Source organism: Agelaius tricolor, unplaced genomic scaffold (genome assembly GCF_023055355.1).
Source record: "Agelaius tricolor isolate 1412-34295 unplaced genomic scaffold, bAgeTri1.0.p SCAF_11, whole genome shotgun sequence".
Taxonomy (NCBI): Eukaryota; Metazoa; Chordata; class Aves; order Passeriformes; family Icteridae; genus Agelaius; species Agelaius tricolor.
Genome location: NW_027269271.1, coordinates 18,233,771 through 18,377,949, shown reverse-complemented (window position 1 = coordinate 18,377,949; position 144,179 = coordinate 18,233,771).

Below are 144,179 nucleotides of genomic sequence, written 5' to 3'. Positions count from 1 at the left end.
ACAACATAATGAAAACTTCTTTGACATGAAAATTAAAGAAATGCTTTCTTTATTTATATAAAGTGGATTTTTAAAATTCCCAGTTCAATTCCATATCTCTAACAGAAAGCATGGAGAAGCAGTAAGTGTGTTCACTAATGGTTCCAGGATACAAGTGTTAACTTGCTGTATATATGCTAAATTCCTGAATCTATTTAATCGGTTTATTCAGCCAGCCACCTACAGGGAAGGTCACCATGTCAAGCAATGCTGAATGGTATTTTGTGTGAATTGGGAACAGAACTTTTAAAGGCTAGAGGTTTAGGAACATAAACCAGATGTGCTCATTTGAAATAGTCTACTTATTAAAAAAATAGTCTACTTATTAAAAAAAGGTCAAACACTTAGATCTTTTTAAAATCTTACTGTCAGACACACTCCATAGAACTAAGAATTTTATTGTTCTGAATGGTATGAATTTCACCAATTTCTTGGATTAAATATGTCATCTGATCTTTGCCATAAATATATTACTTTCTTGTTTATCATCTAATATTGCATGGAAGAATTTTTTTAATTCTGTCAGATGAATATTCTTCAAGATAATGACTTTAAAAATCCCTTTCTATCTTTTTATTTTTATTTTTCAGAATTTCTGCAAGCATAATATGAATTAATATTCATATATTGGTTTACAAAACCGTTTTTTCAGTCAATAATTTGCACAGAATAAATCTAGATAATGATGTGGTAGTGTGGAGATGTTTGTTGGTTTGAAGGTTTTGTGGGGGGAGAGAGGGGAGGTCTTTCCATACATACATGTCTGAAGAGGATCCCTTGTCTATAGGAGTCAAATTAAACATCATATAATTATGGGTGGAATTTAACTCTGTTGGTCACTCTGCTCAATTTATTTACTGAACCACCTACACTGACTGGCAGGATCTTATTTCTTGCTATCCTCAAATTCCTAGATAGGAAATTTTAGGACTTCTTAGAAGAAAAAATACTGAAGTGTGAATCAAGCGACTTGAAATATGTATAGGGAGAAGGAGTCAATTTTTTTTTCAACTTCCACACAGAATATGGAATATTAAATGGAGCTCTATTCATTCTGCTTGAATCACCAGTCCACCCAATGCTCAGAAGCTGCTCAGAGCAGCAAAGGTTGAAAGCATCTGTTCTCCTCCCATTCTGAGTCCCACCCTTCTTGCTAGAACCCCTCAAAGGAACAAAGCAGAGAAAAAAAAGAAAAATAAATACCTGATAGAGCAATCAAAAGTTGCAGCAGAGCAGAGAAAATGAAACACCTGCCTTTGATAGCATACAGCAACTGATTGCTATGAAATGTCTGTAGTTCTGCTTTCTCTGGTATGGATTACATAATTATTGACAATTTTCTTATTTCAACTACTTTATGATCTTGAAGGTCATAGGAATCCTGGAGTTATAATGAACAAAAAGTAAATCTGCTAAATCTGCTCTTTGGAGAAAATATTTTGCCTTCTGCTTGAGCTGCATCACTCTCTGTCCCTCACAGTAACTACACAGAGCAAGGACATCAACCAGAGAGTGGGCTACAAAAACCAGCCAACAAATAAAACCACAAAAACAGATCACTAACAAAAAAAAATGCAATTATAATTGAGGATAATTTTGCCTAGGTTATATTCAGATGGTTTGCTCTGTTTTGCATTTGAATACTTTTCACAGAGTGTTCTTTATTCATAATGAACTGCAGTTGACTTTCCCTTTCTAGGTCAGAAACATTATTCATCCTTCAATGTACATCTCCTCTAAAAAAAAAAAAAACAAACTTGAATTAAATTCTGGGTTGTACCCATTTAAATTTATACAGAAGAAAACCCTTAAACCCTGAGCACTGGTACATGTTCAATAAATGTTTTCCTGCAAAGGATTATTCCCCCCCCCCCCTTTTTTTTTTCTCTCAAGGTGCTATGATTTGGGTTTGGATCTTATAAAAGGTTAATCAAGTGATTTGGAGATATATTTTTTTCCTTCTGATATGAAATATGAGTAAAATACATCTAGCATAACCCATTTTCCAAAAGAGTCCTCTTTGGATTCCTAGTGTTATTTCTTTGAATAAGAATAACAATGTTTGTCATGTTTGATAACCTTAGAGCTTTCTTCTAAATTTTCCAAAAATACAAACTTGAAACGAATTTCTTTACTGATTCTATAATTTTATTGAGATTTCGTAGACCATAAGTACAAAAATATTTGATAAAATAAAAAGAAAATGCTTTCCAAAAGTAATAATATTTTTTATAGATACATCCAAACTTTCATAATAAAAATCACAAATAAATGAGGCAGATATTCTAAGAACCTCCTTTTGCTAATATTTATCTTTATGACTGATAATTTAACTGACCTAGTCTCTTCTTTGGGTAATTTATCAAGGTAACATTTTTAGTTTTTAAATGCTCTTACACTATCTGTGATAAGGCTTAGAAAATTTGGGGCTCTTTTTATCAATTTTATTAGTTGGAAATGTGTCCATCTGACACATAAGTTTCAGAGGTTGACCACATGGAATTTTTTGTTAATAGTGTGGGAATTATGGATTGGTTCATTACTACATTAGTATTAGTTCAGCCTTCTATTTAAGGATTAAACATGAACACTGTTTAATTTAATATTCTACTGAATATTTACAACAGTTCATTTTTTGGATAAAGTACACTATTTGTACTTCTTTTATTTTATTCGTGGGTTTAAGAGTAAATGAGAGACATTGTTCTATTTCAGAGGTAAAATAGCACATTTCCTTTCCTTCAAGGATAGTTTACAAAAAAAAAAATAAGATGGATCAAAATTTTAGGGCTGTAGCACCTACAGTATATTTGTTCCTTTTGAAATGTCCACTTTAGTATTTCCTAGTTTTCCCAAACTGACACTATATTTTAATTTTATTCCAACCTAATTAAAGTAGGAATATCAAAAATCATCATGGTATACAAGACTGTGAATGAGACTCATTCAATTAATATAAGATCATGAGAAACTGTAACTAAGTATTTTAAATTAGCACATATATCTTTAGTTTATTAATCCATCATTATTTGCTTCATTGATTCCAAAAGCCTATTTTGCTTCTTAGACATGATAAAAAATAATTGACTTGGTCTGCAAAGGAGAGGTTATACTAGCATGAAGCTTAAAAAGACATCTGATGGAGCATTCCCATTATTCAGATATCCAAGGATAAGTACCCAGAGTAGTTCAGTGATGAACTGTGACTAGGTAGTGTGAAAAGTCTCAGAGGAAAACTTCAAAGCAGGTGAAGCAAAGTGACATTTTAGAGGCTCTGCTGGAAAGCTGCACAAGCCACACTCAGCAGGTCCATCTCACTTGTGTCTGCCTTCTGCAAGGAGCACCCTGCAAATGGAAAAGAAAATGCTGCAGTGGCTTGGATTTACTGGCAACTCTACCTCAACAGTGAAGATAAAAATTGCTGTTTCGTACTCTCTGACCCATGAAACCTAATTATCTCATTTTCTTGGTTAAATTGATAGCAAATCAAGCACCTTCTCATACTCCAGTACTACTTCTGAATCTCTGCTCCATTCCTGCTTTTGGATAGGAAAAACTGACTTTACTGTTATGAATTTGAAACAACCCCAGTGAAGGTCAGAAATAGCTAGAACAACATCCATTCTAATACAATTTAATTAGTGTTGGTCATTCAGAGGATTCTCCCTGAACAGTGCTGGTCTCACTACATCAAGATCTTGATCTGACTCATTGACAAAACACTCCCTGATTTTCCCAGAACAGGGATTTTGCTGTGCAGTTTGTGGGATGCTACAGTCTTTGGACAGATTATTATTATACAAAATATTTTTGAAAAACAACCTCAAAACCAATTTCAAACATTTTCTGTAATTGTGTTCCTAAATTTTTAATTATTTTTCAGTAACGTCTTTGATTTTAATCATCTTAACGATTTGTGATAGATTAGAGCATAGCATTCTGGGCTTTCATTGTATTACATACTGTGCAGTGGGAAAAAGGTGTGTCTTACCCAAAGTAATGGTATTCTTCTCCACTTTCTCTGACAAAATGTTTTAGACTGTTCACAGTAATCTGCCACCTGTGCAGTTTAATACTGCTTCCAATTATGACAAAGTAAACGTATGCTATAAAAACCTCTGCTGCTTTGTATTCTGTGTGCCACCTAACAATCTTCTGCCCTGTTTGCCTTTTGTACTGCTGTTGTGCTTTGGACTGATGGTTTCAATGATTTTTCCCTTTCTAATCACTGTGCTGGATGATTGTTCTATTAAAGTCAGAGTCCTTACATTGGTTTCTTGCTTCACACCTTATTATTTCATATTTATCTCACACTTAAACTTATCTGAACCTCTCTGGTCTAAAAGAATAGTGGGGTTCACAAATAAGGAAGCTGAGAAATTCTCTTTGTTAGTGGCTTCTGAGTTATAACAGGGTTCCTCCTGCAGTTTTTGAGAATTTTGATATCAAAGAATTAATTCAATCGGTCAGTTGAAACCTTCCTGGCTTCAGACAAACTCCCAGTTCTCTGTCTCCTCACCTTTTGAAAAACATTGGCTTTTGCATGAAGGGAATACATATTGTGGGGCTGACATGATTTCAGCACTCCACTGACAAAGGTGGTTCTATACAATTTTAAATTTTTTCTCATTAAGCACAGAAGTGTAAAATAAAACTTTCAGATAGCTCTAATAAAAATAGGAAAGTGCTTCTACAAAGCATAGTTTTGAAAGTTCTGGTTGTTAACTTACATGACTGTTTTCATGACCTTTTTGGATCTATGAGATACATTTAATACTGGATTATTTCTAAAGATATTACAGGCCACATAACTTACTGGACTTGATGGGTTTTATTTGTTTTAACTATACTGTTCTATCCCTTTTTAATTCTTGAGAATACTACTACCATTGCATTCTAAAAAGCTGTAAAGAATGAATGTTACCTACTCCTAGGACAGTATGCATTTGCTGAGGGAAAATCTCAATCATACTCCCCAAAGCATTACAGATGAAAAGAATATTTTTTGCTTAAGTACTGCTTAATGCAACTGTTAAGTGTTTTGTTTGTGCTACATTGTATTGTAGTAGTCAAACTTCCCTTCCATTGTCAATTTACAAAATACATCATCCTTGAATTGCTTTTTGAAGAAAGGCTACTGTGTTAATATATATATTTCAATAATTAATGGAATAATAAAGTAAGCCTAGATTTGACTGTGTTCCCAGTGAAAATGCAAAAAAGAAAATTAACAGTAGATGTTTTCATTTTAACAAAATAATAGAACAAATTTTAAAATATAAATATAACATTTACACTTTTTTAGAAATAATTTTCTTTTTCTTCAATGAGATTAGGTATTTCAACAGTCATTTTAAGATACTGAAAACCACGCTCCATTAAAATGTCCTTTGTGCAGTAAAATAAATTGTGTTCAAATTAAGGTTTTTGTAAACTGTGAATTGGGGCTTGGATGAATCTTATAAGTAATCATTAAAATCTTTTATTTTGTAGTGATTTAGTTTTTACTGATTTCAGTTATAAATCAAATTTTCTGTTGAACAGAAATGTCCTGAGACACACAATGGAAAAACTTGTAAAGAAAGTCTCAACAGACACCAGAATTAGGAGATAATAAAATAGGGAAATAGACTGCAACAAAGATAAATCATTGTTTTACTGGTTTGGCTTGTTCTGTTCTTTCCAGCAAGATGCTCCTTTGGAGACCTGTTATTGCCAAGGTCCTCACTGAAAAACTGGGAAAATTATTTCTAGCAGTAAAATGTGTTTTATTCATCAGGAAGAGTTCAGTTCACAGTAGTCCTTAACCTTTTGACCCTCATATTCCTTGCTGAAATATAATTTGCTTAATTTTGTTTAACCACTAGCTGAAGAAAAAATATAGCAAGTATACTTGCAGTGCAGTTTAGAACATCTAGCGTGTTTTGACATTTTGCATCCTAGCAAAATTGCAATTATAATGCTTTAGGTATACCTAACATGCCCTGACACATTTAGGAGAATGAACACAGCATTGAAAACTGTTTTCAAAAAACATTTATGTTCATGCAGTATGCACAGAAAAAAGAATTCAGCAATTCAATTTGGTTTTGAATTCAAACTTCAAAGGGTTTCAAGAATGTTTATTACAGAACCAGAACACGGATTTAACAGACTAGAGATGCAGGTAGAATTGGCTGAACATCTTTTCCCTTATAGTGATGAGAAAAATATTTTGAAAGAAAAGAATAACAAGTAAATACTAATCAGAAATCTAAACTCCCCTTTGTGTCCCAATAGCCTCTCTCACTCTAAATGCAGATATTTTGGGGAGGTTAGTAACTTATGTGAACAAAAGCATATTGACATCAATATTTATCAAAAATGAGTAAGAATCATAATCATTATTAAATGTGAAGAGTTATTTGACTGCAAGTGTATTTTCTGAAGTCTTTCTCTTTCTGAATGCTGAATGAGACACAAGACTTACAAGTGTGGGCAACAATTGATGGCATTAAAGAGCAGAGCTTAATTCCAATATCAGGCTTGCCTATCCTCCAGGACACTGGGCAAAATCCTAACTAAGCACCTGAAACCTGAAAGAGTTCAGTCATTTGCTTGTGGCTTGGTTTCTGTTGGCAAAACAGATTTAATTGCAAGTCCTTACTCTCTGGGCTGTTGTGGCAGTCTGTCCATGGAAGGCTGAGGACAGGGGGACTGCAGGAGCCCAGGAACACCCAGGGAACACCACACACTGACCATGCTCTGCAGCTCAAAGCCTGCCAGCTCTGCCTTCAGTCTGGAAATTCCTCTGAACTCCAGAGCAGGGAGGTACCACACACACTTGCTTTTCTGTTCCCCAGCACGTTTGGCACTATCTGAGCACGCATATTTAGCATTTCTGTTCAGCTCTCTTAACACACTTAGACACTTGCAAGAAAGTCAAGAATAATGCAGACTCTCATGCTTGACATCTGGCCCTCAGTGTCACTGTTCCTTCCTCTGCTATAACTACGGAGAAAAATTCTGAGAGAGCAGCACAGCTTTTCTCTCTAGGCCAGTTCTTTGACAGGCTGTGATATATTAATAAGGAGCACTACTTTATATTACTTTGGTAAACCCCCAAAGAAGGGACTGGTATGAAGAAATGTGACTCACATTACCCAGGTTTGTTGAAGGGAGTCTTAATGTCACTTTTAACAGCACAGAAATCATCTACAGCTAGATATAGGACAAAAACCAACTGATCATTTAGGGGAGCAGCCCTCCCCTCCATTCTCTCTGCAGTGGTGGGGAGTCTGCCTTGGAAGAGCACCTGAAAGCTTTCACAGGTAGAGAGGCTTCTGTAGAGCAAACAGCATTCTCAATACTATATATATATATATACATATCTCAATACTATATATATATATATATACACATACATATATATATATATATGTGTGTGTGTGTGTATATATATATATATATATATATGTGTGTGTATATATATATATATATATGTGTGTGTGTGTGTGTGTATATATATATATATATATATATATATATATATATATATATATATATGTAATTTTGGGGTTTTTTTACTGCCTTTCTCTTTACTGCATACTAAGATTGCTATTGGCACTGTAAGTTATTAGCCCCAGGTTGCCCAAAGCGCCTTGGGTGCTAAAAATCCATTACTGTGGTATTTATTTTGGAGCTACAGACTAGATGAACAAGGGAATAGGGTAAGATTTACTCTGGTAGGCTGAGAATTTCAAAGAAACTATGCTTCACTGAATATATGGATTTTAAATGTCTTTATTAGAACTTTCATTTAGGCATTTCCTAAAATCTTACCATGATATTATTAAGAACATACAAAATTTGGAAACTGAAAATGCAGAGGTAAACAAATTATTTGTTACAAAAAGGGCCTCACAGGTCTCAGGGGAAATAGAATATTCTAATATCTGTTTATACCAGCAGAAGTAAATCATATTTGGTAAACATAATGTTAGTCATTTGCAAACATAAAAAATTGTGGAGTTTCTTTTGTTTGTTTCAAAGACTTTGCAAATCACATTGAATTTATTTTATAAACTGAATAGTAAGACTTTGGCTGTGGATGAAAATTCCCCTCTGTATAAAAATGGCTTTTTTTTTGCATTTTGCCCTTCCTTCCTTCCTTCCTTCCTTCCTTCCTTCCTTCCTTCCTTCCTTCCTTCCTTCCTTCCTTCCTTCCTTCCTTCCTTCCTTCCTTCCTTCCTTCCTTCCTTCCTTCCTTCCTCTCTTACCTCTCTTTTCTCCTTCATTTTATTTCCCTCTTTTTTTGTCTCTTTTTTGGTACAAAGACATACCTTAGTTTTCAAAAATCAAGTTAATTTTCAGTAGGTCAGACTAGAAAACCAAAATGAACCATGTGAAATGACAGCTTACAGTCAAAGTCTCTGTGTCACAGTTTCCAAATTATTTTTGTAGTGTATTGAATTTTGGACGATGACTTCCTTTCCATTTCTCATGACAAGCTTTGAGGTTTCTAAACTTTGAATTCCAAGCCATGAGAAAGAGAAATCAAATATTGCACTGCTTCTCGTAGCACAGGGTATGTCTGTGGTTTGAGCTATCAGGAACAAAACCCAAAACAACAGTTTTCAAACTATTTCAGAAAGTACAGTTTCTTCAGGAATGGTGAAATTTATCAGAAAACACGAAGGGCAAAAATAAAAGGGCAAAAGAAAAGGTAAAGAAGGGCAAAAATAAAAGGTAAAGAATTGAGTTGCTCAGTGTTTTCTTGCTGAAATGAAGAACTTTTCCATTGGAAAACCTCTCAGAAATATTTCAGTGGTTTGGGCTCTGAGGTGTTTGTGTGGCACAGCTGCCAGGAGGACACAGCATGCACTCTATGCTGTGGTGTCCATCAGTCCCACAGAGTGCACCCATCATGTTAGAGCATCCCACCATTCCTGCAGGCAGCCACTTTATAGAAATTCTTTAGGAGTAATGAGGAGGGTGACTTTAGGAGGAAGGGACAAAACTAAAGGTGAGTTCAGCTTGTACCTAATTTTAGCTTGTTTATCCTTCTGCTGTTATGCTATCTGCCAGATTTCAGGCTGCACTTTTTAGCTTCACTGACTATGATAATTCAGAATATAAATATCAAACCTACATGTCTCAGAGTGGGGTATTCAAATTATACATAACAGAAGAAAATCTGTAAATATGTAAAGAAGAGTTGCTAAGCTGTCATCTTCCTAATAAACCATCATAAGAAGTAGATCATATCTTGAGAATATTATACAGAAAAACATTGTAAATACTTTCTTTTAATTTTCTATTTATTGTTAAACAAACTGTAAAATTGATAATTTAAATAAATATTTTCCAGAAAGCACAGTTTGATGTGCTTCAATTCGGATTGAATTAGACTCTTTACAGCTAAATTTTAAAAAGTACATTTTCCCACACTCTTTTCTTAAAAAAAAAAAAATTCCATTCTATCCACCTGATTAATACAGTGCAGTTGCTGTACCATAGTGCAGCCAAGGGAGAGATGGATTAATATGTCAGCTGAAATTGACAGTAGGATGACTAGTAACCTTCTTGATAGAATTCCATGGGGTTTCAGGCCTTCTAGGTAAATGCTTATAGCCAAAACCCCTAGTTTTAAGTAAAAATGTGTAATTGCAGAAGGAGCTTTTATTTTGACACAGAGTACTAAAATTAGGGTGTTTGTAAAAAAAAAATTAAATTTATTTTTCTCTTTGACAATTATTGAACCAGGGTTTTTTTCCATGTTGTTCCAGAGACAGAAAAGCTTGCTTAAAAAAGTCAGAATTTTTAGACTGAAAGGACTGTTGATATAAAATGGATCAATCATAATGTTAATGCTCATAAGAGACTTGGTTTTTAATCCTAAATTATATATAGAAAAAGAATAAAAGAAAACTGCAAACAGATACAAAATACCTATAGGAATGAGGGTTTGGCAGCATTTACTAAACATCCGGGCAGTGACCTTATGAATGCCGGTGCTACCAATGTAGTTATATGTCAAGTGAGGTTTAGGAAACATCTACTTTTCTTTCTAAATGCAGTTGAATTCTGGCCCCTAGTCCAGCCAGGTGTTACCTGTCTTGGGTGGTGGCTGGGTCCAGCTCTGTTGCAAGAAGAGCAGGGTGAGTACATGCCACGTGGGAAGGGATTCCCAGAGCAGTTGTTCTGCTCATCTTTACCTCCTACTCCCAGCTTGGGTCAGATAGCTGCTGTCTAGGAAAGAAAGTGAAGGACAAGACAGACTGGGACAAGTTCAAGCCTTGCCCCTCAAGGCAGTATTTGTAAGGAAAGCCTGTGTAGATATTGCTTCAGGCTTCCCTTCTGTGGTTGTTTCATTCTAGTGCTTCAGGTGAAAATCAGGTCCTATGGATACAGGCTCGTGTCAATCTGGTTTGCTTTTTTTTTTTTTTTTTTTTTTTAGATATTATCTCAAATGGCATTAGAAAAGGTTTTGGTTAATTATGTAAGATATACAAGTATATAAGAGGATTCATCCCTCTTATACAAGAGTTCAAATGCAATCCAAACATGTTGCAAACAAAACCAAAAGTTTTATGTGAGACAAAGCCTCACAACATTAATTGTCCAATCTTACAGAATTAAAGATTTGAAAATACACTGATCAATGTCTCCTGCAAACTGTCAAATATTAACTCTTCTGCCAGAGCTCTCATTTGCACTGTCTAAACAACTATGTCTCACCCTTCATTTAGAGAATGACCTTTTGTAACTAAGAAGAAAATTAACAGCAAAAACTTCTTTTAAATGGTGTGAGATAAAAATCCTATTTAATCTGCAATAACAATTGCTTTATTTCTAGGAGTTTGTCTTCTTAGAAGTATAAAATTTATCACCTGTGGAGTTCTGAAAGAGTTATCATACAAGAACATAAAAATGCAGATGTTTTGATTAGATAATTGTATAATTGGAGATAGATCTCCAAAGAATTTAACACCCACCCTCAAAGAGTGTGTTAGTGTTGGAGCTGCTCCTGGTAATGAGGAGCTACCCCTCAGCCAGCCAGGCTGGGCACAAGATAATGATGTCCTGCCTCTCATCTGGCAGAGTTTCTGACAAGAATGGCAATGAAGTGACACAAATGGCCCATGAGGGGCCAGTGTGCTCCTTGGCTTCCTCTCCACCAGCAGCTACCTGGGAGCACTGAGGTCACACACCTACACCTCCCATCTACACCTCCATTTAGTCAGACCCTAAAATTAGGCGTATCATTTTGAGATTATGATGCTCACGTCTGGCAGAGACATAAAGTGTGGAACATCTGCAAGCATGGAAAGATTTTATGGAGGCAGACAATGCCCATTAATCACACTTGGCCACTTTTCCTATGGTATCCCAAGGCTTCTCATCTAACTATGAAGGCCAGAACCTCAGTATGTCTCGATCAATGACTGTAAACAAAACAAAATTGATTTGCTTTAGATAGGTCATCAGTGTGGAGGGTGGTGGTTTTGGCTACCAAGATCTAAGTTGTTCAACCTGGGAAATAATTTCTGAAACATTCAGCTGGAATTAATAATTTGACTGAACCTAAATATGTATAACATTTCCTTCTCATCCTGGTTGAGACAGATATATCCTAACTCACAGTGGAAAACTAGTAATTTGGAGTGCTTGAGCAAAGGGAAAACATTGGACAGTGCAGAATATATTAATACCTAAGATGCCTCAGGTGAGAATTTCTCTGCAGAAAAAAAAAAACTTGTAGAAAGTGATGAATGAAACCAAAAGGTCTTATGGAAAATATTAGGATTTGATAGAATTTACTCCTAATTTTTAGAGTTTCAAAGAAAACTGTGCCTTTTTCTTATTTGTTAAGCTGATGAAATAAGCTATAGCAATGCAGTACATTTTTCTTTACTTAAATCCCTTGGGTGGCTGAAATCCTGGCTGAAATAAGTATTTTTTCTCATATTTTATAGGTCTGTCCCATAGAATCTGACAGCAGTTGTAGAGAACATTGAGATGCACTAATCATGGGCAGCATTTTAACTTTAGAAATATTTTCTTGATTTCACATACACAGAAAAATGGCCAAGCTCGGAATGCTGTTCAGATGTAGCAGCTTCCATCTCTCTTCTTTATTCATGAGATAGACAGAGTATTCATTATTACCAGTAAACTTAAATGTATAATTGATTAACACGAATTCTGTAGAATGTACAAACAAAATTGAAAGACATACCAGCACAGAAAAATTATTTTCTGCAAGCTGTAGGTCCTGATAGAAGGCCAGCAGGTTAATCTATTTCTTCAACAAGCTTTTGACTGTTCCTTAAACTTTTGAACCTAAAGAGACCTGAATTTTACTCTTTTTAATGTGTATAGACAAAATTCTCTTTTTCCCAAATATTTATCTGTATCACTGTAATAAAACACCCCAAAGGCTCAGTATACCCTCTCAAAGGAGTAATGCAGACCTCTCTAGAACTGGTCCTACAGGTTTTCAGAATTAAGACAAAGATTTCTCAGACATGTGAGTTACAGCTGTTTTGACTCATCAGTAAGGTAACTGCAAGGTCTGTATTACATGTGTCTATGCTTTAAATGTCTGCCAAAAGCACCTAAACCTCTGTTGCTCTCTTCCTCATTCCACCAGCAGTAGAAACCCAACAGACCAGCAGATTATGGTAAATTAGAAGCAGTGGTTTGGAAGTGGCTACTACCTAGCCTTACCTGTAAATACTCATCCCTAGCAGCCTGTAAAATCCTTTGTCTCTCCTGCTCATGGAGCACAGTCAGCACTGGGAGGAGCTGAGGAGCTATCAGCATGCCTTCGTTGTTCTTCTGAGGCAATTTCTTTCAATTTTGGTTCAACATTTCAGCCTGGTGACCCCGTGCATGCCATGGTGACACATCCAAAAGGACCAGTCTCCACAGTGGGTGTAAATGTAGTGGTGGAAGACATTCAGATAATTACAGTGAGAAAAGCTGCAGCGGAGGGGGCAGCTGGTTTACCAAAAGTTCGCTTAACTCAGACTCTAACACAAATACTGTAAAGCTGCTGCCTGCCTGAGATATCCTGTCCAGTATGAAATATATGTTAATTTTGCCGTTTGGATCTTCAAACACTGTTCCATGGTGGTCTGTCTTGTCATATAAGCTTTAAGGCTGAATTTCAATTTGTTTTCTCTAGAGAAATATAGGCATGACATTGTCAAGATGGCACTTCCTGACTCACATTAGTACGTTCCACGGTCTTGTCCCTGCCTGTGCCTGAGCACCTGAGTGTTGGGAAACGGTGCTGATGGGGGTGAGGTGGTGACAGGGTAAATGAGGAAACATTTAATGCAGAAAAATAGATTTTTTTAACACACATTTTAGTGTTCCATAAAAATTACAGATTGAAGAAATCTTGTGGTTTTGCACATTCCTCAAAATTGTTCTTATTCCCTAAACTCCACTGATACATTGCCTAATTTAATTTTAAAGGAGTAAAGTGATAGTTACTCACATTTTCCCTTTTATTTTTTTTTGTTCTTACTTATAAACTCTGCACACCTGGGATTGCTAAAAGCTTCCCCTTGCTCCACTGAGGTGTTTATCTTTTCTTCCTTATTACTGTTTTGGGGAAGAAAATGTGTATCTGGGGCCAGTATGGTGATTACTCACAGCACTCCCTAGTTAAACAGCTTCAGTGGTGTGGTTCCTCTGGGTAAAAGTTTACAAGAATGCCTTTGAACTTTCTCTTGAACATGGTTTCCTTTACAGTTTTTTTGATACTGATAATTCTTTATCAGCTTAATCCTGATGTGGTATCTAACCTTCAGGAATATAATTAGTAGAAAGTATTTTTTTTTCTGCTGCTAATATGCAGTATATATAGTGTACAAGCATTAGTAAAGACATTCCAATGCATAGAAATCCATTCCTTTCATACAAACCTTTCCTAGTTTAGAAAATGTTGGTTTTGTTTAATGTTGCTCTGTGAAATGATAGTGCTGAATACCATACACATTTTATACATAAAATAGTTTTATTTATTCAACTGTACTAATTGTCCCAAAGCATTAAATAATGAAAATCCTTTTACATGACACTATACTAGCAATTCCTTAAAAACTGCAGTATAATATGCTTTAAAGGAATATATATTTTTCAAGGTTCAATTACTGTCATGGCAAATATCCAGACCAGTGAACAAAGACAATAAAATACCTTGTACAAAGTTAGAGGCCCCTGAACACTTTTATTATACTGTACACACTGGAATCCATGAAAGAGTTTTTAGCCACTATAGTCTGGGAAACCATCTGGTTTGTTCTGTTTTGAACAAAGAAAGCCATTTTTATATTCGTACTTTTCCCCCTTATTGGAGGGGAGGACTTATGCTGCCGTAGTGAAGATTGTGTCAGCACTTCCTTTATTAAATCCATTATAAGAACCAAAAGAGAGACTGGAGAGTCGTCAAGTGTCTGCAGGTGGAGGCGGAGGGAGGTGTGAGCCCAGAGCAGCCCGGGACCTTCCTGCTGCCCCAGCCGTGCGCGCTGGCCCAGCGGGGCTGAGCAGGCCTGGTGACTGCACTGCGGCAGCCACTGCGGAAATCCATCTCTGAGATTCTCACCTGGTGCTGGGTGAGTCCATCTCTGAGATTCTCACTGAGTGCTGGGTGATTCCATCTCTGAGATTCTCACCTAGTGCTTGGTGTCTCCATCTCTGAGATTCTCACCTAGTGCTTGGTGTCTCCATCCCTGAAATTCTCACCTAGTGCTGGGTGATTCCATCACTGAGATTCTCACCTAGTGCTTGGTGTCTCCATCCCTGAAATTCTCACCTAGTGCTTGGTGAGTCCATCTCTGAGATTCTCACTGAGTGCTGGGTGATTCCATCTCTGAGATTCTCACCTAGTGCTTGGTGTCTCCATCCCTGAAATTCTCACCTAGTGCTTGGTGAGTCCATCTCTGAGATTCTCACCTAGTACTGGGTGATTCCATCACTGAAATTCTCACCTAGTGCTGGGTGATTCCATCTCTGAGATTCTCACCTAGTGCTGGGTGATTCCATCACTGAGACACTCACCTAGTGCTTGGTGATTCCATTGCTTGGTGCAGCCACCATCAGAGGAGCAGGAGTCCCTCCATGGCCATCCACTGGGCCTGTCCCTGGGTGACATCGTGTCCTGTAGGGTCTGTCATTCAGTCAGGGCTCCTGGACTGGCTTTGGGGACAGATAGGGGATGCAGACAGATGTGTGTCTGCTTGGGATGTGTCCTGGAACAATGCCTGAGCTGGAGAGGGCCGAGCGCGGCAGGGCTCAGCAGTCCCCACAGCACGTGGTGGCAGCACACAGCGCCATCCACACTGTCACCCTACAGGGGACACTTGCCTGTGGTGAGAGCCTGACAGTCCCTGGGACTTGGTGGTGTCAATACAAATACAGAGTAACAGAAAACGAGGGGAATGCCAGTGGCATTTCAAAACTCTGGAGGGACACACTGCAGCTCTGATATACAGTAGAAAAAGCTGCAGAAAATGTTGAGATTTATATTTTTCTTTCATTTCAGAATTAAATAAGTTTGTAACTGCTATTGTAGCCTGTGGGAATTTCTATCCTCATGAAGTAGACAATCATGTTAATTAGTTCTAGCTTTTGTTTCTTAGGAGAATTTCTTAACTATACTTTGTGTTCAACACATTTTATGGGGTGATAAAATCAGCATTTGATATTAAAAACACAGACACTTCCCTCTCAAGATTCCTATTTTGCTTTTTATTAGTGGCAGAAAATCTTATAATACATTATAGTTTAATTTTTAAAAATTAATTTTTTTCTCTTATGTAAAATTGTAGACCTGAAGCTTTCTCTTGCACAGACTCATTTGCAAATGATCTAATGCAAAGACAGTGAATAGTAACATGATGGGAGAGAGGTTTAAGGGTATAAAGGGAACAGCATTTTTTAGAAACATTCTGACATTATCAGGCATCATTATTAAAGTACAAGGCAATGAAAGTAAGGAAGGACTTTAATGCATAATACCCTACCCAGAGCATTTGAGAGTACTGATGAGCTTCACTCAGCCTTGCTGATTACCAGGCCTTGATGACACATGAATAGTGTGCACAGCTCATCTACTTGATGTGTAAGTTTAAGAAATTACTCCTTCAGCTGGCATTCCTTCACCATAAATAGTCACTATAGGAGTTTCCACACAGCTGCTGGGCCAAGTCAACCAGATCAGCTTGAATGACTACCAAAGATGATTTAAAATAACTAATATCTTTTGTGTTGTGACTTTCTATTAAACAGGCTGTCAGAATTACAGCAGTTTTCCTAACAAATAAAAATCTCATGTGCTTAAACCCTAGATATGTTTTATTTTGATTCAAGTTTTGATTAATCAAGGAGTCTTCTCCAGTTTAATTCATGTGTGTTGTTTTGAACTATCATCTGTGTCTGCATACAAAATGACACACATCTGGTATCAAACCATGTACTGATCCCAGACTGAGTGCTACTCTGTGTGAAATTTGGTTCAGCAGATTTATATTGTCTTTGCCATACTTGAAGAGTGCCTTGAGATAGCATCAACTATCAAGATTCGATTCTAAACTTATTTCCAAGGCTTCTAGAGGACAGCAAAGCGTGGGGAGAGAAGTTACAGATATGGAAGATAGATGACCAAGCTTTCCTAGACAGCTGCAATTGCTGTCCAAAATTGTCCATAATTTAAAGTTTTTCTGTTTGGTCAAGAGCTGTGAATACCATGGCACAGTTTTTCACCAAGTAGATGAGTGACACAAACACTTCTGTTCAGTGGGAAATGGCTTACACAAAACACTTTATTTGTTTTGAATTTCTCTCCCCCCACCAGTGTTATCCTGGAGAAATAAATAAACAGTGTGAGTTACGTTTCTTCATGCACTGGGTTGGGAGGTATCTTGTACAATTTACTTTAGCTATAGTCATTGTAATTTGAGTCATCTTTTTGAATTGATGAAACACTCTGAAATATTATGATCTGTTCATCTGGGTTTTGGAAGAGAGCTCATTCTGGCCTGATCTTGCCAGGTTAGGTACTGAATGGTGAAGTCACCCACATATATGAAATTGCTTGCAGATGGTTAAGCATGGAAGCTGAGCCTAATCTCCCCATTTGTCTAGCTTTTATGAAACCTATTTTCAGGCATGGGGATATTTTATTTTATTACATTTACTCATCTTGATTTCTCCTGTGACTAAAGGATTCTATCCCCAGCTGCTTTGTTCTTAATTGTAAGTGAGCAATTACTTCAGGATGTGTTACTTTTGTAGTATAAGCTATTCCCAGAGCAAAAGAAATATTGAGTAAGACAGGGTGTGCCCAGGATATTTTCAAAACTCTACCTTCACTATTTTTATCTTTTTTTTATTTTTTTCATGCTGCAGGATTTTTTTTATGGTATTAGTCTTAGCAGGGTGGATGCAGTGTGATTTTCACAAATGAGATTTTCCTTTCCCAATTATGTTGTACTCTATTTATGGTGTTCCACTAAAATTTAACTTCTAATGTTGTTTTTGTAGACTTGACAATTCCCTTGTCTTTCTGTTTCTCATGAAAAATGCAGAAAATCAGCTGCATCTCTTTATAGTGTCCATTAAATTCTTTAAGAGGTTCCTGTGAAGTCTTAGAAAGATACTCACTAATGAGGAATGAATGCCATACCTTGGCTGACTACTTAAAGAATCACTGACCTGTTCATCACAAAAACAAATTTTGAAAGGCGTGGCATTTCAATCTTATTTATAAAACTCCTAATTCAACAACAAAAAAAGATCTTATATAAAAATAGAATAACACTAGTAAATGCTTTATGGATGAGGATCCTATAAAAGGAAGAAGTTGTTTATAAAAGCTGTATAATTTGCAAGGCCTTCGTGGATATTTCTGGTCTCGCAAAATTTGTGCAAAGTCATGGCATTCAGGAAGCATCAATTAAGCAATTTATTTATGCAAATGGTGAATGTAGTAAGTTAATTAGAACAGCAATGGGTGTTTGCTAGAGATTCCAAGTTTGGCAGGCTAATCACTCTACTCTGGCATGCTGCATGCCATTTGTCCCTTAGGCTTCCCATAAAAATCAGTCAAAACTCCTCATAAAAATGACAGATTGCTTCAAACTCAGGAGCTGTGTCCTGAATATGTTCTAAATAGGATTTGGTGTTTTGGGGAGAAAATGGATTTGTAATCAGATGCAGAGACCCAGGAGAGAGAGGACTAAAGCAGACAGGAAGAGAAGATTAAATGAATATATATGAAGCTTCCAAAGAGCATTTTCAAGTAAGGTATGACTCAGGATTCAAATTTCCCTATATATGCACACAAGACCCAGACTCATACTTTTCAATATCATACTGAATCCATTGAAACCCTCACAAAAAGGGCAAGGTAAATGTTTAACTGAAAAAAACCCAAAACCCTCTATGTGTTTACCCAGCATTTCATTGCTTTCCACTTCAGGAAGGAGATGATTCTAGATAAGGCTGCTAAAGAAAGTAAATCTCTCTGATACTCCAACCACAAAACATCAGTGGTAATCTCTACTTAAATGTTTTTGAGCTTTCAGCTTCAAAGGCTGGCCACCAAACCACTGTGCTGGTGTAATTTTCATCTTTTTCATCATGCAGTGGTGAGGTAGGGTCATTTACGTGTAGTTGCTGGCACTTTGATTTGGCATCATTAATTTTATTTTTCCACAAATAGTCAGATGGTCCTTTGATTAGTATTTCTGCATTAACACACTCAAAATATGAAAACGTTGACTGTCGAGATTTTCTATTCTGCAGCTCTGTCAGTTCAATAATTTTTCTTTTTTTGTGTGTCTGGGAGGGGGGGATTTTTTTCTCTCTGATTCACTAAAATTGCTGTTTCTGGTGCTGAATTAACTAACTAAATTTTTCAGGTTTTATTGGCTTCTGTTACACTTGAAAGGATGGAATAAATTCCATTTTACTGCTCTTATTTTGGCAGACATTTATGCACTGAGAACATGCCCTTCACACTGTCCATCCAATAATTCTGGCAGCATTCACTGAAATTGCAACATCACGGGTCAGAGATTTGGGAGTAAGCCACAATCTACATGGCACAGTAGCTGGAAGTTCAGGTTGCCCAAAATGCACTTGTGTGTGTGTGTGTGTGTGGTCCATGTGAAATTATTAATTGATCATGATGACATGTGGCACCAGAGAGGAAAAGGCACAGAGCAGCCAGTGTCATATCCACAAAGCTGTAAGGATGTGACAGTGAACTTAATGTGGCTTCATTGCAGCATCCACAATTTTATTCAAAATTTAATTGGTTTGTTTGGGCTTTTTTTGTATAGTATATGTCATGTTTAGAACTGCATGGAAAGACCTGCAGAGATGCATATGCAGGGTAGGGGGGTACTGATGCAGATATTTTTCTTTTTTTAGTTTCAGAAAAATTCTCAGAATTAGATCTTTTGCCATACTGATAACTGCCTTGCTGCTCTGATAAGATAATGGTCAAATGTCTCGCATCACTCTGCAGATAAATGCTGGTTTATTTTTATGAAGAAAATTATTACTTTTCCTCATTCTGCTGGAATGGGCCTATATTTCTTCACTCTTTTCAGCCTTTAGGGTGGGAAATATATTTGAGACCTTCCTTTCTTTCTGCAGCTTTTCAGTTTCAATCAATCTACTAAATGGGAACAACATCATCCATTGTTCTCCCTTCTTGCATTTTTTTCCCTTTAACACTGATTTGTTTTAACATCAAGAGATACTGAAGATTTTTTGTTTATTACTGATGAAATGGCTAGTCATCAGTTCATCCCAGGGGAAGAATCACATCTCCAAGTGGAAGGAACATATCACCTTTTAAAAGGAATTGATGATTGAAATTTTGATGAAATGTAGTAATCAAAGTGAGGATTACACTCACAATGACCTTCCTGAGAAATTTTCAAGCTCCATATAAATCTCCTAATCCCACCTACAGCCCCTCTTTTATAAGTACTACATGTTCTTATGTCACCTTCTCCCGTAACTTTGTCCACACTCTCAAAAAATTGTGTAAAAGCTGAAAAAGAGGAGAGATCCCTTGTTGATGTATAGTCTTTCTTCCAGCTGATAGAGAATACTGGCAGAGAAAAATTCCTCTGGAAGTGCTCATTGCTTCGTAGCACCTGACTGCCAAGTGACAGCAGAGCTGCAGTGCAGGTGGCAGAAAAAACTGCCTCACTTAAGGTTTTCTGATGAACACAAGCCTAAGAGCTTTGGATTCACAGAATTGGCTGTGGCCAATTTTTCTTTTGTGATTTTCCTATTTTCATTATTTTTTGACATTTCAGAGATGAAGCTTTGTTATATACCACAAAGCTGTGGCAGTGGACCAGGGAGATAAGAGTTCACTGAGATACAGAACATATAGCCTAAGAAAATGTGTGAAAAATTGAAATGACAAGGGTGGGTTGATAGCTTGTTGCTTCTGAGCTACAGTACCTTGGCTGGAGAATTAGGTAGTTGGAGGCACAGTAAAATAAAATAAAATAAGTGCTGGCTATGCCTACAGAGAAAACTAAAAATACTTAAACCTCCAGAATCAGGACTTATAAGATAGAGATAGATAGATAGATAGATAGATAGATAGATAGATAGATAGATAGATAGATATACCAATCTTAGATAGATCTACCAATTCAGCTTTAAAATAGGAATGCTACAGCTAAAGTATGATTCATACAGTTGATGAAGTATCCTTTTAAACACATTATACTGGGCTTGTATAATTCAGTAAATAAAATGAAATGTAAACAGGATGTCCATACAAGTACCAAATAAAATACAGCAGCATCTAATCAAATATTATCATGTTCAAAAAAAAAACAATATGTAGGAGAAACTAAAGATATTAAGAACTAGAAAAAAAAACTGTAAATAAGAAACTATAATACTGATGTCACTTAATTGGATTTCTTTTCTACTACTGTTAAACAATCTCAAATGAATTATTTCCCATTATCCAAACTACTCTCTCTTTTTTATTGATACATCTCCCATTGACTAGAGAATTAACAGGGTTTTATCTTGGCACTTCCTCTACAGTTCAAAGAAAGTTTGTTGCTATGTCTGTCAAAAAGTAGAGCAAAGATCCTATGTTTAGACCAGTATAATTTTACTTGTCTCAAATAATCAACCTGTTGTACAAGTCCTGTCGGAAAAAGTGGTGATAGGGCCATCATTTGCCCTATTTTCCACCCTTTCCATCACGCTGCAGATATTAATAAAACCCCAGCTGTGCTCCAAAGCATTTATTTTCTTCTACAAGCACAGGTCCTACAATTAGAAATGACCCTGGTAAAGAAGGTTTCATTGAATGAGTTCAAAATAGGCAAATTACAGTTCAAGTTATATCAACTGATTCTTAGGTATGATGAAATAAATTCAGTAAAATTTCCATCAGGTTTCTCTAGCAGCCTTGCTCTTCCCATCAGACTATCCACAAGGAATATGTCACATCAAAGTGCCACGCTGTTTGAAACAGGGGTATTCTAGCCTGTCAAAGTCTGCACTTACATTTGCAAATTAATTTTGTTGGACTTAGAGCCATTATACAACACCCTCACAGCATAAATGTCATCACAATGTGTTGTTAATAGATTGAGTTTCACTGGAATCTGTGATCCAAATCTGAATCTGACCTTTTTATTAGATGCATAGTATTGCACAGTGCTGAAACTGAACAAACATTTAAGTAAATAATCCTTTCAAGCACAGGAAGAATTGGATTGATTTTCCTCTGGGAAGCAAAAAAACCCAACACAATGTGACTAATTTTTACACATCATTTAGAAAACAAGTTCATTTTTTCTGCGTAAAAGTTATTCCCAGAAGTCACAAAATATTTTCTGAATATTGTATTTTGTAAATAAAAACAATTATTAGATAAAAGAGTTTAGTTAAGCAGTATCTAAAACAGAGCAAGATTTGTTACAAGTCTCTACAATCTAATTCTGAAAATATTTGATCTTATTTCACAGGCAATGCATACCTAACTCCTTAGCTGAAGGAATATCGCCACATTTCCTTGTGTTGGTGACTTTAGAAAAGCAACTTCTCTTAGGTGTCAGATGAGCATAAGACTTGCAAATATAGCTTTACAAATAAAATGACAAGGTTTTATATATTGGATTTCCATTTTTTCATTTAAGAGAGCAATATCTCAACTGAACCTGAGAAAGGGCCCTCTGTTACACCACACTGAGAACAAAACAAGCAACCAAGCCCCCAACAGCTTTCTGAAACTTCCTAATTTAATAAAACCTGCTGGAATTGACAAATTCTAATGTATTTTCCATGGCCTCTAAGCTCTTGTATTAGAGCACAGAGAAATAAACACGTGAAATCTTTCAATAAGAACTTGGTTAGCATGGCATAGATTTCTCCAGATAAATACAGCATGACCAGCTTCCTACTCTTCATGAGTGAGTGCATTTACATGCACAAACATTTCCTAGAAGGCTCCTCCACTTTTTATTTATTTACAGCTAATATTTGTTGCAGATGCCCTTTTCAGAAGCAACTTGCTGTTCCAAAATCCTTTCTGAGTGTAAGAATACAGATTAATATTCTGCTATATTAGCACAGCTGTGACCATTGGTAAATAAATATATGATACAGGTTCCTTCCCCACCCAAATACATTTGGTGGAGCTCTAAATAAGCACTTTTACTCAAACAGAAGAATTTTTAAATAACTCTTTCTATTGCCTAAGAGAATGAGTCATGTGAGAATATTGCTGAGTGCTTAAACTGATTTTGCATGACAAAAATCACAATCACAGAGATTTCTTAATGATTCAGTCTCATTGTGGGTGCTGTCCACAGGGGGGAGAAAAAAAAAGTAATATTATCCTTGGTCTTTTGAATATAGACTGAACACATTGATTACTAAGTGTGAGAAGTAATTCCTGAAAATTAACATTGTGTCTCTCTCTATCTTTCTGAATTTTTCTGTTATCCTTGCCACTTCTGGCTGGACTATGTATTTGTCAGAGAAAGAAAGTTAGAGCTGTGGGGAGGGGGCATTTTCTCCTTCAAGGGAAATATTGTTGGTAGGGAGAGGGCAGGCCCTTTTTCCATGATGCATGATAACCTCCAAGGAGAGCATTGATGATGGATGACTGCCAAACTTCCATGAAAGAATGTTGTTATGCCCTAAAAAAGAACAATAACATGCTCAACCCAAATTCAGAGACAGTTCACTTAGTTTGGATATGACAGACCTAATAAAGGTTCTAGTAATAAAACTACCAATACATTTTCTATATTCAGTTAGATCTAGCTGGAAGAAAATCAACAAAATATTACACAATCATTTCCCCCTGGATTTGAAAAATTCAGTCATTAAATTTTCTTTCCCAAATAAACCCAAGACATTTCTAGTTGGATCTAACAAAACAGAAACTGATCTGTAGCTTGCAGTAATGCATCTTTTTAAGCTCCTGAGAAGTATTGACTGGCAAGATACCAGGTATTCTGTGATTAAAAGTGTATTAATCATTTACTGAAGATTATTGAACGATTCAAGATGAATTGTCTGTTTATATCATTGATGCCAGTATAATTAATTCAAATCTCCTGCTAGGTTTAAGAGGACAGAATTAGAGGTATAACTACAAGAACCCTCTTGATCCACAGTTAGTATGTCAATAGCTGTTGCTTCCTTTAGCTAATGAGTGTTAGAAAGTATTTCAGTAATTTCTGGGTTCTTTTCCCAACAATGGAGTTTATATAAATTGTTAAAGATGTGACAGATGGGAAATCTTTAATGTTTGTCATACACACACACACACAGACGTTTTTCTGAGTAGAAGGATTCTCCAGACTGACAGTAAAGTACTATGGGTCTTATGCAGATGCCATTACAAAATAATTAGGATGCAGAGGTATGGAAAGGAAATGCTTTATCAGAATGAGTATTTAGACACTAACAGCCGTATAAAGTCAGCTTAAATCTAAGAGAAAGTCAGCACAAACACAGAGAGGGTCAGTTAGAAACTACAGGTGGGTCTTTGTAAAGTTTTCATTCACACAGGTTAAGTTTGGATCCAAAGGCTTTGTTTCTTTTAATAGTTCCTGAATCAAAAATTTAGAACAGACTAGCAGCTAAAGTATGTCACAAAATCTGAATTCTGCTTCTTTCTGTCATCAATCTTCCTGTGCAACTCGAAGCAAAAGTTTATCAATTAGTGTCTCTTTTCTGTAGCCTCTAACATAAATGTTGTAAAGAACTAGGTGCACAAAAGTAGGGTAAATTAAATTGCTGATACTTGTAAAAATTGGGAAACTTCAGCAAGAAGCCCTTAGAGAAGTACAAAGTATTGGCGGCTGTGTGATAAATTAAGGAGAAGGTCACATTCCCAGTGAAGTGGCAAAATTGTTGATGATAAAATGCTGATTTATTTCTTTCTCTGTGGGATTTAGACTCATTAGAAGAATAAATTGCATTTATTATTAAAAGTATATATTTGCAAACTTTGCATTTTACATAAATTGGGATGTTTTCATTCATTGGAATATTTCCTTGAAGAAAGTTCAACATTCTTACAGAAGTATTAATTTAAATTCAATCACATGATTGACTGTTGAAAGTGTAGTTTTATGTTTTATGTTACTGTCATTGCTTTTTCACATTCTTGAGTGTTGCATTTGTACATACATTTAAAATGTATTTATTAATAATTTTCATTTATTGTCAAAATGAGTATTGATTTACTTCTGAAATTCAGTTTATTTCACGTTACTGCTAACATCAAACAAGATAACAGGATGCTATTGGCATTGCTGAAAGGCAAATGTAGGATTATGCCTGTTTATTATCTTGAGCAGCCATGCAAGCTAAGCTACAATGACTCCTTCACAGGGAGAAATATTCATATATTAAATCTGACGTGCAGTCCAGATACCACAGGGGAAAAAAATCACTTTATCTTTATTTACATCGGTTTATGTGTTCTTTGGGCCTATATTTTTCTGCTTTCCACCCAGCAGTTTTTGACCCACTTAGAAGAAGGTGTTCATTATCAGGTGACCATGAAAAAGTGAGGGACAGCTTCTGAATGTGTCCTTATTACTGCCCCAGCTGGAGGAACTTTTTGGGATCCTGTCTGAAATAAAGTTGTGTGTTGAAAAGACAGATGATGGCTTCTAGGGTTCATGTTTTGCCACCACATTCAGTAGTCACCATTATCATTGGCTCAGTGACTGGCATGAAGGAAATTGCTTTCCTCTGGTGTTCTCAAAGAGCAAAGCAACACTTGTGCATTGGATGTTGCAAAACACAATATAAGCAAATTAATTTTCTCTGTAGAACTATAACCCAAAAAAATCGACTTAGTAAAAACTTGGGATTGATATTTTGAAACAATAGCAAATTGATTTCCAGTGCAAGTTCAGTATTTTAATGGTTATAATGTAAGAGTCAAATAACAGAGTTGTTTTAAGTTGTTTATTTCTATGTATTCCAATTTCAGTGAAAATACATTCTACTACCATTCATTGTTGATACAAAACCTGCAGTGCAATGTACATTGAAGAGAGTCAACTTAAACTAACTAAAAAATAGGACATGTGACAAGTGGTCTGTATTTCAGCCAGTTTTGAAAGGGATGAAGCTATCTTAAGCTGAGCCCTGAATTTAAACTGAAGGCAGCAACTCTTGTTACTATGCAACACTCTGGTATTATTTTTGCTCTGCTAATATTCTTCTGCAGCATTTTATGGTGACAGGAATGTATTGCAGGGGTCAGCACTGTGGTTATCTTGAGCTCATTCAAATGACTCCTGGGTATATGTATATTAGAACAGAGCTTTCCAAAAGGTTCTTTTGAAAGTCTTTATGAAGAATTATAATTTCACTGTTTCATTACTTTAGACACAGGAAAATGTCACATAGAATTTTCTGTTATCAATATGTGCAATAAATCTCTTCATATTCTCACTTAATCATTTGTATATTTTAGAAAATTAATTTAATCAAATGTTCATTAGCAGTGATAATTAATTGTAGTGAAGTTCATCAGACAACATATACATGTTGCCAAATGATCACCATGATGTTCTTTTGACAGAGTTGTTACAGCACAAATGTTCACACATTTTTATGCAGACATTTTACTAGCACATGACAAACTGGCTATAAATCTGCATTTAAAGCTCTATAAATTACATATGCACTAGATATTGTTGAAATATATTTTATTTTCATTAATTACATCATTCTGAATTATAAATGCATATTCAAATACTGTATATATTGTGTCCATAGTGAAAAATTGATTAATGTTACTTATTTCTAAGAATGTCGTAGAAATTGCCCAGAGGTGCTGTGTTTACTAACCTATCAGTAAATGGAAAATTCCCTCTTTTTCAGAAAGTCTGCATATTTTATGAGGAGTGGCATGACTTGAAATTCTTGCTGCCTGAAAGAGGGATAGCTTTTTATTTACGGCACATGGCTTGGGGAAAGCATATTCAGTGACTTTGCTGCAGATTTCCTGTGACTTTGGGTATCTCATCCTGTCTGTCAATGGTTCATTCTTTTATTTATAACATAGTGATGAGAGTCTCCCCTCTGCATTACTGTTTGCTTTACCCATTTGTATTTTGGGGCAGGAAGGGGGAGGACATCATTGTGTTCTTCTCCAAGGCTTAACAAAATGAGGACATATTCTTGGTTGAGGCTTTTAGATACTGCCATGCTATATTGTAATAATATAATTATTACTGCTCTGACAAAACCATTAATTTAATTGCTCTTTTTGATTCTTGAAAGCACTGCTGGCTCCTGAGTGTTCCATGCTCTAATCAGGTAGATGAAAACAGAACAATGCTCAAAATAAATCCCTGCTAAAACTGTGAGGAGTTTGTCTGCTTCCCTTTCCCCAGTATTCAATGTTTCCATATGTCTCTGGGTGAAAAGTCTCACTTGTGCAGTCAAAACCTTGGTTTTCATTGAGCTATACAAGAATATTTCTTGATGATGTATTAAAATTTGTTGGAGGATAGTGACAGTGGGCAGCTAATGCAGCTGTCAAGAGTGTTTATGAATAATTAGTGGCAACTAACAATCTGGGAGACAGCACTATTTTTTTTTAATTTTTTCAAAAGATGAAAGATAATAAAAGATGAGACATCATAAAAAAGTTCCAGAAAGACAGGCAGGCCCATTTCAGGTTTTCTGTACCAAAAGTTACCAGAGGAGTTGGAAGACAGAGGCATGGGCTCATAACTAAAGTAATTGCCCTGAGTTTGGTGGATCAGATTTTTTAGAGTTAAATCTCTGTGTGGACTTGGAGCTGGGAAACCCCATGTAGCAAATTTGCCTAAGTATTTGTTGAAACCCAGCCAAAGAAACTAAACATATTTGGCTTAAACTTGTACTTCTTCTTCACAGTATAGTGACAGGTTCATCTGTACTTAAATTCTGGCACTGTTAGAACTGGAAATTTAATATATGGGTTTCCTTTAGCTCACCCCCCAGGAGGCAAAGATAGATCACGGCTCTTTGGCGAACATTTTGTACTAGAAAACCCTGCAATGCCCAGACACAACATGGCAAAAATAGACCAAGGAGAGCCCTTTGGCTCTCTACATTTTCTTGCTTTTGTTGGTATGACTCAGAACCACTGAGCATAGTTTTCTTTTTGAGATGTTTTACAGTCCTGCAATGTTGTTTTTCATTGTGGACTCAGTGAATGGGAGAGCAAGCCAAGAATAGCAATTAGCTACTTAGCTTGTCCAGTTTTTCCTCCAACTGGAGTGTTAGATCAGCCTTTCAAACAATGGTGACAACATCTCTATTAAAGCTGGGGCCTGGTTCAGTAAAAACTGGTCACAGGCATCTGTGCTAAGTCATCCTGCTAAGTCTTCCCCTTTTATTACAGGCCTCATATCATCCCACTGCCAACACAGAGCAAACCAGCAGATTCCAGGTGTGGTCCTGGGAAACCTGCCCACTTTTGGTCACCAGAGTGACAGCTTATAAGGAGAAATCTGGGGGTTTTTTGTCTGTTTGTTAGTTGTTTTGGTTTTGGGGGTTTTAATTTTTTTTAAGCCCAAATGAAAATTTACAATGAGGGTTTTATTAAAATGTCAGACATTCCTTTAAAATTAACTCAGGGAAAAACTCTACAGTTTCAGAGCTCTCAAAAGAGTGGATAATGCCTACAAATTGGATATTGTTCTTTTCAGGTTATCAGACAGAAATCTATTCTTTCTCTCTGACAAAGGAATTCAGCATTGATAGTTCAAGTTAATTGCTATCATCTTTCATTAGGATTTTTCTGTCAGTATGTGTTGTTCAGCAACTGTATAGACCAACTGTGTTTCTACTCTGAAGCACTAAATTGATACAAATGCTAATTTTTTTTTCAAAGGATTTCAGTTTTGGCTTGGAACTTAGGGAGGACAGAGAGGAAAAACAAGTAATTGAGTGGGAAAATGAAGAGATTAGATCTGAAGTCCCTTAAATGACAATACCAGGCACGTATATTTGCATAATGTAGAGTCTAAGACCTTCCTTTTGTGTTGCTGTACAGAATCAGATTAGGAAAGATACTGTGCAATAGTTGAGATCCAACTACTCAGCTGCAGATTGAGCCTAGTTAACTCAGCTTTTAAAAAACCATATCTATGGAAGACTAAAAGTAAAATGTTCACTTGGTTTATTGAGTCTTGCCCTGACAGACAAGTAAAAGGTTGCAAATTTGGCAGAGTAAAAACAGAGTTAAATGTGGTTGTATATCACTTTCTTGTGGCTAGGAAGACAAGCTACACTGCTTCCCCTGAGCAGGAAGCCCTGTGTTACTGAAAACTCTTTTGATGTATTTCAGGAGCATCTGGTTGCCAGTTACAGGCTGAAGATAATGATCGGTTACATTCTCACCTGTTCCTCTTCCACAGCCCTGAAGATTCTACTTTGTCCAATTATGAGGCTTTGCCCTGTCCCCCATGGGCAGAGGATAAAGGAGCAGCCCTTCTACTGGGGAATTAACTTAGGTCACCTAGTTTGTCAGGCTGCATCTTGGCTGGATGTAGCCTGTTAAAAAAGAGCAATTCCTTCCACCATTGTTCTGATTATAGAAATCTCATGTCTGATCACCAAGAACCCCAGTGGACAAAAAAAATTGTCTTATGTTAGTAGGCAGGGAAAGTAAATTTGGGAGAGAAAAAGAACTAAAAAATGCTAATCAACCAGTAAACACAACTTTGCTTCAAATTTGCAACAAAGTATACATTTCCCAAAAATTTCCTCTCTCTCTCTTTTTCTTTTTTTTTTAATTAAGATTCCTTCATGTAGTTTTGAAAGTAAATGCAATTTCTTTTAGTGGGAAACAGTGATTTGTGGAAGGAAACAAGAACAGGTATGGGTTAGAAATAATACATAGTTCAATAAGACAAAGTTCATGCTATTAACTGCCAGCCCATCCACAGACTGAGCTGAGAACTCCTGGTTCAGGTTGCTTTCACCTAAATTGAGCACATCATGACAAAATTTAATATCCTAACCCACGTTTTTACAGGATCCTTGATGTCAGCAGGTACTAAGAATAATTAGTGCTAGTGGTACACAAAAACCTTAAGAGTACCTGGTACCTTTTGGAAACCCCTCTTACCCCCATCACTGGTCTCTTCTAGGAACATGCCTCACTAGAAACTGGAGGTTACATGTTAACCATGTTTCTGTAAGTGTCTCACATCTATCTGTGAGCTGGAGTTTTTTGAGCATAATTTCATACTATTTGTTCTGTACAGTGACAGAACTTGTAAACAGCTCTCTGGGTCTAATAAATGAGTTATACTCTTAATGAGTATTGCAACAGTGAATCTGTAGAGAAGGAAATGTCTTATTTATATTGTTACCAAATTAAGAACATCATAAAAAAAGCAGTTAAGTAAGGTATGTAAAAACTACAATTATTATCATCAATCACTTCCATATGATAGCAAATATATAGAGTATAGAGAAACCCTCATATGCCCTAAGGACAAACCTCAGAGACAGGTGCTAATAATGAAATGTATGGCAAGATTATTTTTCAGGGAAAATGAGCTAGGAACTTTTGTGAGAAAGTAAGTTTTATGGAGGGATTAGAAGGTGATAAGAGGTGGGTGTGGGGAGAACATGAGTTAGTTCACTGTAGCCTCAAGAAGGGGCATTAGAGAATGTAATAAAGGATGCTGTAACAAACAGGAATGAAGAAAGGTAAAAAAAAGTCCAGAAATGAAACTGAAGAGACAGCTTTATTGTGTGATTTATAATGAAGTTTTGTGAAACTTCAAACAGGATATGATCTTGAATTTGATACTGTTAAAAAAAATAAAAAGGAAATTGAGAAAAAGATTCAAGAAGTGATTTGATATGATTGAAGCAGAATAGCTGGAGATAATTTAATCAGTGGTGTTTTATACAGACACTTCCAGGAATGGGGAGACGAGGGAACAGAGAAGGCTGGTGAAGAAGATTTTATTAAGTTGTATCAGTCAAGTTGAGAAAAAACAGGATGAGACCACCAAATTTTTATCTGTTGACATTCTGAAGTCAGAGTCATTCATGCTGGACAAGACAAAACGCCAAAGTTATTCCAGCCAAATTTATTGCAGCTTTCACAAGAGCTTTGTCTTTATTCTGTGTCTCATCTGAGAAAAAATACATTCACCAATATCTGCAAAGCTAATGAAAATGGTGTGCTTTCTAGAAAGGCTTTGTAGGAATGTACATCAGATCACTCCTTCCCTTGAGAAGGCAGGATTTAGTAAATAACACTAAGGCAAATCTTGTGTAGCAGGCTTAATCTTCCAGGTTTTCTTATTTTCTGTCTCTGGTCACAGAGGGTATTTTTTTGTTGTTGTTGTTTTGTTTTGTTTTGTTGTTGTTTCCTTCTCCTCTTCTCCCCACAGGGAGTAGGAAATAAAATAAAAATAAATGTATACTCGCTTGAGTCAAGTTTTGAGCCAAGTCCTTTCTGACCTTTGTATTCATGGGAGCTACTTATGCTTACAAGGAGGCTGGATTTAATGGTCATGGGTTCAGTGAAGAGAGAACTTCATACCACATTATTTTATAAAGCATATTTTCTTTCATAATCATAGTGAACTATTTGAAATAAAAAGGTTGAGCTAGGTCTTTTGAGTCATAACCACAGTGCAGAGCAGCCTGCACATGTGCAGGGCTGGTAGCTTTAAAAGTTATTGCTTCACCTCTAAGTTTGAGGTCATATATATGACTTTCCTTTTTCTTTGTTGAAAATGTGCACTTGTGTAATGCAGAGGCCTATGTCTGGTGCTTGTGAGAAGGACCAGAATGGCACTCCTACAGGGCAAAAGTAGGTCAGTTCTGTGCAGCAAGGATGACTTGGGAAGCAACATAAAATCTTCTCATGGCCTGCCAGTATGTTCCAGTAGAAGGCAGATCTAATCCAATAGCTCCAAGGATAATTTGTAGAGGTGGAAGGCAAATTTTGAAGGGCCCCCCTGGCCTCCCTGCTGGGGATGTAAGAGTGACAACACCAGGCATTGCTGCACTGGACCTTATTCTGCCTTTGCTGCAGCCCACAAGTTTTACCAGCTTGCTGCACTCCTAACAGAAGCCACAAAGCATCCTTACTTTCCTGAGATATTCAGCATTTATTCCACAAAATAGAGAAGGAAATGAGAGCAGGAACAATGCTGAAAGGACATCCAAGTAATCAAAACATTTTTGTGACCTTTTTTTTCCACTGTAACTTTTTTTTTGTAATGCTAAACATGGTGACACTATGTTCACATCAAGCATGTGCTGTAAAATTGCACTTGTCAAGCATTTAGTTTGGCAGAAATGCAGAGGAAGACATGCTGAGCCAAGAAATGTTTCTCTTTTTCTCCCTCATAAAATGGAGAGCTCAAGAACAAATGAGAGTCTGTTCACTCTGTTATATTAGTGTGTGTAGGACTGTTAGTTTTTCCACTATACTTCTATTTTCTGATGAAAGTTACAGTGGACATTCCATAGGGACTTAAATACCTAAGAAAAGGGCACTGAAGATATGATACAACTTCTGATAGCACATTACTTTATGGAGCAAGCTTACATCTTTCTGATTTCTCAGCCAGTGTCAGACTGCAAGTTTTAGGAACAAGAAGAGTCTTTTCATTCTGCTGGAGCACGAGGCCCATTCTAATCCATGGCCAGAACCAAAAGGACAGCATAGCAATGTAACAGTAAAGTTAGAATCCATGTGACAAATGCCTCGTCAAACCGTGCAATATTTACATACATCAGAGACAGCTCCCTCCCTCTACTGCTGCTTGCAAACACTTAAGCAAATCTTGCATCTCTATGTGATTTGGATGGCTCTTACATCCAAAAAAAGGCACATAACATGAACATGTGTTAATCAATGTCTGGAGAGGACAAAAGGAGCAGTGCTGAAGCATCTCACACTCCTGCAGGGGGAAGAATTGTCCCTGCCTCCAGGGACCCTCAACAGGGCTTGCTGTTGCCAGCCAGACGTGGCCAGGCTGTTTGAGCCACACAGAAATTAACACAATCCTAAGCTAGATCTTGGCTGGACAAATCAGCACATCCTGACAAGAGGAACTCCCTGAGAAGCTCAAATAAAGACAACTCTAACTGTGCCTGACAATACCAACAAACTCCAGCTCTGAGATCTCTGAGTACGCGGTGGCCACGCATGGTGTGAGATTTTCACTGTGAGAAGTTACAACAAGATTTTTCATGGAGCCACGTTTCACTCACAATAAGTATCTGTGACATATATTACAATATTATGTTCCTTGAGGGACAAATTGTCCTCTCCTCTGGTTTGTCTTACAGGTTTAACAATGCATAAGTTTAGTCACCTGAGTATTCCATTTAAACATATTCATAATTTCCCAAATACTTTGCAAACCAGGTTATAGCATCTGAATAAAAAAAAATCACAATAACAAGAGAAGAATTTAAAGCACATTTATCTTGAACGAGTATGATGAAAGCACACATAATTGTTAAAAAGTAATAATTAAGCATCCTCTGTCCTATCTGGAAGTACAGATCCATTATAAATAAAGATAAACAAGTATAATACAGAACCCTGAAACATTTATTCTTTTTAATGGACTTTTAAGTCAGTTTCTCTCATTGTTGATGAATGCAATTAAACTAAATTAAATTACAAAAAATGTCAAGAAGAAAAAAAATTTATAATTAACAAAGTCCACCATAAATTTGCAATTGCTTGTCCATATGAAGGTCTTAGAGAAAGTTCATTTCATCAATGATAGAATTGACACTATTGGAGCTTTAGCAGGAACAATTATTATCATTGCAAATTACTTAAACTATTAAACTGAGAATAATTCAGAAATATCATTAGCAGTCAAATTACTTTAAAAAAGCTTGTTTTCTTTCTCCTTTGTTTAATCTAAACTTAATGTCTGCTTATTCTCACACAAGCAGAAAATGCTGATAAATAATTCCAGAGCATGCCTAAACATCTCCCTTCACAGCTATCTTCTAATTTGATCTCAGGAGACCCTTCTTGGTAGCTGAATAAAATATTTTCATTTATTCTAGAAGAGCCTACATCACCATACGTTTCTAATCTCATGTTGCTTGGTAATGCTGCTAGATGAGGTCCTCAGCAAATCATTAAACTTGTTCAATAACAGCATTACAAAACACAAGAGATTTACCCTTAGTGAAACAAAGAATTTTTTCAAACATGGGGGGAAAAAACCCAACAAAAACCTTTAATAAGCAACTTGAGTTTCTAGGGTAGTTTCAGATATTATTTAGCATTTTAAACTTCCTGGTATGCACAGCACAAGACCAAGGAGACTTCAATGCAGCATCAAAGTGGTTTGAAAAAGCCATACTTTCACATTGCAGAAAATACAGGAGATATTGTTTTTCTGATATGATCAAATGTTTTGTCTTGGTCAGCTCACTGTGCCCATTACATGTTCCCTGCATTTGAACAAAATAAGGTCTTTTGAAATTTAAGTACTCAACCTCCCAAACTGATCTTCCTAACAACTAACTATGTTTCCTGATGATATTATAATGTAAATGACTTTGCTATGGAATTCATGAATCATCAAGATATGATTTGAAGAGAGGAAATTAAACACTTGACTCAATTAATCATTCTTATTAAGCTAGAAATTCATGATTTGCACTCTTAATAAATATGATGTGAGATTTCATATGCATTAATCACATGAGATTAATACCCATTATTATTCTTTATATTAAATAATACTGGATTCAAGTTACCCAGACACCAGCATCATGATCAGGGAGGGATGGAGACTACTGTGGAAGTGGTACACTCTCCCAGAGGAGAAAAGACTCTCATTGTTTGACAGATCATCCATCTTCTTTCTTGGCTTTATTGTATTTCTTCCATACTTATGGAATGGCTTTCCCTCTGGAAAGTTTGTTGGGTCAAGCGCTGAAAATCAAACCCAAGTTCCTTCATGCAACAGCAGGGAATGAGAGTGCAGTGGAGCAAAGTGCAGCCATGGTTCTGGATTAATTGAGGACTGCTAAGCTTCTAATCACCTGAGATCAGAGATTTTAATGTAAAATATGTCATTTTTTGGGTTATTATTATTATTGCTGCATTTATAGAAATTCATTTAATATTTTTATTATTGCTTGAAGATAGGCAACATTCAATTATTTTCTTATATTTTTTTCCTTAAGAACTATATTCCATATTATTTTATTCACACAGAAATGTACACTTTGTCCATCTATTCATTAATCCACCTGCCAACCTATCCATCCATTCCTCTATATTCATACTCATATTCATATAAATATGTATATAAATTATTGGATCAATTGTTTTCCATCTCTGAATAGCTGAGTCAGTGATACAGAGCCATTATTACGTATGCACCTTTGCAATATATATACACATATGCAACCATGCACATTTTAAAACACATTTAGAGAATTGCAAGGGAGCAGGGTAGATAGCTTTATCTAGACATTTATCAGTTTTCAGAGGTATAAAGCAGCTTGGTGTGTGTCACAGACACGTGTGAGTCACAGCTAACAGCACATTCATCGTCTGGTTGTCAGGGCAAGACCACAGAAATCCCCTGGGAAAATATCCTCTTTCCCCTGGAAAATATCCTCTTTCCCTGGTAACCATGAGCCCAAGTCCTCATTGCTTGCCTTGCTAGAGGTGCACACCCCTAACTTTGTGTAAGGTTACCAAGAACATCCTTTTCAGTTGAAACTTTGAATATAGCAAATTTTAACTTCATTAGGTTAAAGCAGGTCTGTAAGGGAACTATCTAAAACTTAGAAGCCTTCAGAATTGCCCTTGAAGTAAAAGCCTGTCGAAAAAGACAAACTATTTTCTCTATGATTTTTTTCTCAGACATTTTAAGAAACAATTTTTGGTAAAATAATTTCAGCCTAGGCTTACCTGGTAGCTTCTTATGAAAAGAAACTGCCAACATACACCTGTATTATTCTTTACTTTTGATTGAGATAAATTACTAGCACAAATAATACCTTTGGAATGGGAAGTATTTTAAACTGTTTTAAATATTAAGGCTTTTAAAGATGTTTTTTGTGGAGCGACTGATATTTTAAAAATTCACCATAATGTCAATAATCTTATTGAAGTGATTTTTGAAAATGATGTTTAAATACACTTAGAATCTTGAGAAATCAAAAAAATGTATTCATGTAATGAACTAGAAAAATTACAATTATTTCTAATTCTTGCAAAAGACTTACATGCAATATGTTTGTGTATTCCATAAGGATTAGCATATCCAGGAAGAGACACTTCAGAGAAGAGTAGAATATCCTCTGTGAAGGTGGACTCTTCTTCTATTCTGCATAAACCCATTTACCTTGATATTTATTTCTAGTTTATTAGAAATATCTCTGGGTTGAGAGAAATCAACATTTTTGTATACCCATAATAAGTTCTTTTCCACAATGACAATTTACTTGGTTTGGCTTTTTCTCCTTTTCCAAAGGATAGTGAAATTGCTCTATATGATGAAACACAGTTATGTTGTGATAACATGTTAGGAAGTCATACAAAATTTCCCCAGCTTTGTCAGAATAGTTAATCTATTAAAAAGATGCCTGAGAAAGATGTCTGCATAAGGTATTGAATCATGAAATAGAATTTTCCTTTGGAGTATCTGCATTTGAACTTTTTCTGCCTTTCCTTGTGCCTGCAGTCTCTGCCCGATGAGTGTATTGCTCAGAAGCCCTTTGCTTTGTTTTATTGGGAAAGGAATGTGGTTGATGCTGGTGTACAAGAGCAGTGACTGTGAGGAAGTGCAGCTTTCTGTTTGTTTCTGCCCTGTCTGGGTTTGTCATAGCATCTCTGTGTGACTTACTGGTGATGGCCATCGCATGTGAAAAATGCCAGTGACACACCACCACTGTGCAGCTGCTACAGAGTTACCATAAAAAATAGCATCTCTCTGCTCCTGCAGGTAGATGACAATGAAAATGGAGAAAAATACAATTAACTTTATGTTACTCCCATTTTTGTCTTTTTTTCTGCAATATTTTGTACATGCCTTTTTCCCAGGGAGATTTTCAGGACTCAATGTGACCATTAAAGAAAAAAAAAAAATATATTGACTGAAGGGGTATGAAATGACGGGTTAATAGCACACATGATATCACTGTATTTAGAATCTCATAATGATTATTGCAGTTCTTGCATTTTGCTTGATATGGTATGTCAAAAGGTCTGAGTGAATTTTATTTCATGGAATCTTTGTTGAGCAACTAACATGTCTTTTTCTTTGCAAACTAATTAACTTTGCTCTTTCTGGTTTGTTTTCTTTTATGTAAAATATAATAGTCTGAAACTGTTTTACAGCAGTTCTGTCCTTTACAGTGCCATTACTTTGCACTTAAAATAAAACTGGCTAGTTAAGCTTTAGTTAATATTCATGTCTTTTTCACTTTCTGTTTTAATTTAAAGTATATTCTGCAAGGTAAAAGTGATGAGGGTGTCATAGATGGAGATTCCCTGTAGTCTAAACTGGCAGTTTTGCTGAGCTCTAGGTACAAGTCACCTCAGAGCAATTTGGAGAGGGGTTCTGTTTTTATGTTTCCTGTAACGCAGCCTGACTAAGAGAATTTGAGGCAGGAGGGTGGGCACCTGGCAACTTTTATCTTGGAGGTGACAATGCAGAAGCTGTTAATTAGTGAATGTTGTTTTTATCAACCTGATGTCGAATTCCAGCCTTGCATGTGAAAAGTGCACACATTTTATTTGTGCCAAATTGGCCCCCATGTGAGGATTGGGTAGATCCAATTAATGTCAAACAGCCTTGTGTACTCTGTTCCTATAAACCAGGTTGTGATACACTTACCTGTGGCATCCTTTCCTGATGATGTGTTCAACTATGAGTAGGGATGAGATAAGGAACACAGAGTACATTTCTTTCATTTGAACAAGGCAGAAGTCAACTTCTGAAGTAGATCACAAACTACTGCAGCCACCTTTTTGCATTCCTCTACATGTGCTGTGAAGTCTCAGCCAGCTATTCTACCCTATTTGGTTTGTGCTGACCAGTTACCCAGTGGATTTTTTTAACACAATTCACTTAAAAATAAATAGTATTTGTGTTATTTCTGGAAATCAGGATTTTTTTTGGAATGTGTAAGATAGCCTGCCACTCAAAAGCTTTGACAAGCACCCACTTTCTTCATGTTTCCCACAAAACATGTTTTCCACAAAATGTAAAATATAGCACCAACAGTTTTATTGCTTATTTTTTCACAATTGCAAAAAAAGGAAAGGGATTTTTGTCTTGTTTTGCTTTGCATTGGAGAAGAGGAGCTGAGCAAGAAGAATGTGATGCTGAGTTCATCATTCAGTGTGAACCAAGATGAATAGTACCAATGTGATGTATGGGCTCAAATTGTAAACAGAAGTTGACAGAACAAGCACAGGGAATTTGAGACAGACTCTGGACAGAAGAACAGATTAATGTGAACACATCCAATCACCCATGGAGGCTGAGGTGAAGCTTTAGACGGCTATTAATTGTTTAAGGAATGTTGTGTATGCTGAGATATTTATGAAAACAAAGAGAAAGTGGCACATCAGATCAAGAGGATCCTTTGATTTGGGATTAGGCTGTGGGCTGCATGGTGAAGAGGTACAGAGAAACAGGTGAGAAATTTCTGCTGCACAGAATCATTTCACACATGACTCTAGGTCCAGGATTTCAGCACACATCACAATGCCCTATTTGCCTGCTATCTTTGAGTATGATTGGATTTGGTTACTTTCCTGTGAAATCTTTTTAACTGCATATTTCACATGATGTTGATTATCAGTAGCATTTTATGGGAGCTTTGTGCCATATACAATGTATTCAGCCTTTCAGTGAGCCACTACCAACATTTAGGGGATAAAATCTTGCCTTTGGTTTCAGTGAGGCGTGGGTCCAGCTTCATGCCTGCACTTGTAGAACCAGATACAAAATAAGGACTAAATGAAACTGGTGCCCCTAACATTTGCTTCATTCCCTATTGAGAAAGCAGGTTCTGCTAGTGCATCATGGAAGTGCAGTGAGTACAGCTGGGCTTCCAGGGCTTCTCACCTCAAACACAGCCTCTTGGGAGATATCAGAGCATGCTGGAGTATGAAGTTTTGGAGAAGGATTAAGAGGAGGGTGAAAGAAGCTGGAAGTACTTTTATTTTCAACACTGAGGTGTTGCAGTCAAGTGAAGCGTTCAGAACCTGACCTGTGGCCCCGAGTCAGAACTCCTTGCAATGGTGCATATTTAAGTGAGAAGTGTGTGCTGAATGTCTGAGTGTCAGAATTAGAAAATTTTACTTTGTCAGTATGTCCTGCATGTGATAAGTAAGACCTAGCCAGAAAATAAATCTATTGCTGAACTGTGGTTGCTTTCTCAAAGTTGTAGTGAGCTGCACAACAGTGAGTTGTTAATGTTAATTAACAATTAGCCTGCTGTTAATGGAGCAGGCTGGTGTTGGTTCATGTGCCTTTGTACTGTGTTTCACTGTGCACGAGGCAAGATCTACATCAGCAAAAGAAACTGATAGAGTTAATAAAAGCAAAATTTCCCTCTCAGATTATATATTTAAAATAAACCAGCAATTGGAAGATATCTGATATTTGTTACCTCACATGACTTTTGTTTTGGTTTTTTAGCATTTAGACATATATTATAAGGTCCTACATGCTTTATTCAAATTCATCAGGTAAAACAAAAAGAAAGCCAGATAGACCAAATCTGTTTCTGTTGATCATGATTTATCTATTTTTCAGTAAACCCTTTGGTAGAGCTGAGGATAATCCATTACCTCTACACTTTTTACACAGGAAGTTTTTACACTTCCTGTGCATTATTTTTGGATAGAGATTAGGTTAAAATCCTAGCTGGGTCAAACCTTCAGAAATCTGAAAAGAGTTATAATCTACCAGTTTAACATGTAGTGCAGTCACACTTAAGAATCATTTAAGTCAATATACTTCACATCCCCATGGGAATAACAACAACAACAACATGAGAGCGTTTCTCATACAATGCCAATATTTAGCAGTGGACCCTTGTGGATGAAATGAGCTCCAAATCAAGCTTCCTTCTGGAAAGGGCATCAGGGAGAGAGCTGTGTGCAGGAGGGATCTGATAGGATCTGTAAAGATGATGACTTGCTGAAAAACTCATCATTGTAATCAGAGAATCACAGGAGTTCTCCTGCCCTGTGTTTCACAAAAGGTTCTGCTGTTTCCCCTGCCTGACCAACAGGCGCTGCATTTCTTGTTTAGACAGTGTATTCCATATATAATAGCAATATTCAATGTTGCTGTTTGGGCATTTTAACAATTGCTCCAGTCTTCATTTCACAGCTGATTGAAGTCTCTTCTGATCAGAATGAGGAGTTAAGCTCAGTACTGGGTCTTCTAGGCCCAGGCTAGGACAGCTGTTCTGCCAAAACCACAAGGATATCTGGTCAATTAGGGCTACTTAGAAAACTGTAAAGCTGGAAGTGAGACCAAAATGCTTTTCTGACATATCTCTGACACCAGCAAAAATTTCTTTAACCAATAAATAGGAATGTATTTGTGAATGGAAATAGCTAGATTATAAATGAATGTGAGATGACTTGCATGGGAAGCAATTGAACTGTGAGAGTTAATTTGCTTGCTCACTTGGCTCCACAAGTTTTGTGCATCTTCTGTCCTTGAGGTTCTGGTAAGAAGCTACTGGGACAGAATGGCTCCAGCACTTGTTTAGATTTGAGAAGTCTGAAGAACTTAGAATCTTTCTCATGTATGCCAAAGTAATAATTTGAAATATACGCATTGAGTTCCTTTTAGAACAAAAGACAGCAACAGTGCCAACAAGAATGAATAAAATCCCTCAAAGCTGTATGAGAAATCATCTGCATATTCCTTTCTTAAAAGTGGGTAAGAGCTTTTTCCAGAAAAAAAAATACATGTTTTTCATTAATATTCTTGAATGTTCAAATCTTTATGGCTTTTTTTCTTTACTCCTGGAAAGCCACCAAACATATTTAACAACTGTTTCTTGGGAAAAATTCTGTAATTTTGGAAAAGCCTTTTCTTCTCTCTTTTTATTAGAAATAGCCTGGGTATAACAGCTGCTACACAGTGAATGAGTTCAAAAGAAATATCTTTAGTTGAATTCAGTTCCTTAATCTAACTCAAGTGACTTAGAGCAAAACATTACATGTGGTATCTTGCTTCATAGATCTTTGTTTGGAGAGCATCCAGACATGTTGCTACTATTATCTTAAGTATGTTCTTGATAAGTGCTAATATTGATATCTATGCCTCTCAAAAGAGAGATATATAGAGGCAAGCAGGTTTTCCCAGTATGTGTCTCATTGAAGGAGACTTAACAACCCTTTTTACCTGACCTTTTAAAGTAGCATAGTGGGCAATAACCATTAACTGATCAAATATGAGAAATGTCAGGTGTGGAATAAGCACTGACAAGGAAGTATTTCATCTCTTTAAGCTCATGAACAATCATTGAAAAATCTTGGCTCCTATTAAGAGTACTTTTTTCCTTCCAAATATTCAATAATGGTATGATGGGTTGCCTCATGAAGCATTACTTTACAAAGCTAAATTTAAAGCTAAAAAGAGATGAAACAGGCTAAAGTATGGTGTAAGTCTGAGAAATTCATCATTGTTGCTTACCCAGATAGTCTCATTTTCATCACAGAGTGCCAGGTCTCATTTAATACATTTAATAAGTCTAACAACCCACTTATCTACTTTTCTTTTACATGTACTGCATAATCACTCTCAGATCATCATGTGTCACTGTAGATTGGTTTCCCTTCTGTTAATCCAAATAATTCAAGTTAATAGTGATTTTTTTTTAAATTGAGTTCTTTGTACTTAAAGCCTCATACATGCTACAAGTCTTTGATTAGACAGACATGGTATTTTGTAAGAATTTTCTGGCAAGGAGAAACATGATATGGAGCCGAGATCAGAAACCACTGTGTAGGCTGGGGGTACCGATTCCTCTTTTATTGTGTTACTTTGTAGTGTTTTACCCTGACAAAGTCCAACAATGTCACTGCACTTACTCTTTATTACCAACTGCAAAAAGTTCTGGTAATGAGAAGTATCAGACTGCCCCTTCCTCAGTGCAGTCCTGGGCAGAGCAGAATACACCAAAATCAGTGCCTGTATCCAAAATATTGACGATGTCCTGGATGAGTCGTCCTGCTCCTAAACACCATCAGTTATGCTACAAGATTAGAAACAATCTTAATGTTAGTTTGGAATTTATGAACTTCTAGCTCTTGGGATTTGACTGTATTCTGTCTTTTATGTCAGTTTAAAATGTTTTTAAAAGTCTATATTATGTAAGAAAAGCTTAATAAAAATTAGGCCTTCTTAATAGACTCTAACTCCAGCTGTTCTCTTTAAAGTAGCTGGTAAACTTTTGTAAATGGTCCACCAAAGATTAATCCCGGCAAACACAGACTCTTGAGGTGGGAGTCATCATTTCAAAGTTCAATCAACAATTAACCTTGCTAACAAAAAGCCTGAATGAAGTCAGGATCTGTGACTGTGGTATTGAGATGAGAGACACAGACCCAAGTGGGGTTTTGCTGCCTCTGAGGTTTTGTGGGGTTTTGCTGTCTCTGCACTTTTAGAGCAGCCTTTAGGCTGCTGTAGGTTCAGAGGTTTCACCATTTGGCATCAGGAGTGCAAAACCAGGCTGTAGAGACCTTGGATTTTCTTCCATGGGGAATTTAAAAGGTAGAAGAATGTGACGCAAAAAGAATTTACAGGCAAAAAAACTTTTCAGCTGCTTTGCAAAAAATAAAACTGTCTGTAGGGAAAGAACCTCAAAAGAGTAAACTCCCAGACTTTGTTATGCTTGGTGAATGCTGTCAACACTGCCAACAAGATGTGCCACGTTCTGGCACATCTTTCATTATCTGCAAGCATAAACTTGGCACAGTTGCTGGTCAGGATCACTGTGCACTTAAAATACTATAGTGTAAATTCAAATTGATTCTGCTTTGTGCACAGAGGAGCCAGGCCTTGACAGAAGTAATATAAAGTAAAGGTCTTTGGGGTATCAGTTTAGGTTTGGGTCTGGCACCAGAAAGACCAGAGAAGTGGGTAGTAAAAATGAACAGTAACTTGTCGATATTTTAATAACAGCTGCTCTGTTTTCTTTCTTAGTGCACTTTTATTTTATTTGCACTTTTGTAGTTTCATCTTGATGACATGGCTATTATTTTATAGCAGTTTCAAGCAGTTAATTAATGAATTGCACACATGTGACGTGACACCACCTTGCCCAATAATCTCTGGCATCTATTTTTATAGTACAAAGCCCTGTTGCTTTGTGAATTGTTTTAGATTGTAAATTGGCACTGGAGCTGTTATTTTAATACTCAAAACAATACGATTGTAATGCTTGATGGATGACATGCATCAATGACAAATTGCCATGCATGATCTCATGAAATCCACAGACCTTCCTGGAGATATTAGTTAATGCTTCTCTGTTCTCTAGATGTGAACCTGTTGTAAAATCCACAACACGTTATGAAGCCCTTTAAAAACAGATTGCCATATTGCTGACAACCCATAAATGACTGAATTAGGAAGGGAATGTATAACACAATTTTGGACTTATTTTGCATTATCTTTTTGCTGGTAGTAGTAGACCAAAAATGTTGTGTATGTGCTGGAAATTAAACAAAGTAAAGACATATTAAGTCCAAGGTATTTCATGTCCTGTATTTTCAACTTTATAAAGGGAAATGGACTACAAATGGGGAGAGCTTAGATCACGTCCTAATGTCCTCCATCCCACTCCTCAAGGGTGAACTAGAGGGACCAGCAAAGTGTAGGTAAATTGCTTTGCCTGCCCTTCTCAGTTGCATCAGAAATAAGCCATGACTGGAAGGTGTGCTGCACCCTCTCTAGAACTGATATCTCAGTAGTCTTTTGTACATGTTGTGATCATCAGAGATGACGATACTGCCTTGTCAGGCTCATATATCAACCCAAAACTCAGCTCCTTTAATGGGACCTGAATTTGTTTTGAAATTCACCATGTGTCTCACAGAAACACTTTTTTCTCTAGGTTTCTTCCTTCAGAATTGCACAACTTACAGCCAAAAGCTTTCCTCTAAAATCAAGCTGTAGCAAAAAATTTTCTCTGCTTTGGTAAGCTTGCTTGAAAACACTTCCAAAGATTTTGTACATCTGCCCAAAGGAAAGAACTCACAAGCCATCTCACACTTGTTTGACCATAAGGAACCCTCACTCTCAAATTGTGTATGTTATCAGTGAAACACTTCACCTAAAACCCCTTTTTTTGTGTGTGTGCTAAGTTACAAATATATTAGCCACTTACTGTGAACAGACATAGAAATGTTCATTCATCTAAACTTGATGAAAATATTTTCCCCATATTAAACACATTTTAATTTTGATGTAGAAGTGCAGGCTCTGTTCCTGCAACTTTACTCTACAAGCTGACATATGCTGAAAAATTAATTTTAAATATGTGCACAAAATGCTGATTATGTGTAAGAATGGAAATATATTACAGCTGAAGGATGAATTCCTCGCTTTGCACATAATGCAGAGGAAACGTTCTCTCTCTCTCAAATGTCTCTTTCATGCACAGATATACATTATTAGAATACTTCCACATGCAAAAGATTCTGAGATAGAAAGAAATGACAATAATAACTTTTTCAGTTTAGAATGTGATCCTTTAATGGGAATTTATTGTTGTAATATGATTCTCTACTTGAATATGCTGATGTAGCATAAAAAGCAATATTACAGATGCAAGTATCTATTCAGTAAAAATAGCAATAGGCAGAGAAAAGCTTCTGTATTATGGTAGCAGTTTGGGACTCATTTTGGATAAGAAACCAGAAGTTCAGATGCATTCCCAAGTGTTCTGATTTTTCAATATCACAGGAGCTTCTGTAATTTATATCCATTAGCCAATCCAGACCTTCTTCCTAGATCCATGACAGCCCCTCACTGCCATTTTCCATTTTACCAGACTTTGATGATCTACTCTTTTAGTTTTCTTCCTATTTTAGGCTTTTTTTTACAGCTCCCATTACTGTAGTATCTGAGCTGTTCATATTCTCCTCTCTACTCATCCTTACAATACCCAAGTGTAACTACATGAGAAGCAAGGGAAGTACAATTATCCCCATTTTATAGCTGAATAATTGAAAAAAAGAAAGGCTCACACCCATATCTGCCATGGTATTTAGGCAGCCAATTCCCTTTGAAGTTGGTGAGAGTCAGACACCTAACAGGGACTGTGGTGGAGGGGGAGCTGGAACAAGACATTCAGCTAATGATCTGCTCATTAGGACATCCTTTCTTATATCATTAATTCTTTAAACCAGATACTTTCTGCCTCCTTTTTATATTTGCCCATCACTAATAAAAAATTATGTATTTCTCACCTCCTTATCTTATATGGATGTGAGTATCTTATATAGTAGTGAGTATAGTTAGTTCTTTTCAATATTTTCTGTGCTGTAATAGAATTTGAGATCCATGAGGTGATAAACTAAACTAAAACAATGGGAAAGCAGCTATGGAAATTCTAGAGTCCATCAAAAAGCAACTGCTACTTTTAATTACTCTGCAGGCAAGAGATTTTTTAAAGTCAAAAGCAAGGGAGCAACGGTCCCTAAAACTGGGAGTGGAAATCATATAGATGTTTACAAAATTGAATGGAAGAGAAAACACTTCAAAGAACTCTGGAATATAATTCAGAGTCTGTATAGTTCCTCTCTCTAGCAATAATTTAATTTTAGTAAGTTGTTAAATTAACACTTTGTGAAGTTTAAGTCAGGCTAAATGAGAGGTGAAACAAACTTTAGAGATATGCACACTGACCAAAAGGAAAAGAAATTGAAACTTTTGAATAGAAGAATCTTCAAATTATTCTATATTCCTAAATAATGGGTTACACAGATAAATTATGTCAGTACAGAGCTAATTACACTATTCTTTGGAGAGTCCTTTAAGTAGAAATAAGCGCTTGTGTGACAGGAAGCATTTAGGGAAAAAAAATCAGACCATTTTAATAGTTGTGTTTGTAATGCATCTGTTTTAAAATCAAGAAATAATACACTGCTCAGATGCAACACATCTGCTTGGACATCGCTTGTTTTTGTATTTGCTAAAGCAATTCAGATGCTCTAAATTATGACCAACTATTGTGCTTGGAATCATTTGAACAGGCCCCCTGGTATCTAAAAGCAGGAAGTCTGTTTCATCCTTAGAGATTTTGGGTTTAGCTCAGTATTGTACTCAGCCTACTCAGCCTCACCATAGAGAGGTTTTTTGGGTTTTTTTTGTTTGGTTTCATATTTTTTCAAATTGTTTTGTTTTCATTTTATTTCTTTTGTTTGAAGAGAGAGAATACTTTGCTTTTATTTTCATTACAAAATTACATATAATAGCATCACTGCATGCTAATGACAGAGATGCTGACTGGACAATTTAGGAATAGAAAGCAGCAAAGTGAGAAATGTCTAATAAAAAAAGTCCCACCCAAACCCCAAAACCCCCAGCAAAGTAAAACCAAACCAAAACTGTTTAGGGCAGGTGTCTTTTTTCTCTTCCACACACTTCCAGTATCAAAGAATTATGTATAGAATTTAGATAAGAATTCAGTTCTCTCCCTATTTGAATCATGTTTGTCCAAGTGAACATCCAATGCAGCATTAATGAATATTAATGTTCCTATATTTGCTTAAACGAATTTGCAACTATTCAGACCAGGAAAGACAACTTCAGAGTTAAGGAAAAAGTTTCAGGTAGTCATGAATTAAATGAGTAGAATTATGAGAGACTCTGAGTATAGACTTGGTGTGATTTTATCGTAGATGGATTATCCCACTGTTAGCAGCAAGTTGAAAATGAGTTATTTATGGAGGGCTAGGAAAATGTAGATAGCAAGTAATAAAGAATTAGACAAAGTTGTCAGTGCACATAGTGTCAAAAAGTCTCACCTTGAACAAAGAAGTAGAAAGTAAACACAGAGGAGGGAGAAAAAGATCAGCTCCCTCTAAGTCTTTGGGAAATGTTAGAAGTCATTGATTCAAGATTATTCAAGTTCATAAACAGAAGAGCTTAGATAAGATCAACCGGATAAAAACTGTGATATTTGTCATTTCTAATTCCAGTAATTAAGTGCTGTTCTAATTCTACTTGAGAAGGCCTCAGTGGGATTATAATAATGGCATAATGATGGAAACAAAGACAAAGAAAGGATCAGAACTACAACAAAAAGAAAGGATTTTGAAAAATTCATGATGTACAGGCAATGATTGTCCTTAAAAGGTTAACCTTTACTGACAATTGCTGTAACAAAGGTGTGCATGAAATGTTGTTTCCTATGTATTTTACAAAAAAAAAAAAAAAAGGAAAGACAAATAATTGTTTTATAGGATGGTGATATTTCTTGCAATTGCTACTAAAGACATTTTCCAAATTTATCATAATTTTTTTAGATGGTTGATTTCTAAGAAAAACAATTTGGTAGAAATGCAGTGGTTAAATGAGATTAAACCTGCCTGTTTTGAAAAGCAGTGTAAGAGGAAGAGAGAAAGAGAGAGAGAGAGTCAAAAAAAGTAAGTGACCTCCTCACAATCAACTCATTATTAGGACAAGCATCAGAGCCAGTATACTCAGTGTGACATTCATGTCCTTACTATAGGAAGAGTGCTTTTACTCCTCCACATTGCTTTACCCCAACAGGTCCAGGTTCATCTCCGTGAGGAATGGGGAGTTTGAGAAATCTCAGAGCCTCTGGCAAGCAGAAAAAGAATTTTCCTTGCCAAGTCTGGTGCAGAAAGGAATCAGACTTGTTTGTCTCCAAGGACCTTTGAAATGGGATTGCCCTCCCTTCACACCTTGAAAGTCACATTGCTTCCCACCACCATATTGCTGGGAAATCTTATTATATGTAAATTTCCGTCATTCGTATTCTGCTTTTATTCCTTTCATTCCATCCAAGGTATTTTGTCATCTCTACATTGAACCATTATTCCATGTCCCATAGAGGGTATAACACACAGTCCTGATTAAGATACACATGTTCATGGAATAACCCAAAGCTCATTAAAAAGATAAACTTATATTAGAGTATTTGGTGTTATTCTCAGAGCATGAACAAAATATGGAACAAATATTGCTCCTATAATTGCATTTTAATTGAGCTGTATCTGATATAAAAAGATAGTTGCATATGGACTGTCAGCTTGAATAATTTCTGAGGTACATCTTTTAATTTTACTGCTTTTATTGTTCCTATTACAGTTTGAGAGAATTTCCCCACAGCTGTTTTTATTTTGTGAAAATCATTCATGCCATGAGCATGACTGTAGCTGTGTGCAGTGTACATAAATGCTTATGATCATTAAACATGTGTAGTTAAGGACTGTTGTGTACCCATACATGTTTCATTTCCTTGCTTTTTGTTTAATTTTTCAGTTACTGTCTGAATTGTTTCTATATCTCAGCTGTAGCACAAAGGGAGCTCTACAAATAGCAAATAGCTAAGAGCCATCCTGTTTGCTGCTGCTGTTACTGCTAAAGCTTTTTGGATTTTTTTATAGACTTATCAGTGATTTTTGGCTCAAAACCAAGTAGTGTTGCTTACTCCTCATCACTTTCCCCAGGCAACTGAACCCTGGTGTCAACAGTCCTGTTCCACTATTACAGTTGGTGCATCACTCTCACACAGACTCTCTGGCAGGTCTCTGATTCCTCAGCTGCCTTTGCTCCTTGCACACAGGCTCTGGTACTGTCACCTTTTTCTTCCTTTCGCAGAATTCCTAATATTTTTCTCTTTCCTCCTGCTGCTCCCCTGACTAACTTTTCCCAGCTCTACTGGCTTTTGTTGCAGTTCCTCTGCTCACATAAACACTCTGGGCTTCCTTCCTGCACTGCTTCTTTCCCCCAAACAATCCTAGTTATTCATCACTTCTTCCCAGGCTCTCACTTACTTGTCTCCCCTTCCTAGAATTCCTAACATTATTTGACGATCCTCAGGCTGAAAATGATTTTGACACACAAAGAATCACATTTTCTAACAACCAAGTGAGGAACTGAAGTTTATTGGGTTTCACATGAAACCCAGGTGAAACAGCAAATTTTTCCTGATTTCAGTGCAGAACTAGAAAGCACACCCAAAATTTTCCCTTAAGTGAGAGTAATGAAAAGAAGCAAACCTTTCTGTGAGTGCTCCCTGAATTGATACTGAATGCAGGTAATTTTGTTTTCTTTCAGATTTTGCAGAAAGATATTTTACACAGCTCTCCTTGGTTATTTTCATGAACATAGTAATGCCAGCCTGAAGAAGCCGCCTCCATTAGGCTTAAACTTCACTAATTTAGCAATTAACATTTAACAGCCAGATTGTTTTCCCAAACCCAACGGCACTAGTGCAAGAAAATATCTTCTGATCTATAACCTTGTTGCAATCTCAAAGCTCCTAAAACCCAACATTTTTATTCTAATCATTTTTGCTGATGCAGGAGCCAGTCATCACTATACTGCAAGTAGCAAAATGCTACACAATACTCTGCAGTCAGACAGCATTTAGTGTGCTGTAATTTGTTCTAAGACAATAGGGAAGATGCAAATTCTAGAGAGGCATATTAATCTGTAGGTCAAACAATAACAAAATATTGAAAAACTGTCTTAATGATTTTTTACATTGTGGCACAAAAGCAGGTAATTCCACAGAGGGATGCTGGTGATCTCATAAACCAGGAGAATAAAGCTGAGAGGTTTATGAATGCCACCAAGGCACTGAAATAGAATTAGTTTTATATCATGTACAACTGTATATGTGTTTATTATTTATAACACATTCTTCTTTTTTAAAAGGCTCCATTCTAAGCCCTCTTCTGATACTTCATATCTTGCTTTTCCCCACTGGTTTTAAACTGCAATTGTATTCCAGATGCAGCTTTAAATGGTGCTGTGTTAGCTCCCACCTTTCACTTTTTATTACAAAATTTAGTCTCCTATACCGGCAGTATTTTTCTTTGAAAAGTAAAAGTTCAAAACTGCTGACTTCTTAGGAGGTGTGTGGGAAGAGGCTGCTCTGTGCATGCCATATGGCGCTCAGCACCTGTAGGATCTGGCCCTGAGCCCCAGTAAATCCTGGTTCCCAGGCAGCGAGCGCTGTGCAGGCAGAGGCAGCGCACGGCTCCTGCCCAGAGCAGGCAGGGAGATCCTCTCTGGCTTGAAGCAATTGGTGCTGGCACTTGGTGAGCACCCAAACAGCTGTCACTGCTGCTCTGGGCAGCCAGAGTTCCATGGGGCCATGCTGTCAAGGGCTTGACAGGGTGGGTGGGATCCCAGGACTGTGTGGAGAGCCCAGTACTCCTTAAAGCACGGAGTTTGGGTGCTATTTTTGTTCTAAGAATCCACCACTGAAAAGAAAGTGGTGTAGAAGCGCCAGTGATGAAGTGGTAGGGACAGTCTTCCCCCACTGAAAAGTAGTGGTACATCCATGAGAAACTCTCATGCTGCACTCTCCAGCATAACAACTCAGTCCTGTTGTTAGCCCCTCTCACACACAGGGCAGCAGAGCATCTCCAGCAGGATCCCCAACATCCACCTCATCCTGTCCACAGCAGAACTGCTCATGGCATGCAGCAGTGTGACTCTATTGTCAGCGTCCGGCTGGCTCCAGCACTGCCAGCAGCACGGGGGGCCCTTCTCCCGAGAGCTGCCTTCGGGATAGCGCCTAAGGCAGTGCCCAGCTTGCGGCTGTAGGCACGCCTTGTGCAGGACGGAGTCTGGTAAAGGCTGCAACCAGTGGAAAGAAGATGGCGGACTCCAACTGTGGCTTAATCCGGGCTTTAATGAACCCCGGAGGGACCGACAGGAGAAGACGGGAGGGGGGGGGCTGACAACAGGTTTTAAGGGGTAGGGAGGTGCCGGGCATTGGGCCAATGGGGGTGCAGTGGGGAGTGGGGTCCAAGGGATTGACACGTGGGCAACACCAATGGGAAACGTTCTGGGGAGGGGCCCCGGCTCCTCAGCCAACCATCGAACTCCCCTGCTGGAACATTCTAGCAGTAAGGGCGGGCAGTGAGAGTGATTGGCGGGGTACCGGGGAGGCATCAGAAGAAAAAAAATACAATGGTTTCCAGGGAAACCAGGGCGGAGTTTAGGGGATACATTGTTGGATGGGGTGGAGCCAGGGAGACAGACAGCTCCAAAGGCGGGAAGGGAGAACTGGGGCAGAACCATTTTCAGACAGAAGGGGATTGGAACAAACCAACCTAATAACTTAACAAAACACACTACAACAATGGCAGAGTGAGAGCCAGCCAACACCAGGGACAGAGAGAAGCCCCTGTCTGCAGGGGTTACTACTGTCAGCCCGACCCCACACCTCCCATGCTCTTCTGCAGCTGCTTGGTTCTTATGGTGTCAATTCCGAGGGACCATCTCCTCTGTCATCCCTGCTAAATTAATTATCTATTGCCCGGTGAGCTGTTGTCACAGGAAAGTTGATAGCCCTCAAGCGTGGTACTCCTGAACCCTACTGCTGCTCCACTCATGCAACAGCTCCCTCACTCCCCATTCCCAAACTTTTGGAGGTCTAATACCTCACCTGGCCTCCAGGAGCTGAACACCAACAAGCTCTGAAGTCTGATTTCATGGTGAGGACAGGCTTATGCAGAAAACAAGGGTGCTAATTATTCATGGTAGTGCTGGTGCTTGATGGGAAGACCTCTCCATGGGGCTGTCAGGTGGCAGCTCCTTCCAGTCTGGAGGGGAAGGAATGAGAGAAGGAGGGGCTCCTGATAGAGCTGTCCAGTGAGCTCACAAGCCCCTTAGTCCCCTTGAGATGAGGAGTTTAATGTTAAGCTTTTAAAGATGAACTAATAAAGACTTACTAAGAAATTGTTGATGTTTTCAAAAGTTATTTACAGCAGTACCATATTTTCTCACAATTGTTTTAGTACCAGTACTAAGTCATCATAGTTTTTAGAAATATAATTGTTTGCAAAATATTTTCTCTATCAGTTGTTTCATAAGTACAGAACACTCTGATAACAAGATCCTATTTGGTTTAATATATAACTAATTTTTCTAGTCCTGCTTTTATTTCCCCCTGCTTTTCAGCATAATCTGTTGAGGGGGTGTTGATCTGTGGTGAAAAACAACTATAGCAAAACTCTATATACATATAGTAGTAATAATAAAAGGTAGTGTGTCTTAATAGAAGCAGAAGGAACTTAAGATCTTTAGTGTGATCTGAAACATCTATACTCAGTGTTTCTGTGGTAATTACCAAGGGAGGACTGTGCTGATCATCAGTTATTCTCTTAGTATTCCCTCATCTGTGGAATATTTGAGCCCTTAAAGAAAAAATTAGTTGGGGTTTTTTTTCCCCCTAGGAAAAGTGATATCTTTTTCTGTGTCTCAATCTACATCTTAAATTGCACATTCAGTTGACAGCTGGTACATCCAAACAAAGCACCAATTCACATCTGCATTGCTTAGCAGAGACATATTGACCACGGAAAAAGTAAAGGATTTGCTAAGACCACAGTAGAACTTCCCAAAAGAGACTGACTGCCCTGGCTGAGTGACAGCAAATTTTTCTGTATTTCTCTTGCCCCTGAATCTGCTGGGGGAACCAGTAATGCCTCTGCTTATATACAGGGCTTTCAAACACCTCTGTACAATGAGTCTTTGAACTCTATTTCATACTGTTTCCCATCTCTGTAATGCCTCTTCCTCTCCTGCCATGCTTTTCCTACCTTTTCCAGACAGCTCATTTGTTATGCATCATGCTGCTGTGAGCTGGCCCTTTGCACTCCTTGAGTTAGGGCAGGATTTGTCCCAGATTCTGCTAGCATACCAGCAATGTTAATGTTTAGTCTCAAAGTTTTAAATGGCAATGATTTCCTTTCTTTTTTTTTTCCCTTCTTAACACCGTTGTCTGCTTATAAGAAATGCTAGCAAGGGAAAAAAAAGTATGTGACCTATTAAAATGAAAGATTGCCCATTCTTGTAATTACAAGTAACAGGAAGCCTGGTAGTACCTTGTTTGTTAAATTCCTCTGACCTCTTCCAAAAAAAAATTGTACAAAAAGTCACAGTTATTAGTACATCTAGAGCTAAGGTCCTGCTCTATGCACATGTGTTAGTCATTTACCAGGTTTTTTTCCCCATTCTTGCTAGAAGTGCTGTGAATTGATAGCTGGATATTCAAACACTGGTGGACAATCCCCTTTAGGCTCCCTTGGAAGAACTTGGTAATAACTAACTGCCTTTCCTCTCTGGCTCAGGTTCCCAGTTGCTGTAAGCTTATAAGGGGGCCCATTTCAACCCCTTTTGATAAAAAGGAACTGTGAAGGAGTCCCAAGGATGCAGAGTCCTGGGGCAAACAGCAGTTTTAGGTCTAACTGTGGAAAAGGAGACTTAAAACTCCTCATGGTTTTCAGGGTGGGTTCCCTTGTGAAGGTTTAATGTGAAAACACTGGATTTGCAGGGTTGTTCAGACCACGGTGCAAGAGGATAAGCCTGCACACTGCTCCCTCCCCAGGCCTTTGTCAGGCTCTGTCAGGTGTGAAGATTTAGCTCCTATTACAGGGAGTAAAGGGATCAGCTGCAAATAAAATATATGCTGTGGATTAGACAAAAACCCTGTTCCTTTGCTATGCACACATCTATGCCAAAAGTTAAGTACCTCAGAGGACACCCCTCAGTGCTACTCTGTGACTATAGTGCTTTTCTTAAGCCCAAATTTGGAGTATCCTCCACTAATTTACTTTGCTCCTTCTGAAACACTGAAGCAATTTTCTAATGTGGACTTTCATATTTGAAAGAGTGATCACATGAAAATGGAAATTACCATCATTTGACTAAAATTTATAAAAGCAAATGTTGTCATTACCACAGTTATGAATCCAAATATTAGCTAGTTGCAATCTGGGATTTTTTCCCCTGCAAAAGGAACTGTCAAACTTCTATTCATTTTTACAGTGCAACTTTTCACAAAGTTTTATGTTCTGGTTTTGAACTTCTGTTAATAGGGTCTTACATGCTGGGAATGCTTATCTGCAAAATCACAAGCTAACATTTGAAACCTGAGGGGAAAGAATAGCAGGGGCAAAAGAAAGGAAGCTGACTTTGAAATGAAAATGTAATTTGTTATGGCTATAAAACTAACTGAAATGAGGAAATAGAGATGAGAAAGGGAAATCAATGAAGTTACATGACTTGTATGCATGGAACATAAATGAACAAATAAGCTAGTGTTGTATACATCCTTCAGTAATAACATGACTGCCTTCTGATACATGTAGATAAGCACATTTAAGGCTGACTTAAAAAATTACATCAAAACTGCTTGGTCCTACATAAAGCAGAGGTTTTAGTCCCTCAAGATAGTTAGTAGGACTGTTTACTTATTCAGGGACCTGTATCTGGGTTAGTGAACTTCAATATCTTGAAAAGCAACTTGTGTGTATAGGCATAGGGAGCCAATGATCTTTATGTATGGTGAAACTTGTGGTTTTTTGTGCTTCCCTTCTAAGTTATCACATTCTCATATCTGGAAATGTCACCTGTATGCTTTTTTTTCTTTCCCCAAGGGAACTGTACTGTCATTTCTCAGATAACCAGTAGTCATTCAAGTGACTGTTCATTGAAAAGAAATCCTTGGGTAACCTGAATTGTCAGGCAACTGTGTAAAATTTCATTAATGAGGCAAATATAGTGAGCAGGATCATAGATGGGACAGCTATTAGAGAGGAGAAAAAATGTAGAGCAAGTGCTGATAAAGTGAGGTCTCAGGAGTAAACTTTCCCTTACACACTGATAACCTGCAGTGCTACTGAATCACTGCTAATAGCTGACAGAAAGGCTCTATATGTGAAAATAGAGCAATAAATAAGCCAAGGATGATTGGCTGGCAGTGCTTCCCTCATTGGTGTTAAACACTTGAACTGGGACTTGGGGAGGAGACTCAACCTGGTTGTTTGTGCCACCACTTTGGTTTCTCTCTGGGAAATTGTCATTCATATCACAATCTTTTCTTTAAGTCAGTTGCTGCATCCTCTTGAGTTCTTGTTGCTAATGGAGACAGAAATACTATTCTACTCTGGATTTAATACATTGCACGCACAGATTCGTCGTGTACTACTTTTTTCATCTGAATTGGAATTTCAACATTTTTGTGACTTTTGACACGTCATCACTCATAATGGGGTCTTACTTACAAGGAATAATGAATGTATTCTTGTGCTGAAGTTGAGGATGTCTTGTTCGCAAACACTATTTGTTGTTTTCATACCACAAAATCAAATGACTTCATGTAAGGGGATGATTATAAATAGTCCTGTCATTCTCTGGCTTCTAATAACCTTCAAACCACTCATTATTTCTTTTCTCTCTGTGCCACTGAAGTCACATTCAAATATGCATCTAAATATTTTAGTATAAAGATGACAGCATTAAAGAAAAAAACATTGGTGACAAATTTTCTGACTCGGGCCTTCGTGTGGACCTAAATAAATGGCCTGACTGCAAGAAGTAACAAGCACTACCTTAAGCTAAATTCCTCTTTTTTGGTTTCAACAGTAGGTACTCTGGGTTCCTTATTCTGACATCAAGTCTATATTTATATGTGGGTATGAATGCGTCTGTGTGAGGGCACGTACATATATACTAGAAGAAATATTTCTGCGCCATGAATATGACCACTGAGAAATCTGAATTAAACTAGTTATCTTTTTAAATCAATTCAGGTCTAAAATGCCATCCCAAGTCTCAAATTTCTTGAGGAAAGCTCATTCTGCATGACAAAAAGTAGATATCAAAGTATAGTTTTCATGGAACAAAGCAGGACATGGGCAAAATTCTCTATAGGTGGAAAAGGGAACACACATGGAAAGCCAAATATAAAATTACAGTACAGATGAACCCAAGGAATTTATCCTCACTGATGAAGAGGGACAGATCCTTAGTGGGTGTAAATGGCAACAGCTGAATTGGAGAATAGCTGAACTGGGGATTAATTGGGGCCAAGCAGATTTAGAGCACCATGGGAACTGCAGGCCACATGTCTGGTCTGTAGATTTACAAGGCTTGAAGAACCTTACAGGACCTGCAGCTTCCTCCACACTGGTGAGGGTTTATGAGCAGCCCTGTGGTAGCAGCAAGGCACTGTTTAAGTAAGATCTCAAGAGTGTGAATGAGATTTGCACTTCCAGCCCCAGGAATTTTTGGAAATATGTTTTGTTTTCCAGCAGGCTTCTGAACATCTGGAAATGCTGGCATTGTAGGGTCTCAGCATAAATCATAAATGACTGGAGGTGACTTTTTTATTCCTAAAATTGGTCCTTTTAAGCATTATTGCACAAGAAAATGAAATGAACTCCTTTTCCTTTGCTGTAGGAGGAGAAGGAGCACTTGGTCTCTGGGGAAATCCCTTCCATTTATTTTTCCTAACTTCTGCCCATCAAATGAAGAGATAAAGAGAATTTCTTGGGCTGGTACAAATAAAGGCCAATTTTTGAATCTGTTCTGGTCAGGTAAAATTGCTTCTGCTGCTGCTGTTACCACTTCCATTCTTAATAACCATGCTGTGACCTTCACTCCCCATCAATCTATCCCTGAATAGTTATTCTATTTGCAGCTTTTCCTCTAGCTCCCTTGTCCCTTGAAAGATAGCTGTGACGTTTTTCAAGCACTGACACAGTTTCCACTGCTTGGCTGATCTTCTCAGAGGTGTCAGGGTCTGCCCAACCCTCCTGAGGCAGCTCACTGGGCTGCTGCATCGGGCTGTGTTCTCATGCCCAAAGGGCTGTGACGTGCCTGCCTGTTACTGGCAGTGCCACCAAAGACTGCTGCTGCACTGGGGCAAATTCTCCTTTGGTAAATCTCTTTGCATTGCTTATCTTAGCAGACTGTGATAGTCTTGTATTACCCTGAGAAAAGAAAGATGCTTCAGGGTGCCTGAGGAAACAGCACAGGTTGGAAATTAATTGTAAGTATTTCCAATTGCATTTTGCGCTGGTAGGAGAAGATGGCTCAAGTTCTCTGCCACCCTTTCAAGCACTCTATATTCTATTTTACAAAGAAAATCTAACTGAATAATAAAATCACCTTCAACCACTAAAAACCAGAGAAGGATATGAACAAGGGCTGTGGATCAGAAGCCTCCTGAGCTTTGGAGCAGTTCCAACCATGGGTCCTGCACCAAGTGCTGCAGTCACTCTTATCTCTCACTCACTGCTGTCAAGCATTTGCAGGACTGCTTTTCTAATGTCTTAATCCTTTCCCTTTTGCTGACTTGTAAATGATGCCAAGCCTGGTATTTGATAACAGGCACCTAGTAGTTCCCATATTTGCACATCTTAGCACATGCGGAAAGTTGCTTTCCTGCTTCTCACGGGGGAGCTCAGCTTGCTTCCACAGAAAACTTAACTCAAAAAACAACTAAGAAAAATCCCATCAATATACTAAGATGGCTAATTAGTATTTGGTGTATAGTTACACGCTGACAATGATTAAACTAATTACAAGACATACTGTGCTAAATTGCTAGCTCTTTGTGTACTTCTAGTGCAGCTGAGAACCAGAGAGGTTCCGGTTCAAGCTCTGAGTGTGTTAAAAAGGTTCTTGTTAAGATCACTCACAGAGCTGTCAGTGTGTATGCATGCACACATAATGCACATGGCTACCTGTGTGTGAGAGATCTGTATTCAGAGATAAACCAATACAGAATTTATTCTCTCAGTCAGAGAGAATGGATAGTGTTGTGCTCTGTTAAACAGTTGCTGTGTTCCTGTCGAGACAGCCTCAGTGAGAAAAACAAGTGATTCCTTTTCCCAGAGCTTGTTCTCTGCAGTCTTAAGCTATGACTACACAGATCCAAACAAACTTATTCAGAAATGTAGAAAGCTTTTCTGCCCATCAACACCACCCATGCTGTCCAGATATTAAAAAAAAAAAAAAAAAACAAAAACTTAATAATTTTCATTACAAGCTTGTTTAGCACACATTTTATATCTAGGTCATTTTCAATGGCTAGACAGGAGAAAAGATGTTGCTCTGATAATGTCCTTTCAGTGCAGTTTGATGCTAAGGGCCACTAGCCAGGAGCAGTTTTTGTATACTGGAAATACCAGCAAGGGCCCTTTTTCATCTCTCACCTCTTCTAAGACTGGCAGAAGTAATGGATAAAAGTACACAGGATGGAGTTACTTAGAAAAATAGCTGTCATGTAGTGGAAACAAGGACTAAAAGGAAAACCTGAACCAAAATGCGTCCTTCTTAATTTTACTTATTAGCTTAATTTTTAAAATACAGTTCATTTACCCTTGTGGTTTTGTCATTTATGCTATGTTCTGCATCCGATGTTACATGTTAAGTCTGATATTTAGTATTTTCTGGTGGTAAAATAGTTACATGCATTATATTTAATAATCATTGGGATATATTTAATAGATTCTTGCTATCTCAAGTCCATTAATATGCAATCATTAAAGCTAGGTATAACTGAGGACCCATTGTTACTCATATAATGCTAATAAAAACCATAGAGAACCCTTTTAAAAACTGTCAAACAGGATAAGTCTCATTCATCCACAACTGTCTATAGAAGTAAAGAGGATGTCTTCCAGCTTTCAGGTTTATTCCACATTAAAGACAGGAATTATGTCCCAGGGAAGGGGATTACTGTCAAACTAAAGACAATCAAGTGGTATGAGGGGATGGCTTAAAAGAGTGTCCACATATGTGGAGAGATCTGAAGGCATTCTGTGTGCTGTGAAAAGAGGAAAAAGGCCTAACACCTGTATTAGGCTCTGTGCTCAGGACAGAGGGACTGTAAAGCCACAGGTGTAGGAAGATGAACTTGTGTCATGAATGAATTCCCTGCACTGCTAGGAGATCAGGACTCTGCTCTTGTTTCTTAATACAAAATTTCAGAAACCTACCAGAGTTTGGATTAAATTTAAAAAAATTCTTACAATACTGTAATTAATTTTCTAGTTCCACCAGGACTCAGGAAATCAGGAATTGACCATGTCAAGTGACAGCACTCAAAAATTTACATTCGGTTTGTTTCAAGAAATATAGTGGGGTTAGTTTCATTTAAAGTTTTCTGCTTTTCTCTTGTTCTGTCCACTTCAGCTAAAGTAGAATGAAATTTTGATAAAGCTTAAATTAGTTGTCTCTTGCCCTCTGTATTCAACATGAGGTCTGGAAATGCTCTAGTAATACAGGCCAAGTCCTCCTCTGCATCAGGCTGATTCTAATAACTGAGCCTATTGGCATGTGCCAGCCTTCTTACCACGGTGGGTCAGTTTTCCTCTCACAGAGTGCAGTGCATTCAGTCTAATTTCTGTTTGTTAGACAAGTGCAATGAATGGGTAAGAAAATTACTCTCTCTCAGCTGAATTCCAGATTGTATATTCCCACAGAGAACTTCACAGCATAGGAGGCTGGACTCAACAAATGGTCAGACATTTACAAGCTGGTTTAAACCTTCAAACTTAGAGCCCCCCAAATGAGGGCTTTAAAAATGTAATAAAAACATAATTTAATTTGAATATCCATTATTTTTCTATTAGAAAAACTATAACATATAATGTCTAATGGCAAATTCAGAAAATTGAACCAAACCAATGTCTGTATGGGGAAATATAATGCAGAACAAGCTGAGTAATTAAGTGCGAAACTGAGCTCATCCTTGAGAAACTACAAAGTGCAAAGCTTGTAAGAATGATTACAATATCAGAATTTTTAGACCATGAATGGATCTAATTGCTCCAATAAATTTTGTCTGTTCTGTTTGTTTGTGTATTTTGTATCTTGCAGGAGTCCACTGTGAATGCCATGCCAGGACCATCCAGGGTGTTGAGAAACAACAGCTCCTTGCTTGCTGATGTTGCAAGGGCAGTTGGGCTGTGAGTTGCTCCTCTTGGATCAGTTTTTTGGTTGAGCTGAGGCGGTGCAGCTGAACACAGTGAAAGAAAGGGGTCCCAGTAAGTAGGCAGGATGTATTTTATTAGTGGTCACGATCTCCTGAATTGGTCCCATTAGTGAACAGGTCATGATTACTGGGCAATGTGCCAGCTTCCCCCAGTGCTGAGTGGCAATTGGCAGCTCTGCAGGCTCTCAAAATTGGCTCAGAGATGACTGCATGCTACTACTCTAATTTGCAAGGTGATATGAACAAAAAAGTAATTTCTCTCATTGACAAAGAAAGGCCAAAAATAATTGTTGTGTGTGAAACATGTAATCTTCTTTCTGAACTAGTGGCATGACCCCCAGCTCAGAGGGGCACCCAGTGTACCTTTTCTCAGGGGCTTTCCTTTCCCTAAACACTTTCCCAAAAGCACTGTCCCAATGGAAACAGAACAAATAGCAGTTTATGGGAGAGACACATGAAAGCAATTTGCTGATAAATGCATCAGAAAACTCAGACCAGAAAACTCCGATAGTTTGGATATATCCAACCAAACTACATTAACCATCAGTACCACATCTGCAAGAAAGGCAAATGTAAAATGTGAGAACTTGTGTGGCATTGTTTTTCATCACTGACTTCCTAATTGTGTTTTAATGGTATTTTCTCAGCAAAATCACCAAAAGTAGATCAATTTTAGAATGGTAGATTTTGAACATCTGTGCTTTGCCAACAAAATCTGACCATTAGGGAACTACAGTTTCTTTGTATTTGACGAGCAAATAATGACAACTCAGGCCAAGAATCAATTAAACTGAAGAGATTTTTCCATATTCTTCTTTAATGGGACAAGAACAGGTGTTTAATAATTTACATGAATTATACAAATTCTAAAGCATTTCCAGTATTGGAACACTTAGCAAGGGAGATAAATGAAGAGGTAAGTCACCTGATGATGTTTTGTATTTCAATCAGTGCCTCTTTGGCACTTTTGTAGTTATAGCTCTGTGAGGGTTTTTTGTTATGTATCCTATTTTCATGGATTCATAAAGCAACCCAGAAAAAAATTCTGATTTGCATTTGGCAGGCTAAGATTTTAAACTGAGACTGGATTTTTTTTATTAGGTTATGGGAAAAATGTCAGTTTAATTGTCTCTAAGTTATGTAAGTATAAAAATGGAATGTATTATTTTCAGACACTATTTTATGCTCAAAACCACTATGTTTTTTTAAGGGGAAACTTTACAAGCCATTAGTCTGAATTGTGGGCTAGTCATTTGGGAAACTTGAAAAAAGAAATGTAGACATGTTCAACTTCTTACCTCTTTATAATGAAGTTAGATACGTAGGTACACTCCATTCTTTCAGCCAATTTTTTTCAGGATACAGTGCCTTGCTGTGCCATCACTTATGTGAGGCAGATCTCAGTTTCATTCCTTTTACATGTTTCATGAGAATGGTTTGAATATATTATACTATTTACATAAAATTCATCATCTACATTTCCACAAACCTTACACATTCCTAAAGAGGTTGGCAGATATGCCACGGGAATGGTCAAATTTATCAAGAAAAAACCACTGCAGATTGTGCAATGTGCATTCTATACTAAAGGTTATATTCACCCTAAAAGGAAAGTGGTCAGCAGGTGACCAGAAAATGCAGATCCCTTTATTCTGTGTATTTCCTAAGAGCTGTTGAAGTGACAGGTTTTGGAGGCAAAGTTCTTTACCCCATGAGAGACTTATAGTATTCATGGAAGACCTGAACTGTGCCATGGAACCCTGCTAGATTTTGCCAATTTCTTTCCATGTGTATTGGTTTAGGAAGCAGAATGCTTCCTAAGGCAGGCAGAACAGCCAGATCCAAGTTACACTGCTGCTCAAAAATTCCCTACAGATCTGGAGGTTCCTGTATGTTGTAGTGCGTTATGTGCAATAATACTAAATAAGTTAGAAATACAATATGTGACAATTTCAGGTAGATGCATTGAAACAATACTATTGGTAAAGAAACTTCACATAGATTGAATACCAAGTTTGGTATGTCAGGATACTTCCTTCTCAAAGGAGATTCCTCCAGCCGGAGGGAAACCTAGCTCCTGTACTTTATCTTACAAAGTCTGGCAGTTTATTCTTCAAAACTCTTTTAGATCAAAGAAATCAAAATATTGAGGTTCCAGGTCAGTCAGTGCTCTCACCCGTTTCAGTGAGATGGTGTATGGGCTTTCATTTCTGTGGGTGTAACACACATGGAACTGATGTGCACGTGAAGTTTTGAACGTATATCACAATGCAAGGGCCCATTTGCACTGCCAAAATTTCCTAGTAAAAATTCCATAACACATTTCACAAATTTACAAGTTAATGAAATGTCAGCAATTTCAACCTTTCCTGTTGGTTCCTGGACCTTAATGTGAAATAAAAGTGCAGATTACAATTACCAAGAATATCATCATAAAAATTCTCAATAAATGATCAAGCTCTGTTCTGTTTCTCCTGTATTGCTCCCTTTTTGCCTTTTGTATAAATATTCACACAACAATGATGGGGAGATTAAAAGAACCAGCTGCCTATGAACAAACATTTGTATTTGGAGGTCAGAGAGCAAACCAGGCAAGTGAGTGTTAAAATTGATCTGACTGTTTGCAGGCAAATCTTTAAAAATTGCTGTTATCAAATGTTTTTTCAGCAGTTATGTGTGAACTGTGCTCAGCCCACTCTTGCCAAAGACTCAACATGCCAAGAAGGAAGGCTGCCAGGTCCCTGCCCAGTTCAATCCCCCCTATGCTGGATGATTGAAGGGCATTTATGCTGATCTAAACAAATCTATTAGAACTTCCAATAAGATTAATTAATAAGACATGTTTCTACAAAAATATGGAAATTTTCTGGGGTATAATAGAATATATGTAGACCAATGGGGCTAGGAAATGCAGAGGTTTTTTGCAGGTCCTAATGGCATTCTAATGGAGATTTCCTTGATTCCCTGACAGCACATAGCTGACTTAGCAAATCCCTAATTGCAGGCCCTGAAGGCAAACTGTACTTTTCAGCTTTCTGTACTGGATATATATGTACATATATAATTTAGTGATTCCCTCAGGATTTTAAAAAAGGGTAAGAGTAAATGTCATCTGAATACCAAAGGCAATAAAGGAACAGCTAGTTGGGTCCAGTGGCATTCAGTTCTCCCCATGATCTCCATACTCAATTTTATATTTTTAAGCTGAGATGAACTTTAATTCCTACTGTATTCTGTAATGTATTGTTGGAAAATGTGTTGTTGCATAGGACTACGAAGTCTACTGGAAAATTATTTTATTGTTCATCTCTAAAATTCCAGAGGAAAGGAACACCATCATTGTCCTTCTGTTATCCACTTTTCTGTCGTTTTCCACTTAGCATTATTTTTTTAGGTTCTGCTTGAAGTTCTTTTTTAGTTCTCTTTGAGTTTTCTTCTTTTCCTGTTTGCTTCTCTGTCCATCATATCCACCCAGTGCCATGTGCAATCCCTGACAGTCTGTCTTTGGTGTCAACAGTAAAAATTTTCATGTCACCTTTAGGAAAATAGAGATGTCTTTTCAAGGTTCTTTTGTGCCTGAAAATATTTCAGTGGGAATTAAATTTTAAGAATAAGTATGTTATGTTCCAAAGTATATCTAGATAGTAAAAGATTCAAGAAAATACTTACCAAACATTGCAAATGAGGAATAAAGAAGAATTCAGGGAGTGTTGTCTCTGTGGTTGGGAAACCGTGCACAATACTCTAGCTTGTCCCAAACTTATATTTGCAAAAGCCTCCTACAGCATTTTATGTACCATTGTATACTTCAGATGCAGCACTTAAAATATAGGAGAAAAAAAATTTAATTATTTAGCTTTTTAGTTTTTTCAGAGCCTTCATTTCACTTCCCCTTGCTTGGCGGGCCAGGTGCCTTGGTTATGATGAGCCCACCAGGGTACAGCTCAGAGGGAGATGTAAAAAATGACATGCTAAGCCTTACCTCTTTGGACATAAATTGTAGCAGTTTTAAAGCCTGTTATTTTGGGACTTTCCAGAGCCAAAAGTGAGTACTGGAAATTAATTTTTCTCAGTGGTATAGGGGTCATTTGAAAGTCTGTGGCTCATGAAACGATGGGCTTAGAGGCCATGTGGAAAAAAAAATCTTTGTTTGATTAGGATACTCATGGTCAAAAACCACAGGTGTATCCAGGGTGAAGGAGAAAATATCAATATTATTCTTGGATAGGAGAGAAAGTCATAGCTTCCTTAAAATATATTATATTTTTTAGATTTGTTTATTTTTAGAATAGTAGAAGCTGTCCAAAATATTCCTGAGACTGGGAAATTAGGTCTTACAGGTCTTAAGAAGATGTGCAGATTATCATCTGATAAGTGGGGCACATTCCTAACACTAATGGCTTGAAAATGGAAAAGAAAAAGTGAGGAGTAGTTCAGTAGTTGGAACTCATCAGTCCTGCCTTGGACAAAGACCTACAACATAACATAGGAAAAATCACTACACCCTTTAGCTTCTCTGAGTCCTCATTCCTCATGTCTTCACTGCTGATATAATTTTCCAGAGAATGCTTTGGGTTTTTATGTGCTGCTTCATATTTTTATACATTTTTTTTATTAATGTATAAAAATACAGTGGCACTGCAGAAAGTGCGCAGGGACCTGCATTTGTAAGATCCCATGTGTCCTCTCTTTCACTAAGGACTTTTCATTAAGTAAGTCTGTAAATATATAAGAATGACTTCTACTTTTCTGGACAGTAGAATATCATACTTGTCTATTCAGTAGAATATCAGGTCAAAAAGCACTGGACCCTAATATATCAGATAGTCTGAGGAATAAAACAGAGAAGAGTACTTTAAAATTATTTTTGTATTCTCTGGATAGAGATACAATTAAGGCACTTTTTAAGACTGAAAATTCCCTTTTCTGTAGCTCTAACAATGATAATATTGACATGCAGTCTTTAGCCTACACACACGCATGTGATTACCCATATTTTGTATCGGGTGGGTTTAGAAGGGTAATGGATCTAATTGAGCTCAAAAGTTACCTCTGTCTTGGTTGCCAGTGGATTTTCAATATCTTCCCTGTGAGAGTGCCTACATTAAATACTCAGTGATACCTCTTGGACTGCTTCATGTGCTCCTATACTGTGCATCAGTGGATAACAAGAAACTATACAAAAGCTTAAATAAAAAAAATTAGTAAGAAATGTCCTGCTGTTCTAAACTCCTACCAAGCCACTTCAGCAAGTTTCTATGGTTAATTTTGACTGGGGTGTGTGTGGATATTCACAACATTTCCCTAGGTTTAGGTAATTTTAAAGCCGTTTCATGACAGTGGAAAGAAAACTAAGGGATAAAAAGTAAATGTGTCCTCAAAGGGACTATATTTTGGTAAACAACCAAAGTTATGATATTTTGAGATCTTTGTTAGGTCTTACAGCTATCTAGGCTTTATTATATGATACTGAGTAGCCAATTCAATTTTATTGTTTCTCTTTATGAAACATGGTTTGTACAACATGTGTAAAATAGGAATATAGGATCAGATCCAAGTACTATGTCACCCAGAATAGAACAGTGGCCAAGAGCAGAAGCAGAGGAAAATACGGGTTAGAAAATATCTCATAGGCTAATTTGGCACCCGTATAGATATTTTCTTGATTTCTAATAATTGTTTTCTATGTTACAGAATTTATTCACTAATTATAGTCATCATATTTGTGTTGCTAGTTAGTCTTTTTGATGTTTCTCTGCACAGGCATTATATTATGTCCCAGACATCAACCTTGTGTACATGTTCCTGGGCTACAGCTGGATTTCTTTGCTTTAACTTTTTTTCTTTTCTTGACACACATTGTTCATGCCTGTGTAAAGTCATGTAGAAAGTGCAAAACCGGGAACCTTCATCCCTTCCAGAATCATTAAATTTCATATGCCTTCACCATATTTCACTATGAGAAATCTTTGTGGAGAAAATTTGCTTTCTACATAACTTAAAAAGACTTATATGAGTCAAACTCAGTGTTTTTCTTCAGAAATGGTAATGTGTCTTTCCAAATTCTTTTCTTCATTTCTGTGGAAACCCTCCTTTCTAATAGTATTTGCAACATGTGAGAAGAGTACATGTTCATTTTATTACTGGCACACTCTCTTCAAAGTCCACACTGCCACTGCAGGATCATCAGGGCTAAACCCACCAGACTTTGGAAACCCAAGGATGCTGCTTCTCAGAAGATATATAAGCAAGTGGAGGTGGAATGTGGGAACAAACAAGATTAGTCATCCAGTCTACTCCTCCACATAGAGCATTAGTAAACAGAGTTGTGAGAATAACTGATTTTTTCACTTTGTTGGCTGAGGTGAACATTTGGAACAAAACATTTTTCTAGATTTCTCTTTGAAATGAAAAGCATGGAAAATGGTTTGAGTATAATATCTTTTTTAATTTAAGGCTTTTAGTAAAAATTTTATCTTCTCATAAAATACTCCTCTGAAACAAAACATAAATTTCTGACTAATTACTAGTTTTAGTTGAAACTACTAACTGACTTTGACATAAATTTCTTAAATAGTGTGGGCTAGGATAAATCTGCATTATTCAGTGAGTAAAACCACTGATCAAATACTCCCCGCTCTAACATAAAATCTGAAACTTTCTAATTGCTTTCTTCCTTCAGCTATGTATAGTGTAAAAGAGTGTTAATGAAGATGTTTGATATGGTGGAAACATAAACTTCATCACATTAATGTGCTGTATTTTACTTTTACAATACACTGTTGTTGCTAGGCAGGTGCAATTTGCCAGTATGAATCAGCTATTACCAATTATTACTTAAGAACCTCTCCTCTCTTTGACCTTGTACACACCAAGTCTTTCTTCACACCTATAGGAACACATCATTCATTGTGAGATTTCCTGCCTGAACTCTGTAAAAGGTTAGATTTACATAAAGCATCCATTCATTCTTTAAGCAACTCTTAGCAGACAAATTTCCCCATGAACTTTATGCAGTTGCGCATACAATGTTGCATCTCTCTTTTATCCCTGAAGAAATGTTTTCTATCAAATTTTATTTAACTTGGCGAGATGATGAGAGTAAATGGTTGTGGCTGCCCACTGTAGAAGAGAGATAGGATATAGATATAAAAATATATTCATCAGCTGATGTACAATAGTACTCTCAGAAACAATGCTATTTGCAGCTGGGTGTCAAAACCACTTTATAATAATTTTATATATCCTACCCTAGATTTCAGATTGATTGTCAATGTCACTATTATTCTTGTTGGTTTTGCTGTTACTATTATTCTATGAGGCCCTAAAGGCAACAAATGAACATTTTGAGTTAGATTCGTTACAAATGGAAGTATCTGTCTCAAGAGCTCACAGTCTGAAGAATCTCAGAGTGATTTAGAATAGTATGAGGTTTAAAAACTAGATAGGATACAGAATTAAAAATACCATAGTGGAGGCAAAGGTTTTTTTGCTAAGAAGCATTATGTTTCTTTGCCAAAGAATTTACATTTCGTTTTGGCTAAATTTTTTTCTCTCAATTTTTAGGAACAGTAAATAAAATTCACTAGAATCTCATTGCCACAAAATTAATAATAATTTCTTACATAACCCTGACTCTTTCTGCTCTGCTAATGATTTTCACTAGAATATTTCAGGACTTTGTTTGGTTAAAGAACATTATTTAAAACTAGAGCAAAATCTAGTTGACATTTTAATGTACATATACTTTCAGGAATTTCAGTTCTTTGTTAAGACATTTTGCATTATTGCAGCTACTCAGTGTTTAAGTCTTGAAATTTTTGATTTTTGCCATTTTGATGGCAGGTTATCAGTATCTCTGGAATGTGTTCTTTTAATTTGCTATAGATAGTTTTACAAGTTTAGAGCAGTGACAGGCTCCAGGCTGGGCCAACAGGAGTACGGTGCTTCATCCTTCAAAATGAGCAAGATTTTAAAACCCAATCTTATTTCAAGCACAATGAAACCAAAGCCTATCTAGTATGGAAATTCCATATCTGTACATATTAATGTAAGCTGATGGAAAATGTGAAGGAGAAAATTTAATGGAGCTGAAAGATGTTGTTTTTAGTGTTTGCAGAACAGACCATACAAGGATTAATAATAGACAATAAATGTGCTTTCTATGCAAAACCAAAGCTGTTTAGGCAACCTTAACATTGGAGAATGAGCCTTGGCAACTTCAGAAAAGATTCCACCATGTCATTCTGCTTACAAGTGATTTGTGCTAACAGCACAGCATGGCTCACTCCCATGTAAACAGTTGCTCTTTTGTATGCAAATTCTTGAAACTGTTTTAAACGTGGAGAAACTCAGCCATTTATTTTAAAGAGAGTTTAAGGAGACCAGTTCAGGGAAGTAATGGGAAGCTTGTTTGTTGGGATTCTGGTTGATATGATTTAAACATTTTGGCTTTCCTCATCAGCAAATGTTTACCTGATTAAATCATTAAATATAAAATAAGTTAAAAATTGAGTTCATTTCAGCACATTTATTTGAAAGTTTGGACCATGTAAAATAGGAGTGTAAATATTTATTTGGAGTACTAAAGAGAATGCTTGAAAAAAATTCATGTATATTTTGCAACACAATTTTCAAACAGCCTTATTAAATGGATCTATGTTGGTTTATGCAAGGCAAGATGCTGGATTACTATCTTTCATGCATCTTTTTAGAGACCTCTTAAGAAAAAAGAAAACAAAGAAACAATTAGATGTTTTCTCATTATAGGATTGTGCTACTATTATAATAGTTATGCTTGACGAGGCACTTCCATTATTGCTTTCTATTGTCAGCTGCCACTAACTTTCTGAAACAATTATTCTTTCAGCTGAAATTTCTCAAGCTTGTTCTTAATCTCAGAGGTGGATTGTTTTGTAAAGTTTATAAAATTACTTTTGGCTGTTTTTCTGAAATACCTAAACATGAAAAATTGGTGTGTTTTACCAGTTATTGTATTTTTTCTTTATATCCTAAGTTCTTCTGGACAGGGATTTTATGTTCATTATATTTTAGTGCAATAGAAGCTAGACTGCAGCAATGATACTGTATAAATAAAAGCTAACTAATTTTTCACAAGCTTTCTTTAATGATTTGGTAAGTCAAGCATATTTCTGTTTAACACATTCAGCAAATCCATGCAATTTGCTATGGATTTTAAAAAGTGTTTGTTTACAAAGTTCTCTGTTATATTCAAATAAGAAAAATGTCACAGTTTCTCAGCTGAAAAGTACTTCATGAAACTCATAAGACTCTCTACACTTAGGAACTTGTTATTTTTATTCTCCCTGGGTCAAGGCTGTTCTCATGTGTTCAATTACCTGTCATTTCTAGTGGTAACTGTGGATTCATTCCAGTGTGAATGGACTTTTTTGTAAGAAGTGTTGGAACTTCAGCTATGAGGTGGCTTAAACTATGTGTTTGAACTTTCCTGGATTTATAGCAGATGAAAATCTTGTCATGTGCATGATTTGTCTTGAGCAAGCCTTACTCAGAAATCTCATACCTTCCCTCCATTTATGTTTTTCTGCAGTGGGACAGTTTTTGTAGTCAGAAACTTTCCATGCTCCTAAATTTGTCCTCCTGAAGCACTTTTGCAGACAGAGTTTTACCTGTCCTGTATTGCTTAATTCCTTTCTGTGATCTACCTCACCATGACTTTTGCATAACTCTCAGCTTTTTCTTTGTCCTTACTTGATTCTGTGAAACACGACTTGAGGTTTTCCAAGCCACTTCCTTCCCCATCCTCATATTGTTTATCTCTTCCCTTCTGAGCTTGTTTTACTAATAATGTCTTTGCTAATAGCAGTTTATTTTTCTTAGTTTAATCCATTTGCTAGTCCTAGGAGACTGTTATATAATTTGTGTGATTCCTAGAAACTATTTAATACAAGTGAGGACAGCAGAAACACATTTATTCTTCTGCCAAGGTTATCTGCTTCATATGCAAGAGGAGATCCATTTATTTTCTGGAGAACTATCAGCAGTCTCCTAGTAACTGCTCGTGCTTTCCTCCAAAAGGGAAGGTTAAAATCTGTATGTAGAAAAGTCAATGGTGTTTCTCCACTGGTACATTGTGTATGCCTTCCTTGCCTCTGCTTTTCTTTAATTCCATTCTTTTTTTATTTCCCTATATATCCACAATCACTTGATGCATCCCTTACCAGCTTTTTTAATCGCTGGCGAATTTCAATCATTAATTTCATATTAAGAACAGAAATGAGAATCCAAAACTGAATACTTGCAACTTCTATAAAAGTAAATAAACAAAAATGGGAAAGAAGTCTGTATTGCTTTGCCTGAGTGAAAAGGCTGCAGTAGAAGATGCACATAGAGAGAAAGCTCTTGCAAAGTCTGCTTTGGACAATAAGCTTAAATGTGAGCTCTCTCTTTGACATTGTTATCAGCCTTCAAAAGATGCAAATAGTAGTAAACATTGAGTCCCATACGCAGAGATCTTTCCAGATTTTTCCAAATTTAATTGAAACACTTCAAGATCTACTCCTGTAACTTTAGCAATGGGAACTTAGGGGTGCAGCTGGCGGGGGACACCACTCTGTGCACAAACAGACATGTGAATTAGAGCTCAGACTGCAGGTGAAAATTTCCTCTCCAGATGATGTTGAGGAGAATTTCAAGCATGGAAGTCAAGAAGTTCATCACATGGAGCCATTATACTCCATTTGAGTTGAATGCTGTGAATGCAACAGAACATTAAAAAAGAACTCACCATCAGGTGTGGATGTGCATGTAAGTTTCCCTGGAAGAGTACTCTTCACAATATGAGATTGCTCGGGATCCAATTACTTTAATGTCTCTTATCCTCACTTTTCATGCAAAACACCTGCTAATAACCCAGCAGTAATATCACTCTCAAGGACACCGTTGTATTAAGGGTGAAGAACATGTATACATTTATGAGATGTAGACACCTTTTCATGTGATAGTGTTCCACCAGGGCTGTATTCATCTCTATTAGCTTTGAAGGCTAATTCAGTAGTAATTTTTTCACCAATATGACTACTTCAAAGGAGACAGAAGCAGATGTTTTTAAGACACAGATTTTTAGAGTAATTTAAACACCTGTGTGGCATCATTATAAAACATTGTAAAACCCCATTTTTTCATAATTAATTAATTTCTGAATGCATTTGATGCAATATTTTTATGTTGTCAGGCTGCATTGCTGTTGAATACCACTTTTCACATCTCTTATTACAGAAATTTGGATCAGACTTTGAGGGTTTACAAATGTGAGGAGAAGTACAGTATGGCTAAGGTGGAAAAGCTATTCAGCAAAGCTATAAAGGCTATCCTTCTTTACATTTTTGTGTGGATTTTAGAAGTGCATTACCCTAATCCTCAAAAAACACCTTTGTCTTGGAATAATAAGGTCTGAATAAAGCATTATTGTTATAACACTCTAAATTTATACTGTGGTGGTTTCATATTAACTTAGTTCCCTTATGTATGCAAGCCCTGTATGGGAACATGCTTGTGAAAGCATAACTCTCTCTTTTTATAGACAACAGCAAAACTGTGATTTGGGGAAATTAATTCAAATTAAAATATTTGGAAGTATGTTTAAAAACTATATAAAAATAGGTGTTAAATAGTATGTTTTCCAATTAATACTTTTAAAATATAACCAATGAATCACCAATGATGTTATAATAATTAAAGCTAATATTATTGAAGATAAGCAGAGAGAGAAATAGAAATCCTTTTTTTTTTTCCTTTTTTTTTTAAGTGCTCTGTGACTGACAAAAAACACTAGTGTTTGTGTAGGATTTCTGAAACAGATTTCCAGCTGGAATCTGCAATTTAGGCTCTTGGTTCTGCTGTAAGCCATTTTCTTTCACTGCCCCTCACCTAAATTCCTGCCCTTCCTTCCACCACTTATTTACTATGACCTGGATTTTAATAGTAAGAGAACTATGACTACACTGTTTTCAGATTACCTGAAACTGAGATCATGTGTAGTACCTAATAAATCCTCCCTCTCATTGCTAATATTGTGTGGCCACATGGTGCCTTAGAACATCTTAGTCAAAATACATAAAGGGTAAAAATGTGCAGATCTTTCCATCAAGGTTCACTGCAAGAAAGGTCTTTGGCTCCTGAGCCTGTGAGCTGTTTGGCTTTCCTGTTCTTGAAGAACATGCCCAGAGCAGGGAGGGTGCTTACAGGAAGCAGCAGGAACTGAAACAATGGGCTGAAGCAGAGCTGGGAGGTTTGGTGCTGAAGGGCAAATGAACATGGAAAAACTAGAGGGCACTGTGATAGGATGGGACATCAGCACTTCAATGAACTAAACCATCACATATATGGGATTTCCTATTATTTCTGAGTGGAGGAACTTTTTCCTAAGACAGTGTTTCAGAGATGGATATTATCAACGAAACCTAATTAAATATAAATGCATAGCTAGGCACACTGGATGAATTTCAGACATTTGTAAGACAAGAATACCTATGCAAAATATTACCTGAAATCTTACAGAAGTAGATTCTGCACAGAATGTTTCATACACCTCTGTAGATCTTCAAATACTAACCCAATATTCTCCACTATACATGCTGGGGCAGGAATGCCATGCATTGTCTTAATTTCTATTGTTATAATTGTATTCAGATGTTTCCACATAATTACATTATATTACCATTGTTTTCATATTTTGAATGTAAATTTTTATGCTCCATTTTTTTAGTGAATATGATCTACTCTGAACTTGTATAGGCTTTCATGAGGTGGGAACCATTAAGATGTAGTTTTATAAATCAATCCGAAAAAACACATTAAATATATCAGGTTAAAAAGCCCCTTTTTGTGTGCACTCTCAAATTATTTTACATCTGTGCATGTTTGAATGCTGATGGGAGTAAGTTGGGACTCCTTGTTTCTGTTTAGTCTGGAGCAAGCAAATTTCCTGCTTTGTGTTTTGCAAATACCACCAATCTATTTACATCAATCATGGTTAAGAAATTGGATACATGTGTATCTACATTAGATTCTGCATATACTACAATCATTAGAGAAATATTTTAGTGCAAAATAGAACAGATTATGAATGCTTTTTCATTAGAATCTCAAAGTGGGAATTTAGACATAATTATGTTTTGTACGATCAGTAACACACAATCGTATCATTTAACTACAGACTACATTTTAAAGTGAAGGCAAATCAGAGCCATCATAATTTATGATGTGAATATGAAGTAGTCAGCAAGTCCATACAAGTACACATAGCTAAGGAAACAGATACTTTTCCTACATGAGTCAAGAGTGGCAAGTATTTCTATACTCCAATACCAATTATTTTCCTCCTAAATTATTTCAGAATCATAGAATCATCAAGGTTGGAAGAGACCTTAAAGATCTTTGAGTCCAACCATCAACCACCACCCCCCTTAGTTTTTGTAAAAACTCAACACATTTGAACAGACGACTGAATTATTTTTCAAGCCCACATAAGAAGTGCAAATAGTACATACATTCTATATTTTAAAGTCAATCTTCTTGCTAACAATCAAAAAAAGTTCATCTTGAAACGTGACATGCAGTCTTTTATCAAAAGAGTGGGAGGTAGGTAAAAGAACTACAACTGCACAGAGGAAAATCTGTCATACTCAGTAATCTGAGACTATGTTTTCTAGCTACAAGTGTAGTAGAGAGATTAATTACTCTTCTGCTTCCTGAACTAATCAACCTAGAAGCAATTTCTTAGAACAGACAGCAGAAGAGAGTGATCCATTCAGTTTTCTTCCAGTAACCCTATCCAAAAATCTTGACTGTACAGTCAAAACTTGGCAAGAGGTGTACAGGACCACATACTGTGGAAAACCACACAAGAGCATCGTGACATTTATTGTACTTGAGAGAGTACAAAACCTCTATCTGAACCTCATTGAAGGGGAACAAATATTGTTGTAATAATATGAACCAAGTTTCCCAAACATCAGGGTGTACAGAAGTACCTTCAAAGCCAAAAAACACCCCATGAAAAAGTGTATTTGTAATTTCAGTTCAAGGCCTTGTTGCCATTTCTATTCTGATTTTACAGCAGGAAGAGTAAATGCCAATAACTTTAGGACTGGATAAAGTAATTTATTAAACGTACGTGCATGTTCACATGGGAATGGAGTATCTTGTCCAGTAAAGGAAATCAAATACCTCTGGAAAGTTATTACAAAAAGTAGTTATTGTGCCTCTGTCTACTGAACTGTCTGGAGCTTTGAAAAATTACATTTTGTTTATAACTTTTCATAGGTGCCTGATTATTCTCATGTCATGTGGACATTACATATGCAGGTAGGTAAAAATTTCCTTTATCATCACCGAAATAGTGTTGAGTGTGAGTTGGCTGTTTGCCAATGTATTACATTATCTACATTTCAATAGAATGTTATTGAATTCTCCAGTCAGACAGGGGAAGAAGAGCTGTGACTTTTGAGCCCCAAGTCATGTTCTGCTGAAAGAATTTTATCCTGGCAGTTCTCATGTGCTCCTCCTGCTAACCCTGCCCACAGCGAGCCTGTGGGCATGGCTTGCAGGATGGGCTCCTACATTTACATCATAGCTTGGGCAAGAAGAGGGACTTTTTTGTGGTTATCTGCCTTTGACATAGAAGAAAGACTAGAAGAGATTCTGTGGTCAATATTTCCAGCAGTCCTTTCCTAAGTCAAATGATTATGGACTATTAATATTCAGTGAATTCAATCATGAGGCTATATGGACACTTATCATTCATCTGTTAGATTAACATGTACTGAAAAGCATCTGCATGACACAGACAGGTCTTTCATGTAGAGAGACAGAATTCTACTCCCTTCATAATTTTTAATTTTTTAAAATATAAATTGAAGAATGAACAAGCTGTTCCCACGATTAAAAATTACATCAATTTCAAGTAACTGTATCACTGGAGGCCTTTGAAACAGTGCTTTCAGATGATCAGCCTCATGTCCTGATTGTTCCATGTCTTGAGGAAAGTAGTCTGAAAAATTACAGAGTCTGCAACCTCTTGGGTAAATTGACTGCAACATTCATTTCAAGACAAATTAAAGCACGGTTATTATAAATTCCTAAATTACGAGTTTTGCAATTAAAATAGGAAATCACCTTCAATTTTGATATAAAAGGTCTGGAGTGCTAAGAAACATTTGCTGTTCATACTTCACCTGTATTGTCTCACAAGAGAGTGTAAAAATGTGTGTATGATTTGCTGACATCAATTGTATAGACTTCAGCTGTCCTACAGCTTTAGGAGGCCTCTCCTCAGTAGCTAATGATCCTTATTAGTCCCTTCCAACTCAACATATTCTGTGATTCTTCTGGGAATTAAGCAAGTAATAAATAAGTTAATTAGTCATTGTCTACTAGAGTCAGGTACAATATATCAAAATACCTCTTTTACTTCAGGAAAATAAAAGTGGTGTAGGGATGACTTTCCAGTGACCAACCAGGGCTGCAGGACCACAGCAGTTCCAGGCTACAAACATAGTATTATCTTATCCAAATGATACATTTTTCCATTACTCCATAGTTCAGTGGCTTTTTGGCCTGTATTTTGTAAAAGTTCTTGTGATGTTAATATTTGTCTTGGAGCTAGGTTTGAAAGTTTGTGGATAGAACTAGTATTTAAGTTTTACACCAAATGGTTGATTTTTGGCATCCTAGACAACTCTATGTCTTGCTCCTGTTTTTCTGATTATGTTTTATTTTTATTCTGTCAATAAATGCCTTGTATTCTGAATTCTCTTTAAGACTTTTAAGAAGTAAGTTTGCAAAAATAGAAATATCAGAAATATTATGAAGAACTATTAAAAATCTCTGTGAATTACAAGCCTATATATAAAAGGATGTAGGGCATTTTAGTGTTATGTCAAAAAGATGTATTACCCTTAGAAGCAATAATTCTTCTAACCTCTTATACAAAATTTATCTTTCTTTATTTTTTTTTCTTTAACAACTGAGCAGAAATCCTGGACATACTAGAGCTCTCATTAGAGTTGGTTCCAGCCTAGGATGGGAAATGTGCAACTGGCTTAAAGCGTTTGTCACACCACTGAATAAATTGCACTACTCTCAATGAAAGAAAAATAGAAACACAAAAAAAAGGTTAATGTTAATTTGATTACTAATGAGACTCAATGCTTCTGCCATCTGATGGTTCTGGGACCATTTGGGTGGTCTTCAGCTTAGCCTTGGGTTTAGAACTCCAAGTTATTTAAAAAGTCATTACCATAACAGAGTGGGGTCCTTGGATGACAAAGAATCTCAACTGAATGACTAGAGATTTATATTATTTTAAGCAGTGATTAATGAAAAGTCAGTGTCTGAGCTTATAACTTAGACAAGTCCTTAATTAAACAACAGGTTAGCTAACACATATCAGAAGAAAGAGGCTCTGTGAGAGAATGAAGCCATGCTTTCACTATGGTTGATTTATGTGTATCCAGCTGATGGCCAAAATACTTATTGGAAAGCTTCAGGAGTATCTCAATTCAGCTAAAGCATTTAAAGGAAAGATTTCCTTACAAGGATGATTGGAAGAATATTGATATTTGACCATATATATCTTTTTATACTATTCAGATATTTGCTGAAAATCTAATATGTCTAACATAGATTGAAATAGTATATGGCTCTAAAATCCTAGCATTTTAGAAACAAATTTATATAGTTGCTTATTTTTCATTTTTCTTTTGTCCAGCTTTGCCTGTGTCAATTTATACAAATCAGGTTTCTCTTATTCTTCAGCAACAAAATCATTAGCAAGGCTTAAAATATAAAGTTGTTTTCTGTTGCTGTCATTATTGGTGATGAGGTATGAAACAATTCCAATGAACCTAAAATGCCAAGAGCAGCAAACAGCTTAGTTAGATTTTTTTTTTTCAAGCTAGACTACTCTAATTCTCTCTCAACTGCTGGTCTCCCCATGGGCAAACAAAACACCCACTAGCTGTACAAAATTCTGCTTTTTCTTTTTTTTTTTTTTTCCTCATAGAGTATCTATCTCACTAGAAATTATCACTTGCATATTTAATCTTCTCTGTTTTATTCAAAGTCCATAATTTACAAACTCATTTTTACTAGCATTTGCCTGAGGTCTGCTCCTAAAAATAGATAGCTGACCCTGCATTGTGAATTTTGCATTTTATACTCAGGTTACTTGTTCTCACACAGCCATTTTATTTTCTTCTTCCCTTTGACTCTTCTGGGTTATCTCTGTTCAGCTGATGAAAGACATAAAATAGATTGAAAACCAATGTCCAACCTTTCAATGAGGAATTTGTTCTCCAGTCTCAGAAACATGCAAGAGTAGTCTGTAGTCACTGTAACTTCAGCTAGAAATGCTTTCCAGTTGTTTCTAATTACTGTCCTAGGACCTTCCTCCAACATCATATTGGGCTAGGGATACATAGTAAGAATTAATTGCAGGTATTACTTGCCTGTTTAATTTTCAGCACAAGGTAGATGAATTTGTATTGAATATTTGTATCATGTAGCCATGGAGGACACTGCTGGTTGCATACAGTATCTGAAGAAGTTTAAAGTACCTATCCTGAGAGCTACCAGGGAGGTACTTCTGCTGAGCTTCCTTCTGGCTGATGATGTGAAGGTGTTTTCAGTTCCTGCAGGCTTGGGGAGGCCCAGTCTGAGGCACAGTCTGCGTTCTGGATTGATCATAGCTGATCACTGGGCAACCCAGCTGGACTGGAGCCATCTCTGGCACATCTACAGGAATTCTGCCTTGGAAAAGTGTGGTGGACACCCACCCTTGCTTTAGTATTAGCCAGGTTGAGTAAAGGATTTGAGCATGAGGTTGGACATGAACTCAGGAAAGAAAAGAGATTTGGTTGTCTTGCTCAGTCACATGGAAGGAAATATTATTAAGGACATCATCCAAGTAGAAAACTGGACTAGTGAATGATTTAAAAAAACATATTTTCTGTATAGATAGATTAAAAGTGTCAAGTCTTGATCAGTTACTTGTATATCTATGACTGTATCCATGGGTCCAAGACATCATCTGTCAGGCTCAGATAAGGACACAAATTTTTTTTTATCGCCTGGCATAGTTTAAATTTGCAACCTTTTTCTCCCTTTACTTCAAAGGGTAAAATTCTTGCATTACTCCCAGAGGGTAAAAATCTCTCTAAAATTTGAAGACCTAAAGTAAATTTCAAACATATGTTTTCTGAACTCATTACACTCTTCTCTGGTAACCGGGCTCATAACACATTTCTTTTTCAAACCAGACAAGTGGGACTCCATTTATAAATATTTTGTTTGAGAGTGTAAATCTTGAAGATTAAAAAAAAGAAAAAAAGGCCTGCCAAAGGAAGTGTACAGACCAGTATTGTCCCAGCTGAGCTATAAAAAACAGTCCTTCAAATGTCTGACTCTGGAAATATTCAAGTTTCTGCTAACCTCCCTTCCCTCGCCTCTGTTCTTTCCTGACCCCCTCCACTCCACCAGGTTTTATAAATCTAAAATCCAAATATTCAATTTATGTAATGAGCTTCATATGCAAAAGGTAAGAAATTGCCCTTTCAGATATTTAATTGAAAAAAACATACTTGAAAAAATTTATTGGGGAAAAAATAATATGCTACCTGCTTTCTGTTTACAATTGGAATTTTGTGCCCTTTTCATTCTCACTGTATGTCCATTTCATCATTTATGACACAAAGAGATTGGTTTTTTTACTCTGAAGAAAACCTCAACCAACAGGAGGGAGCTCATTCTGAAGTAATTGGTTAAAATCTAGTAATGAAAACAGGGAAATGGTTTTGATTTTCATTATACTTAAGGTCATTCCCAGGTCATGTTTGACACAGATTCAATGTTCATATAAATTTAATAAATTCTGTAAAGGAAATTCAAGTAACAGCTGTGAAAAAAATGTGATTAATAGGAGCCAAAATAAGTGTCACTTTGAAATTTGCCAACTGCTGATGGATAGTTAAATGAATAAAACTATAATGTCTCTACCAACTTTCAAGAGCAGAAAGCCCTGGGAAATCAGTCACTTAAGTGATAGAAACTTTGCATGCTAGCAAAGTTACACTGTTCATTTTATATCAGATTTCGTACTCAGGGTTTAAATCATACTGTGAGTTATTGTATCACACTCCTGGTCTTTTGATAGCAGTATAGTGATAAAGTTATGTTAAATAGATCTTTTGCCACAGTAACTGATTCTCCAAAAATACTTCAAATACTCTCCTTAACCTATGGATTCAAAGGAGATATTAATCTTGTAACACTATTCAGCCTTCATCTTAAAAAAAAAATCCCTTAAGGATGTAAGGATGTTTCCTACATTTCCAGATGTGTCTGTGCTGGTATCCAGGAACCAGGGGCAGGCAGGGACTCTGCCATAGCTGAATCACCAGCCTGGGTGACAGAGGAACAAGGTCCACCACTGTTACAGGCACAATCAGCATAAAGGTACCTAATACCTCACCTGTATAAGAGAGAAATAACTACATTCATATAATCTTTCAAGTACAACTGTATTTATATGCTTTTATATGTGTAAGTCTACCCTTTACAAACACTTTATATCAGTATATTTAAAATAGCAAGATTTTCCTCACCAGTTTTACAGCATTTCAGCTATAGTTTAGATGTAGTAAAATATTCTGAGCCATTCAGAGTCAAGAGAAATTTCAAAGGGAAAATAGAAGAAATTTCAATACTTCAGAGGATTTGGACTAAAAAATTAAAGCTCTAGTACTGTAGCCTCTCCATAAATCCTCTCCAGATACATTGCTTAAATTGATTCTAGGTGAGCAGAAAAGCATAAGCAAAAAGCAATGGTGAATGGTTGGGGACACTGTTGCTGTAATAAAAATAGCATCTATAGTAGTAAAATCTGTTTGAATTCAATTTCCTTGTGTTTTATTACTTTTGTGGTTATCAACAGTTACAAGGAGCTAGATACTACTCAGAAGTGTATCATGTGATTGACACTTGTCAAGACATGAGAAGTCATTCAGCTGCAGATGAAGCATCCTCAATTCCACTAATGTAAATATACATGTGTGCAAACTGTAGTGACCCCAGTATGCTTTTCTCAAGGAATCAATAATGTTATCAGAAGTGCCCTCAGGGCCCCAGCATGTGTTTATAATATGCATACTTCCAGCTGAAATCAGCATTTGAATTACTGAAATATGCTGCATTATATCCTCAGATAATGTAAATCAGCATAACTCCACTAAAGTCAACCTAGGAAAGCTGATTTGCAGCAGCAGAAGACCCAACTTCCTGTGGTTATCCTGTTGCATTCTGCTTATTAACCCATTGGTCGATCATATTTTGTCTTTAGCTTCAGAAACAGATTTTTCAGGGGCTGAATGGACTTGTAGCCATGAAAAGGAAGATCAGAAAGCTTAAAGAGTAATTGACTGAGTTCACAAGATGAGTAAGAGAGGTCAGTAAGGCTCCAGGACTAGGAGCAGGCAGTACAGCCCAGCAGGAGAGGACTGCAGAACAAAACAACAAAACTCCTGAATTCATTTCAGCGAGTTGTTTTGGAGCAGGTCTAATCTGATATTGTGAACTGAGTGAGCATGTGAATCACATTTGTGCTATCTTGGATTATCTCTTCCAGTTGATTTGCCCTTGAAAGAAACCCAGTTTGTGCATCCTGAGACCGCTCAGAGAAGCGAACCAAAGCACAGTGGCTGGGGCTGAGGGAGATGTGTGCTTCCTAAGCTCTTGAACAAGTCAAACTAAAAAGCCAGTGCAGACTTGCTCTAAACCAGCAGTCACTGCTTTTTTTTTTTTTTTTTTTCTTCTTTATTCTCCCCTTCTCTCTGTTTTATTATCATGATTTAATAAAACACAATTGTACTACATTTAGAATGACAGCTGACTCCATCTGGGACTTGACCCTGTCCTCTTAGAATTGCAATATTCACCATGAAATAAGTGGAAGCTGATATGACTCTGAAAGGAACCTAGGGCTACACAGAGGGACTGTTTGCTGCAGGAGTTCATATCAGTATGTTTGTGGGTTGACAAAATCTGTTATTTTTACCTTCTAGAAATACTATCTGTATTTGCCATACCATTAAAAAACGTGTTAACTGTGGTCTGTCTCAGATATGATGAATTTATAGATGAAGAGACTGGAATGTATGAAATATTTCAGTGAAAGTGCATTCAACGTGATAGAAAAAGCATTTGATAATTGGGCATAATACACAGTCATGTTCTTATAGTTGTCTCTAATTTGGGTTTCAGATCCTTGTAAAAAAATATTATATGCTTAGCTGAAAAAGCTTTATTTTCCTGCAAAGTGGGTGCTGCACACAGTGTGTTCTTCAAGAGCTACTTAGACCCCTTAGGAGAGGATCTTAGCAGTGGAATATTTTGGCATGATTAAACTGTACTAACAGTGGTGGCTAGGGACTGTGCATATGTATTTGAAGTACCATTGGAGATGCTAGTCTGAAAAGAACTATGACACATGTATTCTTCTGGGTAAATCATCTGGGCATTTACCCAGCTGCTTCAGTGAGTTGGAGAGCTCACAGGAGGCTTGACACCGCTGTGGCCAGTATTGCAAGCAGTACTAGCAACATTATTTGCAATATCTTAATTAGTGTGATTACACTGATTCAGGCTTCCCAAGGTGACCTGTCCCACCTGGCCTGTGTCTGTATTGTTCGGAGTGGCCACAACGTGACAAAATTTATGCCCCATCCAAGTCTTACCTCAGCATCTCATCTCAACATTTGCACTGCTGACAGCATGAGGCAGCCTTGTCTGGGGGCTCACATGACCTATCTCCATGTCTGAGGCTGGGACTGAAGCTATCATACTCCTGAATACTGACAGCAGCTTATCCATCACCTGTTCCTCTGATTGTAGAAAAGAGAAAAAAAGCATACACTTTTTGTGCCATTTCATAAGTCCAACTCATCGTTATGAAATTATGTCTCATAACTAGTTGTGCTTTTTAAAACTCAACCTGCTTGACAACTACTCATTTAATTTTCTGTGTAAATCAAGGTAATAACACTTGGTTCCTGTTATGCTGCACTCTTCTGAAGTTATGCTATTGTAGAACTTCTTAAAAGTCTCAAAATATGCAATCATTAACTAAGTGACTGCACAATAGTTGATTCTAAGATAAAATACACTCTGGTTTTATCTGCCTATGGAAAGTGCACTCAAATTTATTAGGAGGAACATCAAAGCAGAGATGGACTGAATTAGATTTTACATATCAATAGATATCAGCTAATGGCATTTTTCTTCAACCTATTTTCCTATTCAATTCAATGTCAATGGGATCAGGATTTGGTCGAATTTCCCTCTTTAATCTATTCATTGTAAATCATACAGATGACAAAAGAATTTGCATGTCCATGCACAGTAGCCCATATTATAGTAGAAGACTGAATGATTGTTGCATATTGGCTAAATGCATTATCTGTGCAAGATCATGCCAAATGCAAAGTGAAAGTATAACTGAGAACACTGTGAATAGCATTTTCAAATGGCCAGTCACAATGTGGCTTCATCTTCCAAGTTCAACTATATGGTGTTTTGAAATGTCATAAACATATATTAAATGGAGTTAAATTTAAAAGATGTAGCTCTTTACACAGACATAAATATGCATTTTATAACAGCGATCATCTTTTGTCCTCTTTGGTCTCCTGACAATTATCTTGGATTTTTATCAAGTTTCCCATGAAGCAGTGCTTCTCATAGGCTCTGACTTTGCAAAGTATTCAAATGTCTTCCTGAACTGAAGCTTTCAGAGGAAACTTCAGTCTATTGGAATTGTGGTGGTCAGAGTGGTGAAAATAAGAAAGGTTTTTCATTTTATAACCTTGATAGAAAAGCTGTAGTGCAAGAACCTACACCTGTATCTAGGAATTTGATGCAAATGTAAATGTAAATGTAAAAGGCATTAAAGAGAAATCCATGAAATGAGTGAACCCGTGTCCATGTGGTCTTGCACAAGAGATGGCAGACTGCATGGGGTTTGTAAATCTAATTACAGTGTAAGTAACTACTTGGGGTTGATATTGCCATCAGTATGTTTTATAATACAAGCATTTGTAAGTAACAAATGTTTTAGGCCCTATCAGGTTTAGATTTCTCTCTAGTCCCAATGTTTGCAATGTAGGCTGTTGAGGGAATTGGTAAAGCTGTATTAATAGTGGTGCCTTGTATTGAGTGCTCTTCCAAAGTCTCCTTTTATCACACTTTAAAAATCACTCCATTGTTTAACAAAGATACAACCAGTGCTCTTTTATTCTGTTCAATTATGTGGAGCACTTTTTTTTTCCCTCCTTTTTTTGCAAGGGGGTTAATCTTCAGGGATGAAACAGATTACCAGCTTTTGAACCAATTTAAGTAGAATCTCCAGAAACAAAGCCAGGACAAATAATTATTGGCAGTTCACAGAAGGCATTCTGTGCCCACAGCTCTGCAGGATGCCATTAAAGTCAGTTCACTTGTCTTAATGGGAAACACCTGTAATCTGGGACACAAGAGCAAAAATCAAACTAACTGTGCTGGAGACATTGAAGATAAACTGAAAATAAAATCTTCCCTCATGTCCCTCCTCCTCCTTCTTTCATCTGCACTCTTGTCCCCAGAGTATCACTGGTATCCCTCCCTTCTTTTAAAAGACATATGAAAGCCTGTCTTGAAAATTGTATTCCTTCATAGACACTGAAGGATATCAAGCAATTTCAGTTGCAATATTAAATCAGAAGAAAACTTACTACAAACAAAAACATGTTTCATAAAGGCTCGGTTGGTACTAGCTATTAAAATGAATGCAAACCATCTGAAAATATTTCTCATAAATAATGGCTTAAAACATTAAAAATATATTGGTCTGTAAAATTCCAAGATTTTTTGCTTTTATGTTGCTCTCTGAATATATGTTTTGGACAATGCATTTCTCTTCCTATTTTTACAGGTTACTGATAAATAATATGTGAGAAATATGACCTTGATATTCACAGACAACACAAATTTATGTCATCTTTATAATTTCATTTGGAAAATGCAGCCACATAACGATCATATTTAAGTGTAAATGTAGAGTTATGTCACTGGGTTGGAAAGTAATTCACACAATGTCACAGTTTGAATTAGAAAGGCTAGCAGAAATTCAGGAAGAAATTTTAATTGAGGCAGTCCCTGGTGAAAAATGAACATGCAGGTTTTTTGGTTGTTTTTATCAATGCATCCATGAACAATTTTGACCTTTTCCCTCTCTCTATTACTTTGAATTTTATCTTTTCAACAGAAATATCAGGAAAAAGAAATCAGAGAGAATAAAATTTGGTTTTAAACATTTTCAGTTACAGAGAAGAGGCCATGACATGGGAACATGTTGAAAGAAGGCCCTCAGCCCCAAATTTTTCAACGTCTAAAAATACACCAGACTGTGAGAACTACCAGCTACATTTGCAATGTGGTACAAGTTTAAAAATTTCACAGCACATAAAGATACATCTTTTTTACCTTCAAGGCTGGCGGATGTTGTATTAGCTTCAGAGTAAATCTACTGTGGTAGCCTGAATACTTTGAATATGCATTCACAGAACAGAAATAATATGAAAACTGGCTTTCATCTAACTTTTCATGTGTCCAGGAAACAGATTTATTCCCCTTTTTTAAATACTAACAGGAAGTGTCTCTGAATTCAGAAATTATTTTAATCAATCTTCCCGTATCCAAGGTGACTGTTTTATTGTATTGATAACTTCAAATCCTCCAAACAATAAATCTGAAAGATAACCAGAACAAGAGCGGCATGAACAGAGAAACTAATTCTTAAATACATAAAGATACCCAAATTCCAAAGAATATAGGGATCCCTGAAGGTATCCTGTGCAGCTGGAATGCCTTGCAGTCAAAGGGATTTCCTTTTCAGTATTATTCACTGTACCTCATTGTTGAAAGAATTTTCCTTTTATTATAGGACCACAAACAAAGGGATCAGTGTTCTACATTGCTCTTTTATAGAGCTTTGAGCTTTTTTAGGCCAGAAGGCAGGCTGCAGAGCAGCTTGTTCAGCGTCTGATACACCCCATCCTGTCCAGGGAGTGATGCCAGGGTGTTCTAGGTTACCCAACACCTCTGCATTCCCAGCTTCATGGTGTCCTGTACATAGTGCCCTGAGGCTGTTTAGGCTTGCCCTTTTGTCCCTGCCCCCCAGTCAGCACAGGAGCTGAACTGGTTAACAAGATAACACTGCTGGCCATAACTAATGCAGAAATAGAGAAATGGGGCTTAATGTGAATGCAGCCATTCTGTACTGGGCAGCTCCTCCTCACCCCTCTCCATCTTCATCCCATCCCTTCCACGTCCCTTCCAGCTCACAGGGATCTAACCTGAAACTGAAATGCCTGCAGGGAGAATAGATGCAAGGTATCTTTCCCACATTGGATACCACCAGCCTGATCTATGGGAATGTCACAAAGTACATTCAAGAGGTAAGGACTGTTCTGGGACAGCCCTCTGCACTTGGTGGGCCAGCCTGAATATAGTAACCAACCAATTAAAAACCTTTAATTGCAAACCTTTGTGGAGGGCTGTGGCAGGTTGAGTTAAGTCTTCTCATTCTCAACGCTTCTATTCCATTAGGTATCCCATGTTCGCAATGTCCACATGGTCCAAGAGAAAATCCAAATGTCTTGGGCTGCTCTAGGGCCACGAGAACACAACACCCGGTCTCTGAGGGCTGCCTTGGGAATCAGATATTTGCTTTCACCTAACTTCTGTAGGGATGTTTTTTCTTGGACACTAAACAAAGTTTTTGTTAAGCAAAAAGTTTATGTTACTCATCCCTTGATGTTTCCTTAATGTTCAAAAATCACTTTCCCTCTCACATCAGCACATACACAAATCAGTTCTGCTTGTAGGTGCCCTCCAGGACTGTTGCCTTTGAAACAATAGTCTCAGGATGGAGCCAACAAACTCCTTGAGTGTACCTAAATCTTAGGCACCATTCTATTCTGTGCATGTGTTCTGGTGACTGGATCTAAAGGGCAAGCATGTTCTTTGTGGACTTTGGGGCTTCCAAATATGGCCCAAAGGACCCGGAGAAAATGAGGGGAAAAGGCTTTAGCTTAGAAGTCAGATCCCTTGAAGAAATCAGTCTCTGTTTGCTACTAACACAGAGGATTATGACAAAAAATGTCAAATTTTCATCATGATATAGTGAGGTCATTGTGTTTTGATGGATGTCCTGGTTTCAGCCAAGACAGGGTTAATTATTTTTCCAATAGTCAGGACCTGAATGTTATTTGATACCACTTCTGTCATTGCCAGGAGCAGGGAAAAGAGACTCTCCCAGGGGAAAAGGGTGTTTCTTCTCTTCTGGTGGAGAAAATGTGGCAGCAGAAGAGTCCAGAATTTGCTCATTGTTGAGGTCTTTTCTGTGTAAATAATTGTTTTTTCTCATACCTTTTGTTATTAAGATTGTTGCTGTTACTGTTCATTTCCTCATCTCGTTTTTACCAGTAAATTGTTCTTAATCCTTGACCATTGTCTTTTGTGCCTCCAGCTGGAGGGGGAAGGAGAGGGAGCAACATGGTGGTTTCAGTGGGAGCACTAAATTGGAGTCCATTCCTAAAGCATGACAGTAGGGCAGCCAAGTGAGGACAACGCTGGGAGTATTTCATGAGGCACCTGCAAAAATAGGGTAGGATAATGATCCTGGTGAATTATACAGTATGGCTGTACCTGGATCAGCTGGGTACAAATTTATGGCCCTTATTTTCAATGTTTCCTGGGACTGAGGCATGAAATTTCATTTCCAGCTTTATCTCTAACATGATCTCTCAGGCAGGGAGATGCTTCCTGTTCCCTCCTGCAGATGGGGAACAAGAACAAAACTTGTTCATTTGAGAACCAGAGTGAGCTGCAGATTCAGTTTTCATCAGGTCATTTCAGTGCCACCTGCCCTTTATTTTCTATAACCTCTCTCTTTTCTCCTAGGAAGTACAAAGGTGTAGTGCCAAAGCCTGCACAGTGCTGAGTGCAGGAATGCTGCAGTGGGCGTTTCACAAACCACATGATATCGCTCGTGTAGGACAGGCTGTTGCTGTAATGTAAGACCCTTCAATTCTTATTGATGCTTATGATTTACTTCTGTAAATGGTCAGCACCTTGTAAAGCTGCTCTCAGATCTGTAACACCTTTTATGCCAGGGTCACCTTACCCCTTACCCTGCAGTTCTAATTTTTTTTTTTTTTTTTTTTTTGTAAGGAGGAGAGGAAAGGTGAAGAGAAGGAAAGGAGCAGTATTATAAGCAAGAGGAGGCTGGACACAATCTGTCAGATCCAACTACTTCTGAGCAATTAGAATTGAAAGTGTGAGGAGACGTAGCTGTGACACAAGTAAGGTTTATCACAGTAAGTTCAGCAGAGTTGCACAGACAAAAATGCAGTGTGGAGGAGAGGACTGCTGCATAATTATCTGAATGTAAAGAGTTTTTATAAAGTTCTTGCAAAAACTCTCTAAGAAAATATTTAAGAAATTCTAATCCATGTAACGGACTAACATAACATTTTGAATTAATTATCATTGCATAATATAGGATAGGTGGCGTAACTACAAATAATTTCAAGATAGCTGAAATTTATCCTGCTCCAGAAAGTCTCACTGAACCATGGTCCACCTTTAAATCAATAATAAAGAGACATGGCCTTAACCCTGATTCCCCTCCCCATATGGTGCATGTTCACAACTTCCAGAGAGGGCAACTCAGAGCAGTAATTTGTGTAAATGAGCAGCCACGCTTAGCACCTCTGTGCATTTTAATCAGCTGAAACTGCCACCTAGCTTGTACATTTGGACAGAAAAGAGTTCTTAGCCAGAAAAGGGTAGCAGATCATGCCAGAAGGAACTATTGTGTGTAAAAACATTTTAACTTCTATAGGAACTAAGAATAAACAGTGAATTTTCTAATTTGCAGCAAGATCATTTCAAAATATAACAAAAAGGAAAATTAAAAAAAAATATTTCTTGGAAAATATTTTTATCTGATTCAAAACCTTCCATTCAGGCTTCCACATTTTGTATTTTCTAGTATGGTGCAGTGAAAATGAAGAACAGAAATATTTCTCTCAAGAAAATCCTGATCAGAAAATCCTGATCAGAAAATCTCAGGAGTATTAAAGCATATGTCACAACTTTTTTGCTTAAAAATTATCCCATGTCAAATTCAACATATTTCTAAGTGTTTTATTTGAGAAAGTCTAATCTACTGGCAGATAAAGGTAATTGAGACATGATGCAAATTAATATTCAAAGCTAAAGAAAACAAAAGAAAGCAAATATTTAAAGCAGCAAAATCACAGAAACTTGCGTTTGACTTACGAATGGGTAAAATAAAATGCTTTTTGCTTTGATTTTCCCCTTGATTTTCTGACCAGGATAGTGTACTGTGGTATTAGACATCTGTGTTAAACTCTGGAGCTTACTGGATTTGATCAAGGCTTTTTCTGTCATTTTAATCTTTTAAAAACACCACCAAACAGATATAGTAAAAGATTATGGGACCTAGTTTATCTGTTAGAGTCTATCCTCTTTAGTTAAGATATCCTTATGCTTCAAAAGTTGAGCAGATATGTCTCAGAACTTAAAAAAGATTATTCTGACGGTATTTCTAATTGTGATTTTTGATGTCCAACTAAAGAAATTATAAACCATAGAATTCTACTTAACCAATCTGATCCAATCACAGGGCACACTTTAATTTTCAATAGAGATGTTAAACTCTTGCTCTTCTTAGAAGCAGCATGTGCCAGCTTCAGGCAGAGATTTGAACACTGGCACTGATCCAGGAACAAAGAGGAACTTGAAATGAAGCTGCCACTGAAATACAGGCACAGCTTCTTCAGACAAGATGTCAGCAGCACTTGTTCTTATGTCTGATAATGATGTTTTATTTTTCTCAAATGATGAATTACAGGACGCATACACATAAGAGGCAGGCACCTGAAACTGCCAGTGGAAGGAAAGCATTTAACTCAAGGTGTAGCTGTACTATTGGTAAACCACAACTTCTTGCACTGCCACTATAGTATAAATTAAGTAGAAGCCTAGCTTATAAACTCACACTATGACCCATGCTTTATGTTCCTTTTATGTCTCTTGGGTCTTGATCACAATGAAACTTTCTGAGTCTAAAGCAATTTAATGCAAACATTCCTGGGGAAGGCTATAAAATGTAAGTTTTGCAGTCAGTCTTTTATGGGTATTTTGGATGAATATTGTATACCCAGTAGGAAAAAAAAAGGATGATGAATGTAGACATTACGACATATGTGTGGGGTTTAGCTGAGTCTGTATTTGCACATGAATATTAACCCTGGTAATTGAGAAAACCTGTCTCTCCACACATCTTGTTCATTTCCACAAAAAGCATGTGCATGGATTTAAGAGAGAATTAATGTCTTGCCTTACTTAATTACAAATTTTCTGGCTATGACGCTCCCCATGCTAGCTTCTCTGTGAGGGCAATGGACTCAACAGATGCCATGTTACACCTACTAGATGGGGATAAATCTACTTGCTACTAAGCACTAACAATAACACATGGAGATGTAAGTTGTGAATCGAGTTCAGCAGACAGCATGGTTTCCAATTCTTAAGCATTTTGCAGCAAAACTAAAAAGCACCATCAAAGATGTTCACAAGTGGTATCATTGCAAATGTTTACAAAACATGTAAAGAATGGTAAAATATGTGCTTAAAAAATGTACTTGTTGAGATCTTGAGAGAACGGCATGAAAACACATGGTGTTGAGACATAGGCTTGGTTTCCTGCACAGTGCCCCAAGATATTGCCTTTTTAATCAGTAATGGTGAATTCAACATTGGTAACAATATTTTTACATGTCACAGGTCACATGATGTCCTGCCTTTTCTCTGATCAACTTGTCTTTGTGATCCTGTCTGTATGATTTGGGAGTATAAACAAAAATATCAAAAAATGTAAGTATGATGTCCTTAATATTCTTGTCTTACTTCTTGGAGAGATCAGAGTCTTTGTTTTTCTTGCCTTCAGACGTTATATAAAAAACTATCAGTTGAAATGTGATAGACAAACACCTACTGAAAAGGTCCTTTTAAAGTTTTAAAAGAACAGTATATGAAATGACAGCAGTTATAATAACAGAGCACAAATGCTACCATCCTCTACTGTCCCTGGCAAAGTGAAGGGCAGCTGCCCTCTGTGACACCTTTCAGTGCTGCAGCAACACACTACAAAAGTTTCAGCTTCAAAATCTTGGTAAGAACCAATTCAATGAACAGCAGAAATAAATGAAGCTTAAGAGGAAACATAATATTAGTCAATGGCCAGACACAAGGGTCTCTCCAGCTTCTAGTCACAGACAAATTCTTATTTCAATTTTCTGTTCTGCTTCCTCAATACAGTAATAATCTTATCACTCCATTTACTCTTCACAGCTGGCCTGCAATTCTTGGTTGGTTTTCTGCTGCAATTTAACCTGCTCATATGTGGCTGAGATATTTACTAGAAATCAGACTGTGCCATTTACAGAATGCAGTGCTGTAACTTCAGGGCTTGTACTGTGCTTTGTCAGGCATACTTACATTTGAGGACTAATTTTTTTTCGTTTATAAGGCACATTAAAGGAGGCAATGTTTAGTAGGAAGAAGGGCTCTGGTAGGATCAATGTCTGAGTGTGCTTGTCTTACTCTTCTCAGCGGAACCTTCTCTTACCCCAGCAATGAATTCTTTATGATCTGTTGTTGGTATTTTTCTGACCATCATCTAGTGGGATTGGAAATGCTCTCTTCCCATATAACTGCAGGCCAGCTAGAGAGGGTTATTTTGTCTTTCCTGTATGAGAGCCAAAAAAAGTATAAATTAGGTTCAGGTTGCTAGTTGATGCCTGTCTGGTGCATCAGATGAAGATGTGAGTGCTCATTGACATCTTTTTTTCCTGAATAGTCTGGAGAAAGGATTTAGAATTACTTAAATTTAACAAAGATGAGAGGCACGAGTAATTTTTTTCCTCCTTCTGTCCTTTGAAAGAGAAGTTCCAAAAGAGCCAGAACTGGGTTTGGAAGAGGAATTACTGGCAACCCCAGGCAACAGATAGAGGGAGCAGGGAAGGCACCTGCCCACTATGATGCTCACTTCCAGATGAGTCCCAAGTCTGACATGTTTATGACTCAATTATTCCACATTTATGCAGCTCTTGTTCCTTGTCTGTGTAACAAAATGGCAGTGCAGTGCCTGTATTAAGAAAGCACAGTCCATTAGGGCCATATTCAAGCACTCTGAATGAGTGTTACTACACAACCAAGAGTGCAGATCTCATGAGCTGGGGCAGTCATGTTGCAGCAGGCAATATTTCCAAACTAATCTCCCTCTCAACATGACATATCTCTTTATAGTGTGCTGGAACATAGACATTTTATGCTGAATCATTAATTTTGGCATAAAAGCTTAATTGTGCACATTGATTACAAAAATTCATGTAGTTTAACTGGGTGAGAACTGTAAGGCATAGGCGTGGTCAAGTTTCAGGTCATAATGCACTCCTTGACAGAAAAAGTTAATGAAAAAGTCCATTATAGCTGGATAATCCCATATTTTTCCACTACAGCTTTACCTTTATAAAATCAGAGGGCAGTGGTCATCATAAAATTATGTAATGATACAAATTGCTAGATGATATAGCTATGGTAGTCATTGTATTCCTACTTGTTTAACTAAGTGCTGCCTATGTGAGCCAGTGTTTAAAATACACACAATCTGAGCAGTAAATTTGAAAATCTGTTGATAAAATTCCTGATCCACCTACAGTCAACAAAAAAAGACCAGTTGACTTCCATGGGAAAAAAAGAATAATTTCTTTCCTCTAATAGAGGTTCAGACTCTTCACAGAGCTGAATGGTGTCAGTTGAGGCTGTAGGAGCTCAGCAGAACAGGACCTTAAGAGTGACTGCAACATGGCTTCTTCCAGTGGTGTCATAAGATTATTTATTTTAATCTGTAAAATCTTTTAAAAATTGTTGATGTCATATATTATGAATAAAATAAAATCTATGTCTAGGCAGTCTCACAACTTAATAGCTCAGTACAAATCTATGCATCACAGTTTGCTTGAGTGAATCAACCTCTTCCTGAATGAAGCTGCTATAGCATTGAATGTTGGGATTTTTGGAATGCCTGAAAAGACCTAGTTCCAAACTGTTTAGATATAAATATAATATTTTAAGTCTAAGATAAATGGGCCTCTGTAAACGTCTCTTCTCTTAAAGATGCAAAATAGACATAAAGTTACTTAGTATCTTGGGGGTGAAAGACTTCAACAACTTTCAAAAAGTTATAAGAATTAAAATACTCCATAAAATTTTAATAGAGACTAATTTTAGGTATAAACATTATGATTTGATTTTTTAATTTTCCGGTTTACAGATCAGGTAAAATACAGGGTTGAGTAAAATCGTGAAGACTTTTGAAAAACATTTGCAATTTCATTTGACAAATTCATACCTGCAAAGCCAGCTTTCAACAAAATTCATGCAGTGAGGCCTCTGCACCAGAATTAGGTGGACATATTTCTCCATTTGTTTGCAAATCAGTTGCCATTCAAGGAGAGACCTAATTTCAATTGCAACATTTTTTCTTTTATATGTTAACATGGCTTACATTAATTTCAGATATTTCACTGCCGTGTCCATTCAGCATTTGCTATTCAGCCAGAGGCTTAAAAGGACAACCAAGGTCTCAAGAACATCTCTGAGGTGCAGACTCCTCTCTCACAGTAGATAGTTTTACACCAAGACAAGGTTTTGCTATACCCAGGGGCCTGTGGTTCAAACACTCTCCTGTTTGCTCAACTAATGAGGTCAAAACACTTTTATCAGTAATGAAGTTATTCTCTCTTGTGTAACTTGCCTCTAAAACAATGTACCACAAATGATGCAATCAAAAATAATATATCTATACATTTTATTAACACCAAACTCTTCAGCACTGGATTCATGAAATAAAGGGAAATATACAGAAACATTATTAGCACAAGATGTAGGTCACACTACAGGGTTGTTCTAGAGAAAGATTAATGAGCACTTCGATTCTGGTTCCTAGGTATATAAAGATCACTAGAGAGCTTTTGTCTGCCTCAACCCCAGAGTCTGCCTAGTCTTTAAATGATTAGTTGGCAACCATTCTTTGTTCTGATACAAATTCAATGGACTAAACCCACAGTTGTACCATAGCTGAGCTGGGTACATTCAAGAAGAATGTGAGGAGACAAAAGCTTCTTTAATCCACTCTTGCTTCCTGGTTATGTAGTCTGAACCAGACCAGCAACTTCTCTGGCTTGCCATGACTCCCCAGTCTGTTGCTTTAATGGAAATGGTTCAGTGGAAATGGAAAAGTTCCAGTTTCCCTTTGCCTCACCCCAAAAAAGTTATAAGGAGCCATCCTGCTCTGTCTCAGCAAGCTGGACAGGGTCTGCATGCCTAACCCCTGCTAAGCACTGAGGCACTGTTTGGGTCAGGGCTGTCCTAGAAAGCCCTGGTCCTGGGCTCCCATATTTTACAATGCATTATAAATATCCAGCTACAACAGAAAGTGTGGCTTCTTTAGCCTCTTGCCTTCCAGGACAAAAATGGGCAATAGGAAGGACCACAAAGCTAGGGATGAAGTCTGGAAGCCTGGAAAGGCAGAGGTGAGCACTTGCAGTGATACTGGGCAAGGACTATGAAGGCCAATAATAGTAAACATTGCTATATTGAATTTTGTTAAAAATGCTAAGAGTTTATAGTTTATAAACTACTATTTATGATAGTTATCTTAATAAAGTCATGTCCACTCTTTCTACGTGTGCCACTTATGTGTAAACCAGCAGATATTTTCTGTTGAATGCAGTTTCCATAGACCCATATAAAGCGATTAGAATGAAGATATTATCAGATACTCTACAATAAAGGTAGAGTATGTATGTATGTATTTCAGAAGATTGACATCATGCACAACACTTTAATACACAACCCTGTGACATGAAGCGGGGGCAGGTAGGCAGCAGTGGCACTGAAGAATGATGCACAACTCACAAAGCAGGGACCTCTTTGCAAGTGATTTTTTCTTTTCAGCATCCTCGTCAGAAGCTGGCATTAGTGTCTGCTGAGCTTTCTAAGTGCAGCTATCAAGTGTACTTCTCATCATTTTTATCCAAGCTGCAACGTGACTGTGGGGCACGTCCCTTTTATTGTGCCTGGATCTTTGCTGGGTTCCATGGCTGCAGCCTTCCCTTAAGTGTGAAAGATTTGCCTCCTGTTCTCCAGTGAGCAAACCAGAGTAGACTTAGAGTCTTGCTCACTTTACCAGTCATCATGCAATTTCCACTCTACTGTAAAGAAGGATTTTGTGAAAAGATATGGGGCAAGCATGGTTCTGAACACACTTCTTTCAGTAGTTCATATGATAAAATCATTGTCATTGAACAGTCCCAGATAATAACAGAGTTTATTAATCATTATAATATATTAATCATATATTTAAATTTCATGGGACATTAAACAAAAAGCCACTCTGCATGAAACAGGCTTTTACAAAATACTTCAGGGCATATGCAAGCCTCAGTGGAAAAAAATTCTTTTCTGTTCAGATTCTACAGTTCAATATACTATTTAATTGAATCAGTCAGTCAGAAATACCTTTCTTTAGACTCTTTGATCTACTAGGACAATACTTTGCCATATTATTTCACCTGTTAACCAAAATGCAACATATCTTAAACTCCAAAATAAGTACTTTAAAAATCACTTTGATTGTTATACCCTCTATGGGGGTTTTTTTTGTTTGTTTGTTTGTTTACTTATTTTATTGGTTTGGTTTTTTGGGGGTTTTTTGGGTTTGTTTTCTTTTTTGTTTTGTTTTGTTTTTTGTTTTTTGTTTTGTTTGGTTGGTTTTTTTCTTCTTTTTTTTGAGCAGGGGAAGAATAGAGGGATAGAGGAGTGCATGGAGTCATGGAATAAGCTAGGCTGGAAGGGATCTCCAGAGGTCTTGTGCAAAATTCCAGAATATGTTGCTCAGGCACTGTTCAGACCAGTTTTGAATATCTGTCATGATGGAGATTCCACAGCCCCTCTGGATTCCTGCTTTGACTGTCCTTATGGTAAAAGAATTTCTTCTTTATATGAGATTGGAATTTCCTGTATTCTAACAGGTCTGCTGTCTCTTGATCTGTTATGCATTTCCAACAAGCCTCTGTCCTGTCTTCTGTATCCCTTGCCATCAGATAGCCAAAGAAAGGTGTCAGACCCCTCTTTAATCCTCCTTTTCTATCACTGAACCAGCACTGCACTCTGTCTGGAATCACTCCAGTCCATCAATACCCAAAGTGGACAGGAAAGACCAAAACCAGGCAGAGCAGTCTTAGGAATCTCACAAGTGCTGGAAGGATAACTAAGGCTAATGCAGATCTATTGCTATCTTATTTGGGAATGGCTCACACATTTCTCCCTGCATCTTGCCACAGAGCTATGCATTGAGTGCTAGTGCAGAAATAAGAATGCATTTTTCTCCTTAAGGAGAATTTCACGTTCCGCTGATGTTTCCTCATAGACCAAGGTAAAGAAAACACAGAATTCTATTTAGAGATAGAAGTTTGTCCTTTGTTTCTTGTTTTTAATCTGTCCACTTGGCATTTTACAAGTTTTTCATGCTTTGAAATTAGCTTAATATGTTATGAAAAATATTCAGCCTCTGAAAGGCTCTCGGGACTGAAATGTTTTACTTAAACAGCAGTGACACTCTGAGGATATAGAATACCAGTATAAGTTAAAACCCATCCAATATAGGCCAGCAGAACAAACACTGTGCATTAGAGAAAAAAAATGCTCCAAGTCACACAAAGACTTTCAGACCTGTAAGATGTAGACTTACAGTCCTGAAGGTGTTTGGACTATGCCATGGGCATGATGCTCAGATAGCCAAATCTTCTTGGCAGTGGAACCAGACTTCAAATCCATGCAGTCTGGAGATGAAAGCTGCAATCACAAACCTTGGTCATATGTTTAGGAAGTCAATGGGTTTATATAATTTTAAGTAGATATACCTTAATTATTTCATGAATGCCTCTGGCACAGAAATTGGTGTCACCTACACTTGCTTAGTAGCCCAGGTAAAATCAATCTGACTTTTTTCATTTGTTCAGTTCTGACTCCCAAACCTTTTCAACAGCCTCCCATTTGGACACTTTTTCTCTTTGTATGTAACCATTTACATGTCTTCTGGCATTCTAGAGAATAGATCCCAAAAGGCCTCAATCACAATGACAATGCAACAAGCTTCTTTACTGGGCAGATTTCTGGTTCCATTTCTGTAGTACTCTAAGTACCCATCAACCTCATAGTTTATCCACCTGGGAGGGAAATTTTTGTCTCATAAAACAGCTTATTGCTCTGCTGCAGCTTAAGTGCAACTGTATTTAAAGACCTTGAAGGTTTCAGTCAGCAAAATTAACTTTTATTTCATTTCATGATGCATTTTAAAAACCTAAGTAACGTTGTGTGGACAATTTTGATGATCAGAATTCCCTTCAAAGGATTCCAAATTATAGCCAAAAAAAAAATTCCTTTTCATTAAAAGCTAATTTTTTACCTTCCTATCTCATTTCACTAATGTGAAAATACAATAAAGGTGAACCATTTGCCTATACAAATTAGTTTTAGCTGACTCTAAGTCAGATAAGACATAATGTCTGTAACTTGCTATGTGGAGGCAATTTTACTCAATTCCTTCAAATTCCAAGGATTTATCAATATATCTGGATAAACATCATTAAAATTTAATTAAATTTCAATTTTCAGATGAATGCTGACTTTTCAGTGAAGTATTTTATTCAAAATTCTTGCTGAAATTAAATATATGGAAAACAATTCTATATACTAACATGCAGCTAGGTATGTTTAAAAACACTGGTTCTAGCTTGGCCTCTGAAATTATGCTTATTCTGAATACTTGCAGTTTTTCAAGTTCATAATTCACAGATTTACAAATATTTATGCTATTAAACATGTATATATGTTTATTTACAAATCCATCTAAGGAAGTCCAAACTAATTCTGTGGACTTCAATAGGAAATCTTGTTTATGGGCAATGCTTGCTTGTCTTTATGTTCTTACACTTTTAAACTCAAGCTCTGTATAATTTAATTTTCCATTACAAATGATGAATGCCAAAACTTTGATACATATAAAAAAGTACTCTTGGAAAATAAATCTGATTTAGAACTTTGTCATTGCATTCCATGCAAAAATTTTCTCTTTGTGAATGCACAAGTGTAAAAAATGGCATAGATGCCAATTTGGATAAAACCAAAGCAAGTCAATATCTGATTATTCAATTTTGGAAATGTAACTGAACAAGACTGAATTTGTTCCCATAGAATAGTACATACATTTGTGTAGCAAAAATTCCTGACCTGGACTTGTTCAAATCAAACCCATTGTTACTAGCAAAATCATTGGAAGTCTTCAAATATTAAAAATCAGCAAAACTAATGAGATTTTATACACTATTGCAAAAACTAAAGGAAATAAAGTATTTGATTGCAATATATTGTTAAGCCCTTATCAGTTCTCTACCCTGATTTCATAAGGTATATCTTCCAAAGAAGCTCTCAACTTAAGTATATCTTGAATGAGTTAATAAAGAAAGGAACTAAATAAAGGAGCACATATATTTCCCATTTACCCAATCATATGCAGATTGATATAAGAACATAAGAACGTCCATATGGAGTCAGGCCACACCTCTGTCAAGGCTGGGATTCTCTCTTCAGCACTTGCCAGTACCAGATGTCTAATGAAAGTGCATGAGAGCAGGACAAGTAGATAGGGATATTATAAGCTGGGATATTCTGCAGAATACTTTCCAGCCATCTGTGGCTCAGGTAGTTCCTGAGCTGCAGAAATGGTGTCTGCGTTTAATTGTCCGAAGCAGATTTTCCTGTCATGAATTCATCTGCAGCCATGCAAACTTTTCTGTCTGCAATATCTTACAGCAGCAGTGTCACAGCTTAATTGCATACTCTTTGCAGAAGCAGCTCTTGCTTGTTCTGGACCTGCCACCTGCTAATTTTATCTATTGTAACTCACTCTTTTTTTTTTCTGAAGTGAGCAATCATTTACTAATTCACCTTCTTCATGCTACTTATGATTTCACTGATCTTTCTACAACCTTTCAGGCTAAGTGCTTCCAGTCTATTTAATCATGACCCTTGCCTGTACAGAAGCTGTTCCACACCTTTGTTCATCCTTCTCACCTTCCTCCACACTGAGTTCCACTGTAGTTTCTGAAAGGGGAAAAGGAGGACGAAAGGCTTACATGCTTAAGAGGTGGATGCTCCTTTATGTTCTATCTCTATTCCTTTCTAATAATCTCTACTATTTTGCTTGACTTTTTACTACCTTTTAAAAGGATTGGCCTAATTTTAAAAAAATATTCACATGCATGGTTGTGCCTATTCTCTTTCCTGAAAGTAACTGTCATTTCAGAAATGGTTATTTCATAAGCACAATAAGGGGTTTCCCCACTATGCATCAATTTACATTTGTTTACTTTTGTTTTATTTGTTTTTAATCTTATGACCCTTTATGATATTAGAAGCTTCTGAAGCCTTCCATGGCTAAATGTAACCTTTTCTGTCTTGAATATCTTTAGTGTCATCAGCAAAGTTGCTACCCCACTATTTCCCTCTTTTACAGGCCATTTATGAACACAGTGAACAGCGTAAACTTCCACTTGGGAATACCCTTCTCACTCTGTATAAAAACTTAAATTTTAACCAGTTATTTATCTATCTGAGAGTGTTCCCTTGGTAGTTTAATTTCCTTAATAGACTTTATGAGATGCTGTTACAAATACCCTTGGGATTTGTTCTGCCTTGTTCATTTCTTGTTAGCATCTTATAAAGTATGATAATGTGAGTGTAACACAGAACTGGTGTATTCAGACTTTGCTGAGTAACCGAAGACAATGTCAACCTTGATCCAACTTACAAATTACAGGAATGGGAAAAATTGCAAAATAGTGGCTTGCTCTTTTCCTTTGTGTAAAAACAAAATGAATGTTTATGTTAGTCAAATACAAAACCTTGCATTACAAGTTAGTTTTTAGCTTAACACCTGTCAAAAGGGTATGTGTGATTGCCAAGCCCACAGGCTTGTATTTTGTACATTGCAATTGAAAGGAAAATAGGATTCTTCTATTTTTTTTCTTAGCTTGATTGAATATTCTAATTAACCTTTCAATACATAAAATAAAATAGATTAAGCATTTTCTCCATAGATGCACAGATTAAATTTGCTCGGTGTAGGCAGCATCCAGCTCCAGAGTTGATCTCCCCCGTGAGCTAAAACACAAGTATTGAAATGATCATTCTATGAATGGATTTGTACTGATACAAAAATATTAAAAATCTGATTATTAATGAAGGGTATGGTTACATACATAGCTTGCAAAGTGATTACACTAGACATGTATTTTAAGAGTGTTAGTACTGAAGGTAAACTGTGCAGTTATGCATTTGCATCACTGCATGTAGAAACTTTATATTTACAGTTTGAGAAAGCCAGCCCCTTAAACACAAGTGATTCAAGATACTTTATATTTACCTGGAGTAACAGAGCTTATATGGGCAGTTGCTTTGGAAAGGATTATTTAAAAAGCTATTCTGATAAGGTTATAAACTCTAGAATAGGTCAGCCATACCAAACCAAAACAATGCTGTCTGCAAGAACCCAGAAAACTCTCACGGCTCCTTTGATTTAGCCCAATAGTAGTCACTCTCACCTTGGATGATTCCAGACTCCATTTATCATGTTTTCAAATGCCTGTCTGTCAGTGCCTCTCACACTTTCAAATGTACAGTCTGCTTGTTTGTATGAAGCTTTCAGCGTGTGATTTGCACCAGATTTATGTTTAAAGCTTCACCTCTCTATTCATGTGTCAAATCCTAAATTAAGTCTCTCAGTTACTTGGTGGTAGCTCGTTGGTGCAGTCATACTGTACATCAGCTAGGAGAGTTTCTCCCTTGTCAGATGTGTCAGCCAGACTTTTTATCCCTTGCACAAACTGCTGCTCTGAAGTCTGTGCATGAGTCCCCAGACATGTGCAATACCAGTTTGCCCAGACTCCCCTCAGAACAGGGAGATGCCCAAGCTTCACCAGCATTTTGTCTTTTCTGGAAGAAGTGTTGTATAGGTGCCCAGATGGTCTTTTTAATGTATGAATATAAACAGAGTTCATAGGCAGTGAGATAGGAATGACAAAGCTGATTATGATGGCAGAAAATCCACTAAAGAAAGTAAACCATGTAACTTGTGACTAATGAGGTGTGAATATTTTCACCAGTTATAAATTCAAGTTTGAAAGTTCTAACATTGAGAGTTTTATCCTAATATAAATTGAATATAATGTATTTACCCTGGATTTGCACCAAAGCATGTGGGATTAGAATTTGACTCAGTATTTTTACTCACACATCTGAGACAGGTTGTTTCTAATAATTAATTTAAATGCTGTGCTTATTATTTTTCCATTTCAATCCCAGTCTCCCACTCTGGCATGTCACAAGGAAGTGACAATTCTCTTACACTGAAGTAAATGTTCTGCAGCTGCCCAGCACAGAGCCACCACAGAGCAGGTATTGGCAGAATGGCTGGCACTTCCCTCCTGCAGAGCCCTTAAAGCTGGCACTCTCATAAGTTATTCCTTGACAGAAATTATAAAGGGGAAATTTTAAAATTTAATTAACTGTAGGAGCTACAGTAGTGGACAATATTCTGAAAGCCTTTTCTTCACAAACTAGAAGACCAGTGTGCACCAGAATACAAGTAGTAGTAGGTCCTGCCATAAAACATAATTTTCTTTTCTTTGACTGTTTAATTACTAAAAGTGTGTGAATCTGTTTAATATAGAAGTCATTTAAAACAAAAGCTAACATATATTTGCACAATTCAAAAGACAAAAAAGGGTCATTAGGTGACCCAGTAACACCAGCAAATGTGGTACATGAGGCTGTGGAAGTGTGGTGCACTTGTTTCTATGCTTGAGAGACATACCCATTTTGTTTCCTGACCTACTGAAGTTGTTAAAGACACACATGTTTTGCTGGCTTAGTGAGACATTCTTGTTTTCTTTCTTTATTTTATCTGGTATAAAAGTAATATTATATTGAATGCAGAGATATGGTTGATATTTTTTAATCTGAAAAACTTTTGATAAGAAATATAAATTTGTGTTAAAAGAATTAGAATAAGGAATAGGCTGATTGATGCTGCTAGTGTTACAGTCCTACATAATTTTTCCTGTCAGACAGTTGGCTTTTACAGTCCAGATAACTTAATGCAGCTTAAGCCTTTCAGTACATTTCTGAATTTAAGAGCCCCACATCCTCGAGTCACGTGAGAAACATCTTTCATTTACCAACTGAAAGTACAGATAAACCCTTGCAGTATTACCAAAAATATAAAATTAAGGTTTCAAAAACAAGAAGTCCCAGTTCTTACTGTAAGTTTGATTATTCACTATAAGTATCTAAAGATCTTAAAGGACCTGGGTTTCAATTTGATTTGATTTGTTGCCACTGAAATGGCAACACTGTTGCACTGAAATGCCTGGTGACATTCAGCGAGTACTTTTGATTCAGATAAGAATTTTCAATTGTTTTAAGAAAATTTTGAAAAACCATAGTTTCAGAAATGAGTAGCATGGAACACAATACCCAACAGCATCAATTTTTACTTACATAGGAAGAATTAGTCATCCCAAACCAAATAAGATTTGGGCTTAAAACTCAGAGGAGTAAAGGAAAAATTATGGCAGCAGGAGTAAATGAACTGGAAACATTGAGTAGGATTAGACAAATAAAATTGAACATATATATGTTAAAAGCACTCAGCTATACAAAGAAATGGAACTGGTTTAACATGCTTCATCCCTCATGCTGCATTGGCAGCACTTATTATTTCTCCCAAAATATTTGGTTTAGTTCTCTTTCTCATTTCTGCTGATAAAAGCACCATTCTTTTACAGCTTATACAATCATTGCTCCTACACATATGGCAAGAAGTTCTCACATTAAATAATAGGCAACTAAAAGGCTAACCCTGACCCTAATTCTAACCATATCCCTAAACCTAACACTAACCCCTAATCCAAACTCTAACCCTAACCTTAACCTACACCCTAACCCTAACCTTAACCATAAACCTAACCCTAATGTTAACCCTAATCCTAGCCCTTAAACCCTACACTTGCCCAAAGCCTAATATTAAGGCTAAAACTAACTCTAACCCCAACCCTAACCCAACCCTAGCCCTAACCCTAAGGGCCTAACCCTAACTCTAACCCTAACCCCATGCCCTAACCCTTACCCTAGCTCTAACCCTAATGCCTAATGCTACTTTCCCCTTATTGATTCTGGGACACTGTCCATAGCATTTAGAGGGAAAATAATTCTGAAAAATGTTGGCAAGCTTGTACTGTCCTATAGCTAAATTGCTTGGCAGAAAGAACCTCATATACCAGCTTTCCACCTATAATCTCCATTTATTTGTTTCTTATATGTCTGCCTCTAGTTCAAATAACTGCACAGTCCTGTAAAATGGAAGTAAATGTCATACCTAAATGCATTGCTAGTACATTAAATCCTCATCTTAGAAGGGTTCTTAAGCACACCTTTAAGTCTGAAATAATTCTTTCTATAGATGTGAGCCTTACCTTGGAGAGAACATGAACATCTTGTATAAACAAGGTTTCCCAATGTAGCAGAAACACTTTGCTCCACATACAATTAATGACTTGAAATGTGTGCAGCTTGGTTCCCCTACTTAACATAGTTCCTATAATCCACAAGCCTTACTACTGTTTGATGAATTTTTTTAATCACCTCTTTAATCTTTTCATAATCTACTGCTGTTAATAAAAGTGTATATTATGTTTTGAAATTCAAGAGAAATTAGAAGTGGCAATAAGAAAGAATTGGTAACTACCCTGTTGCAAACACCCAGAGCATTTATTTTACTACCAAATTCTAGCAATTTATCTTAAGAGCAATAGTCACAAATATTTGTAAATTCACCTTTAACCCTAAGACTATGATGTAAATGTACAAATAAGAAAGCTCTGAGAATACATACTATTTTGTGTCTATAATTAGTGGGTTCATCTGGAATCTATGGAAGAATTATCTAACATCTAAGCTAACTGCAGCCAAATCAACCAGAATTTTTCTACTGATTCCCATGAGCTTTGGACTCAGACCCTAAATTCTTACAACTCAGGAGGAAAACAAAATAGTGTGGAGTGGTTTCCACAAATATTGTTTTAACAGAACTTCAAGATTTCTTTTTTAAACTCAGCTTTGGTGAGGAAAGTGAGAAGAAGAAATAGCATCTGCATGGAGTGCAAGTTGGCAAGGATTCCAGTCTGTCACTTTCCAAATTGTTTTAGAAATGTTTGGCACGTCTCTGTCACAAATTACAGCTGATTATAATTTCACAGTATGTGCAAGCAGATGGAGGAGATGAATTGGGGAAGAGTTTCACCCCAGACAAATTAATTATTAGTAAGTATTTTCAGAGCAGAAGTTAAATATTAAAACTGTGGTTTGAAATAAAGAATTATGGGATGTCCAAGTAATCTATAACTTTGAATCAGACATTTCATAGACAATTTGACACCTGGTCAGAATAATTTAGCATTTTCACAGATGAAAGTATATCTCATACTAAAGGAGAATATATTTCAGAAACTTTTAACCACTGCTCATTTTTTTCAACTTATCTGTTAAATCAACACATTCACGGGCAGTTACAACCAGAAAACATTCTTTGCATGGCTGACATGGAAATCTTTCAAGCATTCTTTTCCACTTGTGGATAAATACCATTTAACAGCAAGCTTCAGAAACCTGCTTTCACGGTCACTCTTTTATTTTTTATGTAATTCAAAGTTCAGTGTATAAATCACTACCTGTTATCTATCTACACTTTTAAAAGCCAGGCTGCAGACACTAGAAGGAAAAGGGTGTTGTAAATGAGATGAGGAGAGAATGGAGGAGCAAGCCAAACTCTTGTGTCTGACAGGTTGTGTGGCTGAATGGGTGGGTGACACCTTCCTCTCTCTTTCCTATTCAGGTATTTCAGATCCTCCTGTTGACTCAGGTCCTTGTGAAAATGGTGCTGTTGGGACTTCGTGGTCCTCTTTCTCTGGCTCTAATTTTCTGTGTGGGTAAGAAAAGTGTAATCTTCTGCAGACATGTATGGAATTCTGTGGTTGGTAATTTCTGCATATGTCTTATAAAAAGATTTTCTTGGCAAGAAAAATTTGGCTTGACTGAAGTCTATAAGTATAATATTCAACCGATAATCAAAAATACTTCAAACAAACAATGTTTTAATAGTTTCTTAATAATCCCTTGCACCAGAAAAAGTACTGGATTTAAGTATTTGATTTGAACAGAAAATTAGAGGTGAAATGACAGTACTTCTTTGAATGAGCAATAATGAACTTATTTTACTTAACTTTCCTTTTTTAAACAGGTTTTTTTTTTTTTGAGAGGGAATTACAGTTGTAAGATTAATTATTTGCAGTTAATATGTGGAGGCTACAGTTTATTAACTAATATTTGTAGAAGGAGCCTGAAGTGGAGAAAAATTTTGTTTATTTAAATATAAAATCTCATGTGTCACAGCAAGAAAGAGAGCAATGTGCTTATCATTATATGCATATATTTATCACTAGTCTAGCTCAAGATTTTGCTTATGATGAAATACAGCTTTAAGTATTTTCACTAATTCAATTCAATTTCTTTTTCATGTGTTTGACACAATCTGAACTATTTTATAAAGGAAAGTGTTTCTTTGCTCTGCTTCCAATTTTCCCCGGAAAACCTTTTAATCAGCTGCTGGTGCTTATGTGATGTAGTATTTGTAGGGAATCAAGTACAATGCATATTCAATAACTCTTTCTGTCTTCTGAACAGAAGCTTTACTGGATCTTTGAGATTATGTCAAAAACTCACCGGAATAAATATTTTAAAACTTTTATAGTGTGCTACAGGCTGATATGAATGTAGAAATGTCTTGAATTAGCTATAGTAAATTATCCTGCAGTTGTTTTTTTTCCAAATTAAAATATTTGCTGCTCTAGATGTTTAAAGAGGAATTAGAGCTTTAGAAAGGAACAATTTCCTAAATCAGTTTGTTCTTTGATGTTGAACAGGATCTTGATCATGTTATTGGTACTATCCTGCCCTTCTCTCAAACTCAGTTTCCTGGAAATCTGTAACTATGAAGTGTAACTTTAGTAAGGGTAACAAGTATGCTTCAGAGCTGCAGCTGGGTTTCTTTAGACCTGCAGAATTTAAAACATTTTGGGGGTTAAGGCTGGTCTAGACAACTACAGAGAAAATGACAGGCTAAAATCCTGCTGGCATCCCTGTGAGTGGGAAGTCTCCAAGGAACTTCAGCTCAGCCATTTCACCCAACACTCATTCAATCAGCTTGAGGTTTCTGAGTTCAGGAAAGTACACTTAAGCTATCTGTACAATTTGACTTTTGTAAATGGCAGCAAGGAAGTAACAATTTACCCTTTTTTTTTTTTTATTTTTACACAATTTCAAGTTATTGAAAGTCACAGTAACTATGATTAATGTGTTGCCATGTATAAACTCTGGGATATGAGTAAAGACTCTTGAACTGCTTACACTGGAGCATGTCATATCCTTCTTGATGCTTTATTATGCTTTATCCTTTTAGACCTGCAAACACATTAGTAAGTGTGCACATAAAATAAACAACACCATGACCCTCCACAATGGAAATCTGATTGTACAATAAAGCGATCTTTCACACTAACACTGACATTCCCACACTTACCTACATTAGTTGTTGCAGAAAATATTGATTTACCAAAAATTACTCTTACTATTATATTAGCATAATAAAATATAAATAATATAAAAAAGAGATACAAGAAATCTGTAAGAACAGAAGATTGGCATTTATTTCATCCTCCTTCTTACCATTCTATTGTACACACGTAAAATGTGTACTTGAGTGTTCAAATATGTATCTCACAAACAAGTGTGTAATTTTATATATTTATGTGTTTATTCAATTTTTATGATTTCTCAATAATTTTCCAGAAAATATAAGAATAATAATGGTTAAATATGTACGTAACTCTAAATTAAGTTTTTCAATTGATAGGACTACTGCATACTAGCTTTTTTCCCTAAATTGTCTTACATCAAAACCAACTTTAATACCTCATAAAACAAAGCAGTCTCTTACAATGAATGAATTCATTGCACACAAAGGCTACATGTTTAAGAGGTCTCCCCTGTATGTAAATTGGATACAAACTATGAGCTAGTAATAATATCAAATAATACCAAAGATTTCATACATAGTGGAAATAAATATGCGAAAAGCATAAAAATAAATTCAAATCTTGCTACAAACACCCTGGAGAAAACTTTAACAAATCATAACTGTCAAAGGGATGGATGATGAACGTTTTTGTCATGCAAAGGGATACAAATCACTCTTCTGTTGCAAGCATCGCTCTTTTATTTTCGTGGTTATAGGCACATCATCAACTTTAATGATAAAAGCCTTCCACAAAAATAATTCTTAAGCCTCAGGAACAAACACCTCTTTGGCACCCTGAGAGCATGTTCCACAAACATCATCAATCTCCTTCTGAGTATGATTTACAGCCTTTCCCTTTGGCCGGCTGGAGCTGTCCGTGTGCGCGGCCTGGCAGCGTCACATTGGGATTCTCCTCTGCTCCGTCCTCCAAGCCTACCCTGCTCCACTGACATGCTCATGGTCAGCTTGCCAAACACATTTGGAAAATAAGAGAAGGAAGCTTGAGCATAAACCCTTCCACATGGACACATCAGAAATGTACATCTCAAATGAGATAAAAAAGGGAAGGAATGCATATCTAAATTCAAATTAACAGGCCGAGTCCCCAGTTCCAGTCAGATTTATCACACGTAGCCAGGAGGGATGTTTTAAAAGAAGATGCAACTCTCTCCCTGACTGTGTGGCTCCTCCATTTTATTCAATTACCTGCATCTACAAAGGGGCAGTTCATGCACCAAGACAGCCAAAACACAGAACATCATTTAGTGAGATTCATTTTCATCTGTGACATGACTTTTGTGCCAGGTGCTGGATATGTACCGTGAGAAAGGTTGATGAAGGCAGCTGTACTCCAGCTGAGACTCCCCTGAAGAAGATTTAAGTGTTCTTTATCTTCCTTTGTTTTGCTAAACTGAAGGAGAGGATATACTATGATTGCTCACTTCTGCAGAAACAGCCCTGATTTTTTCCTTCTTTGTACCAGCCCTGTGGGCAAGTGTATGCTCATTTAAGGGAGTACAGATAGGAAAATCGGAATCATTGTATGTGTTGATGAGAGACAGCAGGATAAAATAACAACCTCAGTCAGTGAAATTTAGCATCTGGGTGTACAGCTCCCTCTTCATGACTGAACTGCCTGAAGTTCACTTGTGGACTGCAGGTGTCTGATAAATGAACTCTTTCTGGCAGCTTTCCTTGGGTTTCAGGAATAGAGTCCATGAACTCAAGTTGAAGACATTTAGTGTTCTTTAGAAACTTACACCATGCACTCACTAAAGCAGATGTACATTCATTAATAATTGTTGCCTCACTTAAGCCATTCTTAGCAAGAGAAAGTCTATATCCTTATCAGGAAAACATGTAAACATTGTGATTAGTTGTAAAGACAGACAGATCTTTAATATGTCTACATTGAGTGAAACAGTAGATACTTATGAGCCCAGTAATATTTATAGAGGAAACACAGTGAAAGAGAAGGATCTAGCAAAATAAATCTAAAAGTGAATTCATAAGATCTTTGGGACATTTTTACAAAGGCTGGAAAACCAAGTGGATTAAATTTCCTGAACAGAGTGTTCCAGAGTGCTTCTATGATGAAGGGTTAGTTTATACAAGGAAATATTTAAACCATCTCTCTTTAGATGCTTAGACTTAAAGGTACTAACATAGAAAGTTTAGGGCAGGTTTGAAAGCCTTTGGAAGACTTAACCCAAATTTTACCATCTAAGCTAGAGACTTAAATACAAACAGTGGTCACACACATCTTTAAGAACTATTAGCTAGCACTGACCTGTAACTATGTTTGGGAGGCTGTACTGCTCCAAGAAAAGCAGTGGGAACTGGAAAATTGGAAAATAAGAGAAGGAAGTTTGCACATAAACCCTTCCATGTGGGCACATCAGAAATGTTCATCTCAGATAAGAGAAAAAGGGAAGGAATGTGCATCTGAATTCTCCAAGGAGTGTCCAAAGAAAGCAATCTCTCTCAAAGCTGTTGGGTACAAAGTGAAGTTGATGTCACTAGGCCACCTTTTGTTGGGGCATCATGCCCTGGGTGCTGGGCAAACAGAAATGCTCCATTGATCAGTGGTTGGCTGTCCACATCCTCAGGTGCTGAGCACCTTATTCTACTCATTTGTGAATTGCAGTCCTTCCTTTTACCAATTTTATCTGTATAAGGGGACAACATTTCCTTACCTCCCAGCAGTTCTGTAGAAGGAAATAGATATTAACTTTTGCTGTCTCTGGAAACTGTATGAAGATGGAATGCTCTCGAAATACTAATGTGAAACTTCTAAGCAAGTCAACACTCCAGTCCATGGTTGATGATTTATTTCAAGCAATTCAATCATGAAACCAGGTACTGATTGCATTTTTAATAAGGCTGGCAGAAAGGTTCAGTGTTTCACTGAACTGAATAATTTTTGAGTGCTTTACAGAGCAAGTTTTAACTTTGCCTGCAATTTTAAAATATTAAAACTTAAATGTTAGAACTTGTAAGGCCATTATGACAGATGAATTATTTTGTCACAGGGAAACTCATTTTCATCTTATTTCTTAATTATGTTATATATTTCAAAACAAAGTAATGCTACTTAATATGATACTATCACTTTGCATTTCTGAAAACTTCAGATGACTTTTTGAACACTAAAAATCATTCTTTATGCATTAAAATTGCTATTGCAGCTATTAGAGGAAATTTGTTTTTATTCTGTGTTCTGCAGTTAAATACATATTTACTTTGGAGCAGTTGTTATGGATCAAGTTACCAATTAGATTTTAAAAAATAAAATAGTTGAAACTTTTCCATGATTGCTTCATTCCAATGAATGGAATTTTTTGCAGCATAGAGGCAGTGCATAATTTTAAAAAATCTAATAAATTTCATGTGAAACCCTTAAAATAGCTAACTTCACCTTGAAGGAGTAAAAGCACTATAAAATGCCATTCCAGTTTACCTACAGTCCATGACATCAGTGGTAGGAAGCAGGGAAGTAAGTGCCTGACCAGTAATTTAAGTTAAAGAATTGAATATCTATTGAAAATCGTGAGAGTTGTGATGACCTCATGGCTTTTGGAAAGCTCTTGCCTCAACACAGGGTGTGCTATCAAGCCAATAGATCTCATGGAGTTTTAGTGTAAGGCTGAATGAAATAAATTCTTTCTGTTCAGCTGCTTAATTTCATTATCATGTATATTTTAAAAGCACAGAATAAAATTCTGAAGGCTTTGATGTGTAGAGTATGCCAAACATTTGAAACATGTATTAATTTTATGAGGCATAATAAAATATAATGATAGGAAATCTAAAATTTTCAGTACAATTGTGGAGACAAATTTCTACATATGACAGCACCCATAAGAGAGTTTTTGCAATAATTGAGGTGCTGTGCTTTTCTTTGAATCTCCCTATCTGATGATACCTCAGAGTTGTATACTTTATTTCAGAATCTCATTGCGTACCATTATAAGATCTGATTTCCTTGGTTGTTGATTTGTTTGGGGTTTTGGTTTGGTTCTGTTGTTGTTGGGTTTTTTCTTTGTCTGAGGTTTTATTAACCAAATTGTCAGTCAATGTGTTACAGTAAGACTAGATTTCCTTTGGCTCTCATGGCTATACACTGTGGGGAAAAAATAAAAGAACTATGCTTCATCATCCTGTCAGGGAGGTTTCTTAACAAATTACCTTTACCCTCAAAAGGAAACACAAAGAGACTTTTTGTAGCTTTAACAATTCTCATAGTTCTTATCTTATTTTCTTGGCTATTCAGGGGAAAAAAATACAATCTTCTAGATCTCAGAGATAATCACATAAATATCTTTAAGGTTCTATGAAATCTAGATACTTAATTAAAGTATGAACCTTTAAATTTTTATTTAAACTCTATATATTTTTTTCCTATAATACTGTGTTTTCAAAACACAGTATTTGTTTGTTGACTATTTGTTTTCAAAGGGTAAATAATAGTAAATTACAATAAAAAGTAGTACAGAGTAATACACCCTTTCTTTCTTGTTATTCTTGTTCATGAAGTACCTGATAATCCCCTCAGGTTTATGCCTTAGTCTGGATGAAATTCATTGCAGGAAGGCACCATAAGTCATTGTTTATATTTTATATAATCTTTCTCTTTTTGAGTGTCATGTAAAGGAAATGTCCAGCTTTCAACACAGAAATAATTTATTATAATATCCAATTCCAGAGGGCTGGGCTGGTTCCTGGAGGTCTGAAAGCTGCTGGTACTGAGGAGCAGCGGTGCCTTTGTCACCAGGCCCTGTGAACATTGAATAACCAGCTCACCCAAGGCACACCTGCATTCCTGAATCACAAAGAGCCTGTGAGCTCCCCCCAGGCTCTATCCCATCCCCTTCGTCCCCACACAGTGGTACCAGTTTGCTGTGCCTCTGTGGGATATGGGGGCTTCATTTTTTGGTTTACATCTTTTTGTAAACTCAGTGTTTTCTGCAGGCATCTTACATTTCAAATTTATAATGGGGTCTTATAAATCAGCTGAAGGATGAATGTATGGTCCTTCCACACTATAAATTAAATTAAGCTGTAATTTGTGTGGGATGTTTTGCTAGTAACAGGTGGATATACTTAAAATAGAATAGAAAAATTTCAAAATATACAAGAAAAACAAACCCCAGCCATTTCAGCTGTGTTACTAAAAGCATACTGTTTAATGTTGTTTATTTTTTCATGTAAGAATAATATAATTTACTACAGGAATCCAAACAAACTCATCCAAGTTGGGAGTTCTACCTTTACTAGCACATCACCAAGCAAATTGCATGAAATACACAGACATAAAACACAAATGCATAAGTTCTTCTGAAATCATCCTCTGAGTTACTATTCTAAGCAGACCTGCATCATACATACAGAAAAAACAGGTAATCAGCTGCCTGGGTCTAGGTCAGTACAGTGTGGCAATGGCCTTCTTGCCACTGCTATTCTCTGCTGCTTAAGTGTCTCTGAGCCTGCTTTGAACAATAAAGTTTGCAGGGAAAAGCTCAAAGAGACTTGAGATGTCACTTTACAAAGGCACCCTTAACCTCTTTATAGACCCCATCCATCCACAAAAAGAAGATGTTGCTAAACTTTAAGAATGGAAAGATCAGTGAATAAATCCATTGTTAATTTTAAAAGCAATTTCAAATGTCTTTACAGTTAAGCCATTCAATTTCCATTGGTTTAAGTTTAATCATTTTTCATTAATGTAAGCTAATTTGCAAGCTAATCTAATAAAGTAGCATGAAACATGAGCAGCAATGCACTGAAATGAAGGAAGTTCAGTTGCTTGCAGCTCATTAAGGTTCTTGAAGTTTAGAAGACTAATTACTGAGTAAGAATGATTTTGTTTACCTCTACATTTTGAGAGTTCCTGTTTTATCCCACAGTTTAAGAATCATGGACAAAATCATCAGTAAGTATAATTTGGTAGAGCTCTAATGAAGTCAACAGGACAACTTATAGCAGATTAAAATTTAACTTTTTTTATTGCTCTTGTTTCTCCCCAGTTTTAAAAAAAGTAAACTGGCAAAAGCATTCACAAGATAGATTTTAGCACAAACCTTAGAGGCCATAGTGCCACATCTTGTGCCTCCTGGAGTCAGTGGATCATTTCCCATTTATTTTAATGGGAGAAGCTTTAGACCCTAAAATTCTTCCTATAAGAGGAGAGCTGTTCTGGTTTCCTATAGAGCTGAAACTTCTCTTAATTAATTTATATCTGAAATAGGACCCAAATTTTATAAAGTAATCTGCCACTCCTAACTTGCCAATTGCTAAGGGGAGCAACTACATCACAGTCGTCAGTGAGGTAATTACTCTTGGTGATAAAGGTGCATTAAGCCATCTAAAGTTCTTTCTCTTAAAATTTCAATCATTTTACCAACTAGATTGAGCAGTTTGTTATTAACCAGATTTCTGTTTTACAGTTGGATTGCTCAGGTTATCGTAAAATTAATCTTGTTTTTCTGTCATACTGTTCTGATCAAACATGAAAGTTAATTGCAGTCTCACTATACTTCTGTTGTTTATTCACTTATAGATGTTCATGGTCACATAGTCAGGAAATCAGACAATATGATTTACTCAGCCTGATTTTAAGGCATTTCCAAAATTGTGACTCCTGTGAATGCTGCATGTTCACATGTTCAAAGGCATAGTGTTTACTCATGCCCAGTTCAGCTGATGATCCAGGCCACTCTGCACCAGACACTTTCTCTCCCTGACTTACAATGATTTTAATTACTTTTTTCCTCATTAAATAACACAGAAACAAGAACTATTCCAAAGTACTGCATGTGTTATGAGATAGCTAGCTTGGTATGAAATCCTGACATTTAAACATAAATGTGGCAGCTGTGTGGTTGTATAAAGTATTGTAAATATTACATCCTTAAAATATAATCAACCATCCCATACTGTATTACTTAAGGTATTATAAAAACCATCCCAAGCTTGGTACAATCAAAAAGAATCATATGATTAGCATTAATGTAACAACAAGCATTTCTTATTATCTTCTTTAATAACATGGGAAATGTTTCAACCTTCAGCAGGAGAAAAACCAATGCCCCTTTCTCACTTGTACTCCCTGTCTCTCAAGCCTCTCCCAGCTGCATCCTGTATGAGTTTCACCCACTTTTTCAGTGGATGGAAGAGATGGATGGAGCCTGTGCCTTAGGGATAGCTTTAAACCTGATTCTGACACAGTTTCTGTTTGCTGGTTTGACCTTGCTGAATGACCGAGAGCCTTAGGGACCACACTGGGACGGAGACTCCCCCAGCACCACTGCCTGTTTATCTGTCTAGATCAATGCACAAATCTAACAGGATGATTTTGCCCTGAAAGAGGCACAAATATTGCTGTGTAGGCAAGCTAAGAGCCTCCTCCTGCCCAGGAATGCTACTGAGCCAAACACTGCTCTCACAGTGCACTTGGCAAAGAGCAGTGGGCAGCTTATCCCAAGGGACACTTCAGCAAGGCACACACAGCAGTTCATCAGGCACTGCTGTCTGGGGCAGAGGCAGACTGGAAAATCTGTCTTAGCCCAATTTCCCATAGTTACAGGACTGAGCACAAGACAACAGTAATTCTAGTTAGTGAATAGGATGGGAAATTGAGAATTCAAACCTGACAGCAAGATAAGTGGGATTTTTGGCAAAATGAGACTATTGAATTTTAAGATAATGACTTATTTAGGACTAAATTAGGATCAGAATAGGACAATTTGAATAGCAGATAAAGAGAAGCGAATAGAATATATATGTTGTTAAATATTTCTTTCATCATCAAAAAACACAGCTGTGTTTTCTGCTGCTCACACAGATATATAAAGTGCTGACTTTTGTCTTTCTTTCTTTTTCTTTCTTTTCTTTCTTTCTTTCTTTCTTTCTTTCTTTCTTTCTTTCTTTCTTTCTTTCTTTCTTTCTTTCTTTCTTTCTTTCTTTCTTTCTTTTTCTTTCCATAGTAAAATCAATCTCATGTGTAACAATTTCTATGGAAAAGGGTTTTATGAGCAATGCAACCACTGTGGCTACACTCAAAGATTTGCCCTCATGCCTGTACTTGAGCTGCAAACAGAATAAGGCAGTTTCTTATTGTCAGAATATGGAGAGAAAATAGAAAATTAGCTGTCAAAGGGTTAATTTACTTGGCATTGTTCTAACTTCAAAGAAAGCACAAAGAGTTAGCTTGGAAACACCATTAAGTATGTAACAGGCTGCTGCAAGGGTGTGCAGCCCTCCCTTTTTGTTGTGAAGGCAATCCCTCTGCAATAGCTGTTTTCATGAAGAAAGGTTAATCCAGCATTGTGGACTAGGAGTTTACACAGAAACAAGCAAAGGAAAATTCTACTGCAAATTCAGTGGGCTGGGAAATCATTCTCATTATAGTTCCCATAGTATAAATGGAGTCTAGAAACATTCATTCAACGTTTAAATTGCAAAACAAGATTACAAACTCAGTTAAAATTATTTGCTAGAAAAAACCTTTTATAAAAATTCAAGTCACTGAATATGAATAATTGCAGATGCAGACATTCACAATAGAGAACTACTTCTGTATTATAGGGGAATAAGAAAATTGCTATTTTTGTAAGACAATAGCAATTATTAAATCACTAGGAACTGCTTAAATGCATTGGATTGTGGATGTGACCATTAGCAGCATGAACAGGTAATAGATATTTTCTTTCTTTTTCTAAAAATCTAATTGCTCTCTGCTATATCAAGAGGAAATGCAGTATACTGAGGGATTCTCTCTGAGGTCACTTACTGGGTTTTCAATAATTTTCTTAGTGGAATTATCCTCTGAATACTTCAGAACGTTTCTCAGGCAACATTTCTCTACCCAGGGTTTTTGATGCTATTTATAGAGTTTTGCATGTGTATGTTAAAACAATAAGCATAGGAGCAATCTAGCAAAGCTTCAAAATGTGCCTCACATCTTTCAGGCTTTTGGGTGATTGCAAGGCTTGAGCAGAGTCCCTGCTGTGTGGGTAAGAGCTGTCTGTCCCAAACTGACCATCTACTTCTGTCTCTTGGTGACCACACTTGAAAAGAGTGACCTCTCAAGCTTTGGTGGAGGATGTAAAGAGGGGTGGCCAATGTAAACTGAATTCTCAACAGCTTTTCCCCTTAGGTCCCAGGCACAGAGCTCCCAGACCTCATACACATGTACACTCCTGTGTTCAAGTTCAGGTAGAACAGGTAGAGGTTCCAACTCTGTAAAAATAAATTATTGCTCAAGAGGAAATTTCTGCCTGCTCTTCTACACTCTTTGGAAACCCAGGAATTTATGAGGGGATGCATTTAGCAGCACTGAAATCGTTACTTGATCAGCTTCACTGTCATCAGAAGATGTCACTGCAGCCATTAGTAACTAATGAATTGTTTAAGAAGACATAATGACTAATTTGTCTGGTCAAAAAGGCATAAACACAACCTTTGAAAACTGCATTCTATTAAGTCAAGAGAAAAATCGGGTTCATTGTCCCTTAATTTCCAAATGGGATGAGATCCAAATCTATTACAGTTCTGAGACAAATTACCTGGCAAATTTGTGGCATCTTGTGAAATGCTAATGAGAAAAGAGTTGTGAAGTACTTATGGTATTCCAATGAATCAGGTAAAGAAGCCAGAAGAGAGATTTATATAGTCCTAACATGAGTAAGTTGGCCCCCAAAGGACCCCTGAATAAGATATGTTTATCCTTCTGCTCTGCTCCCAGTGGTTTTTTTAAAATGAGCACTTCCACTACAAACTTCTGCCCTTTTCTATATGCTTTTAAGTGGCCAAAAAAAAATTCATGACTGTGATTGTTACCAGGTCCTCATTGAGGAAAAGTTTCCTATCTTTTTCTTGCAAAAAAATAGACAACAGATATAAATATGAGACCCTTTCTCTACATATAACAAAACTAGGAACTATTTCCTTCCGATATTCTGATTAACAGAGTAACAATATTAGTGATCACTGTTTGCAATCTGGAAAAATAACCAGAATAAACATTACTAAAAATCCACCAGAATTTACATTTCCACCAGTTTTAATATCATTAGAGAGTAATCATGACATGACATTCAATTTTTACTTTTCCAGGTAAAATATTAATTAAGAGCCTGTACTCTAAAGTGGGAGGTGAGCTATTAAGAGAAGGAGAGGGTGTGGTAAATGTGTTCAAATATTTCATCAAAATGTTTTCATGTTAAAGATTCCTCAGGCATGAAACTGAAGCAATTAGTTCTTATTTTCTATTTAGTCAGAATGTGCTGTCAAAAAATAACAGTGCAAAGAAAAATTATCTACCATGCAGCGATAAAAAATAAAAGGTAAGAATCCAGGGGTCAGCTAATCAGATGGTCTAAATCAGCCTTGTGCCACTAAAATCAGTGGAGCTGGGAAAGTTCACAGTGGTGCACAATGTTATTCCTTGGTAGAATGTGTTTCTGGTTTGTGCCAGGAATGAACCCCTCAGAGGTAGAGAGATGGCTGCAGGAGGGGCAAAATTAATTGAGAAAAAAGATGCTTTTCTTTGCTAAATATTAATTTCTGCATTTAAGGTCTATAAAGGCACTGAAATATTTGTACACAATTGCTTGTTTTGTTTTTTTGACTGTTATGATTTTTCAACAGTCACATGGAAAGAGAAATGAAGATCAAGCTTAGTCTTTGTGAAGACTTGCACAGCATTCTTATTGGGTTGCATTAAATATTAAAGTTCCTACTCTACATGAAAGTGTAATACAACATGCTGACTGCAAGGCAGTGGTGACCAAATCTGCAGTTGTGTCACCAGTTATAGAACATATATTGGTTCTGTGTTACTCATGATGGGGAATAAAAACCAACCATAGTTCAGGAACAACCTTATAACCCATGGTTTTTATTTAAGCAATGAAATTACAGGAATGGAGTGACTTGGCATCATGTAACATGAACTGTGAGTGCAGGGGCACCACCTGGAATGGGATTTCCCTGTGACAGCCTGCAAGGCTCCAAAGTGAAGGAGACAGCAACAGGGACAGATGTCAGGTCTCACAGCATATAAATGAGAGAAAATACACAGAAAACAAATTCTTTCTAGAAAGTGAGGAAATTCTGCTGCTGGAAGATTTTCTCCTCACTGGTAACTGCTAGACTGCTTTGGAAAGTTGTGATGGATTAAGTGCCACAGTAGTTTGGATAGTTTCTTAAATCACATTTTAAAAATATTTCACTATTGAACAATATTATTTATAAACAAAGACCAAAATTTATATTAAGAGACAACTGCTCTTTAGGCTATAACATTTTAAAAAGGAGACTTTAGAGAAAGGTTATCTTCCTTTGACAGACAAAAATAGGTCCTTTTAGATTTATTTACAATAAACTTACTTTGGGTTATGTTCTGCTTATCTGTTGAGAATGGATTATATGGGAGGGAAACAAAGTCTATTAGGTCTTCTTGCCCTCTTGTACTTCCATTATCTACACAGGCAGTAGAAACCCTGCAAAGATTTTATGCATTTTTTTTATTTGAATCAAGGGGATATTACTTTTAAATTTGTCATGTCCTCCTGAAAATTTGTTGGCCCTGGATGTGAGAAAACATTTTTAAAAATAAGATGTGTGTTCTTTAAACTCTTAGATTTCTGTTTATACACACTAGTATTGTGCCTTTAAAACATTCATCAGTCTTGAATTTCAATTAGATTATTGGGGAACCAATTAATTTAATAAATGCCCTAGAATCACAAAATGGAGTGAAAGACATCACAAATCTCCTTTCACTCTTCCAGGCAATATCAACAAATGTGTCAATATTGACAGGATGATTAATCTTGCTAGTCCTTCCTTAAAAATGTACAATACTGAAAGATGTATGGCATCTCCAACATTGTACCTCACTGCTGTGAGAAAATTGCTCAACAAGCAGTAGTACTGCTAGGAGAAGGTGAAAGATGTACTGCAGTGGGAAATGGCTGCTAGACTGTTTAGTAAGATTGCCATTCTGCTCTGCTGAATACAACTAACATGCTAATGCTAATAGGATGGGAATATATTAGAGCAGTAATGATCACATCAGCTGCAGTAACCTCTTAGCAAGTGGATTTGCTACGAGGTTACTGCAATTTTACTCACTTCAATTCCACTGTGTTTTCAGTCAGAAAATCAGGAGATGGCAAGTGGCTGTGGGAACTAATCTGGTGATCTGGTAACCAATTTCCTCAAATACCACCAGTCAGTCTTTAGGATGGGCTCTGAAGGAGAGAAACCCTGGCAAAGGGTTTGTTAAAAGCAATGGCATAAAATTGCAAACTAAGCTGGCCCATCAGGCAGCAACTTGTAACTTCTCTGGTGCAGCCTCTTTTATTTGAGGAATACATTAATTTCTACCATGAAGAATATTGCTGGGCTTTCCTTCTTTCCTCTGCCAGGACTGGCAGGAAATGGCCTTTTTTAATATCAGACCTCTGGGCATTTCAGACATTATACCATAAGAAATGTAGGATGAGGCAGAAGACAATGCGACTAAAATGTCAAAGGTTTGAGTTCAATTTGGTTTGAAGGATGGCCAAAGGCTCAGATCACTTCTTATTTTAACCAATCTATTTGTAATATACATTGTCACTTTGTTGGTAATTCAGCATGTTTTATTTGGCTGGTCCAAAGAGAAATACTACATACCCTAGGTGCAGGAAAACACTCTCTGTGCTAGAAACAAAGGTGGGGATATTTTTTTAACTAATACTATACTCTTTTATATACCTATTTGGTCCTGCTTAGACCTCAACTATGAAAATACATATTGTCAATTGGTCTTCACTTTTAGTGACAGCTTGCTTTCTTAGAAAACCTTAAAGAAGCACAGACACATTCTGCTTTTTGCTGAAGAATTCACTTTCATTTTTCATGAGTCTTCTCTTCTTTAATCTCAAGTAAGCATCCCTTTACATCCCTGACACAGCAGCCTCCAAGAGTCAAGCTTCTCAGGGCTACCACAATACTGAAATAAATGTACATATTTTGCTCTCTACTCAGGGAAATACAGTTTGCTTGTCAGAGCATTCAGGTCTTTTTGTTTTTTTGAATTGGGGATGTAAAACAAAACACCCTTTAAATAAGACATGGACTATTAGATAAAATTTATTAAATTGCACTACTGATTGGTGAAACTGTTCATTTGATCAAAATTTTTCTTTTTCTTTCCAGAACTAAAAAACAAAAAGGCAGATAATAAATTCCATTTCAATTCATCATGCTCATTACTATGCACTTTTATCCCTAATATCTAACTGACATTCTCTAATTGGGATGGTTTCAACCCCAGACTTACTCAGAGGAAATCATTGCATTAGGAGCAGCTAAAAATTACAAAGAAAAAAAATCCAGGTGCTTTGTATTTTAAAAATACATTGTATTCAGTATTTTCACTCATTATTTTTTCTTTAAAATCTGCCTTATCTTGAAAATATATTTCAAAGTGGTATTAGTGTGCACTGACACTCTGCACCTGGAAGATGCCAAATGTTTCCCTATTGTTTGGCAGCCTGGATGATAAAGGTGAGGGGAAAAATGTATGTATGCCACTTCCATAACATAAAATTATGCAGAAATGCTGATATTATAGCATATTAAACACCATTATGATATTCAGTTGCAGCAAATAATAAAACTAAGATTTTTATTTTAGCATCCACCGTTATTCTCATGAAAGAAGTAGGTTATCCTCTTCAAATATCCACTTCAAATGATCTCCTCCATCTTACATATTATAAGTAATATAGTGGATTCCACCTCCTTGAAACTTAATCCTTGATCAGATATTTTATTTGCTATCTATCTAATACACCATGACTAAAATCTACATTAAATACTATAAGTATTGAGGCTTTCAGCTTGAAGCGAACACTTCTCAAACAGTTTAAGCTGGCAGTCTCACTAAGAAGTTACCCTCTGCCTGGACACAAATGGAGCAAAGAGCACACAGGGAGCAGGCAGGGCCCTTCTCTTGTGGCCCTGCAGGGCTTGGGTGTGGGATCTCAGCACATCGTTCCCGATGTCAGAGATGCCAGGAGAACCCTTGGGGGTCTCGAAAACCCTGGAATGTTGCCAAGAGTGTTTGGTGGCTTGATTTTGATCCATCCACAGAAGTAACAAGAGTCTGAGGACAAGAGAATCACTTTAGAGTACAAGGTGTAAAAGAGACACATTTAGAGGGTGAGATATAGACTTTAAGGTTTTTGGTACAGGGGGGTTATGGAGACAAGATGGAGGGATCAGGGCGTGTCTTGTCCTTCTTCTTTCTTCTTCTTGTCCTCCATCTCCTGTGATGATGTTGGCACTTAGAGATTGGTTTCTGGTGAAGGTGCACTTGCTAACATGGGCGAAAAGCATTGGGAAATAAAGGTAAATATTGTATACGTAGATTTTAGTATAAAAAGACATGACCGCCCCATGGGTGGTCAGAGAGTGCCTGTGACTGCTTGCAGATCAGACCTCTGTTGGGCAGACAGAAAAATTTTGTAGATAAGAAATAATAAACAACCTGAAGACTGAAAAACTGAAGAGTCCAGACTCGTCCTTTGCATCGCGCCCACCAAAGAACCACTCTACCTGTGTCGGGGCAGAGACAGACAGCCGGACCTGACACTTGGGCAGCTCCAGGCTTCAGGGAGCCCTGGCCCCTCCTCTGCTCATGGCAGCGTTGGGAAGAGAACAAGCACTGCCTGGGGGTATTGCTCTTGAGGGTGAAAACTCAAGCCAAATGTTAGTGGCATTAATTGTCAGGCCCAGAATTACAGCTTTTAGAATCTCTGCTGTGTATTAAAGACAAGTCAAGTAAAGCCAGGAAGGTTTGCTGAGCATCATGAGCTGGTGCAAGGTTTGTCAGACAAGGCAATGCTGCTGCAGGACAAAGGGTAACTGCAGATTGTGGTTACTCCAGTGGAGCTAGCTTTTATTTTCTCTGCCTCTTACTCATATACAAATGATTAGGAAGAAAATTTCTCATTCCTGCCTTCTTATAAGATTCACTTTCTGTAAACTATTTAATTTGCTTTAAATGAAAAAATGTAAAGCAAGGATTCTAAGAATTTGTGTTCAACATATTTCTTTCCCTTACATGCTGTAGAATACTCCCCAGATGAACATTTGTCCCTCCTTACAAGACCTGCACTGCCTTATATTCTCAGAGATTCACATAAAGATTTCAGAGACTTTTCCAAATCTTGCTTGATTTATCACTGTCTCATATAGCCTAGCACAGCTGAATACTAATATTCATGACAAGCTCTGGAGTAGATACTTGTTCTACTTTGCTAAACTCTTTTGCAGTCTTAGTTCTTAATATTTTTATCAGCTTGAACAATTGCACTCTTAACTGCCAGACTCTTTCTCTGAGCACCTTAAATACTCTTGCCACCTCTCCTCTCTTCCAAATCAACTGACATTCTCTAGAAATGATAATTTTCTTTGTTTCTGCAAAGTTTATTTCAATCAATCCTTTAGAGTAGATTATTCTCTCTCTATATTCTTGTGTTTTGTTATTGTTGTGTTTTAACATTTTGAATACTGGTAGGGAGCACAGCATAAATAGGGTTTATGATTATGAACTGTCATTCCACACTCCATGATAATGATAAGCAATCCCTCAAAAATCATTGCCTAGTTCTGTTTTTCCATTAAGTGTGTACTTTTAGTAGTCATAGATTTATGCCTTTGCTAAAACCAGAGGTATATCTGTAGTCATGGTCTCCAAGAAAATGAAATCAAACAGGGTAATATACTCCAGCCTTGTGTAAATAAGTACATTTTACTTGATCAGTTCTCTAAATGTTTCCAAAAATCTTCTAAATGTTCTTTTCTTAGTGCACATTTCATTCTTTCTTTAAGAGGTTTTGTGTTTTCACTTACAGCAATTTAATACATAATCTTTGTTGAAACCTTCCTTTTAACAACCCATTTGTTTGGAGCTCTCATTTATTTGCTTGTAATTTTTCTGTCTTAAGTGTCACCAGATCCCAAATTAATTGGAAGAATGTAAAACCCCACTTGAGATGATGCCACCAATGTGCTGTCCTTGTCCCAGCAAAATTTTATTCATGGGATGCATTATAAAGATGTTTTTCCAGAATTTGAGATTTTCATATGCAAAAGGCAGAGGTGGCCTATTCCTGGGTAATTTGGTATTCTATTCTGGTGTGGTCCTTTTATAACCTCTATATCTCATCACTCTACACTTCTTTTTTTAAATCAGTTAAAGACCATTTCTGATAAGTAGCCATGAATTCAGAGCAATAAAACATTAGTGATCTGGACAGTTCTGGACCTGGTCATCTGCATTATAATCAAACTACTGACATTTCTACTACTGAAGTATTCCTGTTGCTTCTTTTTTTATCTAGTAATATCTGTGGAGAAGGAGTGATTCACACCCAATGTATTAATCTCAGCTCCCTCAGACCCTGCTGCCTCTTCCCAGCATGAAATGTTTTCTATCTGCAATGAGAGAAGCCCAGGTTTTAGAGTTCCAGGGGAAGAAAAGCTCAGAGAAGTAACCTGAACTCCAAATTCTGCTGTGCCTCTGTAGCTGCAGCCTCCCTGGCCAATTTCTTGCCTTTTAACAGTTATGGGGTGGCACAAAAATCTTTCAAGAATTCCATAAAGTGTTCTTCTTCCTAGATTTAATATGAGATGCTTTCAGAATTATTTGTCTTATCTAAGGTAAAAATCTCAGTATTTCATTCTTGAAGTCAAAATTCTTAGACTTTTTTTTTCACATCTTAGTTCCCAGTTTCCACCTATTGGTGAGTTCACATGTTTATGTTGGCCAAAGCAATATTATTCCATCTGAGGAGGGAAACCATAGAAAATATTTGTATATGAAAAGCCTGTAGCACTTAAAGAAGGCCCTTTCTATCAGCCATCCAAAGGGTCTATATCTGTATACATCCATCTTTGGGCATACACATGAAAGAGTGATTTTACAATAATATTTGGAATGATTAGACTCTGCCAAACTCAAAGGTGGTTTAAGCAGGTGTCGTTTCATTGATTTTATTTTTATTCACTGACTTTATTTGTATTCACTTCACCCCTTGTGTGTTTACTATGCATCAATTTCCAGATTTAGTAGCACTGGCCCCAGAATGGAAGCCTGTTTTGTCCATTCAGAAACTGGAGCATTGTTTGCTGTCTGCTGCAGTCTGCAATTGTACAGCACACAAACCCTGCCCTCCTGCTTGTACCCCCCATGGAAGCTTGTCCTGCTGGGGACAGTGACAATTGGTGTAGCATGGATGAGTTGGAGCACAGAGTCTGTGGAATCTCTCCCCTGGCCCCCTCCCCATCTCAGCCTCCAGGGACTTAGAGCTTCCTGAAATCTTGCAGCATACAGGCTCTGTGGGGAAGGAAATAAATATTCACTGCTAATTAAAACATTTCTTCTGTGGGTAGGAATCAGTCATTAGGAGCATACTGCTTTTACAGAGTGAGAGTGAGGTGGAAACAACTGATGGGTTTAAGCATTAAGGGTTTCAGAGGTTACTTTTCCTTTGAGAAGCCAAGATATTTCTTACAGAATTATCTCTGTGAGTTAGGACAGTTGTTGGTGACTGCCTAGGCCCAATGAACAGCACAGGCTTGCAGAACACACCTACCCAATTCAAGAGGAAGAGTACACAGATTGCTGGAAATCTGTGAAGCTTCCTTGCAGTCCAGTTTTCCAGGACTGCCTTTCCTAGATTGTTACAACTGCACATTTACAGCAGCCATGTTATCACTTTCCCATCATGCCCCTGAGAGATATTCATTAAAGCAATTTTACTGAGGAGAAAGCTACAGCCAAAAGGCCACTGAAATACAGCAGAGATCTAAGGAAGAGAACAATTTTTGGAAATTGTTGCTTTTTGTTGCATAACTACCTGAAGTGAGCAGGCTGCTATGAAATATCTTCATGTCTACTGATCACAAAAGGCAATCTATCACAAACTCTGTAAGTCTGTCTGTTTAACTACTTTTTTTTAAGCAATGTTGATGACTTGCTAGAAACAATCTGAGCTAATTCTTTTTAAATACAGGCAAATGGCAAGTAATTACACAAACTGTGACTAAGAAATTGCTGGTAATCACCAGAATACAAGTAGTAATGGATTGAAGTGTTTCCAACAATTTTTAAAGGTGTGATTTTTCCACGTTTCATTCCAGTGGTTTAATTTTGTTAATGTGCTTTGCTGCCAAGAGGGTTAGTCCTGCTTCTTCAACATGGATTCAGTGCTGTTGAGTGTTCTGTGGCCATGCACGAAGGATGCCTGGTCCTGTGAGCCCAGGTATATTGATTCACATGTCTTGTAATTACCCAGATAAGAGCTAAGGTCCTCCTCAGGTGTTCATTCAGATGTATCTCAGCAAATCCTCCTTGCTGTTGAAAGGACCTTACAGGTCTATTTAGTGCAGGTTTCCCTGGTTCCACAAATAACTTCCTTTACGTGACCTAGTTTAAAGGCAGCCATGTAGAAAAGCAAATGGCAAATGAAAGATTACTTCATATCTAATGCCTCCATAAATGTGTGTACCTCAGATATAAAAAGCTGGGTTCTAATTTACTAGAAAGCAGAGGCTTGATCGTGGTGCTATGCTGGGCAGTGTGCCAACCCACAATTTACTGCTGGCCTATATTAATGAGGTAACAAAGTACACTAGTTCAAAATTTCATGAGAGCTATAAGGACCTTGCCGGGACAAAAGATTTCTGTAATTCTTAATCATCATTCTTTCATGGTTATATCCAAAATCAATATTGTTTTTCTCATTATTAAGAGAAGAGAAAACTGAAATAACAAAATAACACCAAGTCTTAAGCTACAGTGCCATGTTTTTGTTGGCAGGATGTCATACCGAAAATTATTTTTTAAATTCTGGGCAATTTGTAAAGTGCATTCTAACATGCAACATGATACTGTGTATACATATATATATGTATATATATCTATTTCTACCATACATTATGTCTACACAGATATAATTTCACTTAGATGAGATAAACAGACCTTTCCACAAGAATTCTTTATATGCTGCACATAATGCAGCTTCTGCTGTACAAGGGGTATGTGCCTTAGAGAGCTTTAAGAAAACACAGTGTTTAAAGTAGAGCAATTTACATTAAACTGCTTGGCACCAAGGTTCAAAATCTGATGGACAAGAACATAGAGATACGAATGGATTTTCAACAAGTCAGTAGCATTTCATCAGCATTTCATCTGCGGCTAAGAATAGTACTTTGACCCAGTTTTTAATCCAATTTTCATACAAACAGGGATAAATTCAGCATGCAGAGTCTTATATATTATTGGAGGGGGGGGGGGGGGGGGGGAAGAAAAAGTAAGGATAAATCCATGTGATAAATCTCTGATAAATTAGAGGGGTTTTTTCCCTCTGCTATATCAACAAGCCAGGAGCTATTTATTCAGCTGTTTGAACCTAGCAGATATTGCCTTACAGTTTGGAAGAAAACCTGATAATATGATTTTTGGGTGTAATCCTGCAAGGACAGCTTCACTTCCTGTGTCCCCTTTTGTAGATTGTGGAGCACACAGTGACTGGAGCTGCTGAGGGAACACAGACTGGTCACACATGTTAGGAACCACAAATCAGCATCGTGCCACTCACTTCTCTAACACACCTGCCCCAGATGAGGACATTTTGCTTTGCCCATACAAATGGCACAGAGACAATTGCTACTGTACAATACCTATTTTAGCTAAGAGGTTAAAAGTTTATTAAGCTGTGAAAAAAGTCAGTGTTATTAAGTCCGTGTAAAACTTAACACATTATAAATGTATTATTGCAGATTTTACTATCAAAAGTGAATTCAATTGGAATGCATTAACTTAAAACATATTAAGCAAAGACTGAAAAAATATAAAAACTGTTACTAGCTGTGCTCTCAAAAAAAGGTTGTCTAAAGCAGCAGAAATTGAATTTATGACATTTGGGGAAAGAAATGGTCCCATTTGTGTGAGAGTTTAGTTACAAGATAGCTTTAAAATGGACATAAGTTCAGAATGTAGGAGATCTTATGAGTCTAGTATAAATCAAGAATCACAGTGTTCTAAAGCCAGAATTTGAGATTGGAATGAGGTGCTGGTGCTGCAAACCTGCATTTTTTTAATGATGCAATACAGCAACTTATTTAAACTCCTGTCCCTGCTCAAGGCCAAATCTGAACTCTGAGTCAGGTGACCTTGGTAACTGTTTTCTGTGAATCTGTGAATAAATCTTTCTTTTTTTGGAGGGTGGGGGACAAGGAGAAAAAGGGTTGTGAAAGCTGTAAAAAAGTAGACCACCTGTATTTTGGTTATTTATGCATATATAAAATATCAAGATAATTTTTCCCACTGTGTCTTGATGATAAGGAAAATGAGGCAAGAACTGGATGACAAGTATGAACTCAATTAATAATGACCTCAAATTATGAATTGTAGTTTAATTGTTCAATCTAAACAAGTCAACAGAAGGTCAAGTTTCAAAGACATTTTATTTACAGATAATCTTGAATGACTATGTACAAAACAAATATCCATGTGGAACTTTAAGGCAGCATGATGTCTTTTAGAAGATTAGCCTACTGAAAGAAATCTCTTTTATATATATATATATATATATATATATATATATATATATATATATATATGTATATATATTGCATTAACTGCCAGACTAAGATTTATATATGTTGTATATGTTTCTACCTTATATAAATTGCCAGATGAGGTTCTGTCATTTTTCTTTCTGCTTCTTAATACAAATAGGAAAAAGCAATCTAGGAAGAGCTATCAATAAGGAGCACAGACCCTTGCTGTACTCCAAACCTCTCATGCCATTTCTAGTCATTCCCTGATCAGCATGATTGGTTGCCTGTGTACATTTTAAGCCACTGAGATTGCCAGCTCTGCTGATACTGTGTCAAAAACCTAACACTTAACAAATGCTCCACATTTCTTTTGACCAAAGCACAGATAAACCCTATCAGCCTAAGTGCTGGGGTACTGAAGGTCATTGTCTGGATTTGTGCTGTCCCAAAATTGTAGCCCATTTCTAAGTTCTCTCTAACAGAGGCATTAGCTGAGAAAAACCAGTGTCAGCACACAGTGTCAATACTCCTAATGTACTTTTAGCGAGATTCAGGACAATTTCTGAGCATAAAACATTTGCAGAAGAATTAAAACAAAAGCAAACGAACAAAAAAAATGAACAACAACAACAACAAAAAAACCCCTAAACCCTGTTTTTCCATGTTGCACTATTTGTTTTATACTTGTACATTGGTAGATCTGTGAGATCAAAATATCCAGTATTGATGGCAGCCAAAGGAAAATTCCAGAGCAAATCCCTTCTGCTATTGGAAAATTGAGGTGTCTTCCCTGCCAAAGAGATGTGTCTCCCCACAGTGAGTGACTTTGTTGGTTTAGTAACCCAGGAAAAATTAAAATCTGCCTCTTGGTGGCAGGGAGAACATGAGCCAGATCCTGCTAGAAAACTTATCCGAAGCAGAAAATCTTCAGAAACTGAAAAATGTGGGAGCTCCTCAGAAGGTCAAAAAGCAAACCATTGAAATGAATCTTTAGCTGATCCAGACCCAGGCCTCTTTTGTAATTCACACTTTATTTACAGACAAGCTGTGTATAACAAGAAATTAAAGAGTAAAAGCAACTCTGTGCTCCTTACAAATATGCTCCAAGTAAAAAAAAAACAAAAACAAACAAAAAAAAAACAAAAAAAAAAAAACAAACAAAAAAAAAAACCAACATACAAACAGATTGCAAAACACATTTAAGTTCAGAAGATGCAGACTTCCAAAGAGACTCGCAGATAGAGACTTGCAAAATAAAAGTATTTTTCTGGGATAATTATCTTAATTGGCTCCCTCTTTCTATTTTCTTCTTCTTTTCTTTTAAATAATAAACTCATGCTTCTTTTTTGTGATTTTTTTTTCTGTTTAGTCTTGTATTCCAACTTAGACTTGAAAAATTACTTTTTAGAACACAATGATTTTATATTTAATTCAGTTTTGTGAATTTGCATTTCCAGGCCAGTGTATGGGTTATGTTTGTTTTTTGTCTTATTTCTCAATTGCCTGAAAAATTTCTTTATGTCATAAATGGCCAGTGAAGTAAAAGGCTGGGAGTCACCACTGGAAGGTGCATGACCCATATGAAAGCTTGAGTTCAGCCACCTCTGCTTTCTCTGAATCTTAAAAGGTTAAATTTTGTTTGATGAATGAAAGCTATTAAGAAGTTGCTTTTTAATGAGACACCAAACCACCAACTTCAGCTTATTAAAACTATACTTGTCACACAAATATGACTCACTTCTTCATCAATTTGAGCGTTCTGGCTATTTACTGTATGTTTAACAGAATATAAAGACTTTTGGAATATGCTGTGGTTTCTTTCCTTCTGTTTAGTCTTTCGTTTTCACTGTAGCCCACCAAACCTTACCTTTCCAGCAAAACTAGTTTATCATTCTAATCAAATTGGGCATACTCCAACATTGCAGGCTATGTGGTGCACTTGCTACCACAAACTGCCTTAGATGTGCTCAGTATGAGAAAAGGGTTAGTAAGTTTTTTGGGAGGACATTTTTACATTCATTGAAACTGAAACCATTTAGGGATTCTAGAGACAGGCACTGTATAAACAATTGCATTATTTTATTTTAAATATATTTGGAAACAGATTAAATAAGAGGCCATTTTTATTTTGCAGTGATTATTGCAATTCTTCTTATTTTTAATTCAGTCTCTCCAAGAGTGGCTTATAAATCACCAAGGTCAGCAGAAACTTCTACCTCACTTTCTATTTGCATCATCAGACAGCACTAACTTCTCTCACTCAGCAGAATATCTGTAAATTTTCACAATACTTTTAAATAAATGTAAATTAGTTTCACAGAACTCATTTTAGGTAAAGAGAAATTTTCCAAAGTCCCATATTAATAATCACAACTGATGACAAGAGTAGTATTTCTGTTCTCATGAAATTTCTGTATTAAAAAAAAAACAAGTAATATATTAATACATTCTACAGGCCTGTTTTTTAAAAGATATAAGAAAAAATAGTGTAAATGAAATGTTAAATCCTTTTAATCTTTCAACAAACTGCTATAAACAATACTGTTTCTCAAAATATACTTATTGTCATGACATGTATTGAAGCCCCATTATTCATGAGGCAACAATGGTATTTTCCTTGCTGCATGTATTCTTTAAACTTCTCTGGGGATATGTGTTTCATTCCAAGTAAGACCACAGATTTTATTTTTAATAAAAGAGATTTAACTTTGCCTATATATCTACCCCATCATGAAAATTTTCCTTCTACTGGTATCCATTTAACCACTTCATGCTTTCAAATCTTAACATATGTCTACTTCCATTTTGTTTACAGGATTCTATGCCTTAGATCAGAGAAGTGTAATGGAAATCCAGCTTCCCATTTACATTTAATATCATTGCTATTTTCTAGAGCTGAAATAGATTATTTGCCCACCATTACGAGAGCCCTGATCTAATGAAATATGCATATGCATATAAAGTAGATGAAAAGTCAGCACAGGTGTACACCTTCAAGTTGAATAGCAAAAGTTCTTTGTGAAATCTCTAGCTTCAGCTGAGATGGCTGCATCTGGATTACAGACAAAAGAATAAAATCCTTTAAGTAAGTCAGTAGTTCTAATCGTTCAAGTGGCAACTTGCAGAGACTGTTTTCATTCAACAGAATCCTTGGTCTCATTCTGGTTTTGCTAATCATTTACTGTATGGTTGTAGAAATATTGGATTCCCAGTATACCAGTCAGAACATGCATATAATTTTATTTATAAGTGTTTTTACAAGGCTCACTTAATTACAGACAGATTCTGATGATGTATTGAGTAGCCCCAATGAGTTTATTGAGTACTTTCAGTGACCCCTTGTAGGAAAAGGTGCTATTAGCATTAGGAAAAGTGGCTGAATTGATTCCTCAGTGTTTAGAAGATCATTTGAAATCCCCAGGTGCTAGATAAATTGAAAGTTCTATGTCATGTGTAACTCATATGGACTATGAGAAAATAATTTTTATGCAAAGGAGTTCACTAGCATGCACCCTGCCTCCCATTGACTTCATTAAGTCCCTGTGTGGGAGCAAGAGGCTGCAATTTGCAGATCCCTCTGAAGAACTAGGTCTTTACAAGGTAATCTCAGCATACATCATGTTTTCACCAATGAATTTGATGGAACATAAAACAAAATTGTGGTGACAAGCAAATCCATCAATGGCACACCCAGTAGATTCCAATTAAGTTAATTAGAGTAGACTTTCTAATGAGTGGAATGTCAAACACTGGATCCATGCCCAATGCTAATCATTCATTCATTTTGCTGCTGGTTCTAATTCACATTATGCCAAGGAGGTTTCATGCATTCTGACACCAAACTATGAGCAAAGTGCTTCTGCTTTAGAAATAGAAATAGAAGTACAAGCACAAGTTTGACACACTAATTAAATATGCCAGGGTGCAAGATATATTGCTAAGTGCTATTTTGTCCCTATAAATGCAGGCATCAGCCAAAGCACAGAAAGGGTGTAAAGCAGGATTTATAAAAATTCCACAGCATAAACAAGACAGTGACAGTAACTCTCTTGTTAATCTGAGAAGTCTATTGAAGTGGCATTGAAATAATAAGGAAAAATCTCAGAGGTAAACCTATTACTCTGAAAGAGTACTGAAGTCTGAGTGTACTGAAACCATGGAGAGGTAATCACATGAATATCAGCCTAATTTCAGCTAAATGCTTTGTATATGATGTCAGAAAGAGTGTTCCAGAAAGATCCAGAAATATAGACTGCTTGCATCCGGGGGAAATATTCTCCTGCACCAGTAGCTTCAAGACATAAAAGGTTATCTGCCATCTGCTGATAATTAAGCATTCTTGAGCTTATTTTTTATTAGTTTCAACAACTGATGAGGATGGATGTGCATTTGGGCACCCAGCTGTGCACTGGAGAAGCAGCAGCACCAACACACATCCATCTCTTCTGATGGTTCAGCGGCAAGGACAGGAGCCTTCCCCAGGGCTGGAAGAAGGGAGACAGCTGTAAACCCCACTTCACAGCAGGTATTTTATCCAGGCTCTAATCTCTCACGTGCACTTTCTGTACTTGCTATCTACTTACTGCATGGCAATTAACCATACTTGTAAGATCAGATGCAGAACATTACCTTCACATCCATTCTTAGGATACAGGATATACAGGGGATGGATAACTATCTTCAACATGCTGTGCAGGGAAGTAAGTTGAAGTTTCCATGGACTTGAAAGATCAACTGGTATTGATTTGATTCTCATGCACATTTTTTTGGTAGCTCAACCTGTTAACACTGAATTAGAGAAACAGCTTTAATTTAAGCAGTGTATATATGGTCTATGCTTCCTATGTCTGGAAGGAAGATGAAGCTAAATTTTCTGATTTTTTACAATAAATATGCAACAGACTCAAGTCATAATCTTTTAGCTAGTCTGTAGATGCTCTCCTGATGAATTGTGTTCTTAGAGCTCTGGTTCCTCAGCTTCTGCCCACTCATGGGCTGACATTAACAGTACCAAGCAAGATGGAAAGTTGAGTAGAGACTGCTCTGAGTAAGGTGGTTTCCCAAAACACACCTTCATTGCACAGAATCCAGAACTTTGGAGAATATTTTAGTGATCAGGACAACAGTCTTCCCAGATAAATTCAGAAAGTCATGCTTCCTCTGAGTGTGCTTATAATAGACATATCAAATACATTGAATGGTTTGTAATACATTCAAGGATCAGTAAGTCACATTAAATAAAAGCAGATTTAGTAAAATTGTGTAGCCTACACTGCATCATAAATTATTAAAATTAATGAACCTGATCCCCTCTGCAGATTACTCCATGGCTGACACTGGTATAATTTCATTGATATTAATGATTCACTTCCAGTTTCACAGTGATGTAAAGCTGGAATAATAGCATGATGATTCAGGTCTAATACTGTTAAATTAGCTGCACCATTTACATTAATAGATGGCAGGCAAATATGTCTTCCTTCATTCACTCAGCCCAGGTGATTAGGGAGTTCTTTTTCCTGTCCATTATATGGCACATTAATCCATACATTTCATATACATCTACATGGCAGCTTTTGGATCCTGATATTCAGTAATGTAACTTTGGTATGGTGAGAACTAGAGGTGAAGGCTGGTGAAGGAGGTTGTGTCAGAAATGGAATGAAAGTTGTAACCTCCATTATGTTACAAGTGCACCTCTGGTATTTATCACTTCCCTAGTGAATGTGTTTGGTTCCAAATACTGTTAAAGAGCTGATCAGCCTTTCCCTGGGCCATTGCACCCCGTGGGACAGGTTTCAGGCTCTGACATGGGGTGGCACAAGCCCATCTGACTGTGCTTGATGGAGATCCTCCTCTAGGCCAAAGGGAATAAACAGATCCAGATTTACCTCTATGTGCTGCTTTGGAATTCAGTGAGTGAAATGCTGTCAGAGTACGCTGATGTTTAAGCTATCACAAAGGTAAATCTAATTAACTCATTGTAAGAGTCAGATCATAGATTTTTTTTTTTTTTGCTTAAGAAAAAATGCACACAGACATTTGTATATTTTTGACATACACAGACAAGTCATGTGTTTGACTTTGCAAATTTAAATAAGAAAGAAATATGATGCTCATGCCTCAGTTACATGTCTACATAATAGCTGTTTAACATACCTAAAAATCAATTTTGTAAGCAAAAACTCTTCTGACAAAATGCATCTTTCAATGTGACATATAGCTTTGCTTTTGTCATACTGCAGTTTTTTTGAGATTTCAGTATTTTTACTGGAGAGAATACCTTTAAATCAACAAATACTGTTACCCCAAAGATTTTCATTCTTATCCATGTTATTTCTCTAATATGTATTAATGTGGAATGGACGGAAGCCATTATTGTAAATACTAAACCAGCAACACAGCTGACTTACAAACATGGCTAGTATGAAATACATTTCCCAGTGTATAAACATTGAAAAAGCTACTGTTTTCTTAAAACATGGTACAAATATGTTCACAAATAGTTATAGTTTAAACTTGACAGTTGGAACTGATGTCATTATAATGCTTGCACAAAATACTTCCAGGTGTATAAATACACTATACTCATCCAAATCTGAGGCTTACAAAGGAATATGGCCTGTTCAGTGAACAGGTTAAGTTTTGCAAAGGATATTTAGGGCACCTAAGTACTTCAAAGTGTATCAAATACTAAGGGACTTTTGGTGATATCAATTGTAAGCTTTACTTTTGTTTAGTTTAGATTTTGTTGTGTAATAATGAAGTCTCAGTTAAATTTCAGAATTCTGGGAGAATATGGCCAGATCATTCAGAGTAAATTGCTAAAAATATTTTCACTTCAAAAAAATTCTGAATTACCGAAAGTGCTGAATTAAAGCATTTTCCTTTCTCCCCTGCTCTTTGGCTAACTTTTGTTTAGAGTTATATTACCCCTTAGGTTTTGTTACTGCTCATAATCTGAAATATTCATGTTAATTTTTCTAATACAATATATTAGTGGTTGTCAGAAAAGCTTAGTGCAGTACCATTTTTGTTGTAATGTGGGTATCAAATCCATGTGCTCTTACACAGAATTCTAATTAAGTTCTGTTGCCATTTAAGGAAGTGGAGTAGTGCAGCATGACCACCAGTACAATTTTCCTTTCTTCTTCCCACTCATTACATTCTCAAGCTCATTCTAAGTGAAACTAAGTAAACTTTTGTTTTCAGCAAAGTTTGGCACTGCTTTTGTTAGTAGCTTTATTCATGTTGGGGCTATTTATACTTTTAATTTGTTGTAATTTGTGGAACTCCTATGTGCTTTCAGTGCCTTTGAGTTGCATTGGGAGCAGCCTCACTCCAAGTGTCAGCAGAGGCAGCAAGTGACAAGCTGGGGCTCTGAAACTGCTGATGCTGGAGCAAATAACTGTGATGACAGATACCATGGCACTCAACTGGTACTGGATTGCAGGTGGTTGAAATATGAAAGAGGAGAAAATCATGTGAGAAAATCATTATCCAGAAGAGATAATGGTGGTTTATTATGTCCAGACTTAAAAAGTCCTTCACTAAGAATGATGCTGTTGATATGATGCAAACACGGTACCACAGCAATTTATTTCTTTGATAATAAAGAGCCTATTTTGTTGGGTTTGGCTTTTTATTATTATTTGAAGCATCATTAGCATTATCTAAAAGAAATTATCCCCCTGGTTTATCCTTCCTTTTGTTGATAAATTGGTTCATTTTTTTTTTTTATTCATAAGTTGTAATATCTGAATTGATATGTAAATAGAAAAAGACTTAATATACAATAAGCTATAATCAAAATCACCTAACAAAACCAAATCAAACAAACAAAAAAATCCAAAAAGAAAAGGAAATCACATATTTCCTGCAATTTGAGCTATGGTCTTATTTATTCTTGGGGGAAAAAAGAAGAAAAAAGACAATTTAACACTTCCTAGAAGTCAACACCTGGCTTCTGCCACAGCAAGGGAGAAAACAGATTCCAAAGATATAAAATACAAGGAATTTTTCAGAAAAGGAAATACTTTGTCATCACTCTTTCATTAAAAGTTATTTTGACATAATATTATTTTTAAATTTAGCTTAATTATAATCTATTTTCCTTTTGCCTTCATGAAAACATCTTGAGTGGTTTTGCTCTTCTGAGAAACCATTTCTCTGCATTTCGGACATCCTGAAATATCTTCAATGAGGTACTTTTGGTTTTTGCTCATTGATCTCATGCCATGTGAGTAACCTGAAGCAAGTGCTGTGTCCCATTAGGAAACACCCTTCTTTCTCTGGGAGCATGCAGCAGCCTGCAGTGACAGCAGAGCCTGTGCCACACCTGGCCAGAGGCTGTGCCACTCTCTGAAGGAGTGCTGAGCACATTCCCCATTTCTGTGCACATGTATTTATGCTACAGATTAGCTAGATAAATGTATGAAATATCACCTCACAAACATGAATTTGTCTATTGGAACAATATTGAGGTTTTTACCTTTGATTTGGAAAGTATTTTAAGAGACCAATGGCCCTGAATAAAGGACAGATCCCTGCAAAGATTCATCAGGATTTGACCCGCTGTTGGAGGTGTTTGAATCAATAATATACGAAAATTGAGCTTCAGAAAATTGTAGTGTTCTTCACTCATTTTTTACAGAAGGAAGATAGAGACTAGAAGCCTGTGGTGATATCTTTCTCCATAGCTCATCAAAGTTTTGAATTTTGTAAATTTGTTCTGTACTGCTTTCCTGAGCACAGCTTTGATTTTAACATTTGCCCCCTTGACAGACTCTCCAAGACATTACATCATTTCATAAAACACTGAATGTGCACCTGAGGGGTGCCCATAAAACTCCTTTGGTTATCTCCATGTAAAGTACAAATCAGTGCTATAAGTCATTTATTTTGTCTTGTCTTCTATGTTATGAACATCCTTTTAGCAATACCATTGCATAGCTTGTACATATCTATTGCATCAGAAGTAATAAAACTCTAAAAGCATGCAATATGTGGGTCTTTCCTCTTAATATAAATCAAAATAAATCAAAATTATGCCACTGAGAGATGTACATGTTTAGGAATTTCTTCTCAGTAACAGAGTTTTATTTAAGTTTACGTATACTCCAACCCTTCTCAAGGGAATATTTTAGTAGAATAGGAATGAATAATGTGACTGCTCTTCTGAATGCAAAGTTTGTAAGTTGCCAGCACTATGCCTTTCTGACTTTTAGATTCTAATGCCAGTCAAAATTCTAATTAAAGTTGAGTTCCAGTCAGAGATAATACTCCAGTTATCCAGTTATGGTAGTAATGTCATTTGTGGGTGGAGAGGGGAAGGGACGGGGGGAAGACAGAGTTGGGGACTAAAAATTATTAATTTTCATACACTTAACTACTACTCATACCAAAGCAACTGTGTGTTGTGGAGGGGAAAACTTAGACTGAGATTTGGTGACATTTATTTCGAACATCCAGTTCATAGCAGAAAACAACAGGTTAGTATAAATCTTTCATTATTTTCTTGTGTATGATGACAGACTTATGTGAGTATAAAAGGGGATGCTTCATCCTCTCCTAAAATGAAGATAGAAATATACTCAACTGCAGACCAATTACTATGATATTCAGGTATTTTGAAGTCTCTTGAATGGGAAACATTGAGCTGCACTTCGGCGATGATTAGCTTCATTGAGCACTACTAGCAAATGCAGTACTTAACTTCAATCAATGCAGAGGTTAGGCAAAGGAAGTTTACTGTATTGATGGATTTCGTGAGGGATATATGGAGCCATCTGGAAAGAGGTCAGTCTTATGAACCTGCTGAAAGAGCTGGCACTGTGGATTTCATAGAAAGTAGCCACAGACTTCAATCAGATTACACTACCTGAATCATGAGACAGCTGCATACTCTCAATCTTACCTTACTTACAGACTGCAGTGTGCAAGTTCCTGCAAACAACTATTGATTCTGTTAAAAATAAATAAGAATCTATTACAGGGGAGACTGCTGTTTCTAGTGTTCTGAAATGTTTTATTGCCTTCCTGTTGAAATAGTGATGTCTTGCTCCAGGAAAATTATAAGCCTAGGAAAAAAATGTATCCCACATCTTTAGGGAAAAAGTCTGCAGAATGAATCACTATTAGATATTCAAGATCAAAATTATGGGCTGATGTCTGAAAATGGGAATACTAGGCAGCAGAGAATCTAGAAGAAATGACAGGGCAATTGAAATGTTTAACTGCATAAAAGTTATGTACTTGCAGCTGGTCAGCCTCAAGCTGCTGCAAGCTGTGAAACTATTCCTTTGTAAGGCAAAGAGACAGGGAAAAGGAGATATCTGTGTGAAAGCCATTATCATTATTAATAATTCATATAATTACATTTTCCTTTAGATTGCTTCTTCATTTTGTAGTGAGTAGCTCATGGTGTTGTTTCTGTAGTTAACACATGCTTGGAATAATCATTAATAAATCCTATGGCTAAGTGTTTCTGTGCAAATTTTATCTTACACTAGACCCTTCAGCACATTGCATTTTATCACTCTTTATATCACTGTATTTATTCTTAAATATATATATATATATATATATATATATATGATTTTGCATCTGGTGCAATTTTGAAATGATATCCTGTGCCGAGTCAGGTTAGATCAGTATTTAGATACATATAGGGAACCATTACGCAGAGAGTCCTTTAGAAACAATTTTTTATCATTTTGATTGATTAATCAATTTATCAATTGATTTATCCATTTTTTTCCTGCCACCAAACCTGAAACTCTACCCAAACACACTGTCAGAGGACGCCCTGCTTTCTTCTTGAAACCCCTGTCTTCTCTATAAGGTACAACTGAAGTCAGATCCATCAGACTCCCAGGCCATTTTGCTTTGGAGTCAAGCTAAGCCTCCTGTTTTAGATCAGAAAAGTGCCAAGCCTTTCAAACCAGTTGCTGCAGTCAAATGTTGTCTAACACATCCTGGAACAAGAGGGGAGAAAGTTCTTGTGCACCACTAGGGAGGGCAAATATAGCTTTCTGTGCTATAGAGTACTCCCTCCAGGTCAAGCACAGAGGGAAGCTGTGATTCACAACTAGAAAGCATTGAAACCCAAGCTGCTTTTCCAGATAGATTATTTTAATTTTAATAAATTTTTTTCAGATTATGAAAACAGCTGGAGAAATATCTTGAACCATATGTGCTAGATTGAAAAGTATTAAATTAATAGCATGATAAACATTTGATTGAGTGCAACCTGAGGGAGACTGTACAAATATTCATAAGGTCCAACAAGATGAGCAATGGGAAGGCAAAGAGACAGTATGCAGTTAGAGAGAGACTTCAAAATATTCAGCTAAATTCAAAAGCAATCACAACATGAAAGCTGTTATATTAATGAAAAATGGAAGTTTTAAAATCTCAGTACACACTTAAATTATATTAAGATGCAGACACTGGGGTTAATGTATTTATACAGTTCCATTGAGAAGCGTTGCAACTTCTCTAAAAAGTCCATGAATAATTTTACTGATCTGGTTAATATTAATCAAGTTTATATAAACTACATACATACATGATTTTTCTGTATAATTTCAAATACAGCATTTTTGAAGGTAATAGGTTCATTGGAGTGGCAAGAGCTGCAAATAAAAGGAGACTGAAATCAGAAACAGATGAAAGGACAGATATTGCTACATCATCAAAGAGAGAAGGACCAGCAATTCTGGCCAATCAAATACATCTTTGTATCAAAAAGACTAAATGCAGGTATTTCAATATATTTAGATGCTATGTATAAGAGCACAGTAGAATCTTGGATTCTTCTGGAAAGTTAAAGTTAGAATTTAGCACAATGAATTGATTAAGCATCCTTCAAATAAAGTATTCAATAAGATTATGAAATCCATACAGTCAGATTATTCTTCTAAACACAAATGCTTCATCTGTCACTTGGTCTAAATTAGAATTTTTTGCTTCAGATACGTTGATGCTTGCAAGATAATTTCTCAATTTCAGACACAGTGGAAACTTCCTACGACACATGGATGTAGAGAGAATTTCACTCTCTGCATGGGACAGTGGAATCCCCCTGCATAGCACACTTCACATGCTACAAAAATGTGCTGCCATAGATAGATCTTGCAGGACCAAAAATACAGCACAGTCTAGACAGAGAGAAAACCTCCAACCCTGATATGTGTGGGCTGTGAGAAAAGGCATTTCTGGTCTTTAAGAATAAACTTGCCTTTCAGTCACTCTGAACTGCTTCTCAGACTTTCAGAAAGCTCACAACAACCAGAAGGAAATGGAAGGAATACCTATAGCCTGAGTGTAATGTATAGGCTTCAAAAGCCAGAGAAATGCCTTAGTTACTGCTAAGATAACTTCCTCATTTGAGAAAAAAAATAGGTGATGTAAAAAGGTGCAATTACATTATTATTTAAGTCTCAAAACAAAGGCTTGGTCTAGTCATTTTGCTAGCCTGTAACACAAGGCTGAACTCTGTGTTAATCAGCATCTTCAAAGCCTCTATTTTCAATAAATGAAATTCCCTGTCCATTGGCTAACGCAGACAGGGTTTGTGTAGGATAATGCTTTGAAAGTTCCCCCCAATCAAGTTCTTTTAACTTCCACATTTCCAATTTGTTCTTCATTTCTTAGGCCTGCAGCAGTGTAGCTTAATTTATGTTAATGAATGATTGGATTATGCTACTGTTGCCAAAGTATCTGATATGTCTGCATCGCTCCTCTGTTCTGTGACAATGCCTTCAGTGATTAGCTGGGCACATTTAAACATTGTTTGCACTGATATTTAAACTTCTCTCGGCTTTTAAGCATGAGGACAGTGGCCAATGCTTTGTAGCAGACAGAGAGCCAAGTATGACTCACCAAAGGCAGATTAGTCAGCACCGCTGCACAGCGAAGAGAGAAAAGAATAAAAGTTCTTCATTTGCTAGTTATGTTGGAGGCTGTTCTCAAGTGGGAATAACCTTCAGATCTCTTTTTCCAGTTTAACTCAGTAATTAGTAGTCGTGGCTGTTTAAATATTTGCTTTTTTATATTCTGTATTATATTGATATTCTGTTTTGTATTGATTCACAGCAATTTCTCCAACCTGTCACATCTAAACTGTACTCACAAAATACAAACTTATTCATGCTTTGTTCCATGAATCTATTTCAGATTTTCTTTGATATTTCCATTTTAGAAGGGTAAAAGTCAAGAAAATGAACAATTTCTGAAAGAGAGAATTTGCTTCAAATAAGTAAAAGTCTCTACTGGGCTTTGTTATCCTCTATGTCTCAATTAATGTTAATTTTGAAAGTTGATCCCATTTATTGAATTTTCACAGTGTTTTGCCCTGAGCTTTTCAATAGTAGCCAACAAGAGTTGTTATCCAGTCCAGCATCTAGTGATCGATGACAGATATAGATTCGATTTGCCTGAGACAGGAAGAAAGGGAACTTGGATCTCCTACTTCCTCTGTTTTTTTAGAAAATACTAATATACTATTACTCAAAAAAAAAAAAACTCTACTGCCAGTGTTACAAGCACTTGTCAACATTCATTTTATTTGAGCCAAATTCATTTATTTGTGTTACACTAAGAAAGCATTTAGCTCCAGTCTATGCATTTCTCTGTAAAGCTTGGTATTTTCCCTGTAATTTCATCCCACATCCTTCAATGAAATCCAAAAATGGTTGAGAGTTTTGTCACAGGTGTCATTTGGACTGTGATTTCAACCCTATTTCATGTAACCTGAGATCCAGCAATTAAATGTCTAGTAAACCCCCATTTCTCTGACTCAAAGTTCCAGTGCTGGGACTCCATGTGTGGGGTATACTGAACAGGCATAAATCCTTGCAAGAATCAAATTTTCCAAAGGTTCCAAGAAGCTTAGGAGCCTAAGTTTCATTTTCAAACACAGTTTAAGCACTAAGGAGACTTTGATTCACAATTAATGGTCCCTAAGCCACCTGGGAGAAAATAAATGAAAAAAGATTTGGGTATGGCAATGCAATGTATCCTTGCTGTCCAGGCCCAATAGCCTTGACATTTGGACCTCAGCTAAGAGGGAGGTGTGGGGTCAGACCCCTTCTTTACACATTATTTACTTATCTATGCCAAATTAAATAATTCAGCATGAGATGTTTAGAAACAGCCAGTTGAGACAATCCTGGGCTCAACAACAAGGAGTTTGTGATTTGGAAAATAAGCCCCACCCTCCTCTCCCACGGTAGTGTGTTAATTACATTGGCAGCTGAATAAAAGACGTCACGAGCACAGGCATGCATGCACACACAGACATGCACAAAGCCTATCAGTCCCCCAAATCTGAAAGATTCCAGCATTTTGCCATTCACTTTCATATCTTTTGAACACTTACTTAATATATCTTGCAGTTAAATACCTTGTTTTCTAAATGTCTTAAACAAAGTGAATCTTAGATGTGTTTTGTAAACTGTGAAATATGTTGGTTTGCATCTTTCTGTACTTAAAAACTTCTGGATTCTTCTGTTTGTGTAAAGCACAAAACTATGGAAAAGCACCACTTTACAGCAGCAGAGAAAACAGTTGATGCTATGGATTTTGCCCTCCAAATTTTTGCATATGTTAAAACATTCTAATTTTTCATTCAGAGAATTCACAGCTCCATCTTCAGTAAATGAAACAAGAACTGCTTACTAATACTACTGGCAATATTTGTTTGAGAAACCTAATTTAATAACATAAATGAAGTGGAAGTAGCTCTTAGCAAATATACCCCTTAAAGGCTTTAGAATGGGAGCCAGCCTATAGAAATAATATTTCTGTGGAGAATGACAGATTTAAACTAACTGCAATGATTTGTAGGGTAAGCTGTTAAATTGTACTATTTGTATACGATGGTTTCTTTTAACAGCCTCACAGCATCTATTTGCATGTAATTACCCTTCCTGCAGTATTGCCATGTGCCATCAACTTACTTCCCCTGGTAAGTAACACAGCAAGTGAGCTCCCAAGCAAAAGGTAAATGTTGAAAGGCTCCATTGTGGACCACCATGTGCAAAATAACTGAGCATAGAAGCAGATAATGCTGATGAGGTGTTTTAAGACTCCATTGACCTTATATCCCATTTCTTAACAATTTTCCAGTGATGTAAATAACAGTTGTTCCATACCTCCTCTTCAGTACTTACTCTGTTGGCACAGTTGTTGGCTATTAAGAGCACGTAGCTCCCAGGCTTGGGGACAGCTTTGGCTGTGATTGCCTCAGGAGCACAGGTTGCCTCTTGCTGCCAATCCAGAAGGGTTTTCCAGCTCCCTTGTAAACTGAGTCTGCCTATCTGCAGCAATAGAAACCTGAAGCTCTTTAGTCTGCCTTATGGTACATGTTACCATTCTGTGCACAGATTCACAGAGCAATGGTACAGGCCTTTTCTAGCAGGACATTATAATCTGAATCAGCTACAGCCATGAATTTTATTAACTCTTTTTGTTAGGAACTGCATTAAATGGCACCACTAATGCATAGATGAGCTCTGCAATGTCCCTGTTCCAAGGCTGAGCAGATGGCTGTTTCAATGTATGCTTGCTTTCATGTTTTCCATTTCATGCAGTGTCCCTTATCTTAAACAACCCACTTATATTTATGCTGCAGGAGCACCTTTAAACTTGCTCAAAGTTTATGGAGTAAAGGGATAGTATGGTGGAAAAGTCAGAGGGAAAACTCAGATAAGATGCTGTGCTATCTCCTCTACTTGATTTATTTGAGAAGCTGCTTAGATTTCCTGTATTTTCTGTGGCAATGGAGGAACTAATTTGGTAAGGAAAACCCAGCTGAACCCTATGTCAAAACCAGAAAAAAATAAGAGTCTAACAATTTCCAGTAAGGCTCTCTTCCTTTATCCCAACTTAATTTGTGTTATATTTTTTCTTTTTCCTATTTATCTCAGTATAAAGAACCAATTTACATCTACTGTAAAATATTTTTTAGAAGAATAAACAATTCAAACAGTAGAGAACAATAAACTCTACAGGTGCACAGGTCCTTTAAAAAGTAAGTCACTGATGTTACACAAGGGAGGTATTCAAACTGAACCACTGAACCTTTAGAACACTGTTCTGTTCCCATTGCAGCTGGTATTTTCCTTCTAATTTGCATTTAAACACAGGCAGATCCAGATATTCACTCTTCTTCCCTTGACAGGCTTCTATTGCAGGTGTTGCAAAATGCCCAGAGGTTTTTTGGGGGTTTTTATAGATCAGTCTCAACCAGCACTCTGACATGTTCCTCAGTGATACATGGAATTACAGAGTTTTCCCATCTTCCATGTGGGCCAGGCCACTCCCTGCTGACAGACAGCTTTACAGCAGGAAGCCTGTGTTTGAGGAGCTGTTGCTCTGCCTTGTTACACCAGCACCTGACTGATGGCTGTGGTGTGGTCTGGTGCAACTTGCACGTGCTGCCAACTTGTTAGCACAGACAAGAGGCTGCACAAGCTCTGTGGGATGAGATGGTTACACAGCTCCAGAAAACCTGGCTTTAGAGAAAATGTGGAAATCTGCACAGGCTGCAGACTACTGACAGTGCCTGTTTAAACCATCCCCCTATAGGATTTGAGAGTAGAAACTCAGCTGCTAGGAAATGAAATGCAGAAATCACTGTTAAACCATATTAAATATAAAGTATGCTTAAATGGTGAACAGCAATGCTTCACTGTCCACCTGTGACCACCATGCTCCCCAACTACTCTGCTTTATTTCCATATTATCCCAGTAGAAGAAATGCAAGAATGCAATAATTACGAGATTCAAGAGGAGATAGTGAAGGAATCGCTTACCAGTTCTGGGTCAAACTATGATTCAGTTTAACGTAAAAGACACGCATCTCTTGTTGGAATGGGTGTCCAAGGCTCACCAGCTTTCTCATTCCATTAAGGTATTACACATTAGAAGAAAATTTTCAGGTGTTCAGAAAGAATATGGAGCAAATCAGCAGCAAACTGTGCCTAACTCCCTTTGCCTGAAACATTCTTAGGCTTGAGCTCCAACCAGCCAGAAGTTGTTGACTGGAATTTGGCTTTTATTTTTCTTTAAGCATCAAGCTCCCAATTCCTCTTTATCTATTTGGCACTCTTGGTCATATATACCTGCTCCCATTTGCTTCCCTTCCTGCTGTTTCATACAGAGAAAATAAAAGAAAATATTTGCAACACATCATTGTCACCTGAAGAAATGAAACAACTTGCTTAAGTCATGAAAAGAAACTGACAGAAAAGCTGAGCCAGGAGTCTAGGTCCTGTGCCATAATCTCTGTTTTGATTTCTCTCCCTGACATACGTATGTATCCTATGTCATCAGTATGCAAAATACTTTCTTTTCTTTTAATTTTGCAATACTAACTTACTGTTTTAGCACGGCAAGTTTTCAAATGATCTTTCTCTAGATGAACATCATGGATATGAGCATTAGTTGCACAGTAAGAACAGATTGAAAAAGCTAGAGGCAGTGCCAGGGAATCAGAACTAACACCCATCACGATCCATATTCCTTTCTGTATATGGGGGAGAGTCTTTTACATGCACTAAACTCCTCGAGGTCTTGTTCAGACATGAAACCCAATCAGCCAAAAGTAGCAGGGGGAGTACCAAAACTCCCTACAGCTGATTGCACACCCTTTGTATCACACATGCCCAAGCTTTCACAGCCTAATTTAACCTCTTTTTCATTTTAATATTTTTAAATCCAACTAGAAAAATTGTATCATCTATGCACAGCAGGATGTCCCATTATACGTGAAATAAGCTTTACTGGTATTACAGAAATGACAAGTTCATTCTTGACTCTGTGCAAAGCATAATTCAGCTCTGTAAAGCTAAATTTCAGACAACCCAATAGCATATGTGAGCCTTAGGTTATTCTGCCCTTTCACAACATTTACAAACTGATACATATCTCTTCAAGAGGATAAATGTTTTCCTAAGTCAAAAAATGTCAGCTTTAG